This window comes from Triturus cristatus, chromosome 6 (genome assembly GCF_964204655.1).
Source record: "Triturus cristatus chromosome 6, aTriCri1.1, whole genome shotgun sequence".
Lineage (NCBI taxonomy): Eukaryota > Metazoa > Chordata > Amphibia > Caudata > Salamandridae > Triturus > Triturus cristatus.
Genome location: NC_140589.1, coordinates 636,393 through 780,571, shown reverse-complemented (window position 1 = coordinate 780,571; position 144,179 = coordinate 636,393). Strand labels below are relative to the sequence as shown.

The window sequence follows — 144,179 nt, the reverse complement described above, 5'->3', positions numbered from 1 at the left end:
GGCCCCTTGGTGTTTCACCAAGGTCCTCCGGCCGGTCATAGAACGCCTTCGAGTGTGAGGAATACTGCTCATTGTGTATCTCGACGACATTCTGCTGATGGCACAATGCCCCAGGACACTGGCTTCCCAGCTTCAGACGGCAGTCAACCTTCTTCAGAGCTTAGGGTTTGTGGTCAACGAGACCAAGTCCACCCTTATTCCGGCCCAGAAGGTCGTTTTTCTGGGTTTCTTTATCGACTCCATCGAGTCATCTCTCAGCCTCCTGTCCCGGAAGATGACGAAGACCCGTCACGAGATCCAGGGAGCCCTCACGCAATCGTGGATCTCCCTCAGACAACTAGCCCGTATAGTTGGTCTCCTCTCAGCCTCGATTCAAGCCATCTTTCCACTTGTACTACTGGGCCCTCCAACGCCTCAAGGCGATGCATCTTCGCCACGGTCTCTCCTATTCACAGAAGGTGTCACTGTCACTGTCAGCGGAGACCAGGGAGGAACTACAGTGGTGGCTCGCCAATATGAAGGCTTGGAACGGGGGAGGGGCAATCATCGGGTCCGCGCCAGATATCGTTATAGAATCCGACACCAGCAGGTCCGGCTGGGGCGCTCAATGTGGAGATTTCACCACAGGCGGTGTGTGGTCACCACAAGAACATCGATTACATATAAATTGTCTAGAGCTCTTGGGGGGCTCGTTTGCGATCCAGTATTGGACCAAGGACTCGATCCGGTCCTGCGTCCTCCTCAAAATAGACAATATTTCAGCCGTCCGATATGTCAATCACCTCGGTGGCACGAGGTTGAAGGCCCTCCCGGACCTGGCTGTGAACTTTTGGCAGTATTGCCTAGGCCACCAGATCTCTGTCACAGCGGAATACCTTCCCGGGCAGGACAATCAGGTGGGGGATTTCCACTCACGCCATTTCCACAATGTGAGTCTCTGGAAGCTGCACACGGGAGTGTTTGCGGATCTCCAGCGCATATGTGGTCCTTTTTTAGTGGACCTCTTCACTTCCCGGCTGGACCACCAGCTTCCCCGGTTCTTCAGCTGGAGACCGAACCCCCTAGCGGAGAAAACTGTCGCATTCCTAAAGGACTGGCGAGAGGAAGTGGGTTACGCTTTTCCCCCGTTCGCGATGATAACGAGGGTATCGGCCCAAGTTCGAGACCAGGGGGCGAACGTGGTGATAATAACTCCAATTTGGAGGTCGCAAGTTTGGTTCCCGGTTCTAGTGGAATTTTCTTGGGATTCTCCAATCCCTCTCCCTCGCCTTCCAGCCCTTCTACTCAACCCAGACAAGGATCCCCATCCGCAAGTCTCCCTAGCCCTGAAGGCGTGGCGGATTACCGGGGAAGATGGGTGGTCCCAGGCCTTTTGCGAGCAGCTGAGAGGTTCATGTCTAAGGTCTGGGCTGACAGTACCTTTAAACGTTACCGCTCCACCTGGAGAAGGAGGTGCCGTTGGTGTGTGCGACGAGGTGTCGATCCCGTGACAACGGATGTGACCTCTGTTCTGAATTTTTGGCTAGCCTGGCGGAGGAAGGCATGGCTTACAGAACTATTAATACCTTCCGCTCTGCTATTTCAGCAGGTCACACCATGGTGGATGGCTCCCCTGTGGGGGAACATCCTCTGGTCTGTCGCCTACTCCGAGGCATCCACCCATCCTTACCCCCGGAGCCCAGATATTAAGTCCTTTGGGACATTACTCAGGTCCTGAATCTGTTCCCGTCCTGACAACTGAATTGATTCCCCTCGCGGAAGGAGCTTTCCGCAAAGTTGGCCATGCTCCTTTGCCTGGTCTAGTGCAGATGGGTTTCGGACGTCGGGGCTCTGGACGTGTCAGGTAGAATTTTCTCCCCTACGGAGGTTACGTTTACAATCCGTAGACGGACGAAGATGGGAAGTAAGTCCATTTCCTATCCTGCCTTCCCGGATTCCCTGCAGCTGTACGTGATGTCCTGCCTCAAATCATATGAGGAGATGTCGGAGGACATTCATCCTCCCGGTGAGCGTCCACTGCTCATCGCCATCATAAAAACAGCAAAAAGCTGTCTCTTCCCCCTCTATAACTTTTTGGGTGCGTTGGGTGATGCAGGAAGCCAACATTGATCTCCGGGCCTCTGGTGCCTATTCCACCAGAGGGGGGATGGCCTCTAAAGCATTTACCCTGGGAGCTCGTCTAGAAGACATTCTGAATGCAGCAGACTGGTCTTCAGACTCTACCTTCAAGCAATTTTACTTGAAACCGGAGATTGATTTGGCTCACTTGGTGGTGAGTAAGCATTAAACAAGCATAATCCTCACCTCCGTTCCTGACATAGAATGAAAAATGTCCTAGCTATCGTATCGGAAAGTTTCAATTCTATTAAGGACTCGGCGGCGAGGATTATCCCATCCAGGGTACAACTTCTTGTAACTTTACACCTTCGTATTAGTAAATTATTTAGTCTACTCAGGTTTGCCTTGACCGTTTGTCATGATTGCAGAGAAAGCGGAGGGATTGCCGAGATCGGATCCAACATGGCGGCTCGCTATCGCGCATGCGCGACAGCGTCAGGCAAGTAGAAAAGCCTGCCTTTCGGTAGTCTCAAGGCTTCGCGTTCCAGTGTTGCCCCGCAGGCTGTTTCTTGCAACTTCCTGTTTTGTACTCGGATTTTGAACTCCCTACGCCTCTCGGCGTTTGCATCTCTGACCTCCGTTTTTTGTTCGGTGTTTGTTGTAACTTAGCTGTTTACCTTCCGTACAGCTATTTGTTCAGAGCTCTGTTTTTTCCCGAGACATCCTTTGTTTATTGTACGTGTAGTTTCCTACACGCTTGGTACTTTGTAGTACCTCCGGCTCCCTTCGGTTGGGGCTTTCGCGAGTTGTGGTGTGCTCCGCCCGCCTTGCCGGATTTTGTCCCGTGGGCCGGCCGGGCTTAACTACTCTCGCCTCCAGTCCTTGGACCTTTTGCAGACTGGCAAAATCCTTTGCTCCTATCAGTTTACTCCCTTGCCTCTTCCTACGCTGTCACCCCTGGAACAGGTCTTCATCACTGCTCCGTGTATTGAATGGGCTAGGTGAAGAACTCCACCTCCACCTCTGGACCTGATGTGACCCTGATTCGCCGATGGACTCCTCCAGTTTGAATGGACGGTAACATTGCACTGGGTATCAGGGGTATATAGTTGATCTCTTTCTCAGCACTATCTAATTTCTGCTCCTGTTTTTAGGAACCTTATTCTTAGTAGACGATGGGAGACTCCTCAAAGCCTCTACGCTTTCCTCAACCCTGTTAACCCTGTGCCTTTCCTGTCTACTTCTTCAGAAAACACTACAACAGTCGTCACTGTTCGGGAGCTAGATATCCACTACTAGTAGACATTCCATATTCTATTTAGGTGGGTTGGGGGGCTTAAGTAATCACCCTGTCTTTTGTACTCACTCTGTATTTGTACTCTCCTAGATACACGGTTCCACTGACACGCAGATGAGGTGAAGACAGCAGCTCCAGGGATTGTTAACCCTCTTTCCTTGTTTTGTTTCCCTTCTTTCCCCTATTACCTGTGTACTCTAGGGTTCGATAGAGGCACTAGGTGGTGGTGGAAGGTTGGGACCTTTGCGACAGCCTCTTGGAACTCTGTGGCGCTCCTGCAGAATCTTCTCCCGGTAAGATCTTTACACCGTTCATGCTCTGATTTGAAGTTTTCCGTGAATTTTCCCCTACAGGGCTAATCCTTAGCCAAGGCTGTCGCCTACTTGTGTTGTTTGCTTCCAGCAGGAGATTCCAACAAACAGGATTCGTGAGGCGTCAAGGCTGGCTGATCTCAAGCGATGAAAGAGGGGGAGTCGAGACTAACAGAGGACTATGAAGTGATGGGAGCCCTGTGATTGGTGGACTCACGTGGACACTCTGTACATGGACTCTCTATTGTTAAAACTTTGTGTTATTCCCTATGTTTCATGGGAATGGTAGTTTGTTGCTAATCGCTTTGAATGGCTGCTATTCAATAAAGTGGAGAAAGAATAGCACAATCCTCGCCTCCAAGTCCTTAATAGAATTGAAACTTTCCGTTACGATAGCTAGGATATTTTTCATTCTAGGGCTCTTTTTGATATTAAACATCCCACTTTCAAAAGTGATAAAAGTGATATTCCTACTGCAGCTATAACATTAGATGCTGAAAAACCTTATAAGGAAATTTATGATGCAAGCTTTAAAATTGCATGGCCTTGGTGCTGGGATTTTAAAATATATTGGGTTTTTCTATACTCTACCTAATACCTCTAGTTACATAAATAGTCTTAATCTTCGTATTTAATTTATGTAGGGACATGCAGGGTTGCCCTCTATCACAGTTATTGTTTATTTTATCTTTCAAACCAGTTTTTTAAATCCTTACTAGGTCTTCTTCCCTTCATGGTTTTAATCATAGGAATGCAGAAGTTAAATTTACAACATATGCAGACAACATTTTATTATATGTCTCTGAACCACTGCATCTATTCCTGACTTTATTATTTTCACTTATTAAATAACTACATTAATATATCTGGTTGCAAATTAAATATTGATAAGTCAGACGTCATGCCCTCAAATAACTATTGCTTAAAAGAAATGTTTAAAGAGTCTGCATTTACATGGTATTCAAAAAGTATTAAATGTTTGGCAATTCAAAGCTCCATTCTATAAAAGAGACAACCCGGCTCAACACGACTGGAATGGATCATAAAACACTGACCATGTCAGAGCTTTGGGCGCTTTTCTATTTGTCATAGTGGGGCAAATGAAATACCATCCAAACGAGGGGGGTAAAATGTGCTGACTTTCAAAGGTATCATTCCCCTTTTGTGGAGAAACACATTTGGCCTCAATCATGCAGAGGTTATAAAGCTGCTTTGGCTGGAAGACTCGGCTCGTTCCCCTTTCAGCTGTAGGGCCAGGGTCATATCTTACAGCCTCCCAGATCCCTCTCCTCTACTGCTATTAAAGTGTTGATTACCCTGGCACACTCCAGTCTCTCCAGGCAGTTCTCACCCATACTGATCTTTCTAGAATCTCTTATTTGGTACAACAATAAGCTGCAACTAAATATGAATAGATTTTTTGGAAGAGTTAGACGGTAAAGGGCATTTTCCAAGTCATACAGTTAGTCACGGACAATGTTTTTCTGCCCTTTCATGACCTTCCACACATATATAATATCCCCCCTTTTCTATTTTTTAAATATGAGTCGTTAAAAAGGCTACAGTGCAATACATCTCTGTTTTTACTACGGGTGATACCTCAACACGCAGCACACTGCCTGATACTTTCAGTTCTTCCATTGATGTGAAAGCCTCTTATATTTATAAATCTCTTGACTATCCTCCTATCAACCGATCTAAATTGAATGTGGAGTTATAGTGGAAACTAGATTTTAATTGTACTTTTCCAATTCATACCTGAAACACTATTTAGTTCTCTTCCTCAGCAGCAGAGCATGGAACAAGCGTGCACTGCCGTGCAGTGCTCGATGGGTGTGGCTTCAATTAGTACAGCAGCACGTAGTGACGCAGCGAGGCAGCGACGCAGCAAGAGCGTGAGAGAAAGTGGTGGTGCAGCGGAGCAGGAGAGCTGGAGAGCTGGAGAGCTGGGGCGAGCAGTGAGCCTAGAGCCGTGAACCTCTAGCGCACAGGTCTTCAAACTGAGGGGCGCGCCCCCCTGGGGGGGCGTGGTTGGGTTCCCAGGGGGCGCAAAGGCCTCTGCAAGCACATGTAAATGAAGACGCCTGGAAGTGCAGCGATGTTTATTTGCTGCATTTCCAGGCTGTCTTCATTTACTCCGAAGCCCTCAGAGTGCCGTGGGGCCAGAGGTCAGTGGGTGCGCTGCTGGGGGATCGCTGGCCAGTGTCTGGAGTCTTATTAAGACTCCAGCACGCCTGAGTTTTTCACAGGTATTTAAAGACCATTGGCACATTTAAATACCTGTGGAAACTGGTTACCGAGGCTTAGTTTTTTTTTCTGTTTCCTGTACTCCCTGGGGCCCCACTCTGCCTATTTTTACATTGTATTTTACATTTACTGCTGTAGTGTGAGAATGCATTTCATGAAAAGGAATATAAAGTAGGGTTGCCAATAGAAAACAAGCATTTGCAATGCAATAGGTCTCGCATTTATCCGATTTTGAGCCAATGCCATTGTAAATGACAATGCGTTTTATTTATGTTTTGGGTTTTAAAACATAATTCAAAGGCATTGTTATTTACAGTACTATTAGCTAATAGCTTAATATGATGTAATGAATAAATGTATGTATTGTGAAAAAAAAGGCCGCCTGAAAGTCTGCTAAAGTGTGACTTTCTCTGAGATGCCCGACACTTGAGAAAGGAAACCAGGCCGGGCTAATTAAGCGTAAACAAGCCAACTGAGAAAGACAGGACTCTATTCCTCTGCAGCATCTGTGGGATACAAATGCATGACAGCAGGATCCTAAAGTCGTTAAGGCAACAGAGGTCACCACTAAACAACACGTATCTGCAGCTGCATAGACCACGTGCATTTTGTGGGAAGTTCCCTTTAAAATTAATATACACGCAAATAGTAATTGTCTCAAGTTTTTATGTACTTTAACTGATAGACAACAAAGTAAAATAAACTTCAGCTAAGTGAACATATAAACATTATATGTGAAGTAAAATGCGCTCATGAACAATAGAATGTAAAGAATATACAAAGCACATATGGCCGTTTGGATTACATATAGGTGGGCGTAAAAGCTACGTTTGTAATAGGATACATGTGGAAGTTGTAAGACACACATTAGTGGTGATACACATATAAAGAACAATTTATACAAATGTGTTGTACAATGCATATAGATTGCTTGCACAGAAGAGAGATACGCGTACAGTGTGTAAAACACAGAAGTAAAAAAAAATGTTGAGGTGAGAAAAGTGAACGCGATGTAATCAAAAGTTTAGACACTGAAAAAAGCCACATATAAAGTTTAACGTGCACACCTAAAAACGTGAAAAGCAGCACCGTGCAAGCGGATGAAGCTAAGCCAGCAAAATCAAGGAACTGCAGCTGTCTAGGTACACTTGCATTGTGATGGAAGTTGCTTGTAAAAGTAAAAAAAACTTAAGTGCTGATTGGTGCTGCATTTTGCCTTTAAACAACATGTCCTCCTATAAAATACGGTTTCTGTTCTCTTTCTTAGGCGGACTAACACAAAAAACATTTTATCGAAAACTGCCACCTAAAACTAATGCCTAATAAAAGCCCCGGCACCTTTGTCATCTCAAATTAAACCGTTGGAAAGCGGATGTAACCAGCACCGTGAAAGCAGCTGAAGCTGCACAGATTACAAAGGCTGCACAAGAGCCGCTTTTAAGCCAGAAATGGTGATGAAAAGGCACAACTGGGGAAATAAAAGTTACATATTACGAAAAAAGTACATGTTTTGCCTCCTCACGTCCCCAAGCAACACCATTTTCTGGTGGAATAAGGTTGTGTAAAAAAAGGGACAGTTTGAATTTTATTGTAAGTTATACAACGAGCCAATAAGTCGAGGCCTGCTGCCTATGTAAAACACGGGCATTGTCGTTGTCATATGGAACAGCTAACTCCTATACCACAAAGTAAAAAACGCATACTGATTAAATTTTGAAAACACGTGTATTTTGTGATAAGTTGTCTTCAAAATTAATATAAAGGTAATGTCAGATGTTTTTATGCACATTCACTCACAGACAACAAACAACAAGGAACTGCAGCTGGCTGGGCACAGGTGCATTTTGTGTTAAGTCTCCTTTAAAATTAATATATATGCAACTGCTAAATTTCTCACTGTTTGCCTTCAAAGAACATGCACTCTCCAATTGCACGGTTTATGTGCTGTTTCTTAGGCAGGCTAGCACCAAAAACATTTTTTTAAAAGCTGCTGCCCAATAAGAGCCCCAGCACCTCTATTGTCACAAATTAAGCTCTAAGAAAGGGTCTGTAACCAGGACTGTGAAAGCGTGCATGTAGCTAAGCCACAATCAAGGAACTGCAGCTGGCTGGATTTGCCTTTTAAAGTAAAATAAAGACGAGTGCTAAACGTGTCAGCTTTTGGCCTGTAAACAATATGCCCTCCAAACTGTACGTTTTCTGTGCTGTTCCATAGGCAGGGTAACACAAAACAAATTATTAAAAAATGCTGCCTAATAACAGCTCCGGCACCTATCACCTTACAAATTAAGCTTATTGAAAGCAGCTGTAACCAGCATTGTTAACGAGGCTGTAGCTAAGCCAAAAACAACAAGGAAGCGCAGCTGGGTACACCACACCTACATTAAGAGAGAAATTAATTTAAAAATGTATTGAACAGAAAGTGCTGAATTTTACAATTTTCGCCTTTCAAGAACATGCCCTCCCCAATAATACAGGCTCAATTATGTTTCTTATGCATGGTAACACCTAAAAATTGTTATAGAAAGCAGCCGCCAAATAAGAGCAACGGCACAAAAATGTACAATAAGGGTACGTATAAAAAATAAGTAGCGTGCTCAACTGGACTGATTTTGTGCCAAATAATTCAGACGCAACAAACATAAGCCCCAAAATTAGCGTTAGTTACCAATTAACAATTATTGAGAGAATTAGACATTAAAGCCCGTCCCCAAAAATATCCGTTCCTACTTTTGGATTTATTAGCTGGATGTTAGTGAAACTTCTAAAATATGCACAATATAAAGCTGCTACCTGATTAGGAACACAGCATGTGTTACGTCACAAATTAAGCAGTTCGGAAACATCAGCAGGTAAAACACTAATTAAGGTTTAGTGCATATTTTCTTTGTTGCAAATTAAGAACTAGGAATGCGGCAGTAGATACGTGTCTAACAGAACATCTGTAGCCGCATGTTTGCAGCTACACACAACAAGAATTAGTAGCGTGAAATCAAATCAAAATCAATTTGTAAAAATAGGCTCCAATCTTTTTTTAAAATAACTTGCACATTGCTTTATTAACTGGGTTAACCTAATGTAATGAATAAACGTATGTATTGTGAAAAAAGGCCGCCTGAAAGTCTGCTAAAGTGTGACTTTCTGTGAGATGCCCGACACTTGAGAAAGGAAACCAGGCCGGGCTAATTAAGCGTAAACAAGCCAACTGAGAAAGATAGGAATCTATCCGTCTGCAGCATCTGTGGGATACAAATGCATGACAGCAGGATCCTAAAGTCCAGGGCCGGACTGGGAACCAAAACCGGCCCTGGCAAAGTGCTTGGCCCCCGGGGGCTGTTTGTTCCAGGTTAACTCTCTACACAACTAACACAATGGGCTAATGTCGCAACAGCAAAAGTTCCATGAAAATTTAAGAACCTACACACTTAAAATAAAACGCTGCGATACGAGCCAGTAAAAGCGCCAAGAAGATCCGAAAATGCACTTTAAAAAGTAAGAACCGCCATGATGTATTAAAAGAGGGCAAGATGAAGATGAAAGCAGGCAGATTGAAGCCAGTGAACTGAAAACAACTAAAAAATAACAGACAGATGCAGCTAAGGCTCCTTCCAGTCTGCTCTCTTCCTGTTCGCAATATAAATAAAGGTTTCACGGACATGAAAGTGGTGGCAGCATGCTTGTTACAATCCACAACACTTTGCTTTTAGAATAATTCACGACGAACAGTAGATGGTGTCATAGATAAGATTAAGAAACTAACCCCCGAAACAGTAAAAACAAGCGCGCACTGAAGCTGACGGAGTGGGAGGGGGAGTGGGGGCGGGCACGCAGGCTGCCAAATGGTGCGATGAATAGTGAAAGCGAAGCTGACGGAGTGGGAGGGGGAGTGGGGGCGGGCACGCAGGCTGCCAAATGGTGCGATGAATAGTGAAAGCAAACAAGTGGTTGCAGGACTCCAAATGGTGCGCGCGCCCGGACGGGTCACATGCACTGTAGTTGGAGGCCTGCAAAGCCACTGTTTGCACTTCCAAAACGCGCTTACTATAAGTCTCGCCAGAGCCAGCGCTAAAGCGCTGGTCAGGCGAGACCTAAAAATGCCAGCCATGTATGTTTAAAGAGTCTGCTAAGACCTTGCTTTGACACTAAATTTGGTCTTAAATAAAAGCGTATGTATTCATTTGTAATGTGACTTTCTGTCCCTTTTATGTTTCATGTCCCTTCCGCTCCCCCAATCCTTGCCATAAAGTTTTGGAGGGGGGCCCGACCTTGAAACATTTTGCTCTGGGGTGCTCAGAGTAAAAAAGTTTGAAGACCTCTGCTCTAGCGGGTGTGTGTGGACAACAGCTACTGCCCCCCCTCACCCCTGTGGAAGCGGCTCAGTGGTCTCTCGTTCCTCGAGTTTGAGACCGAGACCGGGTGCGGCTTAGGGTGTGGCTTGCGGGTCGGCAGAGTTGGAGCGGTCGACCACGGCTTAGCAGGCAGGGGCATTCTCAGGAATTTTCAAAGACATCAACAGGTACTGCAGCGATGCAGCCCAGCAGGAGCCACCGGTACACACTGCAGTCCTGAGCCCTGCGTTTGATCTGGAGCGTTTGATCTGCTCTGCCCCACGTCTGCCTCTGCTTTAAAAAACTTGAATGCTTGCTTGCTTGCAACCAGCAACCCTCGACTCGCTTCTGCCACTCACTATCCACCAGCAGCCGCCCGGCTAGCCGTCCCTTCTATCTCTCCCCTTCTGCCAACCTCATAGCTCCATAACCTCCACTGGGCTATTTATCAGGTGCACAAGGAGGACCTCAGGTAGAGATGGTTGTGTGGCGGGGATGGCCAAAGGCTCTTGGCTCTGGGCACTGGTTCTGGGAGGCGCTCACTACCAACCCCCCGTCTCCTTCACCATAGCACCGGAAAGCACTGCGCTAGCCTCGCTGACAGCAAACAAATAATAATAATAAGCAAACAAACAAACAGCAAACACCAGGCAACTGGGAACAGGCAACAGGGTATTGACCATAGGCCATCGAGGCTGCAGACGGGCAGGACACCCCTAAGGTGCCTAAAGGGGTCCAAAAGCTCAAAAGGGTCAAAAAGGCCAAAACGCATTAGGCAAAAGGAACAAGGGAACGAGAAGACAAAAAGATAAAATACAAACAGAGGCGTCAAGGCTACAAGGCTACAAAGACAAAAGGGTAAAAATATCCTCAGGTTGAGGGCAAGGAGACGAAGAGATAAGGAGCTTAGGACACCAGTTCCAGTGGAGGAAAGGCAGGGAAGGCGTTCCGCTAAGAGTCGCTACTAATCAGACAGAGACCATACATAGTAACGGCAACAATAATCGCCACAATGAGATTAGGGAAGTCAAGGCAGCCTCAGGCGCCAGCCAATCCCAACAAAAGAACGCAGTGGGCAACGAAAATGGCTATCACCAAGGGAAGTGTAGACGATCGAAGGAAGAAGGAGGAGACAGAGGAGGAGGAGGGCCCCTCCCTGATCTCACCACTGCATACCAGCCCGCTAGTCTAACCAAATGCCAGGTCCAAAGAAGTGACAAATGTGTCTACTCCGTGCAAAGCGAGCCACCAACCTAAAATATATACCAAGTTTTCATTCATAAAGGACGCCGGACCTGTCCTTTGACTGAACAGCAACATTGTGAATAACTTACCCTCTCCTCTCCAACCATGCAAGGTATATCAGACGGGTCAACTGCAGCTGTTGAAAACTGCCTCGGGAAAGTCAGCAGAAGCCGGAGAACATCTTGCAGCTAGAAAAGCACATATAAGTACATAAGAACCAACTAAGGCCAACAAAGAAAATGACTTATCAAACCAAGAGACAAGAGATCTGTCTGATCTTAAACCAAATGACACTTGGAACAGGAGCAAGAATGAGGGTCTAAGACAAGGCATGAGCCTTGTAGAGGCAGCAACAAAAGAAGGGAATGAATGCCTTAAAAATGTTAGTCCTCTCAGGCTCACAAAGGAAAAATCTTTGTATAAAGGGCTACTACATCGAAAGCATAAAGAGGGGCAGGAGCTAGAAGTTTCTATCCAGCACCTGAACAGTGATACCTCCCTAAGAGGAGATACAGCATCTCCAGATCTTATTAAACATGACAAGGCACAGCCCGAGAGGGAACCCGACCAAGAAAAGTAAATCATCCATACAGTCAAACCCATGCTCGAGCCACTAGAGATCTCCATGGGCAATAAAGACTTCGATAAAAAACTAAATAATACAACAGCTAGAAAAATACAAACTACACCTCAAACAATTACACAGGAACAGCTTGCCCATCAAACCTTCGAACCGTTGCACGGACAACTTGTACACAACACAACCCAAGCTCAACAAAATATGCAGAGGTTACCTATGTCAACATCCCAGGGCGCTGAATCGGAATCAATCTACCTCACACCCAAGGAAAGGGAAGAATTAGTAGCTTCTTACTCCATGGCCCCCCAAAACGATCTACCAGGAAAAAAACATTAGTTCCCCAAAATTCAACACTGATAAGGAAAAACTGCAGGGAAAAGAAGATATCTGGACCTCACTGCTGCATACAATGCAAATGTCCATAAATGCCATCCAATACCAATCGGACAAGATGAATCTTCAACTCTCAGTTCTCAACTCACTCTCTATTTTCGTATTCAATATTGACGATAAGTTGGCAGAACTCAACAACCTGGTCAGAAGGGCTCAAACGGGGAAACAATTCACACAAGCCAACTGCACTGTATAACAATTGTGGACAAGCTGGCAACATTACCGACAGCAATGGACAATCTTCTCCTCGATATAAGAGAGGCCGTAAAAAACAAATCAGTAATCGGACCCACTAAGATGAGAAATGAAGACCAGTCGACTAGGAAACCTGTAACTCAGGCGTCGGCTCAGGTAACATCAAAATTGACAAAAGAAGAAAGGCTGCATGGGTCACATTAAAATTAGGACAAAACAACAACATAATGAGCCTAGGAGCCCAATCACCACCGAAAAGTAACACAGTACCTTCTAGAAAATCCCCGTAAAAAATGGTTTGACAGAAAGCAACAGTCGCACCAAACAGAGGAGAAAGCAAAGTAGGAAGGGGCAAAATCAAAAGACAACACAGCCCGCGCCACTCATCAGGGGAATAACCAATAGCGCTGGCAATGAGTCAATGGAATCTCCATTAGATATGTCAGCCCAGATGAGTGAGGCGATTGATTCGGGGAACAACCTTTACAACGCAACTGTTACAACGCACTACACTTACAACGCATTTTTTACAACGCATAATCCATTACAACGCACTACACTTACAACGCATGACACTACAACGCATTTTTAAAAACTACCTTTACAACGCATTCCATTACAACGCCTACCATTACAACGCATAATATTACACTACACTTTCCAACACTTACCCTACTGTTGCACCCCCTGGAGTTAGAATAGTAATTTTTACCCCTATACTATCCAACACTTGCCCTACTGTTGCACCCCCTGGAGTTAGAATAGTAATTTTTACCCCTATACTATCCAACACTTGCCCTACTGTTGCACCCCCTGGAGTTAGAATAGTAATTTTTACCCCTATACTATCCAACACTTACCCTACTGTTGCACCCCCTGGAGTTAGAATAGTAATTTTTACCCCTATACTATCCAACACTTACCCTACTGTTGCACCCCCTGGAGTTAGAATAGTAATTTTTACCCCTATACTATCCAACACTTACCCTACTGTTGCACCCCCTGGAGTTAGAATAGTAATTTTTACCCCTATACTATCCAACACTTGCCCTACTGTTGCACCCCCTGGAGTTAGAATAGTAATTTTTACCCCTATACTATCCAACACTTGCCCTACTGTTGCACCCCCTGGAGTTAGAATAGTAATTTTTACCCCTATACTATCCAACACTTGCCCTACTGTTGCACCCCCTGGAGTTAGAATAGTAATTTTTACCCCTATACTATCCAACACTTAGTAACTTTTACCCCTATACTATCCAACATTTACCCTACTGTTGCACCCCCTGGAGTTAGAAAAGTAATTTTTACCCCTATACTATCTAATACTTACCTTAAATGCAATGTTATATTATGCGTTGTAATGGTATGCGTTGTAAAGGTATTTTTTTAAAATGCGTTGTAGTGTCATGCGTTGTAAGTGTAGTGCGTTGTAATGGATTATGCGTTGTAAAAAATGCGTTGTAAGTGCATGCGTTGTAAAAGTGTGCGTTGTAACGTCATACATCCGATTGATTCAGACGGCGACACAAAAGATAGGCCAATCCGGAAAGAGAGGGCAGAAATCGTGGGAAGTACCACACTCAACAAACCCTGCAACAACAGCACTGCTCTCAAAAACAAATCAAGAATATACAGGGATGACTCAAAAGGGGTAACAATAACAACACTTCATATTGGCGTAGAGACGGCCCGGGCAAAGGAAGCATTCACTCAGGGTCAGGCAACATCGACGGTAGAACCCACAGGGGTGGAACAAACCCCCAAACAGAGCACCCCAACAGAACAGAACAGGTCTATCGGCAGGGCCAGACTGGCCATAGCAGGCACCGGGCGTTTCCCCTGTAGGCCGCTAGGGTGGGGGGTGGTTTTGGGCCCCTGGGGGGCTGTTTTTGTTACCGGGGGTCAGCAATATCGGCCCCCTGTAACAAAATTGGCCAAAACCGGCCCTCGCAAACTGCTCAGCTGCACTCCCCCTCACCCTAGGGGGGTCGGCTGAGCAGTTCGCCTGGGCCGGTTTCTGTTCCCAGTCCAGCCCTGCCTATCGGCACTTCCACGATCGTGTTCCACCTGGAGTACAAATCAAAGGGATCAGTCAATATATTAAACAGGGGAAACATCTTACGTTTATTAAGTTCCATCAATAGCCTGAAGAACCTAAAAACCAACAACTTGGAGTCAGTCTAATTTGTTGAATCTACGGAGGAACCAGGAGTGGAAGCAACAAAACAGTCTGGGCTACGTCAGAACTAGCTGAGAAAGTGTTAAAAGAACAATCCTAATTCAACACCTGGGACATCAAGCTACGGCCTTTTACTAAACCGAGATACCCGGATCCCCTGATAATTGACAGAGAAAATCGAAAAGACCCTGGTAAGGTATGCTCGAGGACACGTTCATTATCTGTGCTGCGACGGTCTCGCAGCAAAACCCCAGAGAACATAGATCTCAGATCTCAGAGAACTGCAGAATCATAGATTTAATACAACTAAAAGTACAGCCCCCCAAGAGTGGAGTTGGCTTTCCAGGACTATCAACATCAAAAATAAAAACCTGTGACATATCTACCCAATTGCAAAGAAACTTAAAACTACTTTCAAACTCTGCTCTTGGATTATCACTGGGTTAGGAGGTAAGCTTATGGATCAGGAACTGCAAATCTACCTACAAAAATTCGACAACTTTACACTCCAAGAAACTTGGTCTGACTCAACGACAGCACTCAGGGGATATAACTTGCACTTCCTACCAACTACAAAGAGTGCACATTTTGGCCACAGCAAGGCCGGCCTTGTTACTTACAGCTCTATACGGACCATCTATGCAGTAGGGTCCTTGACATATAAGTTAGCTTCCCCAAATGCAATACAAGCTCTACGAATTACCACCCAGGAGTTGGGAAAAAATGAGCAAATAATCCTGATAAATCTCTATTTGCACCTGCGTGACAAAAGTTAGCAGCTGAAGGGTTGTTGTAAATTAAGGCAGAATGTGATTAAGCATTCACTGAAAACATTAGTGTTTCCCTTTTATCGTGTTTTCCTCATTATGTTGGCCGAAGTCCGGACTCCATTTTGTATTATCACGCTGCCACGTGTTTGCCACGAGGAGAGTCCGACCTCTATGTTAGTTGCTCTTGTAATCTGCCTAGCAACAGTTTATAAATAGCCCTCTTGTCCATCTGGCGCATGCCCAGACTTGACCACATCTGTTATAATTAGCTTTGCTTGACCATGTGTTTTCACGGGCCTAAGGAGTGTGTTAGCTCCGCCCATGTATTGATTCAGTATCGAGAATGACCCTAAATGGTAATGTTCTTCGACTTCATGTGGTATCCACCCACTCATGAGCCCCTCTGTTGTGTATAAAAGGGGACAATGTACGCAAGTTCTTTGTGCTACTCCTTGCAATACTGAAGAGTGTTGTGTGGATTGTAGGACCACCCTTAAGGGTTAATAAACGTTGTCTTTGTACTTTGCAGTTTCCGTGCCAACTTCCTTATAGATTTCGTTACAGAAGAGCGAACCCTTGTCTCTTGCGGGCCTAGCTGGGGCTTGTATTCATCAATTGGCGCCCAACGTGGGGCTCATCGGCGACTCGGATGCTCGAAGGACTGGTCGCGACGAAGGTGAGGAGTTTGGCCGGGGACGTGATCACTGCCAGCGGCGTCTTAGCCCTGGCATCCCGAGGTTTTTCTTCCTTCCCTTCCGAGCTGACCATCTGGGTGGCGCCGGTCATCGACTGAGACCTCTTCTGTCGGTCCTGCCGTGAGAGCCGTTTGGGCGATTGTGGAGCTTGGCAGTTGGAACCTGGACTCTTGATTGGTAAGAACCGTTGTACGGTACTTGCTCCGAGTTTTGAAGCCTGGTCTGGCTATTTGAGTTTGATTGATGGTGACTAGTCATATTTTGAATTTGTCTTTGTGAAAATATATGCGTTGCAACACATATAGGCAGGTAATGTGGAGAAATTTCTCCGGAGCTGTGTAAACTTGGAACGGCGCAACGATTAAGTGCCATTTTTCTTGATAATACTGCATATTTTGCATTATTCCTAGCATGCCTGCTTTTAGCGCACTCCGTAAGTGGTGCTGCTGTTTGGGTAACCGGTTGAACCTCGAGGAATCTGCTCCAGCTCCCCCAGAGGGGACTCCTAATAGGGATATGTACGTGAAGCATGGTCTTTCTTCCATAATGTACAGCACGTTATGGAGGAAATATACTAGGAAGGATCCTGAGTTGCGATGGCCTTTGTATGGATCGTTTGATATACGTAAGATTGAGTATGTGGAACAGTGTATGTGTAAGCGACGTGCTCGTCAGGATATGTTTGAGTGTGTGCGATTATGGGTGAAGGAAGTGCGTGAGCGAGAGAAACGTGAGAAAGCGCTGTTTGATAAGGAGCAACGAAAGAATGATCATATGCGAGCGCAGGAAGCGAAGCATCGGGAGGACAAAGAGCAAACGGACAGACAAGAGAAAGAGCGTAGGCTGCAAGTTTCGGGTCAATATGTTGTTCGCCAGCCGCTTTATCCTGTCCTTAATAATCCTGATAATGATTTTTATTTGCTAGATCGCTCTCCGCCCCCTTATGTTGGCGCATCCGCTCCGCGGCCGCAAGATTCTGACCCGGCTTTGGGTAAGGTAGACACACGGTCCATGCTGCCGGCCGAGCAAATGGCTGAGCTTCGGCAAATTTCCTTCCGTGCGCTTAAAGGCAAGGTATCCATGGAGGACTTATTTCAAATTTGGGGGCCATGGCAGGAGAGAGATAAAGTGTATTTTCTGGGTCATTTCGCGGATGAAGTGATTAATGCTTTCCGAAAATATTCTCATGTTTTTGAGCCTGACGAAGTGTCTTCGGATGCCAGAGCAATACGTAACGGTGCTTTTTCTCCCTCTAAGGCTCCTGAGGCGGCTCGGCGGCTGTTCGCCTTGCGGGACGAGGTGCTGGCCCTTCGAGAGAAAGCACGCCAACGAGCGGAGGAGGAGAAGCGGTCGGATTCAGTTGCGGCAGGGGGCCACCCATCCGCCTCCCAGTCAGATAAGGATAATGTAGTGCATGCTAAACCGATGCGAGAGGCGGCACCTTTGTATGTCCCTCCGAAAGGAGCAGGGACTAGCTCGGACATTAATTCTGTCGATGCTAGGGGATATTTTGTGTATAATTGGGTTTATACTCCATGGCATAGGGCCGATGTTATGGCATTAAAGAATGCGCTGCCTGACCCCCGCAAGAATCCAGCGGCCTTCTATGAAGAAGTCGAGGGGGCCTTGAATTCTTGCATTATGACCTTAGCGGATATAGACCTATTCTTCGGCCTTATCCTACCGCCGGATACGTGGCGCTCTGTTCGGAAGGTAGATGATGCGGTTGCCTTCAAGGCCCGGTGGTCTGACCTTGAGGACGAGGATAGGGAACGGAAGCCCGCACAGAAACCACCCCAGAATATTTTAGATCTCCCTGCGGCTATTGTGGCTAAGTTGAAGACGATTATCCCCCCTAAAAAGATTGACTGGAATATGTTAGCTGCATGTAAACAGAAAGTTGACGAGTCAGTCGCGGACTTCTTTACGCGCTTCGAAGAAACGTTCCATGACTTTAGTGGCCAGTCGCTTACCGACGACACAGGCCGCCACCTTTTCGCGGACAAATATGTGGCCAATCTGCTGCCGGCAGTTGCGGCCCGGTTAAAAGCGAGTGAGAGTTCTTGGTCCTCCGCGACACCGACGGCCCTTCTGACCATCGCTCAGTATTATGAGCGTCAAGAGCACGAGGCGAAGGGCCAGGAGGAGAAGAAATCGAAAGATCTCAAAACCAAAGTGATGTTAGCACAAGTATATGGCCCGCCCCGCCGGGGTAATAATAATAGGGGAAGGGGCGGATCTTATGGTCCCCCTTCGGGCCGATCTGATTTGAATAAGAACCAATGTGCGTACTGTAAGCAGTTGGGCCATTGGGCCAGGGAGTGCCCAGCATTGCGTGCTTCGCGGCAGGGGCACAATCCGGGTGGCCAGAGAGGTAGAGGGGGCTTCTCGAACTTTAGAGGAAATTCTAACGATGATGTCCGTTTCGGCACTGCTGGGCAGCACCGAGATAGCTCAAATGTTTTCGATCGCCAGCATCAGTATCATGTATCGGACATCGATCGCTCAGGATATCATGATTCTCAGCATGCATAGGAATGCGTAGGATGGGGGTCCGAATCAGTTGAGGTGCCGGTCGATCAGACGGGTCCTTATGTATCGGCTGAGGTTTTAGGTTCTACTGATCAGTTCCTAGTGGATACAGGAGCGACACGTAGTGCATTGTCTAGGTACTTGGTTCCGGGGGCTCCCCCATCCGGCTCAATAGTTACATCGGTAGGGTTTGACGGTACACTTTCCCGAAGCCCTCTTTCACAGCCCCTTGCATTTAAAGTTGATTGTTTTTCTGCGCCTTGTCCGTTTCTGCTTGCTCCGTACACACCGGATAACATTATGGGCCTTGATATGTTAAAGTACTTTAGGGCTACAATTCGTTGTTCCCCTGAGGGTGTGAGGGTGATTCTAAATGACAACTACCCCCGATCTGGGCGGATGTGTACGATCTCTGAGGATGCGTTGTTGGCTACCCTCCCCCAAGCTTTATGGGCGACTTCAGACACAGATGTCGGACAAATGGTGATTCCTCCGGTCCACATTAGTGTCCAGGAGGGGGCGGTGCTACCACGCCTCCCACAGTATCGTATTTCCCAGGAGGGCGAGGAAGCTCTCATACAGATTGTGCAGGATTTGATCGCAGTAGGAGTAGTGGAAGAAGTTCCCTATAATATCTGTAACAGTCCGATTCTCCCTATTCTGAAAAAGGACACGGATGCAAAGGTTTATCGGTTCATAATTGATTTGAGGGAGGTAAACAAGATCGTGATACCTCAGTACCCGGTGGTTTCCGATATCACGACGTTGCTTTCCTTGGTCCCGCCTACGGCGACCGTGTTCTCAGTGATTGATTTGAAAAATGCCTTCTTTTCTATTCCCATTCACCCTGATAGCCGATTTCTTTTTGGGTTTACATTAAACAATAGATCTTATCGTTTTTGTAGAATTCCCCAAGGCTATACAGAAAGCCCTAGTATTTATAGTCAGGCCTTGAAGCGACAGTTGGATTCCTTTGTTTTACTCGAGGGGGTCGCCCTCATTCAATATGTCGATGACATCCTGTTGGCGGCTGACACCCTGGAGTTGTGCGAGAAAAGCACGATAGCCTTACTTTCCTTTTTAGCATCCCACAACCACAAGGTCTCTAGGAAGAAATTGCAATTCTGTAGACCAAAGGTGACTTATTTGGGTCACCTTTTGTCTAAGGAGGGGCGTGCACTCACACCAGATCGTATCCAAGTCATTTTGGACACACCAAGGCCATCCACGCAGAAGGATGTGCGTGCATTTTTGGGTCTTGTTTCTTTTTGTAGGCAGTGGATATTGGGGTTTTCACACATAGCTAAGCCATTACTAGCTCTTTTGACAAAAGACACGCCTATCCCAATCCCTTGGTCAGATGAATGTGACGCTGCTTTTCAGCGATTGAGACAGGCCCTTTGTTCAGCACCAGTGTTAGGGACCCCTGATTATACAAAACCCTTTTCGTTGTATGTGCATGAGAAAGATGGATGTGCATTATCAGTCTTAGTGCAGATGCACGGCGATAAGCAGCGCCCTTGTGCATACTTTTCGGCTGTACTTGATCCTGTCGCCCGAGCATTGCCGGGGTGTTTTCGCTCGGTTGCGGCGACAGCTGTGTCAATACGGCAGAGTGAAGGAATTGTATTGTCCCATAAACTGTTGGTGTTAGTTCCCCACGCTGTTGATGCCCTGCTTAATCAAACAAAGACGCAGCATTTGACCAGTGCCCGTTTAACGGGATATGAGTTGACGCTTTTAGCTCCTCACATTACGTTAAAAAGGTGCGTGACATTAAACCCGGCCACATTGTTGCCATATCCCGAGACCCAGCCTGAGGCACAGAAAGCGCATGATTGTATTCTTGTGACTGAGGAACAAACAAAGGGTCGTATTGATCTCCAGGATACGCCCTTTTCAGAGGTAGATGGAGAGTTGTGGGTAGATGGATCATGCCTGAAGCTACCAGATGGTACGACTTCAGCAGCATATGCAATTACCACGTTACAGACGATAGTGGAGACAGCACGCATACCACAGAAATCAGCCCAAGCAGCGGAACTGATAGCGTTAACACGAGCGTGTGAGCTCAGCACAGGATTGTGTGTGAATGTTTACACAGATAGCCGCTATGCCTTCGGAGTAGCGCACGATTTCGGCCTACTCTGGAAGGAGAGAGGGTTTCTAACGTCACATGGGGTGCAGATAATGCATGGGGAGTTAGTCCACAATCTTTTAACTGCATTGACATACCCAAAGAAAATTGCCATTGTTAAGTGTAGCGCCCATAGGAAAGTGGTTGATAAGGTTGGAGAAGGGAATGCGTTAGCGGATCGAGTAGCACGGGAGACTGCGATGCAGCCCGGTACTACTGCCATGTATGTAGTGAAGTCACAGGTGGAGAGATGGCATGATGCGAAGGAGGAAGTGCGAGAAATACAAAAGACCGCTTCTGACAAAGAGCGGGAACAATGGGCTAGCGAAGGAGAACTGGATGACGAGGGTTGCTGGAGAAATAAGCAGATGGATAGATGGAAATTACCCACGGCTTTTGTACAACCTATGGTCCAGATGGCACATGGGCTAGCACATGTTGGAGCTTCCGCAATTGTGAAATTGCTTACCCAAGTCTGGGAGCATCCAGAGATTGCTAGCACGGCAAAGAGGGTGGTGCAGACCTGTATGATCTGTCTGAAGTATAACCCAGGGAAAGGCACGCGAACTCCAGCAGGAGGATTTGCGACGCCCACTGCACCCTTTGAGGTTCTGCAGATGGATTACATCCAGCTTGAGCGCTGTAACAATTTGAAATATGTTCTAGTAGTGGTTTGCGCCTTCAGTAAATGGGTCGAGGCGTACCCTGCGAAAGACAATACTGCAATGACTACAGCGAAGCTATTGCTGAAAGAGTTTTTCCCCCGATACGGCGTCTGTAGACTTCTGTGGAGTGATAATGGCCCTCACTTTGTAGCGGATGTTATAAAGTATGTCTTGAAGGGCCTAGGCATCACCCAGAAGTTCCACGCCGTGTTCCACCCTCAGTCTGCAGGACTAGTCGAGAAGTATAATGGTACACTGAAGCTTAAGATCGCCAAAATTCAAGCTTCAACGTCTTTGACTTGGCCAGACGCTTTGCCACTGGCGTTATTGTCAATTAGGTCAGTGCCACACTCTCGAACCGGCCTTACACCCTATGAGATTGTATTTGGACGCCCAATGAATATTTGGGGTCCACCAAGACCTAAGGCTGTGTATGATGTACCTTGTGTAATGATGAGTGATTATCTGGCACAGTTAACGGATAACTTGGTTTCTATTCATCAACAGGTCCGAGAGGCGCTCCCTGATCGGTCTACCGGTGAAGGACATGGTCTCCGGCCTGGGGATCATGTCATGCTGAAGGTTTTCGACAGAACGAACAGTTTGGAGCCGAGATGGGTCGGACCTGAGCAAGTTCTTCTTGCAACGAGGACGGCAGTGCGAGTCTCGAACAGGAAGAATTGGATCCATTCCTTGCACTGTCGAAAGGTACCGCCCGGATTGGTGGAATCTGCCGTGCTGACCGATCAACGAGACATCTTAGCAGCAGAGACAGGCCGTGCTGCAGAGCCAAACGACACTGAGGAGCTCTTTTCGGACCACACGACTTCTGGAGGAAGGCGATATCATCTGCGACCAAGGAAGTGAGGTTTCCAGTACCGGGACATACTGTCAGAACGGCCCTTGGGTTAGTGAAACGGAGAGCCGATGAGGCAAGGGGGGGGGATCAGCCCTGCATTAGTGTAGTGACACCCGTCTTGGCCCGCTGGTGAAGAAATCAACCGCTGCCCAAGGGGAAGAGTTCTGACAGACTTTTTTTTTTAGTTTCAGGAAGATACCAGGGTATTGTTTCCTTTGACATGGAGAAGAAGAAAATTCTTTGTGCACTGGGGTTCATGCTAACAGTAGCTATCATTGGTATAACCACATGGTTTGTGGAGGAGGCAACTCCTGCCCGAGAGACACTTGTGTTGACGACTCCAGTGCCTGCGGAGCACTACTTTTACACATTGCCATACCAAGAGTTGAAGCATCGACAATCCTATTTGAATAACACTTTCATTCAGATGCTGCATCACACCCACGTTGCTACGAACGCTACGAACTGTTGGATATGTGGGATGATGCCAGCCCATCAGAAGAAAGGAGGTACGCCATTCATACCCCTTCCTTTCTCTCACAATGGCTCTTGTAGAGCATGGTACACTCTGTTGTTTGCCACTCGAAAACCGACAGTGGGACGATTGCTTTTCAGACTTAATAAAGAATGCCATCAGGACAAGAATGGATATCCACAAGCGAATGGGACAATTTGGGAATGGGACGAGTACCGACCGGACAATGAATCCATTCCCTATATCTTCACGAATACCAGAGACACTGTGGGGAAGGAAAAATTTGTGATCCAAGTGGCCCAAGCCCAAGCGGACCTGTGTGTCCAGAGTGTGGGTTTTATCCCTGTTGGTGTCAGTGATTGTATAACTGTGTTAAACATTGATGGGTTAAATAATAGCACCTTCCTAGCATCCCATAATACCTATTTTGTATGTGGAAATAAAGGTTATTACCGTTTGCCGGCTGGGTGGTCTGGGGTATGCTATGTATCATTCCTATTACCTCCTGTATTTCTAGCACCCGCGTCATACCATAAGGATTTGAAATTGCTGAATAATGTGACTGTGAATAGATATAAACGTACTCTATCTATTAATGAGGTGGATCAAACCGATACTAGTTTGCAACAGTATATTGATTTCAACTTAGGACTGTTTTTCTTTGTTGGAGCTGCTTTGAATAGTAGGAAGATCCGGAGATTAACAAGAGTGGTAGAAGCTGTGACTAATCAGACTGCTGCTGCTCTTGGGAATCTTACGGAAGAATTACAAATAACCAGGATTGTTGCATTGCAGAATCGTATGGTATTGGATGTGATGCTAGCTGATCGAGGAGGAGCCTGTAAAATTATTGGAAGTAGCTGCTGTGTGTTCATCCCTGATCATACGCCATCCGTTTATAACGCCATTAATAAGCTACATAAAATAGCAGCTGAAATCCACACAGAAAACGGCACTTGGTCCTTTTCTGGATGGTTTTGGGCGTTGATTACTGCCTGGGGTTGGAAGGTTCTAACTGGTCTCTGTATTATTGTAGCAATTCTGTTCCTTTTTTGTATGTGTATTCAATGTGGACCATTGTGCTGTTCCGTATGCATTTCATTTTGCATTCCAGATAAGAAAGCTATTGCCGATGTTGCCCGCCAGAAGGGTCTAGCTAAAGAGGTTAAAGGAATGATGATAATTGACATATACGATGATTATTCTTGGAAACCGGATGTCTTCAGTAAATGCTGAAAGGGTCGTCTGTTGTAAATTAAGGCAGAATGTGATTAAGCATTCACTGAAAACATTAGTGTTTCCCTTTTATCGTGTTTTCCTCATTATGTTGGCCGAAGTCCGGACTCCATTTTGTATTATCACGCTGCCACGTGTTTGCCACGAGGAGAGTCCGACCTCTATGTTAGTTGCTCTTGTAATCTGCCTAGCAACAGTTTATAAATAGCCCTCTTGTCCATCTGGCGCATGCCCAGACTTGACCACATCTGTTATAATTAGCTTTGCTTGACCATGTGTTTTCACGGGCCTAAGGAGTGTGTTAGCTCCGCCCATGTATTGATTCAGTATCGAGAATGACCCTAAATGGTAATGTTCTTCGACTTCATGTGGTATCCACCCACTCATGAGCCCCTCTGTTGTGTATAAAAGGGGACAATGTACGCAAGTTCTTTGTGCTACTCCTTGCAATACTGAAGAGTGTTGTGTGGATTGTAGGACCACCCTTAAGGGTTAATAAACGTTGTCTTTGTACTTTGCAGTTTCCGTGCCAACTTCCTTATAGATTTCGTTACAGAAGAGCGAACCCTTGTCTCTTGCGGGCCTAGCTGGGGCTTGTATTCATCAGGGTGAGCTAATAAAAATACTAAGGGACGAGAAAACAAACGGCCTGATCATTAGTGGGGACTTCATTTAAACATGCTTGAAAACTCACTCGAATTTATCCATCATTACGATGACCCATTTGCATGGGGAAAAAACCACAAGGCAATAAATACCTCAGGTGAAAGACAAACAAAAACAGCGCAGAAGCTTTTAGCGACATTAGAACAACTGGGCTTTCATGCACTTAATGGAAGATTCCCAGGAGATAGCCCACAGGCAGCAAGATTCCACAATGCACTGGCAAGCACAACAATAGATTTTGCATTCTTCTCTCACTGCATGCTCCCAAAGGTAAGGGACTACAGTATTGGATCATCGGACTACAGCGACCATCTGCCCCAGGAAACCACGATAGAGATACCATTAATACCCGATCCATTGCCAGCAAACATACACTGCCTGGGATACACCTTCAATGATAACAGGGTAACAGGTAGGACAGACGACCCAAAAAACGTACTCTCTCTTGCAAAGCAGCTACTCGAAAAAGCACTAGCAGCAGAGCTAGGCTGAATTGAATGTTGGGAGGCATTCACAAGAACACTACTACACAGCTCTGGAATAACAAAGGGGAAGCCCCGAAACAAAGGGATGGTCCATCTGGCGAATCAATGCTTCCACTCGAACATCAGCAATAACGCTCAATTGAAAAAGGTAAAAGCCCCGATAAATCACGTGCTTCGGAGAGTGAAGGAAGATCCTGCGGCATTGACAGAACTGAGGCAGTTAAAAGCCACCCGTAAGAAATTAACCTGGCGCCCTAGAAAAGAAGCAGACGAGACACTTTGGGCTAAACTGCTTCATGATATTAAAGACAACAACAGTGCACAATTCTGGCAGAAGATCAACACTCTGACCAATCTGCAGTGCCAGGGCATAGAATCACATGAAATGGAGGAGGCCGGGATTACCTTCCTCGACTCACACTTGAACAAAGATCGAGCAAGCTGAACTTGTACAAACAACCTCTCGCTTGACTCAGAAGCTTGCCCAACTCAAACTGTCCCCAATGCAGTAACGGAACCAGACGTCTTAATCACGACTGCACAAATCTGCAAAAGAATCACTAAGGACAGACGCGAGGGCGCTCCGGGCCGAAACGGGATCCCCCCAATACTGTTTAAGCAAGAGCTGGAATTTTGGGCCTCGGTATTCAAGCCAATCTTTGGAAAAATCCTGAAAACCGCAACGATTCCATCATCTTGGAGGGGTGCGATTATTTCACCCATATACAAAAAAGGAAATAGGACCAACCCAAAAAGATACCACCTAGTAGCCTTATTGGACAACGAGGCCAAATATTATGCAGGTATATTACTTCAAGAATTATTGAGTGGGCCACAGAAATGACAACAATCCCACTTAACCAAACAGGCTTCTGTAGGAATATTGGGACCTCCACTAATACCATCGATCACCTATGGTAGCAAAGCCATGAGAGGATGGGACACTGAAATACTAGATGGCACGATAGTGAAAGCGCTGCAAATGATCTACGGCTTACCAGGATACACATCCCCGCACAAATGAGGCTTGAATTTGGGATACTAAAAGAAGAGCTGGCACGAAAAGGTGCTTTCATCAAAAGCTGACACAAAATCAGAAGAGGAGAACCTGAATCGCTAAACGCTTTTCTGTGGAAAGAGCTACAGGCCAAAGAGGCTTGTCCCGCCAGATGCTACCTGGATGCCGCGCTTGACCAACTGGGGTTACAGTACCTTTGGAAACAAAAAGTGACTCATGCAAGCTTAAAAAAAAACAGTGATTAACATAGTCAAGAAAGAATCCCTCACGCAACACAAAGCCTCCCTGACAGAGCGGGCCCATGGCTGGCTTACCTCACAGTCCTACACGAATGCTGCGCCTCAAGCATATCTCCACACAATCTTCACAAAAACTTCAAAGGAGAAATTCCTGAGATTTCGCCTAAGATTACTGCCCTCAGCTCATCATCTGCCACTGTGGCTACGTCCTCCCAGCCAGCAACTTGAGCAGGATATAGTGCACCTTATCACGATATGTCGGGAGGTAATATGGGAGCACCAGGCCCTTCTAAAACCACTTTTTAACAAGAAACATATACGATTCTGCAGGCAAGCAGTGCTGGCAAGCTTCTCCGGCGACGACGTTCAACTAAGCTGTCGCCTGGTAAAACTTCTAAATGCCACGGAAATCATCGTTAAAAACGATCTAATGGCCCAGTGGGGGACACGATTTCAGAAGCAGGGAGAATGCATTACCGCAACCGTCGTGATGGCCAACGATTGCATTGCTCACTCCACCCAGAACTCCAGCGTTGGCGTCAAAACACCAAAGAACTCGGAGCGGCCGTGGGGCTGCTGTTCTGTATCCCCCACCACAGCGATTGGCCATAGGACCCTATGCCATCGAACATCAGCAATGAACTTTCAAGCCAGTTACTTGTTGGGGGCATATTATCAAGAAACGGCGTTAAAATTATCGCCATTTTAGCAGCAGAAAACTGCTGCTAAAGCGGTGATAATGGGCTTGATAATATGCCCTTGAGAATTCCCATAGAAGCCCAGGTTCCGGTGTGAACATGGGCTTCTATTGGAATTCTCTGCGACATATTATCAAGCCCATAATCGCCGCTTTAGCGTTAATTTTAACGCCGTGCTTGATAATATGCCCCTCGGTCTTTACTGCTTTTCAGATATCACTGCCATTTTGCAAAACCAGTTTCATGTGTTCTCTTGAATGGTTTTATATGAATGCATTTGTTTTTGTATAACGCGGATCTTGTGTAACTTTGAATCGAACAAAGAATAAGAGAGTGTAAGGGCCCTTAGTAGGTCATCTTTGGTCGCGATGCACCCGGTTACCTCTGCGCCTTCGCGGTGCACACATTTGCGGCTTGCTGCTCCAGCCATATTTTTACTAAGCACTTGATCAAAGAGGGAAATCAGCCCGGCTAATTATACGCTTCCATCAGTTGCCATCCTCTAGGTTCATCAAGCGCGAACTCGAGCACTGGCAAAAGCTGCTAATTTTGCGCATCATGCATCTTAATGGAACGGTTAAGGGGCATATCAGCAAGCAGGCGATAAAAAAATTATCGCCGCTTTTGCGTCCGTTTTCGGACGAAAAGCAGCGATCATTTTATCGCCTGATCAGCAAGGTCACGTTATCGCGTGAAACCTTGCATTAGCGCCTAAATTCCTAACGCCCATCTTTGCATCTCTAATGAGATGCAAAGTGGGCGTTCTTCCCCAGGATAATGGGAGAAATGTCGTAACAACGCAGTAATCTCAGACCTCTCAGAGTGGGGTTTAATATGATTGAGATGGAGGATCCTGAAAGGCACTTGGTTCAATAGACTCCATCACCCACACCTTCTGGCCAGGCAGAAACTCTACTAGAGTGTCCTTCCGTCCATTCCATTGCTTCATTACCTCCTGGCTAATTTCTAAGTTCTCCAGAACTTCTGCATTTGGTTGAGTATGGCTAGCATATGGCTAACCACATCCTGAGAGGGCTTCTTTGTAGCTTGCTCTCACCCATCCTTCACCGCAATGAGACACAGGATGGCCATAGAGGAGTTCAAAGGGGCTGAAGCCAATTCCCTTTTGTGGTACCTCCCTATAGGCAAAGAGTGAAAAGATGTGAAAAGTAGGACATGTACTGAGGTGTGTACCATGTCCTGACAGTGAAATACGGCCAAATTCGTTTTTCACTGTTGCAAGGCCATGTATCCCTCCTTTCCCTGACTAGAAGCCAGGGTCCCTATGTGGACTGAGGTACCTACCTCAGCCAACTAGAGAACCCCAGTTCTAACATTGGTGGTGAGCAGTTGGGGATTTATACTTGTATTTGCAACTGACTCACAGTGATTGGTGTACATCACTAGTTTTAGTGCAGACCAGGACTTAGCCACATATTGTGTTTTTTAATTTTTGGTTCTATTTCAGAGCGACCTTTAAGCCGCACATCATGTCTCAAAGGAGTCAAGAAGCCAGTGAGTTTGCAGAATTGGAATTCGACCCTGAGGCATTGCTTACCTACAAAGTTGATCAATTGAGACAATTCTGCAGAGCTTTGGGATGTCCCATGAAAAGTAGCGCCAAGAAGGAGGAGCTGCAAACGGCCTTGAGGGCCTGGTGGGAAGCCAAAGAAGCTCAGGAGACGGGTGATGCTGAGGTGGATGAGGAGGACCCAGGGAATGGATTTGGTCCACAGGTGGGAGGACCAGCCTCAGGGGCTGGCAGTAACCATTCAGGGAGGAGCTTTTCCCCAGAGGAGCTGGAGAAAAACCAAAGGGTCAGAGAGCATGAGTTGGAGGTTTTAAAACTTAAAGCTCAAGCAGAGGAGAAAAAGCTGCTCATTCAAAGTGAGAAGCGAGCAGAGGAGAGCAAGAACGCTCTTGCCTTAGAAGAGAAGAAGATTCTCTTAGCTCATGAGTTAAGCATGAGAGAACTGGACATTAAGGCTTAACAGGTCCAGTTCAAATAGTGGCAGCGCACAGCCAGTGCCAGCAGGTAAGGTGTACATTCCCAAAGACTTAGTGCGAGATTACCAAAAGGGTGATGATATTTATGCATGGTTCACGGCATATGTGATCGCATTGAGGATGAATGAGGTGCCTGAGAAGCATTGGGGGCGGGCCTACGGAAACACTTTGAGGCTTCTGGGAGGGATGTTTTACCCCCTTTAGAGAGGGCAGGAACCCTGACCTACGCCAACATGAAGGAGGCTTTATGCCTCAGGTATGGGCTTACACCTGACCAGTACAGGCAGAAATTCAGGAACTTCAAGAAACTGAAATCCAGTCCTTTGGGTGGGGGTGTGAATGAATACACGCGTGCACTTGATGATTGGGTGGTGGTTAGCATGGCAAATGATTTCAAGGGATTGCTCAATTTGGGCCCCAGGGAGCCCTGGCCTGGTAATCAGTTTTCAGAGTTGCGCCAACACCTGTTAGAGTGCGAGCTCTTTGATTCCCAGGAGCTTGCACCAGAGACAGACCTCTGGTCAAGGGACAGAAGGTCTGAAGAGACACTAAGGGCTAAGCAGAGGGGGCTTTCGTTGTCCTCATTTCGTGGTTCTCTAAGCCTGTTCTCCCGCACTGCTCTAAAGCGCTGCTCGAATCCCGCACACTGCGTTATTTTGCACATGTCGAACTTGGAAAATTGAAACCTGCATCATTATTTTAAATATTTTAACTTGCTGCTCTTTATACCTTGTATTCCTGTCTATTGTTAAAATTGCTGCTCAAACGTTGCACATAGCGTCATTTGCACATATTAAAATCGAGGGCTAAAATACTGCCTTACTTTTTAATCGGTAGCTAGATTGGAGGAGACTGTTCACTCGTTGTCCTGTTTCTTTTCTGCTTGCTTTCTGACGCTCGACCCAAGCAGACCCGGTTGTAGGCGGGTCCGCATGGCACCTGGGTTGACGCGTCAGCTGGGGGGCGTTGCCCGATGCACACAAAAGGGGCGCTGGGACATCCGCACAGCGGGCACGCCGGTGGCGCGCCGAAGGCACGCAAAAGGCAAGCCCGTCTGCACCCGTCCGCGTCCGGAGCGCGCCCAGCGCCAGGACCCCTGCTTCTCCACAGACATATTGGATCAGTGACAATCACATCCGTGGAATGGGCATACATGAAGTATTAAAAATAAAACTGTCAATATAAACTGCTCCGATGACAAGGGATAAAACAGTGCCAAGTCACTCATGGGAAATGTTATCCCACTGCTCTTGTGTCATAGAGGTTCAATCTAGGATCTCCTCCAATTTCTTTTTGAACCCTTACATCTGGACCATAGATTTTAATTTGTTCTCAGTGATCTGGATCTTAATTGTGAAGCCAAATAGTCTTTTGGCTGTTTTAATAATCAGTGCCAGCCAGTCTTGTGTGCAGCACCAAGATATCACGGACCAGTCTCTCCTGCAAGCTTGACCTTCTAGAAAAATGTGTGGTGTGTTGCTTACGCATAATCCCCTAGGTGCGTCATTCAGTTATTCACTCGCAGATATTCAGTCATGCTCACCCCATGTGTCACTGTTCTAATCTATTTCCATTTTATGTCAATGGGTGAATCCCAGTCATCCACATATGCAACAGTCTAGGTAATGTTGATGTCGCTCAGAAGCGGGGGACCTGAGAGTATGGAGTCCATGTCTGCATTTGTAAAAGTCAATCTAAGACGTTCGGCCATGGTGTCCCAAGTATACAAATGTCATTGATCACTCTTTACAACAAAGATGATTCTTTGTCATCTTTTTAATAACCACATGTCCTTCCATTACAATTCTTATGTCTCCTACTTTGGTTTCCTCCAACCTTGAGACATTGTTTTACATCCTCCACACTAGACATGCTGAGGGTGGTCATATTCTTTTTCCTTTCCACGGCTAGAGCTAGAGCTGAGATTGAAGACTGCCGCCAGTTGCTTTAGTGCTTGTGCATTTCAAGGCTTGAAACCCTTGATTCAATACTCCTTCCAAAGGCATGTTCTTGTTTGGTTTTGGTGGTATCTAGCATGAGCTGGCATATGATACGGTAATGAAGTCTTACCACCTCCTTGGCCAGGGCATTCAGCTCAGGATCCATAAACTTGTACTTTCTTTTTCTGTTAAGCGCCATGATCCAAGATTTTGGCAGGTTTCTATTTGTGAGGACTGAGTGATATCAGAGGACGGCAGTGGATTTGGCTTGTCTTGTTTCAAGGTGCTTTGTCCACACAAAGTGCATGCCTGCTTACTTTCACACAGAAAGGAGTTGTTGGTGTGCTTTGGGATGCGCTGAGGTCTTTCTGTGAGATGCTCTGGATGTTTCTGCTCCCTAGGAACCTTGTTCTATTCCCTGGTTAGGCCCATGCAGCATAGCAGGTAATTTCTTACTTTGTCCTCACAATAACGTTACAGCTGTGAACATTTGCATATATTTGCATGAACGACAATGTTGGATTAGTTACACATCTATCTTCACACAACATTATCACAATGCCCTGAACATCATGTACAAGATATCTTTTCGCACTATATACAAATGTCATCTCTATCTTTATCCACGGGGTGACGGCTACTTACATATCCATAACATCACCAATCTATACGCACAACCCAAGGGTGCTTTCTATTATGAAAGATGAGCATCCCGATAGACTGGGAGAGGAGGCACTTCCGCTGACACCGAGGGTCCCTACATGCTGAGATTTCACCACCATGCGGTCTGGCATCTTGTGAGGGGTCTACAGTTTGTGAACAAAACGGGGTCCTTCAATCTATCCCATCAGGCAATGGGGTTGGATCGTCCCTTGGGGAGATTCTTGGCTTCACACCAACACACACTCTGGGTACTCTTAGAGCAGGGTTCACATTGTAAGACTATGCTCAATTACTTCCTTGTTTTATGTCCCTACATTTATAGACTGTTTTAGCACCATGGTAGAAATATATCTAATATTTATGATTGTGGTGCTTGTAATCATGTTTATCTGCTTCTGACTGTTAATCATTGCAGCACAAGTATTTTATACAAAGATAACGTTGGTTCAATAAACTTATTGAAAATGTCCCACTGTATATTCTCTGTATACTTCTCTGTGAATAAGTAACCACGAGTGACTGAGCGGAAAGGCTCTGAACTGTTTCCATGATCGCTGGAGGGTCAGGGTTGTCATTTCAGTGGTTCCTGGAGTATCCAACGTTGATTCATCCTTATGAAGCATCAATAGAGACGGACATGAACTGGCATAGGAGACTGGGAGCTAGGAGCCATTGATCGTCTGAGGGGACAGTTACAGCTTTCATAAGGTGGACTTTAAAAGACAGGCACGCTAAAACATGGGTGGCCAACGGACTAGCAGCACTGAATTTTTTAGCCAAAATCAGGCGTAATAATAAATTGCTGTAGATTTTCTAGTGAAGTGGATGATGGTGATCTGGGTAAGGTAATGGAAAGAAAAAGAAGAAGAAGAAGAAAAAGAAGAAGAAGAGGAAGAAGAAGAAGAAGAAGAAAAAGAAAAAGAAGAAGAAGAAGAAGAAAAAGAAGAAGAAGAAGAAGAAGAGGAAAAAGAAGAAGTAGAAGAAGAAGAAGAAGAAGAAGAAGAAAGAAGAAGAAGAAGAACAAAGAAGAAGACTAGTGACCATTTACCAGATAAGCAGCAGCATGAAGGCTATGATGGTCAGATGGCCGTCTTGACACAGGAGTGGGGCAGTGGGGCATTATGCTGAAGGGACACCATAAATCCGGTTACATCAGGCCTCTGAAGGCTGTAATTTAAAACTGAAATTATAAATAGAGCTGGAAACGTTACATGGCCAATTTGTTCCCGGTATTTGAGCCACATTGTAGGAATGTTGGGGTATTCTTTTGGGTCACTGGACATGATGTCAGAGCCTTCTTGGACAAGGATGGTTCCATTTGGGCTGATGGATATGGGCTGCTGTTTAACATTTCAGGCTTGGTGGAGCCGTTGTATTGAGTGCTGGGGCCTGCACCGGCATGCAGTGCGCGGGGGTCGACTGGCACACCTCAGATTGATACTCGTCAAGGTGAGAATCCGGGCCTTCCTGGATCACAGAACCACAGCTCGTACCCAGTCAAAGGGTGCATGTGGAAGACCGTCCATCTCTGAATGTTCAAAGGCCGGGCCAAGGGCGGGCCCGTCCGAGCCCGTCAGAGACTGGCAGAGGCTGGGCTGGTCCACATCTCTAAGAACTGGGACTTGAGCTATTTTAGATCCATTTTATGTTTTGTATCTTTATTTGTGCAGCTATTTGAAAATGAGTAAACGCAAATACATTGCAGGGCAGGGGGTGGAGGGGACTCTAGATGCATTCATACTGAAAGCCGAATCAGCATTGATACATGGGATTGAGTTAACGGAACGTAGGCTATCGTTAGAGCCACAGTCGTTCCAAATTCAGACAACTCGGGATGTCTCTGTTTCTCTTTTTCTGCAGTTTAACAATGAAATTCTCCCTCAGTTAAACCCTGTGCCGAATATTGAAATAGAACTCACTTCTTCCCCAGAATCATTAAGCATACGTAACAGCCCTCCTGTAACAGCTACAAGGGCAGAACGTTGCTATAAATCATAATACCACCCATGAGCCCCCCACAAAGAAGAAGAAGGGAAGGGGCCCACAGAGACTAAACTTTAAAGCAGATAGCCCAAGGATTACGAGACGGAAAACAAGAAATAGTGTTAGAGATATCAGTCAGGGACCTACTATCCCACTGCGATCAATGATAACAAACAGCTCTGAATCCCTGTCACAGGAGGATGATTCCTGGAAGAGGATGGAGATGACGATATCTGTTTTGCTGGACCCATTGGCCCAAAAACTGACCCTAATTGAAGATAGTCTTATGAAATTGGAGGGGCCCGTTATGAGTATCGTTGAAGATGTCCATAAGATAGTTGAAGGGGGGGGCGCTAGGACAACTAGGGGACATTCAGTAAATAGTTTAGTGGCAAATAATCACGCGGTGGGCCCGGCTAGTGACCAGCAGCTAACTCTAAGCCCCAATTTGAATATGGACATGAATAGAGATCAGCCCCAGAGTCAGCCCCTCATTCAAAGATCCTTGCATCCAGTACCCCCTTTACCTGATCAGCCGAGGTCACTGCCACAGTCTGGTGGACTTAATCCTGGAAGCATTTAGGGCCCTAAACCTGCCACTATGGTTCCTACAACTACAGGAGGAACTGCATTGACATATGAGGTGGGAGCATCTGCACCTAAGAATACTTCCGGCCATAACCAGGGTAACCAAATTAATATAAATTTGAATTTAGATCTCCCACCCGAAGCCACCCCATGTACGATAGTATTGGCTAATGTTCCGCCTCTTTCTTATAATGATGGCGAGCACTGGTCTACTCTAAGGAATAATTCATTGCATTTATTGTCAGCTAGAACAGGTTGACCAATGCTCTCTTTTCAGAATTCAAAATGGTTCGGCGAATACCTTGGGTTGGCAAATCAATTAAGTCCCTGGAAGGAGACTGTGTGGTCTTAACTTTCAGATCACCTAGATTAGTACAGTCTATTTGATGTAGCAGGGACTCAGTTTCTCTCCCCCATAACATAAGTATACTGCCTTTAGGGTATTTTTATCAACAGCGCGGATTTCCTCGTGGATTTCCGAGAAATAGCCCTGTGGGGGAACTACCCCTAAGGAACCATTGGCCTAGACATTCTATTCCAGTTAGTAATCGCTTTGGCATCTTTAGGATGTTAAACGAACACGAGTGACTTACTTCTCCTTTAAGTCTCTCCCTAGAAAATAATCGCTGTGGCGATAAGATTCATAGAGACAACAATTCTGCAGCCCAAGACCAAGAGACCCCTTATACTATGAAGGTTCAGGATACGGTCTCTATGAATTCAAGTATTAAGACTACTTATGAACCTAGAGGTATAGCCATGCCAGAACGGTTCCCAATCGGTAGTGATAGTGGATCAGTGCGCTTATTAGACACACCAGTCCAACACGCTATTGTAGAGAAGGTATGTTGCGAAATAGTATCTTAGAACGTTGCTGGCCTGCTGTCTAAACTCTCGAGTCCTCTTTTTGGGGAATTCATAATGACTTTTAATATCCTATGCTTACAAGAAACGGGGGCAAGGGACCCAGGCCATATTAATGGTTTTAAGACATTCCATACTCCATCCATAGAAGGGCTCAGCGGTGGAGCAAAAGGGGGACTTGGAACGTACATATCAAAGAGGCTGGAAACGAAAAAGATAGATACCAGCTAATATTAATCCACGTTGATGGTAATTATTGCATACTATTGATACATTTCTGTAACATACCTCTGGCCTTAGTGAGAGAGGTCTTACTGCAGCTATATAACACCCTGCCGTCCTTGCATAGGAGAGATTACAGAGGCAGGATGTTGGTCACGGGCGGTGCCTTTAATTGTGCACTTTGTCTGAGTGAAGGAGGTGAAACCTGTGGTGTTGTGTCAGAGGAAGGTATTAGCAACACCCATTCCCGTCATTCCCCACTGGGGGATTTGTATAATGACTTGATTTTTGGTAAGAATCTGGGTTTTGCAAATGAATTAACCAACAAACCCGCACCTATGCCCCATACTTTTAACGGTAGGGGTTGTCATACTACCATAGACTATATTCTTATATCAAATAGTTACGCTCATAGATTGAATTCATTTCATGTGGATGATAACTCTCTCAGTGACCATTTCCCGTTGTGTCTCTCAGTTTTAACACCACCTAACAAACTACACAGGCAAGATGTAACAGACCAAGTATTATCAGACATCTCTATTAATAAAACAAATGGCTATAACCTGCGATGGTCGAAAGTGGACCCCGTAGCCATGAATAGAAAAGTGATAGGCAAGTGTAGCTCAGCCATTGATGCATGTTTGGATGAGGCAGTTACCCCAGCTGGTAATCTCCCCTCCTTTGAGTTAATATCTGAGGACGTAAGAGAATCATTATTTGTCTCATTGAAAAACAAAAAAACCCTCGTGGTTGGTTTGATTCAAAGTGTTCTAGGGTTTATTCCAAACTAAAAAGGGAATTACACAAGGTTCCCAAAAATGCCGACAATATAAGGAGGGTAAGAGGGGAATATAGAATGGCCCTCAGGGAACGAAAAGCCACAGTGAGAAATGAGGCTTGGGAATCCCTTTATGAAGCATCTCTAAGGGGTGATATCTCGGGCTTTTGGAGGGTGGTAAAAACACCCTTTCTGAATTCTGGGGAGGGCCGTCAGTAGAGGTCGCTATAGCCGAAAATCAGTGGATTGACTACTTCTCGAGGGTGGACAATACTGATGGAAACTGTCACCAATGTTAAGAGTACTCATAGGGAAACTATTACCAATCCTGAGACCCTGTAGTCTGACCTTTGGCTTACTTTGGAGGAGGTGACTTGTGCGCTCTCTGCGAGGTCTAGGGGGGAAGGCCCCGGGCCCGCATGGGGACCCCATAGATCGCTTTAAATCCAACATGGAACTATGGGGACCAATTATTACCCAGGTTCTAACCGCTAGCTGCTTTGCCCCCTTTCCTACTACATGGGTGGAATCTACCATTGCTCCAATTTTTAAAAAGAGGGATTGTCAGGATCCGAAGTGTTATCGACCTATTTCTTTATTAGATGCTTTGACAAAAGTGGCTTGACGTATAATACTGGAATGTCTAAATGAAGGGGCTGAGGAAAACAATATTTTGTCCGATATACAATATGGTTTTCGTGCTGGACTGGGGACAGTGGAGCAGAGTTTATTTTATCTATTTTAGTGGGGAAGTACACGCGAGTGAAAAAAGGTAGACTGTTCTTAGCCTTTGTTGATCTCACCGCCGCTTTTGATTCTGTGAGACATGAGGAATTGTGGGCTATCCTACAAGAGCTAGGGGTAGATATACAAATTATCCACTTCCTCAGACGCATATACTGTGATGCCAAGGCGCGAGTACGTTTTGGCTTAGGTGGAGAGCGCACGGCCCCATTTCCCATGAGGAAGGGGGTCAGGCCAGGATGTGTCCTGGCCCCTTTCCCTTTTAATCTTTATATTAATGGTCTATGTGAGGAGCTGATTAAGGACAATCATGACTTCCCACAAATAGCCGCACGCCCCATTCCTGCACTCCTTTATGCAGACGTTGCAGCTTTAATGTCCCGCACTCAAGTAGGTCCACAACGGGTTTTTAAATAGTTTTACCAAGTTTATGGGCCATTTGGATCACAAGGTGAATATCTCTAAGACTTATATTTTGAGATGTGGGCCTGAGAGTCACATATGTAGGGATATGTTCCTGGAGGGCCAGATAATAGAGCACACTACTAGCTTTTCATACCTAGGAATATTGCTTGATCGTAGTGACTTTTGGACACGAGCCATCATGACAAAACAAGTTATAATGGCTAGATCAACAACGGCCCTCGCAAATTTTGAGAGGAAACTTGGGAGAAGCCCACCCCAAGAACAAATACAGATTTATAAAGCAAAATGTGTCTCTGCGGCCATGTATGGAGCGGCAGTTTGGGGTTTTGCGGTCCTTCAGTCGCTTCAGATGTTGGAGAACATCTTTCTGAGATACATTTTAGCTGTTCCTAGTAGTACGTCTGCGTATGTCTGTCACACGGAGTTGGGTCGGCCGTTTATCTCAGACCTGATAAAAATGGAGCCAGTTCCCCTATGGCACAGAGTACAGTCTAAATCCGAGACCAAGCTAAATCAGGACATCTTAGCAGACAGTTTAAAACTGGAAGGAGCGCTACTGACCCCGTGGCTGAGGTTTATTAGAAATGTCATGTCTGATCTCGGCCGCCTGGAGTATGCAATACCCCGAGCACTATGCAGTCGATCAGTAGAAAGGAATTAAAAAAAACAGGGACTCCTTCTTCTGGATTCTATAAGACTGGCAACGAGAGTTCAAAACCACCTGTCCAGTACAATCAATTGATTTTATCCTCTTTTTGTATTCAGTCTTATTTATTGTTTGTACCTGGTGGCTATGACAGGTTTTTACTAACCAGTTTCAGATGTAATATTTTCCACAGGCGAGTAAGCTTCCCAGGTATGACCGATTGGTCGTGAACATTAGGACTGTGTCCGTGTGACAATTGTTTGGAACAATCGACAATACATGTCTTTTTATTCTGTAGATTTGGCAGTAACCTGAGGAAAGTTTGGACTGTCCCGATTTTAAAGGAGCTGGGTCTGAGACAACGCTGCCCTGCATTGTTTGCGCTGCGGCTCCTGGACGATGTACAAAGAGCCTGGAGGATAGGCATGTTTTTGAAAAAAATACTTAACCACAGGAAAACTATTATTTTGTATTCATGGAGACTAATATGATTGTTTGTATGACACATTTTTAGCGTAATTATGTATTGTTTATATTATTTTATAGTTGTAATGATTGAATCTGTCTATATGTGCTTTTATGATTGTCTTAAAAAGCAATCAAATAAAGTCTCTTTGAATTGGAATTGAACTTACTTGCCCTTTTCCCCATTGCAGTGGTTCTGGAACTATGGGTGCGGGAGGTGCCACAGCGCCCATGAAATACCTGGAAGGGTTGTGAATGGAGAAGGAGCAATAGGGGGCCATTCTGATGAGTTTCGCCTACCAGCATTCGTTGTCCTTCCAAAGACAGACTGCCACATATTCCTTATGCCTTTAGGGATGTGACGTTACTGGCCAGCCCCCCCACTCTAAAACCTGTCCCAGCACCACTGACTGTTGGTTCTTGGGGCCGAGAGCCCTTCATAAATTGGTACAGTCACTGCTAACTTTTGGCGCTGTATGTATGAGGGATGTGTGGGTACAATGCGGCTTCATAGTATTACAACCGCTCTAAAACACTTCCACCCAAAAGGGGTCTTCTTTTCAGTGAAGTAGCTATAAATAGAGCCATGATACCAATTCAAAGAAGCCACAACACGTGTGTTTGCTGTGTCTACTTTAAAGGATCAGCCCTTTAAGGGGCAGTAAAGGTCAGCAAAGAGGTTAGTTGGCGGTGGCCATTGAGCTAGCCAGACATTTGCTGGTCGGCTGCTGCTGCAGACACAGCTTTCCCCCAGGGCCGGCGCTGTATACCGGAGGGTGGCAGTGCCAGCACTTCCCTTGTAGGGTTCTCCCAGTCAGGTCCTAGGGAGGAGTGGCAGCCGATCCCGCACTTGACCCATTGGTCTAAGTCCCATCAGAAGGCGAGGCATATGGTATTCTTGCTGGAATATGTGTCTCGGATGTTTGGACACTGGAATCCTCTTTGTTTGCATTTCAATATACAGGGCATGTGTTCGCTTCCTTGCTTAAGACCGCGTGCCACCATTGGTCTGGCGCTCTTCCGCGAGGGAGATGTTTCCGCAATGGTACTCACTTTGCCTGTGTCTTCCTGTTGCATAGGTCTTCATGGTAACACCACGGCCCATGTGATCACGGAGGGTGCCGTGGGGAGACTGATGTGGACATACATGCACACCAAGGTGCTGTGCCACTGGGCAAGCATGGGCGGCAACTGCCAACCTAAACACCCTTTGCTAAGAACAGAGAGGAGCATTGGTGGCAAGTCCGATGGAAGGAAGAGGTGGCGCAGTGAGCAGGGGACTGGCATAAGGCAGGCATCAGACTTTACGAAGAATGACATGTATGGAGGTAGAAGGTGGCAGAAGTGCTGGGAGATGAGCAGAACGTGGGCCAGTTGTACAAGATGCAGATGTGGAGGAGCAGCAGTCACATTCAGCAGGGTGGTCTGAGCTGGGCTGAGGCACACAGCGGGCGTTGAGCTCCGGTCACCGCGCCCTGGCCCAGCCTGTGGAGATGGGAGCCCGAAGGGACTGCGATGTTTGCTACATAATACAAACTATACATTATTGCAGGGGAGAAGCTGCTGCGAGTCCCATGCCGGACCATTCTTTCCATGAAATGAAATGTATAACTGCACATATGGAGAGACTGTGCTGAAGGTGAGACAGCGACAATACCCTGAGCTGGGCACTGTCATGATGTGGGGCTCTGGTGAGCCTCTATCAGGTCTCTAAGTTCAAGAGAGTGACCCCACTTCCACCACAACAAAGGGAATTCACATCAGGTTGCTTTACAAATTTCCAAATAACGCATTTTCTCACTTCCTAATCCACGCTGCTGTAAGCTCATTACAGGAAGTGATGTCAACTCTCATCACTTTTCCCTAAATTCTAAATAGGAGGTTCTGCCCAGTGTCAAGAGGCTCCTGGTGTAGCTGCTCAGTCATTCAATGTGAGGAGTGGAGGCTTGAAACTCTTCTTACTGACCTCACAGCAGCCGAGAGTAGAAGCTAAAAAGCCATGAGTAACAGTGAGGAAATATGAATTTTGTGATCAGTTATGTCCCCTATCTTAGACCCCAACGGCTCCATGTATATGCTATAAGTACATGTATGTTCCCTCCAGTTCCAGTTATGAAGACGCAAACACATGTGCGTCCACCGTCAACATGTCCTCTTTCAGATCCGCCATGAATGGGCCGGATATTCCATTCCTAAGTATGAAAGGCCACCGACTTTATATGGTTCATTTACTCCATTTTGCAGTTCAGGCGAGTAGGCCCTGAATTCTGCCATCAAGTCTTTTCCTGCTTTCTACCTCTGACAGCTTCAGTCTGAGCTCGCATCTGTGTCCATGAACTTTGTCCTACTCCCTGCGCGGCTAACGGTGCCTGACTCGGCCTGTCTGCCTGCCAAAAGACTGTATTTCACCTTCAAGATTATCTGTTCCGCTCCTCATCCAATGCATTCCTGTCTAGTAGTTTAGGTAAACATCCTTCCAGCTACCGAGCAAAGGGCTCGGCTTCTCTGTCCCCATGCGAGTAATTCATAGCCCCTGTTACCATGGAAGATTCCTGCCCCCCTCGCATCTCATGTAGACATTTAGACGCTTGTACACGCACTAACAGTCAGTATAGAATAGATCTCGTTCGAGAGACCTTTCCTTTTGGATAACACAGTTCTTTAAACATAGGATGTTAGATATGATTTGGGATTAGGTTGACTTGACCCCCCAGACTTCTGTCTCCATATGTAGAGCTAAATGTCAAGTCCCCTTCACCCTCTAGTTGCACGTCAATCACACGTCATGCGGCTGCGCGCGCATCTCTGCCAATTATTTCTGCTGACATTGCAGGATTCTCTTATGGATCCACCCATTTGTGACATCATGTATAATGACGTTTCTAGTTACGCCCAAATGTACGCCTCTTTTTATTACGTATGTATATTCTTATCTATTTTATCAACTGTTACGCCTCCTGCATCTGTCTTAATGTAATTCCTTTCCATATAAATATGATTACCTGTCAATAATGTATTGCCTTCCCTTCCTGAACCCCCGTGGTGATGGAATATGATGCCTGCAGTTCGAACTGTAAATTCCTTTGTAGAGGAATAAAGCCCTTTCAGAACCTCTAATACCACGGATTCGGCCTCTTATTTTACTGAGTTATTCTTACTAGATTTACCGCATCAAAAATAGTACAGGTAATTAAAATATTTACCACATTAATTGGCGCCCGAACAGGGACACTTTCTCATCTCACGCGCCGGAGGTGCGTTGCAGGCCTGGTCTCCTGCCACAGCTGGACGGACAACAACGCGTACCCGCAGGATTTCCTGTATCTCCCTCCTGCCAAGCGGGGGTGACTGAGGCTGCGATCAACACCCAGACGAGGCGGTGAGAAGTGCGAAGTATCCCGACCAGAGCCTAGCTGAGAGAGCAAGATCCGAGGTATACAGAGGCCCACCAGGTTCCGAAGTTCCGCGTCGAGTCGAGTCCAGTCCAGTCCAGTCCAGTTCAGTTCCGAGGCCTTCCGTTCCGAGCTACCCGGTGAGTACCATTGCCGGGGAGGCATTTACACGTGCACATAGTCTGTGCCGGTCAAGACGGGTTTGGGTACACAAATCCGGTCTGCACTGTTTCAGCAGTGTATCTGTACTGTTTAGCAGTATATCTAGTATGTCTTGTATATAATTCAGTATCATCTAGTGTTAGTATTATACCAGTAACTAGTTCCCTATAGTCATCATTGTTCGTTAAATGTTAAATGTTAAATGTTTTAATACGTTCTACATATTGTGGTGTGAATGACTGTTCATTATTGTGTTTACTGTATTAAGTGTGTTCAAGACTAAGTAACCAGATCTCAAAATGCCGCTCTTTTCGAAATTAAGACAGATCAAAACTAGAAAAGGGGTACTCGAAGAAGCTGTTCCCATTCCTCCTAGGGACACTCCAGGGTACTTCATGTATCATAAACATGGCCTAGACGCTGTATTATTTCTTGATTTATGGGTGGACTACACCAAGGATTTACCAGAAAGTCAGAGGTGGCCCGCAGCTGGGACCTGGGATGCAGATTGCATCATGAGAGTAGAAGAAGAATTATGGAAAAAGAAAGCCAGACAGTCACAGAAAGATGCCATCGAATTATGGCGTAAAGAATCATATAGACGTACAGAAAAAGCACTCAGACAGGAAGAGAAAAGTAAGGAGAATTCAAATAAAGCCCGAGAAAATATATTAATGGAGGAAGGTACCCGAGTAAAATCAGAACAAGTAGATAGACAAAGAAATACCCTTATGAACGGTATGTATCCTCTTTTGGCCGAAGGGTTACCTAAGGCTACCCCGGAAATACCTAAAGACTTGCCACCTCCATTGCTCCCGATAAAAGCACATCCCAAAGGGCATCCCAAAACCGCAAAAGATGTTTTCCTTTCCTCCTATTTAGATGACGTAGCTCCCGAGTATGTTAATACCGCACCACACAGACCGCTTGCCGATGATGTTCAACGCCAAGATCATCCAACTGTAGTCCCGCAACAACAAACTCCTACGCCCATTTCCGCCGGCCCGTCCGTTTCTACCGTTTTTCCCGCATCTACAATTTCTATTTTACATCCAACAAATCCTTTCCTGGCCAGCACCTCAGATGGTGCTACAGGAGGTACGACAGACATGTTTGCCACACCGCCACGAAATAAACAGACCCTTAGAGATTTAACACTCCAACGTACGCCCCAACTAGCAACACCCGACCTATTTAAAGAGCATCTTGTGGATTGTAGATATGATCCAGTGCCAGGTAAGCAGGATAGACTGCTACTGTCATCACTACGTATACGACGAGCTACATTGTATTTAATGACGATACCAGGAATGGTCGAACACCTAGACAATATATATCACTTTGTCCAAACAGGGCGAGGCCCTGAATGTATTAACGAAGCTATGGAATACCAGAAAGTGGATGTACAAAGACAACTACTACGGTTTTTTATAAACTGTGTGATCAGGAATCAAGACAGGCCCGGGGCAGATCACGATACCATGGAACAACTGGCCAAATGGGGTCAGAACATATCAGGAGAGAAACATGATAGACAGGCGTGTATAGTAGCTATGTGCCGAAAGATCCACAAGGAAGTAGAGCGAATACATAAAGAAAGACGAGAAGCAGTCAGAATTGAATCAGAGGGAGAGGAGGAGCAAGAATCAGAAATAGCCGCAGGACAATTAGAAACGATGGCTTATGTAGGTAGAGGAAGACCTCATAATAATAACAGATGCTTTAATGACCCAATACGTCCGACCCGCCCAGAATGTAATAGAAATTTCCAAACCCCTATAATAAATATAAGGTCTCCTGAACACCTATTTCAAGCTGCTGATAATTTACTCCGAGAACGAAGGGGGTATCATATGCTCGATTCTATGGACGAACAAGAATTAGCCAGGTCAGCAGTCCTATGGGCTGACAGTCCCGGAAAATACAGTGATGATGCACTAGCACACACGTTTTTGAACCTTACCCCAGACGAACAACGTTTAGCTGGTATATACATGATTCAACAACTCCTTATATTATATAAAAGCCAACACTCCGATCCTGGTCCCTTACCTGACATATTGACTGAATTACTCACGAATAGATGGAGAGGTTCAGGTACTGATTTAATTAAAGAAATTCTAGAATTCAGAAACCAGTACATTGTTTTCGTATGCCCAGAACATGTCTCACTTCCCATCAAGGAAAGAACGACGTATTACATGGACAGACAGAATCCCTTACGCGAAGTACATCCTATCAAACTTGACGATGACAATTTCAAACGCGTGTTTGTGTACACGCCTATATCTAAAATTGAATTATTAGAAATGAAGAAAGTAGTACCTAGCCATGACAAAGACCCAGCGGGTTTCCACCGTGAGATCAAAGACATGTTACTCATGGGAGAATATACCTACCCCGACATTATGAAAATATTGAAAGTATTAATGCCTGCTGGCATTTACGAAAAGCTCAAAGAAAAAGATTGGGAGGTGGGAGACCAAAAGATAGATTGGACAGCATTGGAAGCAGAAGAGAAGGCCCGAGCTCCAGGTTCAGGGCTTGGGGACAAGACTAAAGCACTACCAGGATTATTAGTGCAGGTACTGCCACGTTTATTAAGTACGAAAAAGGAAGACTGGGGTGCAATCTCAGCCTGTAAACAAAAGCAAGATGAAGACACTAGTGATTTCTATTCCCGATTTGAAAAATGTTTTGGTATAAATAGTGGCATAAAAGCAAGTAGCGAGTCATATCCACATCTGTTTGTGACAAAATTAGTTGAAAATTCCCTGCCCCAAGTTAAGAATAGAGTATTAAAATTCGAGAGTACCTGGCAAGGTAACACCCCGTCACAAATGTTACAAATGTTGCAATATCACCACAATAGAATTAGAGAGGAACAAGAACATGAACAAAGACGTATGAAAGACATGAAAATGCTTGTGGCACAGTCAGTTCCAGCTGACGGTCATAAAAAGGGTGATACCACAGGTCCTGCAAAAGGGACATGCAACTATTGTAAACAACCAGGTCATTATATACACGATTGTGCAGTCTTGAAACATAATATCGCTACAGGTAGAACCCAGGAAAGACCACGTCCACCTAGACAGGATCAGAACCAACAACAAATCCCTCAGCATGCACAGTCTATGCCAGCCCCACAATCTATGCCAGCTCCACCACAGATCGTAGTTACAACCCAGCAGCAGCCTATTGCTGCCACACAAGCAACAACGCAACAGATGTATCAGTATGCACAAACAGATTATCCCGATTATCAACGATACACATGAAACAGCCTAGAGAGGGAAGTTGGCTTACCCCTTATCGAGGTTCCTGTAGATCAAGAGGGACCTTATGTACATAGTGAACTATTAGGCCAAGACAGAAAGTTTTTACTTGATACAGGGGCAAGCAGAACAACAATACGACGCAGTGAAGTTCCAGGGGCACCCCTCTCAGGCTCACAGAATATTTCCCTTGGATTCTCAGGAAAGCCTATCGTTAATGAAGTATCACAACCCCTTCCACTCACGGTTGGTCCATTGACACGAACTACAGATCTATTGCTTACTAAATCATGTCCAGAAAACCTGTTAGGTATAAAAACTTTGAAGGCTTTAGGAGCTATAATATGTTGTTCTCCGGAAGGAGTAAGATTATTTTTACGTGACTTCAAAGGTCACTACGTGTCCAGAGACATGGATCACCGACTACAGAATTTACCTACACATTTATGGGCACAAGGCCCCACTGATGTTGGTTGCATGAACATTACACCATATCGAGTCACATTAAAGGCAGGAGTGGTACTACCACGAATGCGACAATACAAATTACCACCAGATGCTGTAGTGGCTTTACTGCAAATCATTGACGATCTCATTGCACAAGGAGTGGTTGTGGAAACCGACTCAAATGTATGTAATTCCCCGATAATTCCGATTCTCAAAAGAACGGACCCAAAAGCTCCGCCAGTATATCGATTAGTTATTGATCTGCGCGAATTAAATAAATGCATTGTACCGCAATACCCAGTGGTCCCAGATATCTCTTCATTACTAACAGCTATCGATTCAGGAGCAACGTTCTTTACTGTAATTGATCTCAAGAATGCTTTCTTTAGCGTCCCAATTGATCCGGAAAGCCAATATTTATTCGGATTCAGTTTAAATGGACGAAGCTTTAAATTCACCCGCGCACCTCAAGGATTCACAGAAAGCCCCAGCATCTATAGCCAAGCACTCAAACGAGAACTTGACAGTATCCACATGCCAGTCAACACTGCCCTGCTTCAATATGTCGATGATCTGCTGATCACCGCTCGAAGCGAGCCTGAATGTGAAAAAGCATCACTGACGGTTTTACAGTTTCTGGCCAAAAAGGGGCACAAGGTGTCCCCTTCTAAGCTGCAATTTTGTGTCCAGCAAGTTGTTTATCTTGGGCACTCACTGTCCAAGGAGGGAAGACAGCTTACACCCGATCGCATCCAGTTAATAGCTAACATGCCACCACCCAAGACACAAAAGGAGGTGCGGGCTTTTATAGGCCTCACTTCATACTGTAGGCAGTGGATCCCTCAATATGCATTCCTAGCAAAACCACTCATTCAGTTGACAACACAGGAGGCAGCCACACCGACTGTCCTCCCTTGGACTCAAGAACATACACAAGCCTTTGAAAGCTTAAAGAAAGCTTTATGTCAAGCACCTGTTTTAGCAACACCATGTTATAGCAAACGTTTTACACTTTTTGTTACAGAACGCGAAGGTACTGCTTTGTCAGTACTCACTCAGGAACAAGCAGGATCACACAAACCATGTGCTTATTTTTCCAGTACATTAGATCCCGTAGCTCAGGCTCTGCCTGCGTGCCTGAAATCAGTGGCAGCGACAGCTTTAGCAATCAGACAAAGCGATGCCATAGTGTTAGGACATCCATTGACAGTACAAGTACCACATGCAGTAGAGGTTCTCTTGAACCGAACGCAAACACAACACTTGACTATAGCAAGACTTACCGGTTATGAATTGACATTGTTCCAGCCACACATAGAAATCAGACGTTGTAATACATTGAATCCTGCCACACTTTTGCCAGTAAACGGAACAGACCCACTAGCACATGATTGTATTGAAGTCATTACTATAACGACGAAACCCAGACAAGACTTGACAGACGTCCCATTGTTAGAACCAGACCTGACGTTGTATGTAGACGGTTCATGCATGAGAACAAGTACAGGAGAGTTAGTGGCCGCGTATGCAGTCACAACAGACACTGAAGTTATTGAAACAAATTGTATTAACACTTTGTCAGCTCAAGCAGCAGAGCTCACCGCTCTGACACAAGCCTGTATTCAAGCCACAAATAAGAAAGTCAACATATACACAGATTCACGTTATGCATTCGGAGTTGTACATGACTTCGGAGTGCTGTGGCGAGAGAGAGGTTATTTAACTTCTCACGGTGCCCACATTCAACACGGACCCCTCATTCATGCTCTATTAGACGCAATTCATCTACCCACTGCAATATCGATTATGAAATGCAAAGCCCATACGAAAGTTACCGATATCATTTCTCAGGGTAATGACCTAGCTGACAGAACAGCTAAACAAACTGCTCAAACTCACACAGCTGACGCGACAAAGACAATAGCTCGGACACCAACACATTGCATGACAGTTAAAGATCCCGCTCTTGATGTAATTGACATACAGACACATGCTACACCAGATGAAATAAAGAAATGGACTGAATTAGGAGGGATCCAAACGGATCAAGGATGGATGACGAAGGAAAAAGCTATATGGTTTCTTCCTGACTCTATGGTTCAAGTCATCATTAACACAATACATAGTCCAGCGCACCTAGGAGAAAAAGCTATGCTAGACAGCATTCAACACATTTGGTTCAACAAACATTTGCGAGCAGCAGCTAAACAAAAAGTTCGTACCTGTATGATATGTTGTCAGTTTAACCCAGGTAAAAGCATCCCCGTAGAACAGGGTGGATTTCAGCCTCCTGATCACCCTTTTGAAGTCCTCCAGATGGATTATATCCAGATGGAACGATGTCGAGGATTCAAATATGTTCTCGTAGTTGTCTGTGCTCTTTCCCGTTGGACAGAAGCCTACCCGGTTTCAGATTACACTGCCCCTACTACTGCCAAACAGTTAGTTCGAGAATTCTTCCCACGGTATGGTTTACCACGTGTTGTCTACTCAGATAACGGCCAGCCGTTCTCATCCGAACTGATGAAACACGTTTCACTTTTGTTAGGTTACCAATGGAAATTCCACTGTGTCCGACACCCCGAGGCAGCAGGTCTCGTGGAACGCCATAATCAAACTTTGAAAATTAGATTGTCTAAAATATGTAGAGAGAAAGGTGTCGATTGGGTAGTAGCCTTACCAGTTGCACTCTTTTACATGAGAATGGTAGCACATTCTCGAACAGGGCTATCCCCGTACGAGGTGATCTTCGGTAGACCACCAAATATGTGGGGGACGCCTATACCCCGTAAAATAACCGATGTTGACTGTAATATGCTGACAGATTACCTGGCTTCCTTGATGTCTGCACTACAATCTTGTCGTTCACAGGTAGCTGCAGCTTTTCCCGATAACACTGAGGTGAAGCCCCATGACGTGGTTCCAGGGGATCTTGTGCTAGTGAGGAATTTCGACCGGAAGACCCAGCTGGAGCCTAGGTGGCAAGCACCTAAACTCGTTCTGCTAACAACAAGGACAGCCGTGAAGATCGAGGGACGTAAAGGGTGGTTACACTCGAGTCATATCAATAAATTTTATGGACTACCGCCCGATGTAAACATTCAGCCTTGCATTCCTTCACAGACTGATTCAAAGCTCCCCCTGGTTGAACCTACAGAACCTGAACTTTACAAACTGAAATTAAGGTCTAGCAAGTCAGACAATTTGATTGTTTAAGTCCTCTCCCAGGTGAATCGGTTGAATTTGTCTCTGACATGTATCCTCTAGACCTGAATAGAGAAAGAAATCGACAGATGCAGCTTAAAAAGCATGCGTATTGTAAATCACTGCGTAGTCATTGCACAGTAACATTATTAATTTTGTTTTTCTTAAGTCTTCTGATTATTGCTGCAAGTGTACTGTTGCACATATATTAGCCTATTTCTAAACGTGCTTACAATGTTACTGCTGAACATTCTTTTAGCGAATTACCCCCGCACGAGTTGTCCTATAGATTTGCGCTGCGCAATAACACTTTCATTAGTATGTTACATCATTCCCAGCAGACCAGCAATGCTACCAATTGTTGGATATGTGGCCGACTCCCTCCCTATCAGAACTATAAGGGAGTTCTGCCTCTCTTTCCGTATCCATTCACACACAATGGCTCCTGTGGAGCATGGTTTAGTTTGATTAATTCCTTAGATTCAAATTCAGTAATTTATCAAGACAATTGGGTATGGGGAAACCTGAACCTAGTTTTGCTTAAAGTCTGCTACCCTAACAAGGAGGGACTTCCCAAAAGAACAGGAACTGATCTAGAAAATGAAGTATATGGATTAGGCAATTTTACGCTTAACCTCATGATCCTGAATGTTGAATCCGAAGCTGCACCAGTTTTGCCCGCTATGTCAGTATTTCCAGTTAAAGGAGAATTATGTGTAAGAAAGAATGGTTCAATACATATGGGCCATAGTAAATGCACCACTGTAATAGAATTCAGTGATCAAGGCAAGTCTACATTTAGAGCTTCCCGTCATTCCTACTTCGTATGTGGTCAGACTGCATATATACGTTTGCCTCTAGATTGGGATGGTACCTGTTACATCGCATTCCTTTTGCCACCCGTTTTCTTAGCCCCTCCTGATTATCACAGAAATACCCATTTAGTACACAATAGAGAACGGAGAGATCTCCCAATTGTCGATTACACTGAAACAGCATGGGAAAAATATACAGATTTCAATAAAGGTTTCTTTCCCTATATAGGTACAGTCACTAATAGTAAGCTGATACGTAGATTAACTAGAACCCTTGAAGCAGTAGTAAATGAAACTACTTCCGCCTTAGGCAACTTAACAGAGGAGCAGTCTGCGATGCGGATTGTTGTTCTTCAAAATCGTCTTGTCCTTGACGTCATTCTGGCCGATAGGGGCGGAGCTTGTAGGGTCATCGGATCAAGTTGGTGCGTATTCATCTCAGAAAACTCGCCATCTGTATATAAGGCCATAACTCGTCTCCACAAGATTGTAAGCCAGATACACCAGAATCCAGGCACCTGGACCTGGTCCGGTTGGTTCTGGAGCGTGTTGTCAGCCTGGGGATGGAGGATCCTATCCTTCTTAGGTATTGGCTTTCTCATACTATTCAGTTGCTGCTTATGTTTACAATGTGGGCCAGCGATTTGTGGTCTGTGTGCCACATCGTGTATTCCACATCCAAGTTTTCGCTCAAGATCCCGGATGAAGAAAGAAGAACAAATGATGCTATATGAACAGATCGATGGATTGATGAAGATTGATGTTTCCTGAGGGTCAGTAGGGGACAAGGAGGGAATGAGGAAATATGAATTTTGTGATCAGTTATGTCCCCTATCTTAGACCCCAACGGCTCCATGTATATAGCTGAGGTCGGCGGACCTGGCTAAAACGGAGGTGCCTGTGGTCAAACGTGTCCGGATGGGAGGTCGCTCCTTCCAGTACGTGACAGCCTGCTTGTGGAACGAGCTCCCACTCTCCCTTCGGAAAGCGAATAATCTTCTGGCTTTCAGGAAGGAGTTGAAAACTCTGCTTTTTACTAAGTAAACTAGTGTGATGGTAGTAGGTCTTTCCCTTTGGTTTCGTGTTTCTTTGGGTCACTTTGTCAAAGCGCCGGGACACCCTTCTGGGGTAGCCGTGCGCTCAAAAAGTGCGGAGTAACATAACATAACATAACATATATGCTATAAGTACATGTATGTTCCCTCCAGTTCCAGTTATGAAGACGCAAACACATGTGCGTCCACCGTCAACATGTCCTCTTTCAGATCCGCCATGAATGGGCCGGATATTCCATTCCTAAGTATGAAAGGCCACCGACTTTATATGGTTCATTTACTCCATTTTGCAGTTCAGGCGAGTAGGCCCTGAATTCTGCCATCAAGTCTTTTCCTGCTTTCTACCTCTGACAGCTTCAGTCTGAGCTCGCATCTGTGTCCATGAACTTTGTCCTACTCCCTGCGCGGCTAACGGTGCCTGACTCGGCCTGTCTGCCTGCCAAAAGACTGTATTTCACCTTCAAGATTATCTGTTCCGCTCCTCATCCAATGCATTCCTGTCTAGTAGTTTAGGTAAACATCCTTCCAGCTACCGAGCAAAGGGCTCGGCTTCTCTGTCCCCATGCGAGTAATTCATAGCCCCTGTTACCATGGAAGATTCCTGCCCCCCTCGCATCTCATGTAGACATTTAGACGCTTGTACACGCACTAACAGTCAGTATAGAATAGATCTCGTTCGAGAGACCTTTCCTTTTGGATAACACAGTTCTTTAAACATAGGATGTTAGATATGATTTGGGATTAGGTTGACTTGACCTGTGGTAAATATTTAATTACCGATACTATTTTTGATGCGGAAAACTATTAAGAATAACTCAGTATAATGAGAGGCAGAATCCGTGGTTTTAGAGGTTCTGAAAGGGCTTTATTCCTTATACAATTCGAATTGCAGGCATCATATTCCATCACCACGGAGGTTCAGGAAGTGAAGGGCAATACATTATTGACAGGTAATCATTTTTATAGAAAAGGCATTACAGTGAAACAGATGCAGGAGGCGTAACAGCTGATAAAATAGATAAAGATATGCATACGTAACTAGAAATAGGCGTAACTAGGCGTAACTAGAAAACGTCATTATACATGATGTCACAAATAGGTGGATCCATGAAAGAATCCTGCAATGTCAGCAGAAATACTTGGCAGAGATGCGCGCGCAGCCGCATGACGTGTGATTGACGTGCAACTAGGGGGTGAAGGGGACTTGACATTTAGCTCTACATGTGGAGACAGAAGTCTGGGGGGTCAAGTCAACCTAATCCCAAATCATATCTAACATCCTATGTTTAAAGAACTATGTTATCCCAAGGGAAAGGTCTCTCGAACGAAAATCTATTCCTTACTGACTGTGAGTGCGTGTACAAGCGTCTAAGTGTCTACATGAGATGTGAGGGGCAGAAATCTTCCATAGTAACAGGGCCATGAATTACTTGCATGAAGACAGAGAAGCCGGGCCCTTTGCTCGGTAGCTGGAAGGATGTTTACTTAAACTACTAGACAGGAATGCATTGGATGAGGAGCGGAGCAGATAATCTTGAAGGTGAAATACAGTTTTTGGCAGGCAGACAGGCCGAGTCAGGCACCGTTAGCTGCGCAGGGAGTAGGACAAAGTTCATGGATACAGATGCGAGCTCAGACTGGAGCTGTCAGAGGTAGAAAGCAGGGAAAGGCTTGATGGCAGCATTCAGGGCCTACTCGCCTGAACTGCAAAATGGAGTAAATGAACCATATAAAGTCGGTGGCCTTTCATACTTAGGAATGGAATATCCGGCCCATTCATGGCGGATCTGAAAGAGGACATGTTGACGGTGGACGCACAGGTGTTTGCGTCTTCATAACTGGAACTGGAGGGAACATACATGTACTTGTAGCTTATACATGGAGCCGTTGGGGTCTAAGATAGGGGACATAACTGATCACAAAATTCATATTTCCTCATTCCCTCCTTGTCCCCTACGGACCCTCAGGAGATATCAATCTTCATTAATCCATCGATCTGTTCATATAGCATCATTTGTTCTTCTTTCTTCATCCGGGATCTTGAGCGAAAACTTTGATGTGGAATACACGATGTGGCACACAGACCACAAATCGCTGGCCCACATTGTAGACATAAGCAGCAACTGAATAGTATGAGGAAGCCAATACCTAGGAAGGATAAGATCCTCCATCCCCAGGCTGACAACACGCTCCAAAACCAACCGGACCAAGTCCAGGTGCCTGGATTCTGGTGTATCTGGCTTACAATCTTATGAAGGCGAGTTATAGCTTTATATACAGATGGCGAATTTTCTGGGATGAATACGCAGCAACTTGATCCGATGACCCTACAAGCTCCGCCCCTATCAGCCAGGATGACGTCAAGGACAAGACGATTTTGAAGAACAACAATCCGCATCGCAGACTGCTCCTCTGTTAAGTTGCCTAAGGAGGAAATAGTTTCATTTACTACGGCTTCAAGGGTCCTAGTTAATCTACGTATCAGCTTACTATTGGTGACTGTACCTATATAGGGAAAGAGACCTTTATTGAAATCTGTATATTTTTCCCATGCCGTCTCAGTGTAATCGACAATTGGGAGATCTCTCCGTTCTCTATTGTGTACTAAATGGGTATTTCTGTGATAATCAGGAGGGGCTAGGAAAACAGGTGGCAAGAGGAATGCGATGTAACAGGTACCACCCCAATCTAAAGGCAGACGTATATATGCAGTCTGACCACATACGAAGTAGGAATGGCGAGAAGCTCTAAAAGTAGACTTGCCTTGATCACTGAATTCTATTACAGTGGTGCATTTACTATGGCCCATATGTATTGAACCATTCTTTCTTACACACAATTCACCTTTAACTGGAAATACTGACATAGCAGGCAAAATTGGTGCAACTTCGGATTCAACATTCAGGATCATGAGGTTAAGCGTAAAATTACCTAATCCATATACTTCATTTTCTAAATCAGTTCCTGTTCTCTTGGGAAGTCCCTCCTTGTTAGGGTAGCAGACTTTGAGTAAAACTAGGTTCAGGTTTCCCCATACCCAATTATCTTGATAAACTACTGAATTTGAATCTAAGGAATTAATTAAACTAAACCATGCTCCACAGGAGCCATTGTGTGTGAACGGATACGGAAAGAGAGGCAGAATTCCCTTATAGTTCTGATAGGGAGGGAGTCGGCCACAAATCCAACAATTGGTAGCATTGCTGGTCTGATGGGAATGATGTAACATACTAATGAAAGTGTTATTGCGCAGCGCAAATCTATAGGACAATTCATGCGGGGGTAATTCACTAAAAGAATGTTCAGCAGTAACATTGTAAGCAGGTTTAGAAATAGGGTAATATATGTGCAACAGTATACTTGCAGCGATAATCAGAAGACTTAAGAAAAACAAAATTAATAATGTCACTGTGCAATGACTACGCAGTGATTTACAATACGCATGCTTTTTCAACTGCATCTTTCGATTTCTTTCTCTATTCAGGTCTAGGGGATACATGTCAGAGACAAATTCAACCGATTCACCTTGGAGAGGACTTAAACAATCAAATTGTCTGACTTGCTAGACCTTAATTTCAGTTTATAAAGTTCTTTATCCGACGGTTCAACCAAGGGGAGCTTTGAATCAATCGGTGAAGAAACGCAGGGTGTAATGTTCACATCAGATGGTAGTCCATGAAATTTCTTGATATGACTCGAATGTAACCACCCTTTTCGACCTTCGATCTTCACGGCTGTCCTTGTTGTGAGCAGCACGAGTTGAGGCGATTTCCACCTAGGATCCAGCTGAGTCTTCCGGTCAAAATTTCGTACCAGCACCAGGTCCCCGGGAACTACGTCATGGGGTTTTACCTCGGTGTTATCGGGAAAGGCTGCAGCTACCTGTGAACGACAAGATCGTAGTGCAGACATCAAGGAAGCCAGGTAATCTGTCAGCATATTACAGTCAACATCAGTTAATTTACGGGGTATAGGCGTCCCCCACATATTTGGTGGTCTACCAAAGATCACCTCATACGGGGATAGCCCTGTTCGAGAATGTGCTACCATTCTCATGTAAAAGAGTGCAACTGGTAAGGCTACTACCCAATCGACACCTTTCTCTCTACATATTTTTGACAATCTAATTTTCAGAGTTTGATTATGGCGTTCCACGAGACCTGCTGCCTCGGGGTGTTGGACACAGTGGAATTTCCATTGGTAACCTAACAGAAGTGAAACATGTTTCATCAGTTCGGATGAGAACGGCTGGCCGTTATCTGAGTAGACAACACGTGGTAAACCATACCGTGGGAAGAATTCTCGAACTAACTGTTTGGCAGTAGTCGGGGCAGTGTAATCTGAAACCGGGTAGGCTTCTGTCCAACGGGAAAGAGCACAGACAACTACGAGAACATATTTGAATCCTCAACATCGTTCCATCTGGATATAATCCATCTGGAGGACTTCAAAAGGGTGATCAGGAGGCTGAAATCCACCCTGTTCCACGGGAATGGTTTTACCTGGGTTAAACTGACAACAGATCATACAGGTACGGACTTTTTGTTTAGCTGCTGCTCGTAAATGTTTGTTAAACCAAATGTGTTGAATGCTGTCTAGCATAGCTTTCTCTCCTAGGTGCGCTGGACTATGTATTGTGTTAATGATAACTTGAACCATAGAGTCAGGAAGAAACCATACAGATTTTTCCTTCGTCATCCATCCTTGATCGGTTTGGATCCCTCCTAATTCAGTCCATTTCTTTATTTCATCTGGTGTAGCATGTGTCTGTATGTCAATTACGTCAAGAGCGGGATCCTTAACCGTCATGCAATGTGTTGGTGTCGGAACTATTGTCTTTGTCGTGTCAGTCGTGTGAGTTTGAGCAGTTTGTTTAGCTGTTCTGTCAGCTAGATCATTGCCTTGAGAAATGATATCGGTAACTTTCGTATGAGCTTTGCATTTCATAATCGATATTGCAGTGGGTAGATGTATTGCATCTAATAAGGCATGAATGAGTGGTCCGTGCTGGATGTGGTCACCGTGAGAAGTTAAATAACCTCTCTCTCGCCACAGCACGCCGAAGTCATGAACGACTCCGAATGCATAACGTGAATCAGTGTATATGTTGACTTTCTTATTGGTGGCTTGGATACAGGCTTGTGTCAGAGCGATGAGCTCTGCTGCTTGAGCTGACAAAGTATTTATGCAATTTGTTTCGATGACTTCAGTGTCTGTTGTGACTGCATACGCGGCCACTAACTCTCCTGTACTTGTTCTCATGCATGAACCGTCTACATACAACGTCAGGTCTGGATCTGACAATGGGACATCTGTCAAGTCTTGTCTGGGTTTCGTCGTGATAGTAATAACTTCACTACAATCATGTGCCAGTGGGTCTGTTCCGTTTACTGGCAAAAGTGTGGCAGGATTTAATGTATTACAACGTCTGATCTCTATATGTGGCTGAAACAATGTTAATTCATAAACGGTAAGTCTTGCTATAGTCAAGTGTTGTGTTTGCGTTCGATTCACAAGAACCTCAACTGCATGTGGTACCTGTACTGTCAATGGATGTCCTAACACTATAGCATCGCTTTGTCTGATTGCTAAAGCTGTCGCTGCCACTGATTTCAGGCACGCAGGCAAAGCCTGAGCTACGGGATCTAATGTACTAGAAAAATAGGCACATGGTTTGTGTGATCCTGCTTGTCCCTGAGTGAGTACTGACAAGGCAGTACCTTCGCGTTCTGTAACAAAGAGTGTAAAATGTTTATTGTAACATGGTGTTGCTAAAACTGGTGCTTGACATAAAGCTTTCTTTAAGCTTTCAAAGGCTTGTGTATGCTCCTGAGTCCAAGGAAGAACAGTCGATGTGGCTGCCTCCTGTGTTGTCAACTGAATGAGTGGTTTTGCTAGAAATGCATATTGAGGGATCCACTGCCTACAGTATGAAGTGAGGCCTATAAAAGCCCGCACCTCCTTTTGTGTCTTGGGTATTGGCATGTTAGCAATTAACTGGATGCGGTCAGGTGTAAGCTGTCTTCCCTCCTTGGACAGCGAGTGCCCAAGATAAACAACTTGCTGGACACAGAATTGCAGCTTAGAAGGGGACACCTTGTGCCCCTTTTCGGCCAGAAATTGTAAAACCGTCAGTGATGCTTTTTCACATTCAGGTTCGCTTCGAGCGGTGATCAGCAGATCATCGACATATTGAAGCAGTGCAGTGTTGACTGGCATGTGTATACTGTCAAGTTCTCGTTTCAGTGCTTGGCTATAGATGCTGGGGCTTTCTGTGAATCCTTGAGGTGCGCGTGTGAATTTAAAGCTTCGTCCATTTAAACTGAATCCGAACAAGTATTGGCTTTCCGGATCTATTGGGACGCTGAAAAAGGCATTCTTGAGATCAATTACAGTAAAGAATGTTGCTTCGGAGTCAATGGCTGTCAGTAATGAAGAGATGTCGGGGACCACGGGGTATTGTGGTACAATACATTTATTTAATTCGCGTAGATCAATAACCAATCGACATACTGGCGGGGCCTTTGGATCAGTTCGTTTAAGAATCGGAATTATCGGGGAATTACATACATTGGAGTCAGTTTCCACAACCACTCCTTGGGCAATAAGCTCGTCAATGATTCGTAGTAAAGCCACTACAGCATCTGGAGGTAACTTGTATTGTCGCATTCGTGGTAGTACCACTCCTGTCTTTAGTGTGACTCGATATGGTGTAATGTTCATGCAACCAACATCAGTGGGGCCTTGTGCCCATAAGTGTGTAGGTAAATTCTGCAGTCGGTGATCCATGTCTCGGGACACATAGTGCCCTTTGAAATCACGTAAAAACAATCTTACTCCTTCCGGAGAACAACATATTATAGCTCCTAGAGCTTTCAATGTTTTTATACCTAACAGGTTTTCTGGACATGATTTAGTAAGCAATAAATCTGTAGTTCGTGTCAAGGGACCAATCGTAAGTGGAAGGGGTTGTGATACTTCATTAATGATAGGTTTTCCTGAAAAGCCAAGGGAAATATTCTGTGAGCCTGAGAGGGGTGCCCCTGGAACTTCACTGCGTCGTATTGTTGTTCTGCTTGCCCCTGTATCAAGTAAAAATTTTCTATCTTGACCTAATAGTTCACTGTGTACATAAGGTCCCTCTTGATCTACAGGGACCTCGATAAGGGGTAAGCCAACTTCCCTCTCTAGGCTGTTTCATGCGTATCGTTGATAATCAGGATAGTCATATTGTGCATACTGGTACATCTGTTGTGTCGTTGTTTGTGTGGCAGCAATAGGCTGCGGTGGTGGAGCCGGCATGGACTGTTGTGGAGCTGGCATGGACTGTGCATGCTGAGGGACTCCTTGTTGGTTCTGATCCTGTCTAGGTGGCCGTGGTCTTTCCTTTGTTATACCTGGGGCGATATTATGTTTTAAGACTGGACAATCGTGTATATAATGACCTGGCTGTTTACAATAGTTGCATGTCCCTTTCACAGGACCTGCTGAATCACTGGACTGTGTCATACCCTTTTTATGACCGTCAGCTGGAACTGACTGGGCAACTAGCATTTTCATTTTCGTGTCTTCTTCTTCTACTCTCATGATGCAATCTGCATCCCAGGTCCCGGCTGCGGGCCACCTCTGACTTTCTGGTAAATCCGTGGTGTAGTCCACCCATAAATCAAGAAATAATACGGCATCTAGGCCATGCTTATGATACATGAAGTACCCTGGAGTGTCCCTAGGAGGAATGGGAACAGCTTCCTCGAGTACCCCTTTTCTGGTTTTGATCTGTCTTAATTTCGAAAAGAGCGGCATTTTGAGATCTGGTTCGATACTTAATCTTGAACACACTTGATACAATAAACACAATAAGGAACAGTCATTCACACCACAATAAGTAGAAAGTATTTAAAACATTTAACATTTAACATTTAACGAACAATAATGACTATAGGGAACTAGTTACTTAACATAATACTTGACACTAACTAGGTGATACTGAATTATATACTAGACATACTAGATATACTGCTAAACAGTACAGATACACTGCTGAAACAGTGCAGACCGGATTTGTGTACCCAAACCCGTCTTGACCGGCACAACCTATGTGCACGTCTAAATGCCTCCCCGGCAATGGTACTCACCGGGTAGCTCGGAACGGAAGGCCTCGGAACTGAACTGGACTGGAACTGGACTGGACCGGACTGGACTCGACTCGACGCGGAACTTCGGAACCTGGTGGGCCTCTGTATACCTCGGATCCTGCTCTCTCAGCTAGGCTCTGGTCGGGATACTTCGCACTTCTCACCGCCTCGTCTGGGTGTTGATCGCAGCCTCAGTCACCCCCGCTTGGCAGGAGGGAGATACAGGAAATCCTGCGGGTACGCGTTGTTGTCCGTCCGGCTGTGGCAGGAGACCGGGCCTGCAACGCACCTCCGGCGCGTGAGATGAGAAAGTGTCCCTGTTCGGGCGCCAATTTATGTGGTAAATATTTAATTACCGATACTATTTTTGATGCGGAAAACTATTAAGAATAACTCAGTATAATGAGAGGCAGAATCCGTGGTATTAGAGGTTCTGAAAGGGCTTTATTCCTTATACAATTCAAATTGCAGGCATCATATTCCATCACCACGGAGGTTCAGGAAGTGAAGGGCAATACATTATTGACAGGTAATCATTTTTATAGAAAAGGCATTACAGTGAAACAGATGCAGGAGGCGTAACAGCTGATAAAATAGATAAAGATATGCATACGTAACTAGAAATAGGCGTAACTAGGCGTAACTAGAAAACGTCATTATACATGATGTCACAAATAGGTGGATCCATGAAAGAATCCTGCAATGTCAGCAGAAATACTTGGCAGAGATGCGCGCGCAGCCGCATGACGTGTGATTGACGTGCAACTAGGGGGTGAAGGGGACTTGACATTTAGCTCTACATGTGGAGACAGAAGTCTGGGGGGTCAAGTCAACCTAATCCCAAATCATATCTAACATCCTATGTTTAAAGAACTATGTTATCCCAAGGGAAAGGTCTCTCGAACGAAAATCTATTCTATACTGACTGTGAGTGCGTGTACAAGCGTCTAAGTGTCTACATGAGATGCGAGGGGCAGAAATCTTCCATAGTAACAGGGCCATGAATTACTTGCATGAAGACAGAGAAGCCGGGCCCTTTGCTCGGTAGCTGGAAGGATGTTTACTTAAACTACTAGACAGGAATGCATTGGATGAGGAGCGGAGCAGATAATCTTGAAGGTGAAATACAGTTTTTGGCAGGCAGACAGGCCGAGTCAGGCACCGTTAGCCGCGCAGGGAGTAGGACAAAGTTCATGGATACAGATGCGAGCTCAGACTGGAGCTGTCAGAGGTAGAAAGCAGGGAAAGGCTTGATGGCAGCATTCAGGGCCTACTCGCCTGAACTGCAAAATGGAGTAAATGAACCATATAAAATCGGTGGCCTTTCATACTTAGGAATGGAATATCCGGCCCATTCATGGCGGATCTGAAAGAGGACATGTTGACGGTGGACGCACAGGTGTTTGCGTCTTCATAACTGGAACTAGAGGGAACATACATGTACTTGTAGCTTATACATGGAGCCGTTGGGGTCTAAGATAGGGGACATAACTGATCACAAAATTCAAATTTCCTCAGACCCCCCAGACTTCTGTCTCCATATGTAGAGCTAAATGTCAAGTCCCCTTCACCCTCTAGTTGCACGTCAATCACACGTCATGCGGCTGCGCGCGCATCTCTGCCAATTATTTCTGCTGACATTGCAGGATTCTCTTATGGATCCACCCATTTGTGACATCATGTATAATGACGTTTCTAGTTACGCCCAAATGTACGCCTCTTTTTATTACGTATGTATATTCTTATCTATTTTATCAACTGTTACGCCTCCTGCATCTGTCTTAATGTAATTCCTTTCCATATAAATATGATTACCTGTCAATAATGTATTGCCTTCCCTTCCTGAACCCCCGTGGTGATGGAATATGATGCCTGCAGTTCGAACTGTAAATTCCTTTGTAGCGGAATAAAGCCCTTTCAGAACCTCTAATACCACGGATTCTGCCTCTTATTTTACTGAGTTATTCTTACTAGATTTACCGCATCAAAAATAGTACAGGTAATTAAAATATTTACCACAACAGAACTAGGACACGCATGACTTAGAACAACCAGCAGTCAATGTGCCAGTCCTCAAATACTTCCTCCATCCTCTCTGTTTGCTGCCTACGGCAGCCAAGATAAGTTCTTTTATCCCGTTTTTGAGTTACACACACTTTACAATCCTGCACTATGTATGGTCAGATGATTGTGGGAGTACGAGAACGAGTCACAGATGGTGAGACCAAGAAGGGTGAATCAATTGTTTGTTTCCTTTAGGAAACCCTTTAATGTTCTTTCTGTCCCACTCTGGCTTGCGGGGCAGTAGCAGACTCGACTACGGAAACGCCCTCTATGCGGGAGTCCCGACCAAGCTCATCAAACGTCTACAACGCATCCAAAACGCCTCAGCACAACTGATCCTCGACGTACCACGCCACGGTCACATCACCCCCCACCTGAGAAACCTGCACTGGCTCCCCGTCAACAAGAGGGTATCCTTCAAGCTCCTCATCCACGCACACAAAGCACTCCACAAGACCGGCCCTGCCTACCTCAACAGTCGTCTCTCCTTCTACATGCCCAACTGCCAGCTATGCTCCGACGACCTCTCACTAGCCACCGTCCCGTGCATCCGAAGAACTATTACCGGAGGAAGATCCTTTTCCCACCTCGCCGCCAAGACATGGAACACCCTCCCACTGAGCATACGACAGACCCAAGACCTGCTGACCTTTAGGAGGCTACTCAAGACCTGGCTGTTCGATCAGTAGCACCCCCCCTCCCAGCGCCTTGAGACCCTCGCGGGTATGTAGTGCGCTTTACAGATGACTGGTTGATTGATTGATTGATTGATTGATTAATTGATTGATTGATTGATTGGGCAGATGGTGATGTGCGAGGTGTATGTTGATCTGTCTGGAGAAGGAGTCTCTTTACTGTCTCGCGTTCCTCTGGATGTTTTTCTCTTTTATTGTCTCTCGTGATACCCGTGACTGGCCAAGTCTTGAAGCTCCTGCCACTCCATCTCGCTTTTCTGGCTCGATGTCCCCCCCCCCTCTGTAGCCATTCTATAGCCCCACCTGCTCTGCGTTTAACGCAGGGTGGGGGGGGGCATTAGTGCCCAGGGAAGCCTTTGTGCTGAAGCGTTACCTGAATGCTGAATGCATAATACACTTTCCAGACACTAATTCTCAAACTGGAAAAGCTGGAAATATAAGAAATGGAGAAAAAAAGCGCAAACTCAAAATTGAGATCTTGCAGGTTTGTATATTTAAGTCGAATAGCTGTACAAAGACAGATCACACAACATGCCCAGCATCGAGTACTTCTGAATTAAGAAACAGTAAACAGTTGAGTGTCGGGGTCCACTTAGTGGCCAATCACGATCTCGTCAATCCACTGTCGAAAGGCTGTCACTGCAGAGTAGACAGCTGGCACAGAGGACGAGCAGGCGGGACTGGTGAAGGAAGACACACCAATCAGGTACCAGGCGCCGTATCTTTCACAGACCAGAGGGCCACCAATGTCACCCTGCAAGCAAGAGAACAGGAGAAAGGTCACAAGCGAGCTCCTTGAATCCTGGAGACCAGGCGTTCTCTGGAGGTTTCTTTTACAGATACATTCATACAAAATTCATGACATCACGCTTGCTGGAGGGAATGACTTTTATATATTTTTATAGATTTTTCACATGAAAGAAAAAACAATGCTTTAGCATGGACATAGCAATATGGTCGTTCGAGGTTGCCCAGAACAGAGAGCATATCACGATGATTCAACAATACAAAGGAAACTTGACCGTAACCCTTGCAACCATGAAGTGTGTTCATGAAGTGGGTGGTGCACATAATGTGTAATTACTGAGGCCCCCTGGTAACCTTCTCTTCTTCAGGATTTGTATCCAATGGAATATTATGGGCGCCGCCTCGAGTGGTGGGGCGCCTCCACTTGTGGGCTGATTCGGGGAGTCGGCATGGGGGGCCTCCTTGTGTGTCGGTGACCAGGTTGGTGCTTGCTTCCATTATGTTTGCTGTGCTCTGCCCCTTGGGCCTCTCATGTTCGCTGTGATTGGGGCGCCCCAGGAGCAGAAGTGGATGGGCTGGCATCCATCAGCGAGTGGATCCTCGCCCGCTGGTATTCCCAGGGCTAGAAAGCCCACATCCTGGTTTAGAAAGGTTCCCTGGCTACGTAAAGTAGAATGTGCTTCAGGATGGGCGCGTGCAGTTTTTCACCTCAATGTTAGTGAGAGGTTTCCCAGCATTCACTGCCTGTTCTAGTGTTTCCCCCATCCGGAGAAGCTTAAGGGTACTTGCTTGTGCGCATGCCCATGTAAGTAATGTGGTTGACCAGCATTGGGGGTCTGGGGCCGTGAGTGCCTTCCATGACATTGCTATTTGTCGTTAAAGCAGGACGAATGCAAGGTCATTGAACCTGTGAAGATGTTTGTCTCTCTTGGCTTTGGGGCAAAGACCCAATAGGCAGGGGCGAGGGGGCAGTCTGCAAGTTTGGCAACGATAGTGGTGATCTCATGCCAGACCACTTGCATCATACTGCACTCCCATACCAAGTGGTAGAATCCAGCGTTCCAGGGTTGAAAACAAACGCCTAATACGTTGCGGAGAGAGAAGGCATGATGTGCATAGTTAAATTGCATGAAGCGAAATCTAGGGTTGCGACTTGCGAGATCCCTCTTCCACCTGCTGAAGTGCCTTGGACCAGGCCTTGTCCGAGAGTGGCACAGAGAACACTGCTTGTGAGATCCCTCTTCCACTTGCTGAAGTGCCTTGGACCAGGCCTTGTCCGAGAGTGGCACAGGGGACACTGGTTGCGAGATCCCTCTTCCACCTGCTGAAGTGCCTTGGACCAGGTCTTGTCCAAGAGTGGCACAGGGAACACTGGTTGCGAGATCCCTCTTCCACCTGCTGAAGTGCCTTGGACCAGGCCTTGTCCGAGAGTGGCACAGGGAACACTGGTTGTGAGATCCCTCTTCCACGTGCTGAAGTGCCTTGGACCAGGCCTTGTCCGAGAGTGGCGCAGGGAACACTGGTTGCGAGATCCCTCTTCCACCTGCTGAAGTGCCTTGGACCAGGCCTTGTCCGAGAGTGGCACAGAGAACACTGCTTGTGAGATCCCTCTTCCACCTGCTGAAGTGCCTTGGACCAGGCCTTGTCCGAGAGTGGCACAGGGAACACTGGTTGCGAGATCCCTCTTCCACCTGCTGAAGTGCCTTGGACCAGGTCTTGCCGAGAGTGGCACAGGGAACACTGGTTGGGAGATCCCTCTTCCACCTGCTGAAGTGCCTTGGACCAGGCCTTGTCCGAGAGTGGCACAGGGAACACTGGTTGGGCGATCCCTCTTCCACCTGCTGAAGTGCCTTGGACCAGGCCTTGTCCGAGAGTGGCACAGGGAACACTGGTTGCGAGATCGCTCTTCCACCTGCTGAAGTGCCTTGGACCAGGCCTTGTCCGAGAGTGGCACAGGGAACACTGGTTGGGCGATCCCTCTTTCACCTGCTGAAGTGCCTTGGACCAGGCCATGTCCGAGAGTGGCACAGAGAACACTGCTTGTGAGATCCCTCTTCCACCTGCTGAAGTGCCTTGGAGCAGGCCTTGTCCGAGAGTGGCACATGGAACACTGGTTGCAAGATCCCTCTTCCACCTGCTGAAGTGCCTTGGACCAGGCCTTGTCCGAGAGTGGCACATGGAACACTGGTTGCGAGATCCCTCTTCCACCTGCTGAAGTGCCTTGGAGCAGGCCTTGTCCGAGAGTGGCACAGGGAACACTGGTTGGGCGATCCCTCTTTCACCTGCTGAAGTGCCTTGGACCAGGTCTTGTCCGAGAGTGGCACAGGGAACACTGGTTGGGAGATCCCTCTTCCACCTGCTGAAGTGCCTTGGACCAGGCCTTGTCCGAGAGTGGCACAGGGGACACTGGTTGCGAGATCCCTCTTCCACCTGCTGAAGTGCCTTGGACCAGGCCTTGTCCGAGAGTGGCACAGGGAACACTGGTTGCGAGATCCCTCTTCCACCTGCTGAAGTGTCTTGGACCAGGCCTTGTCCGAGAGTGGTTGCGGCAGACACCGTTCCACTTGGTCCGCACCCCATCCGCATATGGGGCTGGATTTGAGGGATGTGTAGAGTGTAGTAATGGCATGTTGTGTGGAACCATATGTTAATAGTGCATGTAACGTTTGGGGATGGAGGTGGTTCTTCGTCTCCCTTATTCCATGTGACATGTAACACGCGCTGTATAACATGGAATGTCAGAAAGTGACTGGTACCTCTTATATAAATTTCCATGATGTCATAAAGTGACATAAGGGTGCCACCTTGGTAGTGGGCTCCTAGTTGGGTGATCCCCGTCCCCCTCCATGGGTCACTTTCCAATATCTGCACCTCCCTGTGATGTCTCGGCAGGCGCCTTACCTCTATTTGAAGGGAGTATGGAAATTGGGGTTTCTTGCCATGCACAAATCTGCGCCAGCATAGTTGTGCCACTGTCAGCTGGCGCGTTTCCTACTGTGGGCACTTGTCTGGGTCTGAAACCATGTGCAAATACTCCTCCTCCCTAGTATGCCACAAATAACTGCTTTTCAGGGCCCATAGATGCCTGAAGCCAGCACATCGGCCACTGCAGCTGCGCCGCTGCATAGTACAACTCAAAGCTGGATGCACCTAGGCTGCCCTCGAGTAGGGGGCATTGTAGGGTTGTGAGAGCCACCAGCCAGCGGCATTCACCCAACATCAGTTCCAGTAGGAGGTTGTGAAGTTCATGGAAGAAGCACCAGGGAAGTACGATCGGGAGTGCTGCGAAGAAGTAAAGCGGCTGGGCTAGCATCGCCATCTTTGAGATCGCCACCCAGCCCAGTAGAGAGAGTGGCAGCGATTACCAAAAGGGTAGCAACTGGCGAAGAGATCTTGCACCATATCCACATTAACCTTTTTTATGTCTTTCTCTGAATGGTATGTCTGGATGCCTAGGTTTTTAAATGAGTCGTAGTGCCACTGAAGATGGAATTCCGTTGGGGCAAACCTGATCCGTTTAGGGGTCCGCAGCAGAGGGAACAGGCATAACGTGCTTCACACCCTGGACATTGGACAGCCTCAAAGGATATAGAGATGCCAGGGGTAAGTCCCTTTTCTTAAATAAAGATAAATGGGGAGAATTCTCTTCCCCAAAGATACCGATACACGGAACGCCTTAAGGAAGGAAGGGAAGCGGTGAGAGTCAGACGACACTTACGATCTGGAGAAACCGGTTACAGAAACCTTTGACACAGAAACATGACATTTGAAATTATGCCTTTTTTTCCCACATACGCGGGCCTGTCTCTACTGAAAAAGTGCTGATAACTGATTGAATAGGAATTCTACAATCTAAGGACAAAAAAGAATAGGAATACTGAGAGGAATCAAAGAATTGCGGCAGTGATCTGGCATTTCCTATTGAGATCCACAAAAAGTGTCAGCACACTACAGTGACCTGAAGAAGCCCTTTTAGGGTGAAACGCGTTGGCTGTGCCCACTTGATGGTGAAGAAAATAAAATAAAGAACTTTCTGCTCACACTTAAAACAGTGGATTGAATATCATTGCAATTTGGACGTCTCTTAAGACTATATTGCCGCTCATCTTTCTGTTAAACCGATACATGTGATGAGAAGGTTATAGCGTGCCAGAATGAAGATTCCAAAACGAGAATAGAAATAAAGGAGTACGTCAAGGAAACATAGACTTCGTTAACCGTCACTAAGGCATCAAAGGAAGTAACAAATTAGAATCTCTCAATCAAGATATGTGCAGTATTTTCTGAGGTTGCGTTTGACACAACCTCGCGGGTGTTCTCTAGAGAAGAGGAAAATTATCCTTCCCTCCCGGATGCCCCAGATCCGGCCCTGTACCTGTACCATGGGTTCTGCCAGGAGCTTTCTCTTCCATCTAGCCGCAACGACGGTGATCCGTAGAGGGTGTCGGCCTTTTCTTCTCCTCTTTTAGTGAGGTACAGAGTGTCCTTTCGGCTGGGGTTCGAAGTGGGGAACCCTTGTGTACCTCCTCTTCTCCACTCCCAAGAAACGAACCAGGTGGGTCTTGGTTTCTGGTCCTTCTCCGCTTCCGGGTTGTGGGTTGTTGGGATCTTTCTTCCTGCTTCTGTGTTCCACCTTTTAAGGAGGTCGTCTGTATTGCTATTGGCTTTGGAGTTACCGTGTGATCGAGGTCATCAGGTTCGCTTCCTGTTAGATTCTGTATGACAGTTTCCTGTGAAACCAAGCTGGGGTAGGGTTGTGGCTTGGGGAGATAGCACTTTGTTCAGGTGAGGGAGACAAGGGTGTATGGATGACATGCCACGGTATATTTTTCTTTTCCTCTATATCCTGTATCAGTTCACAGTCCTCAAATGCCCCTAAACTCATCACACAGGAGCATCAGCCCCAGCAAGGAAGGTTCCACCACCCGTAGAAAAACCAGAGCGCCATCCGCATATATCAAGATGATGTGTTGTGTGTCCAATTCCTCTGTCCCCCATTGGTGGGCGTGTTGTCTCAAGTCGCAAGTCAGCCAGGGCAAAGATCAACGGTGATAGAGGACACCCTTGCCTAGTGCCCCTCTGAATTGTGAAACTGCCCGATATTTCCTGTCCTGTCCAAACTTGCGCTGTCGGGCTCTTGTACAGTATGCGTTTTCACCCTAGATATCCAGGTCCGAATCTCATGTATTCAAGGGTCAGCAATAGAAAATCCCATTGCAGGTGTTGAATGCTTTTTTAATGTTCAGGGACACTGCCACCCGGCTGTGGTCCTTGGAGGGTGTCCTGGATTAGACGTATCAACCGTCTGATGAGGAAGGTCCTGCTGCCAGGTATGAACCCGACTGATCCTCGTGTGCAAGTGTACCAAGTAGAGAGAGCAATCTGGTCGTTCATACCCTGCCTAAAATTTTATAATCCAAATTCAGCAGCGATAATGGCCCGAAGGAGTGGACGTATGATGGGTCCCGGCCTGGTTCGGGCAGGACCATGATCAAGGCTTCCCTCAATGAGTCCAGGAGGTGTCCTGTCATTCTAGCCTCGTTGAACTTCTCCCATAAATGTTAAGTAATGAGGCCGGAAAAGGTGGCATAATACTTGACTGGCAGCCCATCTGCGTCTAGCAGCCCATATTTCCCACGATTGAAGAGGTTCATCTAGGTCGGTTATTTGCAGAGGGGGACAATTTGGACAGTGGAAAGTTTCAGAAAAACCCAGAGAAGGAGTGTCCACCGTCCTGGATAGCGATTGATGCTAATCACGAAACGCAACACTGGTGGCCAATGCATTGTGATCAGAGATCCCTCGTATGTCCTAGTCGTACCAACCGGGTACCTCTGTTGGTCCTCCATTTCCAGCCAAACTAGTAGACTCCCCAAGAGGTCTCCCTCAGCATGTTACGTGGATATGCGGTGCTAGTAATCGACTTTTCCCAGTCAAGCCTCCACTTTGTTGCGTTTTTTACACATCTGTTGAAGCCCTATCGGCTGTCATGAGCCGGTTTGCCACCCGTTTCCAGAGGCCACAATTCCATATCTAGAGTCAACAATTTCCCTTGTAGGATACAGAATATCCCCCATGCAGCTGCCTCGCATTGGCCCCACATGAACACTTTATGTGCGTCCCACTCTAGTGGTCAGAAGTGGGTAGAACCTTTGTTCAAGTTAAAATATTGGGCAACGTATTTCACCAGGTCGCCCCTAAATAGTGGGCTGTTAATGCTTCTGTCGGCATCCTCCAGGGCGGTACCCTAGTATACGGTCACCTGTAGCGTGCAGTGATCCGAGAGGGTGCGTGCCAAGTACTCCGATCGCAGCATTAGTGCGCCCAATTGTTCAGTGCACAGAAAGAGGTCTGGGCGAGTGTGAATATCATGGACCGGGGAGAAAAATGAGAATTGAGTATCTAGCAGGTGCCAAAGCCTCCACCATCATATATGCCTCACTGTGTGAGCCGATTGTTGAAGTGTTGGGTTGTGCTTCCGCATGCAGCATTATGAGGGGGGACAGAGCATTTGCGGGCTATATCCGGCACTCAGTTGAAGTCCCCCCTCCATAGCACTGGGGAGTAAGGATCTCAAAAGCGTGCCCAGCAGGCACGATTGGTTAATGTTGGTGGCACACACCACCGCCAGTGTGTGGGGAGCACTTTTAAGGTTACATTCTGTTATAACAGAATACCCCCGATGTCCTCCCTTTGGTGATCCACTACATACGGGACCCCCAGGCAATCCGAATGAGTATTCCACAGGTATTAGCTGGTGCAGATGCGCCGTACACTTGCCTCCTCCATTTTGTGCAGAGCCTTTGCAGTTATGCTAGTGTAAGGTGTGTTTCTTGCTGCTTGGCATGTGACAGTTTTTGAGATAGGCATGAAAGCAGTAGCCCTTGGCAGGGATGGCCATTCCCCGCACATTCCACGTTAGTACATTCTATTGTGGGGTGTGACTGTGTGTTTGTCCCCATGTTACAAGGTAGTCGTGTGTCTCGTGTGTCGTGCCCACATGTGTTGGTGTTCCATGCATACATTCCCCTGCGCCAGGTGACCCTGACCTTACGGCCATCCACTCCAGTGATGACGTAACGGCATCTAGCGGCTCCAGAAAGTGACTCCATGTAAAGCAAGAACAACTGTAGCGTCAAAACGTCTAATCCAGAGTGTAACTCCTTGAGAGCAGTGACAAGAACAAGTATGTCAACAAGTCTGGACGGAAGCTCCCCCAAGGTCAGGGGACTCCTGCGTCCCCAACCATAAGTCCCCAACTCATAAATGATAAATAAAAACATTGCAATGAGTCCTCCTTGGAGTCTGTATGGGGTGTGGGCGTCTGCTGCACATGTCATCTGCTGCAGCGTACACATTCATCTGCACAGAGGCAGGCCTGGCCACTTCCCCTCCACTCGTTAAGGTGCAGTTCTCAGCAGTAGGGGGACTTTCACAGTAAGTCATCAGCGAACCATAGTGTACATGTACTGCTCGATTTTCCCGGCCTTCCGGTGTTATAGAGCGATCCATATGACTTCAGTCTCTTTCCATCCAAGTCTAAGGACTGGAGTAGTGAATAGGGCCTGTCTATTAGACACTTTTGACACAATCCCGTGCTCCTACCCATAGCTCAGGGCCTACACACATAGCCTAGGGGATAGATTCGGTAGCCTTGAGGATAACTTGCCCTATAGTGAGGGTATTTCATAGAGCTGTGTTGAATTCAGGCCTGGTAGGCCTTAAACGGGAGAGACTCCATCTTTCCTCCTGCTCTGGCAGCTTGGGAAGTTTCTAGGTCATAGGCAGTGTTTTAGTTATGAGGTGTTATTCGCTCGGAGAGAACCGGTTCAGGCCGGCCCTTATCGAAGGATTGTATTTTTCTTCATGCCGAAGACACTACATCAGGCCGGCCGGCTGGGAAAGTGTCCTTGGTGCGGGGAGGTACAGGAATTTGGTGGGCGGCAGGTTTCGAGCTGGAAATTTCCATGAGAGAATGCACATCTATATTAGTGAAAGTCTGAGGCAGACACTTGCACTTGCTTCTAGACCATAGGCGGCATCTGGCCGTTAGCAGAAAAGCTATTACTTATTCCAGGGAAGACGGATGACGAACTCGAATCTAAAGAGGACAGAGTAGCCGACAGGGAAGAGGTTCCAGTGACTCGGAGAGGGAGAAGGGAGCAGACCCACAACTGTAGAGGGGTGACTTCCAGGCGAAGCCGAGGCATAGACGAGAAGGGAACCTAGATGACCATTGAGCACGGGCTACGTACCATAAAGGTGAAGTCGACCCCTTTTTCTTTAGAGTATACAACTTAACCTTTCACTTTCCTTGCAGGTTGTCTATATATATAATGTATTCTGCGAATGTGCATGTGGCATTTAAATAAAGTATTTAGCTTGTTGTACGTTAGCATGTGTTGTGTACTTTTGTATAGGAGGATAGCCTATTCTTTAGTCAGAGTTGCCTTAAAATGAACAGAGGTTAATCCTGGTCAGGTAAGTGGTAACTGGATGAGGGGGAAAACAAGCCCCTCGAACTAGAGAACAGGTTGTGCTCAACTAATAGTCTTTGTGTGATCTGATATATGGTAATCCCGATTCCCCTGTTGTGTACCACAGTAATAATAGGATGAGCTCGTGCTAAGGCTGCCGTGTAGGTAGGTGATTCTGGACCTGACTGAGGTCGCGAGACTGTGTGTGTTGCTGCCGAATGGGTAGGAGATTCTGGACCTGACTGAGGTCGCGAGACTGTGTGTGTTGCTGCCGAATGGGTAGGAGATTCTGGACCTGACTGAGGTCGCGAGACTGTGTGTGTTGCTGCCGAATAGGTAGGAGATTCTGGACCTGACTGAGGTCGCGAGACTGTGTGTGTTGCTACCGAATGGGTAGGAGATTCTGGACCTGACTGAGGTCGCGAGACTGTGTGTGTTGCTGCCGAATGGGTAGGAGATTCTGGACCTGACTGAGGTCACGAGACTGTGTGTGTTGCTGCCGAATAGGTAGGAGATTCTGGACCTGACTGAGGTCGCGAGACTGTGTGTGTTGCTACCGGATGGGTAGGAGATTCTGGGCCTGACTGAGGCCGCGAGATCGTGTGTGTCGCTACCGGATGGGTAGGAGATTCTGGACCTGACTGAGGTCGCGAGACTGTGGGTGCTGAGATTGCGAGGCTGTGAGGTCTTGATATATATATATAATAGGAATTCTCTGTCCTTAGGTGGTACATATATATATGCTTATTTAGGTGTAAAAAGGCCCTAGGGAGGGGGTAACGTTCTGTTTTGGGTCAGAAGGGCTCTGTAGAGCAGGTTCTACCCAATCCAAAAACCAAAGCAGAACATTTGGCGTCACGAACTGTTTACGTAACCTGTGTGCGTTGTGGTTGTCTTGTGTTTGCTTTCGGCGTGTGCGTGATTTTCTTTTTTGTATATTTGCGTGTATACTTTTTCTTTCTCTTTCTTTCTCTCTTCCTTTCTTTTCTCTGCGTTTCTTTTTCTTTCTTTTTCGCGATGTTTTCTAGGAAATCGAAATCTACTCTTAAATTGTCCGTTGATATTCCCGGATGGGATTCAACGCCTTATGGTGCCTTGGCCCGAGAGTGGGCTGATTCTACTGGTCTGAGTGAAAATTGGAATTCTTCTTTGGAGTCGGCGGAACCGGCTGACGTGATTGCTTGTTTGCAGACGGCACCTGTCTTGAAGGGTGAGGAGGTTCCCGCTTTGGGGCGCAGAGGTTGGGTTATTCTGTCTGCGTATCGGATTCTGCATGAGAGGTTGCTGAAATTGCAGGTCTCTTTTAAGGATGCGGAATCACACCTTGTTGAGATTCAGAATTCTAACACTTTATTGCGGTGTCAAAATAAGTTGCTTTCCGACAAACTTGACACTTACCAAACGGTTGCCGAAAGGGCGGCTGTGCGGATTGCTCGTTATAAGTACAAGAACAGGCGTGGTCGTGTTTCGTCGCGTAAAGTGCGTCTGGTCGTGGCGAAAGCTGGACTGGATTGGAATCCTGATGAATGGGATGGTAATATCTGGGACTCGACTACGTCTTGTTCCTCGGGTGAGGAATGTGCTATGCATGAGCTTTCTCGTTCCCGTCCTGACAGTAAGTCTACTTCTCGCACCTCTGATGGTGCACCCCGTGATTGCGCTCGTTCTTCGGGCGGGATTGATACTTTTCACACTGACTGTCCCTCTACTCGTACTGCTCGGGCTCCTTGTGATGCTCGTCCCGTTGTTTCTGCGCACCCGGTTTTTCGTCGGAAGTTGCAGCAGTCTCCCAATGCTCCGCAGGGTGTTTCTTTGGACTGTTTGGAAGATTTTACCCAGCAAGAAATTAGTGATATTTTGCAACGCTTTCGGCAGCGGACTGGTGAGGCTTTGCTCACGTGGATGGTGCGCCTTTATGAACTAGGCGCTGCTGGTATTATGTTGGATACTGGCGATTGTTTGAAGTTTTGTTCTTTGAGTTTGGATTCTACTGTGCAAGATCATTTTCGTAACTATAATGGTGGTGGTCAAATTTCTTTGCTCCAATTGGCGACTGAAGGTTGCAATTTGAAGTATCCTACTGAATCTGACTGGCCTGTCAATGACAAGCCGTGGTATACCTTGCGTGATGCTGCGCAACGTCTTAAGGAGGAAGTGATGAAAACGGCTATTTTTCTGGGCACTGCTGACAGGTTGCTTGATGGGTTGTTGACTTCTTCGGTGCGGAATCGTATCATTCGCTCTTCTCCTGTTGCCTACAAGCAGGTCATGATGACTTTGTTGATTAACCAGACTGGTAATGTACTATCTACGGTGTTGGAGTCGGTACGCCAACTCGGTGAGTTGGGTGAGTGGTTTAAACCTGAACGTCAGTCCCGGTCTGACACTCGTACTCCTGGTGAATATAAATTTACTAGACGTGATATCTTTACTGGTCTTTTGGCTGATGGTGTGCGTCGGGAGGATATTGATGGTGAGACTACTGCTCGTTTGTGGGAAATGTTTCGCAAACGGGGCTTGGACCGGAAGGAGGGTGCCCGGCGTGTTCGGACGACTGAGTGTGATCGTGGTTGTTCTGATGGTAGCGGTGATGATGATCGCCGTGGGCGCTTTGATCGTCGTGATGATCGGCGTCCTGTACGTGATCTGTCCCCTCGTCGAGAGCGGGACAGGGAGAGAGAGGGGGAAAAGGAAAGGGGGAGAAATGATCATGCTTACAGCAGACGTAGAGATGATAGGGATCAATCCCCTGAATTGAGAAGGAGGGAGGATCGATACAGTTTGGCCGATCGAAACTCGCAGTGCAATGTAGAGGACAGGAATCCATTTCGTAATAGAGATGGATATGAACAGGAGGTACCGATACCTAAGAAACGTGAGAGTCTTTATCCTGATTTGTCCTGGTACACAGAATGCAGTAAGAATGACTAGGAAATAGGTCAAGCTCCGGTACACAGATGGGCTCACAGAGATAATAGACCCTATGTAGATATTGATATTTTTTGGAGACATCGTAATATCCAAAGGGCCCGAGCATTAGTTGATACAGGAGCGGAGGCCACTCTTATTCATGGAAAATCAAAGAAATTTACAGGGCAGCCTTTCACTATTACCGGATTAGGAGGAAAGGAAACCCCTGCAGTTCAAACTTTGCTTGAAATGAGAATAGGTAGAATCCCTAGAAAGGAATATTCTGTATTAGTGGTGCCACTTCTAGAATTCATAATTGGAATTGATATTTTGAAGGGAATGACATTGCATCTTGATGATGGGTGTTACCAATTTGGAACGACGCATTATATCTCGTCCAGACCTATACGGGTTGGTCGTTTAAGGATGCCCCCCATACAAGTTCCCCAGGCGACCAAAGTGGTTTGTCAGAAGCAGTATCGTATTCCGGGTGGTCATGAAGAGATTAGTACCACCATTCAGGAGTTGGTTGATGTAGGCGTTATAACTCCAGTTACTTCTGCTTGGAATAATCCTGTTTGGCCGGTGCGTAAAAGTGATAATTCTTGGCGCATGACTGTTGATTATCGAGAATTGAACAAACACACGCCCTCTTTGACTGCTGCAGTACCGGATGTTATCACCCTGATTGAAAGAATCCAAACACATCCAGGTACATGGTATGCGTCCATCGATATTGCTAATGCTTTCTTTTCTATTCCAATTGCCCCTGAGTGTCAGGAACAGTTCAGTTTTACGTGGAATGGGCGTCAGATGACGTTCAGAAGTCTTCCTCAGGGCTATGTGCATAGTCCTACGATTTGTCACCGGCTGGTGGCAGAACACTTGATTGAGGTACCAGTTCATCCCAAAATCCAGATATGTCATTATATTGATGATGTTTTGATCCAAGGCGAAACACAAGAGGATGTTCAGACACAATTAGATAGAGTCATTGAGTGTCTGCGTGGGAAAGGTTGGGAGATCAACCCGGACAAATTACAAGGTCCGTCTCAAGCTGTAAAATTTTTAGGTATTAATTGGCATGAGGGACACCGCGAGGTGATCCCTCAAGTTAAACAGAAAATTCTTGATTTTTCGGTTCCGAGGAATAGGAAGGAAGCCCAAAGATTCATTGGTTTATTCGGTTTTTGGCGCCAGCATATTCCTCATTTGAGTCAAATATTGGCCCCTTTGTACCGAGTTACACGTAAAAAGAATGCATTTGAATGGGGTAAGCAACAGCAAGATGCATTTAGTCTGGCGAAAGAGGCAATTCAACATGCTATGGATCTCTGGCCTGTACGTGATGGTGATGTGGATTTGAATGTGTCTGTGCAAGGCCCTTATGCAAACTGGAGTCTGTGGCAGAAACAAGGCAGGTGTAAAGTACCATTAGGGTTTTGGACCAAAAAGCTACCTGATGCTGGTGAGCATTATACACCCTTTGAGAAGCAGCTACTTGCTTGTTATTGGGCTTTAGTGGATACCGAGCAATTGACTTTGGGACATGACATATTCTTGCGTCCTGAAATTCCTATTATGCAGTGGGTTTTGAGTTCACCAAAAACTCATCGAATTGGGCATGCTCAGGAGGCGAGTGTGATTAAATGGAAATGGTACATACAAGACAGGGCACGTGTGGGTCCGAAAGGAGTTGCGTCTTTACATGAGCAAGTGGCACAAGCACCATCGACTGAGACTGAGAGTGAGTGTTCCGTACCTTTAGAACAGGAGTCTCCTGTCAAGTGGGGTAGACCTTTTGATGATTTATCCGTCGAGGACAGGAACCATGTGTGGTTCACAGATGGGTCAGCAAAGTTTATTGGAACGACACGGCACTGGAAGGCGGTGTCTTATAATCCGATCACACAAAAACTGTTGAGCACAACTGGTGAAGGGAAGAGTAGTCAGTTTGCCGAGCTCTATGCCGTTTACCAAGTTTTGAAACAGGAGTTACCTGGCGTATGCCACATTTTCACCGATTCCTGGTCCACTGCCAATAGACTGGCTGTTTGGCTGCCGACCTGGCATTCCCATAATTGGAGGTTACACTCCAAAGAGTTATGGGGAAAAGAGTTATGGCAAGAGATTTGGGAAATGCTCCCACAGAGTACTGTTACCATCTTCCATGTGGATGCTCACACCCCAATAGACTCTCTTGACAAATTTTTTCATAATATTGCAGATGAGAAATCTAAAATTGCTGAGGCAGTGGTGGACAGACAAGATCCTGATATTGCGGGATTGGCGAAATGGGCACACCAGAAGGCAGGACACTTTGGAGAGAAGGCCACTAGCAGGTGGGCTGCTGATAGAGGAATTTATATTCCCCTGGATCTAATCAAAAATGTTATTCTACATTGTCCCGTCTGTCAGCATATCAGACAGCGTAAAGTACCTCAAATTGTTAGAGGTCATTTACATCGTGGGAAACTGCCCGCTCAAATTTGGCAGATTGATTACATTGGACCCCTTCCCATGAGTAGAAATTGTCAATATGTTTGTACAATTGTCGATACATATAGTGGTTTGCTGGTAGCTTTTCCATGTAAGCAAGCCACCCAGTTGAATACCATAAAGACATTAGAATTGATTATGATGTATTATGGTGTGCCATTCCAAATTCAATCTGATAACGCATCCCATTTCCGTGGAAGATTGGTACAGGAATTCTGTGTGGAAAATAATATTGAATGGATATTTCATATACCTTACTACCCGCAGGCCTCAGGCCTGGTGGAGAGATTGAATGGCCTGCGAAAGGATCAACTGCGTAAATTAACAGATGACAAGTATAAAAATTGGCGAGACTTTTTACCCCAAGCACTATTGATTCTGAATAATCATCCTTTTTTAAATGCTGAATCTCCACTTATGCGTTTGTTTCCCCCAAAGGTTGAGACTATGCCTAATGTAATCAATGAAACTGTGATGTATTGGGAGATTACTTCCGGAGCTCTGGCTCCATGCAGAGCGACCCCAGGGTCGGCAGGCTTAGATTTGCATGCTATGGATGACACCGTTCTGGAAAGTAAAAATCGGGTCATCATTGCTACCGGTGTTGGTATTCATATACCACCGGGGAATTTTGGATTGATCGCCCCTAGATCGGGGCTGGCTGTAAAAGGCATCCAGGTACTTGGAGCGGTCATTGACAGCGACTATCAGGGAGAGATTAAGGTACTTCTGCTAAATAGCAGTGAGAATGACTTGCTGATACACCGCACCGACCGGGTGGCTCAATTACTCATTATGCCTGTTTTCAGTGGTGAAATAATGAAAGGCACTGCCCCAATTTTGCTAACTGTACGAGGCCAGAAAGGCTTTGGCTCTACGGATAACCCTGGGGCCAAGGTTTGGGTGCAATCGCCTAAGAATCCCCCTGAACAAGCAGAGGTTATTGCCACCGGTCAGGATAATACCATTTTGGTTATGAGGCCAGGGAAAGATAGCTGGGAAGCTGTCCCAGCTGATAAATGTTATTTACGAGAATGATTAATGCCTGTATTTGGTTCTTTTTCAGATCATTCTTTGGATTGTTGCTGCAGGATGTGTCGGTACTGGACACCGTTCGGACTACTTCGGAGAGAGAGAAGGGATCCCATCAACCCGGGATGAATTGGGAACTAGAGTGTTGCATTCCTTCAATGCGTGGGATTCGTCATCGAACTTTTGGACGCTCCTGGCGAAAAGAGTGACTGATGCCCCTCACTTCTGTTTGACACCGATGAGATCTGTGCACGATATCCTGGCGACCTGCCTAGTTGCTGTCCCCGCCTCGCTGGATACTTTAATAAGCATCTTCAACATTTCAAAGGCTCGTCCGAATATTATTCTGGGTGATTTTGCTACCCATGCATATTGTCCTTTGTGTACTGAACTGCCGAATGAGCAACTTCCCATCCAATCCCAAATAACTACGTATAATATTACACAAGGCGACCTATGTTTTTTCCTCACATGTAATCCTAATGCAATTTCTGAATGTCTACGTCTCAAGTTAAGAGGCGCCACCTCTCTCACATCTCATGAACGAACTTTGTGTTTCCAGAGGACACCGACGAAATGTATCTCCGTCCGGAACAATATGACTTGCAATAGTTTAGTAGTTACCCCCAGTCACTATCGTGCGATGTTGCTACCTGCCGGATGGCTTTTCTCATGTGGTAATACTTCCTGGCCCTATGTCCCCGCAAACATTTCCGGCGGCCCGTGTGCCATTACTAGGTTAAGTTTGTTGATGTTTTCTTCACATCCAAATGCCAACTCTCGTGTGCTTCGAGATACAGTACTGTTACAGGAGGATTGTGACTCATCTTTGCATTTATATTCCAAGTCTGAATATCTTAGTCTAGCTGTTTCAATTATTGGTGTCCCTGCCTTGGCGGTTTACAATGCCAAATCCATTGGGAAAATGGCTTGCTGGATGGTCAAATCTATTAATCATACTTCTACAGTCTTATCTGACTTGCTATTAGACGCCCAGGGTGAACGTAGAGCCATCTTGCAAAATAGAGCAGCCATTGATTATCTTCTGCTTAAACATGGACATGGCTGCTCTGACTTTGAAGGTCTCTGTTGTTTTAACTTATCTGATCATACACAATCCATTCGTGCACATATAGATAAATTGCATGATTTAACTAATGAAGTTAGGAAACACATTGATCAGGGCTGGTTTGACTGGCTCTTTAATTGGTTGCCGGACATGCATATGCTACGCCACACATTAGGTGGCATTTTGATTGCTCTTGCTGTTTTAATTTCTATCTGTTGTTTTATTCAGTGTATCCCTTCACTGCTTCAATTCTGCACATCTGGTACTAGACATAGATCGGTTAGTTTTGTTTCATATTATTCTTCCACAGATGTTAATTCCATTTAGTATGTATAATAGACTGAAGTCAAGGGTGGAATGTACTGCTCGATTTTCCCGGCCTTCCGGTGTTATAGAGCGATCCATATGACTTCAGTCTCTTTCCATCCAAGTCTAAGGACTGGAGTAGTGAATAGGGCCTGTCTATTAGACACTTTTGACACAATCCCGTGCTCCTACCCATAGCTCAGGGCCTACACACATAGCCTAGGGGATAGATTCGGTAGCCTTGAGGATAACTTGCCCTATAGTGAGGGTATTTCATAGAGCTGTGTTGAATTCAGGCCTGGTAGGCCTTAAACGGGAGAGACTCCATCTTTCCTCCTGCTCTGGCAGCTTGGGAAGTTTCTAGGTCATAGGCAGTGTTTTAGTTATGAGGTGTTATTCGCTCGGAGAGAACCGGTTCAGGCCGGCCCTTATCGAAGGATTGTATTTTTCTTCATGCCGAAGACACTACATCAGGCCGGCCGGCTGGGAAAGTGTCCTTGGTGCGGGGAGGTACAGGAATTTGGTGGGCGGCAGGTTTCGAGCTGGAAATTTCCATGAGAGAATGCACATCTATATTAGTGAAAGTCTGAGGCAGACACTTGCACTTGCTTCTAGACCATAGGCGGCATCTGGCCGTTAGCAGAAAAGCTATTACTTATTCCAGGGAAGACGGATGACGAACTCGAATCTAAAGAGGACAGAGTAGCCGACAGGGAAGAGGTTCCAGTGACTCGGAGAGGGAGAAGGGAGCAGACCCACAACTGTAGAGGGGTGACTTCCAGGCGAAGCCGAGGCATAGACGAGAAGGGAACCTAGATGACCATTGAGCACAGGCTACGTACCATAAAGGTGAAGTCGACCCCTTTTTCTTTAGAGTATACAACTTAACCTTTCACTTTCCTTGCAGGTTGTCTATATATATAATGTATTCTGCGAATGTGCATGTGGCATTTAAATAAAGTATTTAGCTTGTTGTACGTTAGCATGTGTTGTGTACTTTTGTATAGGAGGATAGCCTATTCTTTAGTCAGAGTTGCCTTAAAATGAACAGAGGTTAATCCTGGTCAGGTAAGTGGTAACTGGATGAGGGGGAAAACAAGCCCCTCGAACTAGAGAACAGGTTGTGCTCAACTAATAGTCTTTGTGTGATCTGATATATGGTAATCCCGATTCCCCTGTTGTGTACCACAGTAATAATAGGATGAGCTTGTGCTAAGGCTGCCGTGTAGGTAGGAGATTCTGGACCTGACTGAGGTCGCGAGACTGTGTGTGTTGCTGCCGAATGGGTAGGAGATTCTGGACCTGACTGAGGTCGCGAGACTGTGTGTGTTGCTGCCGAATGGGTAGGAGATTCTGGACCTGACTGAGGTCGCGAGACTGTGTGTGTTGCTGCCGAATAGGTAGGAGATTCTGGACCTGACTGAGGTCGCGAGACTGTGTGTGTTGCTACCGAATGGGTAGGAGATTCTGGACCTGACTGAGGTCGCGAGACTGTGTGTGTTGCTGCCGAATGGGTAGGAGATTCTGGACCTGACTGAGGTCGCGAGACTGTGTGTGTTGCTGCCGAATAGGTAGGAGATTCTGGACCTGACTGAGGTCGCGAGACTGTGTGTGTTGCTACCGGATGGGTAGGAGATTCTGGGCCTGACTGAGGCCGCGAGATCGTGTGTGTCGCTACCGGATGGGTAGGAGATTCTGGACCTGACTGAGGTCGCGAGACTGTGGGTGCTGAGATTGCGAGGCTGTGAGGTCTTGATATATATATATAATAGGAATTCTCTGTCCTTAGGTGGTACATATATATATGCTTATTTAGGTGTAAAAAGGCCCTAGGGAGGGGGTAACGTTCTGTTTTGGGTCAGAAGGGCTCTGTAGAGCAGGTTCTACCCAATCCAAAAACCAAAGCAGAACAGTACATTTCAGACAATGAGTGGTGCTTGTATTGGAAGCTTCTGAATCTCCTATTTCCAAACTGGAGCCCAGCATGTGGTTGGTCCTTAGAAGGTTGAAAGGATTCGTGCTATGTTGTGAAGCCATCGCCACTGCTCGTGCTTTATTCCGCAGCAGCCTGGTCTCGGGTAGGTCTTGCTCAAGCGTTCCTGCATTTCTTGCAGTTAGGGTGGGGGGCCACCCACTTGCTCTCTGTTAGATTTTCCGCAGCGGCATGAGCCATGATGCAAGTCCATCTTCGGGCACTGAGAAGATGTGGGAGGCCTTGCCATCCATGACCTTCAACGTCACAGGGAAGAATAGTGCGTACCACAGCGGCAACTCCCGGAGACGCTGTTTAGCTTTCGTGTAGGAAGTTCTGAGTCGCTTACCTTGGCGGTGAAGTCAGGATATGGTGCTATGTCTGTGTCCTCGTACCATCAGGGGGACTTTGTGCTGAAACGCTGCAGAACATGAATCCAGTAATTGAGGAACCAGGCAATAAGTGGTTTTGGTGGCGCCCCAGGTGGTGGTGGCCTGCCAGGGTAATGGTGTGCCTGCTCCAGGGAGAACAGCTGCGGGACCTTGATTTCCAGCATGGTGTTCATCAGACAGATCTTAATAAAGAGTTCAGTGCTTAGGCCTTTCGATAGTTCCTGGAATCCCTGGAAGTGGATGTTGTTGTGTCATGATCGTCCCTCAGCGTTGTCTGCTCTCCGGTGCAGTAAAGCCAACTCGTCTTTCATGGCACTCAGTTGTGACTGTAGCTCCGGCACTGTGTCTGAGGGCGGCTTATGTCCGAGGCTTTGCCTCACTGTATGAATGCGCAATACACTTGCTGTCAGAGCTACCCCTACGCTCACATCCTGGGTGCTGGTGTCCGCTCAGTAATATGGTGCTCACCGGCCTGGTTTGGCTGTCACAGGGCAGGCCCAAGTAGTCACTGGCTGGATGGCTTCACATGTGTTACGCTGATGTGGGCCCCCGTCTTCGAGGCTCTTGAGCAGACCAATCCACATAGGGTCACAGTTGGGGTCCCACCTTTTGCTGAGAAGTCTCGGACAACCAGGGCCTCATGTGTGCCTCATGGTATTTAGGTGGTTAGGCCCCCGACGATCATGCATGGCCTACTCTCAATCCCCATACGTGGCGTGTCACAATAAGCGCTTCAGGGCAATGTGCGCTGGCTCTGATGTGTGTGGCATGTCCAGGCCTTAGGGGAGCATGGACACTGGCAGGCAGGGCAACTGGTTTCCAGAGCACATCTGGCCCTATCACAGAAGCAGCATGCTCCAGGGCCCCCTATATTCTACAATCACTTGCGCATGCTTGGGGGAGGGGTCCCAGTTGCTCTCCCCCTGCAGGTAACTCTAGACCATTTAGTAGCTGCCGTTCGTGGTGTCCAGAGCCACTGTGGCCCCAAGCTCTGCAGCGGGTGCCACGGGCTTCCCCTGGTGGGCTGGACTAGTCTTCCAGCACGAACCCACCCACGATTCTGGTGCTGTCTTCACATTGCATCTGCTGTGCGGTCCTACGGCCTCCTCGTGGATGGGCTCGCCACAGTACTCTTGTAATCACGGTGTGGGGATCTCACCGTCGCCGTGGCTCACCTTGGTTGGGCCCGCCCTCTGGGAGGTCAGCCGGGGCGGATTACGGCTGCAGCAGGTCGGTTCACATGGGTTCGACAGGATGTTGTTCGTCCCGAGCACGGACCTCAATTAAAGGCCATTCAATATGGCTGCCATCTTTGCCACGTCCCCCTGCTGAAGGTAATGCCCTTAAAGTGAAGAGCTCCAAGATTCAGGACCAAAGCAGGAACATATGCTCGCTCCCAGTTTGTCCTCTCCATTATGTTACACCTGAGACTCTCCACCGATCTTAAACCACAACATCAGAAGGACTGTTGGTGACGTCACAGTTTCCCTCGCGTCAGGTTGTCCATACTATGTTTAATGAGAGAGAGAACTTTGATGGGACTGCTCACCACCACCAGCAGTCAGAAAGAGACTGTGAACCGCAGGATGGATGGATGCATGTCTATCTGTTTATAAATGGATGCATGAGTAGAGATACGCACCATGCAGGCAGAAGAGCCGGCACCTCCAGCACAAACCATGGTGTCAGTGAGGGCACTGCCATAGTGCATCTCACAGTCCAGATGCAGCACCAGGGGCACAACTGCCTGCTGAAGTTTGTTGGGTGAGGACAATGCTGTGGAAGAGAAACAGAAAAGAACAAAAGACGTTAAAGAGACAGAGGCTCCTCCAGAAACACAGAATTACTAAAACAAACTTCAGGCGTCTCTTTACTTTATTGCAGGTCATTTCTGACAACTAGGGTTGGCATGCGTAACTATGGAAACATTCATCTGGATGCATAAATCCATTCAACAGTTAAACAAATGACGAGCCAATGTTGCTAATCCGCAGGCTCGTGGGATTTATTGCACTTATCTTTTAAACCTTTAGAGAAAATGTTTTGGATGCATTTAAGTCCTGTCATCAAAAAGAACAAAGCACAATTCCAACACATTTTTAACGGTTTGTCACATGAATACACACATTAAACATCCATGAGTGATACAGAAAATAATGAGTACACATTGATAAACAAAGCGTAAGACACCAACCCTACACTAAACGCTAAACAATGCCACTGGGGTGAGAATGTCTGAAGTGTGCAGACCTTGGATGTGGGATGCCTCCTGCCTGTGTGCAGCTCTGGGACCCCTCATTTCAAGTGTTAGGAACAGCAGAACAGTTATTTATAAGCTTTCTCCCTGGGCTCCTAAGAGGGTCTTCAACTCATTGTTGTCAGGATTCCTAACGCCCAGCTTTGCATCTCTAATGAGATGCAAAGTGGGCTTTCCTGACCTGGCATGACAGGAGAAATGTCGCTAAGCGACATTTCTCCTATCAGCAAGCCTAACGCTATGAAGCATAGCATCAGGAAAAGTAATAACCCCTGTTATCGCTACTTTCCGTACGCCTGCTTCAGGACTGACTTAGCCATGATATCCTATGGAAGGTGGATATCATGGTTACGTTTGCGAGTCCCTATCAACAAGGTAATGTGAGATTATCGCTGGGTTTCGTTAGGCAGTTAGCGCTAGGATTTTTATGGCTGATGAGATAAGCGTTGCTAATAGCACGCTATCTTAGCGATAAAAATCGGCTCAGCGATAATTATCGCTGGTTGTTGTTGATATGCCCCTTAGAGTCCATGGGGCTATGTTTGGGGTCTGTGGTGAATCTGGGTCAAAAGATACACTGTGGGATTTGTTCCTGTCACACATCCTAGCAGGGCTCCCTATTTTGTGTTCAAAATCATTAACACACCAACAACTTAGAGGTAAAACAATAAATTCACAGGAATCCAATATTACAACAAGACGTATTTTTCGCATGTCTCATGCTTTTATACCAGCTCCATCGGAGGAGACTGCCCTGTATTTGAGAGGGACATGGCATCTTTATATTAAACCTTACTCTACACACATAGTCCTACCGGGCCTAAGTTGAATGGAGAGAGCCGAGCTGAGCCTTTGCAGGCGCCCTCTGGAAGACCTTAGAAGGCTCATAACCCATCTGACACTCTCGCCCTTACTCCACATCACACTTATCTCCCCCCGTTTACCACCGCGGGCCGGTCATGTACTTCTTCGCCTTTGGACTCAAGCACGACTTCTGTTCTCTTCCCACTCACATCTCTCTCTTCTGCCCCTCTACTGCTCTCAGTCTCCTTCACAATCTCACTTGTGTGTTCATTCTCTCTCCCCCTCTTCTACGCCAAGTCTCCTGTTTGTTCATGACCTCCTCTCTGTCCCTTCTTTCTGTGCTATCCTACAACTGGACAACACGGATTGCGCCATCGACTGCTGGTGTCATTGTTCATTGTCATTTACAGATGACGGATCCTGCGCTTGCGCCTCTCTAAGGGGCATATCAGCAACAGCCGGCGATAGTTATCGCTAAGCATGCATAGCGTGAGGATTATTGTTGCCGGCTATCACTGAATTTTATCGCAGAGATAGCGTGCTATCAGCAACGCTTATCTCCAATGTGATAAAATCCAGCGATAGCTGCTAAATCCAGCGATAATCGCACAGCGATAGGCGATACGTTGATGATAGGACAGGGTGGTCTCATCCTCAGAATCCACCACCCATAGGCTATAATGGCTTGGTCAGTTTAAAAGCAGGCGCAATGAAACCTGCAATAAGCGCGGTTAGCGCTACTTTTCTCGTCGCTACACAGGTTAGCGATTTGCTTGATAATTGGAGAAATGTCTGTTAGCGACATTTTCCACGTTATTTTAGTAGGGTACGCTCACTTTGCATATCATTGGCATTGCAAAGATGGGCGTTAGGGAAACTGGCGCTGAGGCATAGGAACACGCGTTAGCGTGCGCTTGCTGATAGTGCGATAGAATTATCGCCGCTTTTTGCCTGAAAACGGACGCTAAAGCAGCGATAATTATATCGCTTCCTCTTGATGATATGCCCCTAACTTTGCATTGTATAGAACAGTATAGAACATGGTGACCAGTGTGCTGGCCCACCAGGGCAGTGGAGAGATGTACTTCACTGTCCTTGCAGAAGGCCAACTACTCTGCTTAGAGATCTCAAGGTAGGCGTCTCTCTCTCTGATTCCAGCTCAGCTTCTATTGCAAAAGGCACTGAGACTTTGCTGAGTAAGAGCTACGTCTAACACCCGCTCAGCAAAGTTTTTTGTTCTTCAGATTTTGTTTGCCCTGGCATTCCATTTGCTCCCAGTGTGTGGAGGCCATAACTTTGGTTTCTGCTCGTGACCACCAAACTTTCCCTGGTGGTATGGAACAAAAAAAAGTATGACAGAACACCCACCTTAAATAGGACGGGCGGCGTGAGGGGACTCGAATGATGTCGCATTACCAGGGGGGTATTTGGTCCAAGTTTTCCACTGACAGAGCCGGAGTAGCTTCCACCCTCGATGACTTTGCTCTCCCCCAGTCTTTAAATGGAGTAGGGAATCCTCCACATTTGTGATGGAGATCCCTGGCCACTAATCTCTTAATGAGGCCCATAGACTTTGTGCAGCTGCCAACAAGCCCTGAAGCAGGATCTGCTCTGATGGACAAATGCGAGATGTTAATCTGCAACAACTGAAAGGCAACATTGTGTTAAAAAGGTCACAGTTCCTAAAAGGGGAAGGATAAGTGCTCAACAATCTAATTATGATTGTGAGGCATAAGGGATTGTTTCCAAAAGGTAACTGGGGTGTGCTCAAGGTGGAAGTATGCCTCCTTGTTGTTATGTGCCCTCACACACTCATACAAGTGTAAGCATCATCATAGGGCGGTGCTCCTCGTAGGGGTGGCACTGCAGTCCCTCACGGACCCTTCAAGAGGGCTCTCTGTCGGAGATCTTTTCAAGGAGGTGCTGTATTTGTGCATGTGGATTGGTGGCCCAAAGTGGTGTCAGTGAGTGAAAATAAAATTACCTCTTGGTACCTAATATTTTTTTTTAATGAAAGGTCCTTGAGGTAAATTAAAAATAATGAACTGGTTTGGAGACTCTTCTTTGAACTAAAAATGGAGGGGAGGGATAGGTGTTGTCCTGCCAGCTCTCAAACCGTGGGTGTGTGGTGTGTTAAGGGTCTATACTGGTCGACATGTTTCACGCAGCCTTGTGGTCCCTAATGGATCCTAGTGCGCTTCTTCAGGACCGTGTGTGAAGGGGAATATATGAGATAAAAAGACTGGGAGTTAGGGAAAGCCCTATACTACCACGTCAGCTAAGGTCAAAATGAAGGGGACGTCACTGCGTCTGAGAACCGTATTGTCCGAGTTCACAGTGTGGGTGGACCCTCTCCTAATAATATGGCGGCCGCAACAGCATTAAAGTCTGGCAGCCGGGGGTAGCAAAACTCCCTTGTTGAGGTGTCCGAGAAACTAGCGCTCGGTCAGGTAACGCTGGCAGCCTCTAGGCATACTCCCACCTTGAGCACACCCCAGCTACCTTTTGGAAACAATCTCTTATGCCTCACAATCATAATTAGATTGTTGAGCACTTATCCTTCCCCTTTTAGGAACTGTGACCTTTTTGTGTTGATACTGACTTTCTTAGGAGCACTGGCACATGACCTTTTTTCATTCCCTCAAACTAGCTCCTTGCCCCTCCTCTTATGTTAGTGTAAAAACATTGGGGCAGATTTATGTTGCACTTGCGCCACTTTTGCACCGCCGTTGCGTCACTTTTGTGACGCAGCAGCGGCGCAAATCCTGCGCCATGGTGCGGGGTATTTACAACGTGACGCATCTGGGAGATGCGTCACGTTGTAAAGCCCTGCGCCACATGTAGGCGTTCCAGGGCAGGTGGGGGCGTTCCGGCGCAGGGACGCCTCCTAAAAGTGGCTGAGTGAAATCTACAAGATTTCACTCAGTCACTTTTAGGCCCATGCTGCGTCAAAACCCTGCGCCTGCTTGAAGCAGGCGTAAGGATTGACGCAGCATTGTACAGATAGGGCCCCCCAGAACATTGCTGGAGCTGCGTCGCGCTTGCGACGCAACTCCAGCAATGCGCCACTTTTACGGCACAGTTGCGTGACGTATCTGTGCCGTTTTTGCCCCATGGTGCGCCGCATTATAAATGCGGCGCATCCATGGTGGCGCAGCTGTGGCGCATTATAACTGGCGCATCCCTGCTGATATGCAGGGATGCGCCAGTTATCATAAATCTGCCCCATTGTGTTAAAGGCAAGACTGTATGAGTCATGTCAATGATCCCGAGCTAAACAAGGCCACAAAATGTGCTTTCTTCCAGTGATGCCTTCTTCAATCTATCGTGGCCTTCTTGATTCTCTGCCTCAATCTATGCCCTGGTGCTGCCAGACAGGATTTGCAGAATTGACTCCTGAAGTGGAATATAAATTGGCTTCTAAGCCAAGAAGACGGCCAATCTCCCAAAAGTCACATTTACACTGCTCGCCTCATTGCTGGACTGAGGATCACCACCCACAATACTTCTGCACCGAAGACGCATCACTGTTTATCGACCAGTGCTGAAGGTGATGACCCTCTGCCTTGTGCCCGGGCTCCTTCATGGTCAAAGACCTTTCCTGATTCATCAGACGGCTGATGACCAAATGAACCAGCAGATCCCAAGATTCAGCCCCTAAACCTGTCTCTACAGAGCAGACACGATAGTGGTGCTTCCAGGCGGCGGATCATTCCACACTCGAGACTCCATCCTCTAGTTTGGAAGAAATAAAGATATAGCCCTAAAACTTTGCAATCTGCAGATTCTGGGGCAAACTTCAAGGGCCACCAGTGCAATCTCTGTAGTACAGGGACCGATCTCCTCCAGCCGCGCTCCTACGCTCTTCTAAACCCCTCCAATGTCTGACGTCTCTCACCACCTCAACCCGTGCTCTCAGCGCCCTCTGCTCACTGGTGCACCAGGATCGCCACTCTCACCTTTATCCCAACTTCATTTCTTACATTTCGTGAACCTCAGCGACACAAGCTCCTGAACTATCAACCGTGGCATTGATGCATCTAATGGGAGCGATGGGGCTTTTATGAGGAGAGAATGGGGTAAACATGATGAGATAAAGCACCCCATGCCGCACATTATAAGGATGTCGCAAGTCACTGAGGAGTTCCGTAATCACACAGAAGAACGAGACCGAAGCTCTTTTATAAGGTGATGGAACACCAAAGTGAGGTGCTCTGTGCCATATAATACATGCCACACCATCACCTGTCCCACAAAACACTTCAAACCTTGGTGCGTGGCTCTTGCGTATGAATGAGCAATCATGTGTGAAGACATGAAGAACAAATTTGGGGGCATATCAGCAACAACCGGCGATAATTATCGCTAATCGCACTTAGCGCTAGGACAATTATCGCCGGCTTCTCAAAAGCGATAAAAATCCTCACGCTAACTGCCTAACGTGAGATTATCGCTGGAAACCCAGCGATAATCTCACGAAGTTTGGCGTTAGCTTGCTGATAGGGACTCACAAACTTAGCCATGATATCCACCTTCCATAGGATATCATGGCTAAGTCAGTCCTGAAGCAGGCGTAAGGAAAGTAGCGATAACAGGGGTTATCGCTACCTTTCCTTCCGCTATGCTTCATGGCGTGGGGTTGATGATAGGAGAAATGTCGCTTAGCGACATTTCTCCTGTCATGTCAGGAACGCCCACTTTGCATCTCATTAGAGATGCAAAGCTGGGCGTTAGGAATCCCGACGCTAAAGCAAGTTTTCACGCATTAGCGTGGCCTTGCTAATTAGGCGATAAAATTATCGCCGCTTTTTGGCCAAAAACGGCAGCAAAAGCGGCGATAATTCTATCGCCTCGCCTTGCTGATATGCCCCATAAAACCTCTCGTGCATGAGTAAGTAGATCAAAACCTGTCGGATACTTGTTGCTAACAGATATCAGAAACAGTTCAATACAAGTCAGGTATTTGTAAAAAGCTGCAGTGGCTCAGAGTGTGTGAAACACGCAGAGAGTGTAGGAAGGTGGATATCTGACTATGGTTACCCCCAACTTTTTGCCTAGTGTCTAGCTGGTTTTTTGACTTAGTTGGCCTGAGATCCTGCCATTCAGGGTCTCAGGCTGTCTGCTCTCTCCTTAAAATGGACTCCATGTACCCTAGGTACATACACAATTGGTAAGGATCACCTTATTGGACCCTGTACAGTGTACCCTAGGTACCCAGGGCATAGGTGTACCCTAGGCCTCCCAGGGGCTGCAGCATGTATTATGCCACCCCTGGTCTGGCCTTCCAATCAGACACAACTGGCTGATCACTCAGCTGGGGCAAGGTCGTGTAAACACCCCTTGCTTAGGTGTAGTATTCCTATACCTACCTTATATATAGACACATGTGTACCTATCAGCCACTCCTATGGCAGGCCTTAACAATCCTGGAGGCAGAGTGCTTGGTAACATGTGAGATGGTGCTCTAGCATGAGCTGAGCCTGTCTGCAGCTTTCGGAACCATGTCCTTATAGCTGTTCTATGATATAGCCTACCATATACTCTTAAAGTGCCTTATAATCTTAAACGGTTATGGTAACTATGGTTTGGCTTTATCAAAACATGTCGTGTAAGGTGTCTAACACTTTGGAATAATACCCCCATACCATTTCTGGTGATGAGGATATTATTCCTCCCTTCTAGAGGGAGAGACATGTTAAAATCCTACTTTGCTGTTTAACTCTAACCAAAGCCTCAGCATCACAAAATGGATGCTGCTGCCACAGACACAAATCTGACCTCCTGCTGCTGGGAGTGATCCCGGCAAGGGAGGCTTGGACAATAGGTTTCCTGCTTGGGGAGGTGCTAGCACCTCCCCAGACAGACTTTAGTGGATTGGGGCAGGGAGGGCTGAAAGGAATGAGACATGCCTGGGGCACACAAGGTGTCACATGCATAGTCCAGTTCAAACCGGTGTTGGGGCACTCCAGCCCCAGTCCTGGCGCGAAACTGGACAAAGGGAAGGGGGTGTAACCACCCCCCTCCCAGGTCCCACCCATAAGGCGTGACCTAGCAGGTATCCCAGCCCCCCAGATTAGTATAAGAGTGGGAGTTGGGCCTCAAGACTTTAGATTACCCTGAACCTGCAACTTGAACAGAAACTCTAGACCTTCGACATTCAATGAAAGAAGAAGACTGAAGAATCTCCCTTGTGGCCAAGGAGTGGCTACCCTGTGCAAACAGGCACCATCAAGAGACTACCCTTTGCTTTGCTCCAGTTCTACGAGGGACCGACTGCAGAGCCCGACCAGAGCCTTGACTTCCAGACTTCTCCGACCCTGATCCACATCCACAGCCGTGCTGAGATCCGTGGAGGCGACGAGAGACGTGGGACCGGCTACCTGGGAAAAGTGGCTAGTATCTTCAAGCGCAGCTTCTGAGGCACCCTCGAAGTTGTGCACCGGGGATTGAGAAGCCCCAACCCCAAGCACCATCTGCACCGAAGATCAGCCCCCCACACTCCACGAGTCCTGCGTGGGGCCCTTCTGCATTTTCCTGCTTGCCGCGTCTGTCCGGTTGCTTGCCCGCTGGCTAGTGGCCTTTGTGACGACGCACCCTGAAATCTTCAGCACTGGTTTGGCTCCTCCAGACTGGCTCCCGCTTCTCTGCAAAGAAGAAGCACCCCAGACCTTCCTGGTCTGCACCAGAAGCAAGTCCTCCGTTCTTCGTGGGTTCCGCTTGCCAAGGCTTGGTGAGTCCTAGTCCAACTTCGACGCCGCCGACAGCAAGAGCCTTCGTGGGACAGCTCGCCTCTTGGTCCTGGTCGTCCTCGACGTCCCCTGGTCCTCGTGGCTGCAGCGACAAGCTTCACCTTCACCTGCAATCTTCACGACATCGCCTGGTTCCTTCCTGGTTCCACGTGGTCACTGGCTAGTGACCTTGACTCTGTCCCCTCTGCTTGCAGGTATCCTTTCTTCCTGATCCCAGCCTCGGGATCCACCGGACACTCTTCACTGACTGCCTGTCAGCATCTTTCTTCAGGCATCCATAGGAGTCGACGACGAAACCCGACGAAACTTCACCCCTATGCACCCGCAGCCTGTGGGCTAGGTAACTTGGGTACTCCGGTGCTCATCAGGATAGTGACTATCCTAGTGTCTAGTTTTCCAGTCTCGACTTCCTAGCTACTCCGGAAGTGTCCTAAATCTATCTAATTCAAAACTGTACTATTTCTATCGATTATACGCATTACGCGTGAGTGTTTCCACTCTGCACCTGAATCCCGTGGGCCTCCCACTTCCTAACCTTTGGTAGTATAGTGTAGCCCCAGCGATTCCCTAGGCCTAGGCCTATCCTATTTCCGTGATAGTGGTCCTTATACCACTTACTTAGTATATGGTTTGCGTGGCCCCTAGGGCCTAACTGTATTACTTACCTGTGTGACTTAATGTATGCATAAATAAGACTGTGTTGTACTTACCTCTAATCTCATAAAGAGTGCTGAGGGTTTGTCTAGAATAAATACACTTTATTTTATATATATATCTGTTTCATTTGGTATTCAAGGGATTATATATGGTATCACAGCTGGCTTCACATGCCATTCAGAGTTTAGCCTAAGACTTCTCTTGTCCATGCTACCACTAGGATAGCTGGTCTATAAGGTTGACTTTACAACCAATCACCATAAGGGTATTTGGACTGATATAAGGTGTATACTAGAACTAGTGACATCATACATCAGGCCAACTTCTCACAGAGAGGTTCTAGCTTTTGAGGAGTGCAAACACATAGGCCTGCTCTGTCTGCTTGTCATTGTGAGCTAAAAAATAGAGCAGAAGAAAGAAGCGGCGCAGCTGCTGCACCGATGCCCCACGGCCCGACCTCCAAGTTTGTCTCAAGATGTTGACATCCTGTGGTGGGAAATAGGTTAAAATGATGTCATTTTATGTAAGGCCTGGGTAGACCAACTGCTCTTATAATATGACTCAATTTAACGTCTTCATTCAACAATCTTTGTTCCAACGACTCAAACTGATGAAAGCAACAAACGTTTCCTTGTAATGTCACTAAACTATGGGGCATATTATCAAGGGCCGTTTCGCCGCTTTTTTAGCTTTAAAAGCCAAAAAAGCGGCGAAAATTACATCGCCCTAATAACTAGCTGGCACTAACATGCATTAGCGCATGTTAGCAGCCGTTTTGGTATCGCCCTGCTTTGCATCGCTAATGAGATGCAAAGTAGGCGTACCTTCAGGAAACAACATGAAAATGCTCGATAACCGCACATCGCGGTATTAACAAGCCGGCCAAGATAACGCGTAGCGATGGAAAAAGCCGCGCTAACCGCGGGCATCGCAGGAAACTAACGTCTGCAAAATTGTCAACTATGCTATGTGCATAATGGGAGGTGGATTGTAAGGTTACCTCCACTTCTCCCTATCATCAACATTTTAAACAGCGCTGTCCAGATATCGCTGGTTTTAAGGCGATGTTGATTGAAATCGCCATATATCGCCGGATTCACATTCGCCTGTTGGCAAATCGTTGCAAATACGCCGCTAAACAGGCGATGTGATCCTGCGATATACGGCGATATTGAGAAACGCGCTATACGCGTTTGGCGATATTTATCGGCCATTGTTGATGATATGCCCCTAAATCTTCATAAGAGCAGCTGTGGCCTCTGAAATCTCCAGAGACTGGAGACAGTTATCGATACAATCAGCGTCGATGGCAACACTAGAACCACTGGGGGCCTCATTCCAAAGCCGCCTGGCACTGCCCACATGGACTAGAAACGGAGCATCGCCTCTCTGAGTGACATGGAGGCCGTGGCGGTGGTGTGTGTGCACGCCTTACACTTGTATCCTACGTCATTTGCCCCCAATCAAAGAAACATCTCACAGTTGGCTCTCGTCATTCCCCATCCGGTGGTGACGCACAGCTCCTGGCCTGTGTACACTTCGCCATCAGCGGGCAGGCAGGCAGGCTTGACAGTCTGAGAGAAGCCAGCAGGCCTGGCGAGCTTCACGAGAGCCATGTCAAACTCTTTGGTCTCTGGATCCCAGTCGGGATGTGTGAACACCTGCAGAAGGCCAAACAAAAACATTTTCAAGACAAAATAGTGCAATACTGCAAAATTCCACATTTCATTTCACCTCCTTCAATGCATTCTGGCCAACTGAAGACAGGGCCGACTGGGAACCAAAACCGGCCCCCAATTGTGCGGCGTACCGGGGGATTGCCCGGTGCCCGCTACGGCCAGTCCGGCCCTGACTGAAGACATGCAGCCAGTCGGCCTCCCACACATCTCACTGACTGCCTTCTGAATCTGAGGGAACAGTGGCTGGAGCCAGTCATCAGGTGAATGTCCACTCCTCTGCGGAGGCTGGGCAGAGTTTGGAAAGGATCGCCTCGTAGCCACTGCCGGAGATACCTGCACAGTGTGCGTGGACCTACAGTCATCAAGGCATACTTATACAGGGCACGGGGTGGATATTTCTTTATGGCCTCTGGGTCGAAAGCCATAAAGTCATTCCCTCTGACCGAGATCCCAGTTCAAATTATAGGGTTTCCTGCAGTGCTGATGTCCCGTCAAGGGACACACATTGTCATTTCCGGTGACGTCATACGTTTGGTAAATAGTGCTTTTAAATCCTCAAACATCCTACCTATTTTGGTTGGAAAATGTTGGCAACTAAGTGAATGTGACATTTATTGCGCTTAAAAGCATTTTTTTTATTGGTGCACAGAGCAGCTGCTTGCCATCGCGGCTTACAGAGGCAAGCTCGAAGGGGGGAACCAATGGACTGAAGCACTCATGCATTTTATCTCTGTGATGGTTCGGTTTTTATCAGAGAACTGACACTGTCCTGTGCACACACAAACGCACAGTTGGACCCGCCTAAACCAACACATTCTAAGGGGCATGCTATCAAGCACAGCGAAACATTCTTTAGCACCGTACTTGAAATGTCCTTAACTCACCTTTTAAACCACTTACAGTTTGCTCAAATGACTACCTCCGAGTATCAGTGGCACACAGCATACCCGAGGTTCAAGCATCTCTACAGAGATGTTCAACCTCCAGAGCAACCACTCAGAATATCCTGGCAAACGAAGCTGAAAATACTCCGCTTTACTTCAAAATATCATATATTGGTTGTTAGAAATTGGGTTTCTGGTTGGCCGAGGTATGCTCCCCGTCGAAACCAAAACCACCATCCTAGTGTAAGTCATAAACACACCCTAAAATTAACCTGTGCTCACTCCCTGGTAGGTTGGCAAGATCAATCAGGCTTAACTTGAGCGGCACTGTTTAAAGTATTTGTGTAACACTTCAAATTATAACACATGAAAACATCACACAAAAATATTACACGGCAGGTTAAAAAAATAGAGCTTTGTTTAATAAATAAAACAAGACCAAATCGACAAAAATCCAATAAGTTGATCTTGATGCATACATTTTTTTAAAGAATAAACAGTGAAATAGGACTTAGAAGCAATATGCATGTATGTGGGTTACCTGGTAGTGCCGGACCGTTACAAAGTAAAGAGTACAGGCCGAATACAGGGACCCAGTGAAAACTGCTGAATAGAAGTAATTTAATCCTGGTTTCGTCAACTAAGATGCCGGGTGCAACCACGTGATCGTCGGTGTTCCCCACAAAGTTGGGGTGATGTGGCGATTTTCTCCTCAATACGGCAATGATGTGTCGGTTCCAGGGGCAATGCACCGCTTCTGAGATGCGGCACCTTCGAAGGTGATGCAACAGGTTTTCCACGTAGTAGAAGCGATGCGTCGATCTTGGCCACACAGTGGCAGCGATGCGTTGGTTCTGAAGTGGCGCTCTGGAATTGATGTGCTAGTTCTGAGGGCAGTGCACCAATCTTCTTCTTTCCACAACAGAGGCGATGAGTCAATTCTGCTCTTGCAGCAGGGGATGCATTAGTTCCACTGGAGCAAAATATCTTAGGCCAACTTCCTGGGGTCCAGGAATTTAGCAGCCCCATTTTGAAGGGCAGACTCACAAATGGAAGAGTCCAGGTGCAGGATGATTGGAAGTATTTTATGTCCCTGAGACTTTAATCAGGAGGCAAGACAGCAAGCCCTTGGAGTCACTCTGGTTCTGCTTTGCAGAGATGCATGTCCAGTCCTTCTCACTCCCAGGCAAGAGGGCAGCAGGTCAGTACAGCAAAGGAGGAGTCCAGCAGAGCAGCAGTCCAGCAAACTGGCAGTCCTTGTAGCAGCACAGAAGCCCTTCTTCTTTGCAAAGTATCCAGAGGTCCAGAAGGGTACTGAAGTGGTGGTGTCTGAGGTCCAGTACGTATCCCTAGTTGTGCCTTTGAAGTGGGGGAGGGATTCCAATGATATGCCTTACAAGTGCACAGAGTCCCAGCCCTTCCTGCCCTGGCTCCAGTCTCACTACAGGGGGGCATGCAGCCCTTTGTGTGGGGACAGGACCCCGTCTATTCATGTGTAAGTGTGAGGCTGTGTCCAACTTCTCCCTCCCATCCTGCCCAGGATTGCATATCAGGATCGCACATCCACTCTCTCTCAGTGCTGAACCATCGGAGACTAACTTCAGAAAAAAAATGAAAACTTGGCTTTTCCAACTATAGGCTCTTTTTTTCTCCTCTTCTGAAAAGTTAGTCTCAGCATGGGGACACACCAGCTGGTATAACCAGGTGCTTTATAAGTGATATTATTATTATTATTATAGGTCACACCTAAGCTCCCTTTTTGTGTGGCTGTCTCGAGGAGATGCACAAAACCCGCTGTCACACACCCCTGACGTGTATTCAGAGACAGGTAGCAGGCACCAAATAGCTAAAGTAAGAAAATGACAACTTTCTAAAATTGCCATTTTCAGAATTGCAATTTAAAATCAGACTTCACCATAAGTTGTCTTTTTAAATTCTGATTCTAGAAAAACCAAACATGGGTGTCCAATCTCTTGCCAATTGAAATTGCACTTATACAATGTAATAAGGTAACCCCAATATTAGCCAACTGGAGAGATAGGCCTTGCAGTAGATAAAAAGTAATTTAACAGCCTTTCACTACTAGGACATGTGAAACTTAAAAAAGTACATGTCTTACTTCTTAAATACAATGCACCCTGAACTTGGGCTGTCCAGGGCCTACCTTAGGGGTGACTTAATGCATTAAAAAGCAAGGTTTGGGCCTGGCAAGAGGGTTAACTTTGCCAGGTCAACATGGAAGTTTAAACTACACACATAGGCGGCTCTGGTGTGGCAGGCTTGAGACATGTTTTAGGGACTAATTAAGTAGGTGGCACAATCAGTGCTGCAGGCCCACTATTAGCATTTACTTTACAGGCCCTGGGCACATGTAGTGGACGTTAACGCAGACTTATAAGTAAATGAAATTTGCAAATTGTGGATAAGCCAGTGTTTCCATGTTTTAAGCAGAGAGCACGTGTACTTTAGCACTGGTTAGTAGTGGTAAACTGCCCAGAGTTGTAGAGCCAGCAAAAACAAAGTCAGCAAAAACAGGAGGTCTGTAGGTGAAAAGTCAGAGGAAACTCCATCAAGGATGCCAGGTCTACCATCAGTGATACTGCCTAAAAGAATGCATCAGCTGCTTACCTCAAGCTCAGCATTGAGAAAAACAGAATTTATATGCATTGACAACAGCAAAAGGCACATCAAAATCCAGGATTGACTCACATACATAATCCTAGTTAACAAGTCTCCCCTACTGTTTGATATTGCCAAATCACTCAACTCCATCATTACCAACTTCTTCATTACAGAAGACATAAGCAGTTTGGCATCAGCTACATCTCTTCTGGAAAATAAAGCACCGCCTACATGCAAAGAGACTTGAGCCATTCTTTAAGACCTGTTCCGACACGTAGGACTCTAATACCAGCATGACAGCATTGCCTTATGAATACCAGGTCTGCTCACCAGTATCATGCATTCTGATGCATGATACATCAAAGGAAATTTGACCAGATTACACACACCCTAAAGGATCCACACGTGGTACCCTTGCCAGTCTTATTAAATTAAACCTCGGCGCCTTCATGTGTTAGATATTAGATATCTTTATAATAAAAGAGGTCAAGGCCAGGCTCATAGACTGCCGTAACAAAAAATAAAAGCGGTCTTTCCTGCTAGTCGTGATCAATCACACCGTACACTATTTGTTGTCCTTTGTTCTGCAAATCAGAAAATAAGTGGCATCTTAGCTATACAAGGTGCACTTCTATAGACTCGCTTCTGATCATCCTTAATCATCCATTATTCCCTCTAATCATCTAAGTGATCTATTCCTACACAGCGAGAGATAGATAGATAGATAGATAGATAGATAGATAGATAGATAGATAGATAGATAGATAGATAGATAGATAGATAGATAGATAGATAGATAGATAGATAGATAGATAGATAGATAGATAGATAGATAGATAGACAGACAGACAGACAGACAGACAGACAGAGAGACAGACAGACAGACGGACGGACAGACAGACAGACAGACAGACAGACAGACAGACAGACAGACAGACAGACAGACAGACAGACAGACAGACAGACAGATAGATAGATAGATAGATAGATAGATAGATAGATAGATAGATAGATAGATAGATAGATAGATAGATAGATAGATAGATAGATAGATAGATAGATAGATAGATAGATAGATAGATAGATAGATAGATAGATAGATAGATAGAAGTGATGCTATAGTTAGGGGAAAATGTCAGTTTAAAAAACACTTTAAACAAAAATAACTGAAATGCACCAGGAGTGATGTAATACGTGAGTTCACAAACAGTGGATGGTGGGGGCAAAAGTTATAGTTAGCTCAGTAAACTATAACTACTGACTTTCAGGGTTTTTTGAGTTTAAAATTGTATTTTTTAACCTAAAGTTTCACCGAACTATAATGTCAGTTCAACCCTTTTTCAGTGATTTTGTAACTGTTTTCAATTTAGATTAAGATATCATTGTCAGTCCTCACTATAACATCCATTTAACTATTGTTTTTGTGTGAGATTCTGAGGCTTTTTTACCGTATCACCCTACTTAACAATAGTGTCATTTTGACCTTTGGTTTTTTCAATGAATTTCTAATGTATTACTTACTAATATACCTAATAATAAGGTCACTGGCCTGTAGCAGACAAGCCCAGCACCCAACACCAATGGGGGCCGCCAATCCTCAGTGCACGGCCAGCCAATAAGAGCGGCATCCCAATAAGAGGTGCCATTTTAAATGATGCAGGTCTACTGGCATTCTCAAGGGGTCCCCACATCACTATACTAAAAGACAAGCCTATTGGCTTTGTCAAGGAGTCACTCAATTCCGATCTGGTGCAGTCTCTTGATGATTGTGTGGTGGGAAATGGTGTCAAAGGCTGCAGAGAGGTCCAGAAGGATCAGGGCGGCAAATTCTCCTCTGTCAAGTATGGTGCGGATGTCGTCCGTGGCGGTGATCAGAGCGGTGTCGGTGCTGTGGTTGGCTCACAAACCTGATTGGGATGGGTCTAGTAGGTGGTTTCCACGTATTCCGTGAGCTGACAGTTGATGGCCCTCTCTAGGACCTTAACGGGAAACGAGAGAAGCAAGATGGGGTGGTGGTTCTGGAGATTGCTGGGTTCTGCAGAGGGTTTCTTGAGGAGAGGTCTGACCTCAGAGTGTTCCATGCGTCGGGAAAGGTGGCTGTGGTGATGGATGCATTGAGGATGATGGTGAGTTGGTGGCTGATCTCGTCGCTTCCTAGGTTGAAGAGGATGTGGGGGCATGGATCGGTGGGTGCTCATGAGTGGATGGAGTTTATTACGGTTACGGTGTCCTGTGTTATTAGCTGTTCCAATGCGGTTAGTCGGGGAGCCTGAAGAGCTCAGAGGTTTGTCAAGGTGTCACTCAATCAACCAATAAATCAATACTTGTAGAGCGTGGCTTATTAACCCTGAGGGTACCCAGGTGCTGGGTTGCTGGGCTTAGTCAACGAGCCAGGTCTTGAGTTTCTTCTTAAAGTCGGTCAGCAAGGGTGTTGTTCAGCGTAGAGGGGGAGGGCCTTCCAGGACTTGGCAAGAGGTGGGAGAAGGAGTGACCCCCGCTATGGCTACCGTGGATGCGTGGTGTTGGAGCCAGGGAGAGGGAGGCAGAGTGAAGGTTCCTGGCTGGTTGGTGGAAGTTCAGGAGGTAGTTTATGTATGTTAATCCTTGGTTGTAGAGGGCTCTCTAAGCGTGTGACAGTAGTTTGAACTGGCATCTTTTCTGAACAGGGAGCCAGTGGAGGTTTCTCAGGTGCTGGGTGATGTGGGTCAGTTTGGGCAGGTTAAGGATCAGTCTTGCCATCGAGTTCTGTATCATCGAGAGCCTGCTCATGATTTCGATGATGGTATCTGCATAAAGGGCGTTGCCGTAGTCAAGATGACTGGTGATTAGGACTTGCATGACTATTTTCCTGGTGCTTGTGGGGAGCCATTTCAGTGCATGCAGAGAGTGTGGAAGCAGGCTGCAGAGACTGTGTTGATCTGTCATTTCATGGTGAGTTTGCTGTCTAGTATGATGCTGAGGTTGCGAGCATGGTCTTTTGGTGTCAGTATGTGGTCCACAGGCCACGAGGTGTTGTTCCAGAGGGAGGTCTGGTTGCCAAAGATCAGCACTTTGGTCTTGTCCGTGTTGAGCTTCAGACAGTTGTCCTTCATCCAGGCTGGAACGTTCTTTATGAAGTTGTGGAAGTTGGTCTTCATAGTAGTGGGGTCTTCTGAGAGCGAAAGGATGAGCTGGGTTTCGTCAGAGAAGGATATGATGCTGATGTTAGGTGTTCTTAGAATGTTGGCCAGCAGTGTCATGTAGATGTTGAAGAGGATGGGGCTAAGGGATGACCGTTGGTGGATGCCACAGATAGTGCTGTTGGGTTCGAGGTGAAGGGGGAATACAGATTCTCTTTGTGTGTCTCATGAGGAATGATGCAATCCGTCTGAGTCAGTCTTTCCAATCAGGTGCAGTCTCTTGATGAGTTTGTGATGGGAAACTGTGTCAAAGGCTCATAGAGGTCAAGAAAGATCAGGGCGGCCAATTCTCTGCTGTCAAGTAGGGTGCAGATGTCATCTGTGGCGGCATTCAGGGTGGTCTCAATACTGTAGTTGGCTCACAAACCTGAGTGGGAGGGGTCTAGCAGGTTGTTTCTCGCCAGGTTTTCTGTGAGCTGACTGTTAATGGCCTTCTCCTGGACCTTGGCGAGAAACAAGAGCAACAAGATGGAGTGCTAGTCATGAATATTGCTGGGCTCTGCGGAGGGTTCCTTGAGGACAGGTCTGACTTCAGTGTGTTGCCATGCATTAGGAAAGTTGGCTGTGGTGATGGATGAGTTGAGGATGGTGGTGAGTTGGTGGCTGATCTCGTCACTTCCTAGGTTGAAGAGGAGGTGGGGGCATGGGTCAATGGGTGCTTCAGAGTGGAGTGAGTTCATTATGGCTATGGCGTCCGGTGTTATGAGCTGTTCCAATGTGGTTGGTCAGGGGAGGCTGAAGAGCTCCGTGATTGTCAAGGGGTCACTCAATCAATCAATCAATCAATCAATACTTGTAGAGTGCAGCTTATCACCCGTGACAGTATCAAGGTGCTGGGTTAATGGGCTTAGTCAAAGAACCTAGTCTTGAGTTTCTTCCTCAAGTCCATCAGCAAGGATGATGTTCGGAGGTAGAGGGGAAGGTCATTCCAGGACATGGCAAGAGGTGGGAGAAGGAGCAGCCTCCACTGTGGCTACTGCGGATGCACGACGTAGCTGCCAGGGCGAGAGGGGCAGAGCAAAGGGTCCTGGATGGTTGGTGCAAGTTCAGACGGTGGTTCATGTTTTCTGATCCTTGGTTGTAGAGGACTCTGTAGGCATGTGTCAGTAGTTCAAACTGGTATCTTTTTTGGATGGGGAGCCAGTGGAGGTTTCTCAGGTGCTGGGTGATGTGGGTCTGTTTGGGCAGGTTGAAGATTAGTCTGGATGCTGAGTTCTGTATCGTCTGGAGCCTGCTCAAGATTTCGATGGTAGTACCTATACAGTGTGTAGCTGTAGTTAAGACGGCAGGTGAGTAGGGCTTGCATGACTGTTTTCCTGGTGCTTGTGGGGAGCCATTTGAAGATTCTTCAGACCATGCAGAGTGTGGAAGTAGGCCACAGAGACAGTGTTGATCTGTCGTTTCATTGTGAGTTGACTGTCTAGTATGGTGCCGAGGTTGCGGGCATGGTCTTTTGGTGTCGGTACGATGTCCGCGGGCCACCAGGTGTTTTTCCAGAGGGAGGTCTGGTTGCCAAAGATCAGCACTTTGTTCTTGTCCGTGTTGAGCTTCAAATAGTTGTCCTTCATCGATGTTCTTCTTGCAGTCGTGGAAGTTGTTCTTCGTAGCAGTGGGGTCTTCTGAGAGCGAAAGGATGAGCTGGGTGTTGTCACCGTAGGATATGATGTTGATGTTGTGTGTTATGATGTCGGCCAGCAATGTCATGTGCATGTTGAAGAGGGTGGGGCTGAGGAATTGTTGAAAACTAAAACAGCGATGTGATTAAGCATTCACTGAAGACATGAATTCTCTACAGTCAAAACGTGTTTCTTGTCTTATATTGACTAATGTCCGGACTCCATTTTGTATTGCCATGTCTCCACGTGCTTTGCACGAGAAGAGTCCTACCTCTTCGCTAGTTGCTCTTGTAAACTGCCTAGTAACAGTCTATAAATAGCTCCTTTGTCCGTCTGGCGCATGCCCAGACTTGACCACATCTGTTATCAGTCAGTCCTTGTTTGACCATGTTTTCGCGGGCTCAGGAAATTGTTAACTCCGCCCATATATTGATCCTGTATCGAAAATGTCCATAAATGGTAATGAATTTTGCTCTATGTTGTATCCACCCACTTATGAGCCCCTCTGTTGTGTATAAAAGGGGACCGTGTACGCAAGTTCTGTGTGCTACTCCATGCAATACTGAAGAGTGTTGTGTAGGTTGTAGGACCACCCTTAAGGGTTAATAAACTCTGTCTTTGTATTTGCAGTTTCCGTGCCAACTTCCTTCTAGTTTTCGTACATAGGAGGGCGAACCCTTGTATTTGCGGGCCTAGCTGGGGCCTGTATTCATCAGAATGACCGTTGGTGGCCACAGATAGTGATTTTGGGTTGCAAGGTGAAGGGGGATTTCCTTTGTGCATCCTGTGAGGAATGATACAATCCATCTAAATCTGTCTCCTTTGATTCCGAACTGGTGCAGTCTCTTGATGAGTGTGTGGTGGGAAATGGTGTCAAAGGCTGCAGAGAGGTTGAGAAGGATCAGGGCTGCCAATTCTTCTCTGTCAAGTAGGGTGCAGATGTCGTCTGTGGCAGCAATCAGAGCGGTCTCGGTGCTGTGGTTGACTCACAAGCCTGATTGGGAGGGGTCTAGCAGGTCGTCTCTCCAGGTATTCGGTGAGCTGACAGTTGATGGCCTTTTCCAGGACCTTGGCGGGAAACAACAGCAACAAGATGGGGTGGTAGTTCTGGAGATTGCTGGGGTCTGTAGAGGTTTTCTTGAGGACAGTTCAGACCTCAGCATGTTCCCATGTGTTGGGAAAGGTGGCTGTGGGATGAATGCATTGAGGATGGTGGTGAGTTGGTGGCTGATCTCGTCCCTTTCTAGGTTGAAGAGGAGGTGGCGGCATGGGTCGGTGGGTGCTCCAGAGTGGATGGAGTTTATTATGGCTGTGGTGTCCGGTGTGTTGAGCTGTTCCAGTGTGGTGAGATGTTGGTTGGGGGAAGCTGAAGAGCTTAGTGGGTTTGGGGTTGAAGTTCCTGTAAATGGTGGATATCTTGTTGTGGAAGTGTTTGGCTAGAACATCACGGGGCTGATGTGAGGGAGGGATTGAGTTCTCTTGGCTGCTAGGCAGGAGAACTCCAACGATGGTGAAGACTTCCTTTGTTTGGTTGGCTCTTGCCTCGATGCAATCGGTTAGGGCACCTTTTTCACGTCTTTGAGTTGCTTGTGGTATTTGTTGAGGGCTGACTTGAAGGTGGCTTGGTCTGCATCGTCTCTGCTGGTGTGCAATCTTCTTTCTAGTGGTTTACAGCTGTGTTTCAATGTGCTGAGTTCCAGCTGGCTTGTTTTGTGGATTTGAGTTTTGGCTGGTTTGATGGTGGCCACTTGGTTTGCAGCGTTGGTGATCCAGGTGTTGAAGTTCTCGACTGCCTGTTTCAGGTTGGTTGCAGTGTGGGGCTGAGTGGTGTTGAGGGCGTCACGTCTTGTTACTTTGCTCAAGCTGCGGAAGGAGGTGCTAGGATTGTTGAGGGTGGTGCAAATGGTCCTTCAATGGTGAAGTGAACGATGGAGTGATCAGTCCAGGTGAGTTCTGTGGTATGGCTATATTGACTCTGTTACTGGACGTGAACATAGGGTCTAGTGTGTGTCCTGCTGTGTGTGTGGGATCTGTGACCAACTGGGTGAGGAAAATGTTGTCCAATCCTTCCAGGAGGTTGGCAGAGTCTGTGTCTGTGGGATCAATCAGATGGAAGTTGAGGTTTTAGAGGAAGACTGTGATAATGTCGCAGAGGCCGGTTTGTGGTCTGTAGGCAAAGGTGACCTTGATGGTTGTTTTGTCGTAGTTGTAGAGTTGGAAATTCAGGTGTTCATGAGTGGTGTGGTTTTGTCTTCGATGGTGGTGCAGTGGATTGATTCTATGTGGAGGAGGGCGATACTACAGTTTGAGGGTGCGGTTCCAGTGTTTTATCTTGTAGTCGTTGGGTGTTGTGGTGACAATGTCGGGCTGAAATGGGGTTGAGCCATGTCTCTGTGATAAAGGTCACATTGGGGTCGAGGGTGGAGATGGTTTTCCAAACTTCAGTGGTGTGTTTGTAGAGTGATTTGGCATTGATCAGGAGGCATCGGAGTGGTTCCAGAGTGGAGTCAGTTGACGGGGTGGTGGTGGCGCGGGTTTCTGTGAGGACGAGCAGTACTAGTTTGCAGGTGAACTGACATCGGTGGCAGGTGAACGATCCTGCAGAGAAGCGAGGAGATGCGAGGCAGCAGTTGATGCGGTGCCCGGGGTTCAAGGCTCAGAGATCTCCGGTGGAGTATCTGCAGGTGTCCGGAGGGCCAGGGTTCCTGGGGCTGGGCGCAGTCCAAGCACAGACAAGCGAACCCGTGCACATGGCATTTCATCCTGCATTGAGTCGGTCCCGGTAGGGGCACTAGGGAGGCAGGCAGCGGGAAGCAGGTGGCGGGAAGGGGGAATCAGCACCAGAGGGGGAAAAGGGGATTGTGGCAAGAGCCCAAGGAGGGATTACATCAACTGTCTGGAAGAAATATAAACAGAACTAAGCTGGCTGACAGAAGTCAGCTGGCTGAGGGGAGCACAGCAATGACCTGCACATGGCAGGAGCAGGCCTAGCAGCAGTGCAGGGAAGGGGCACTGACTAGAGCGAGGTAGAGCTGGTAAGGACCAGCTCAATGGGGCCGTGTTGAGGCTTCCGTTAAGTAGGTCCTGGGAGGGGTGCTGGGGAGGCAGGCGGTGGGAAGTGGGTGGCAGGAAGCAGGAATCAATGCCTGAGCGGTAAAAAAGGGCTGGTGGCAAGAGCCCAAGGGGGAATTAAATCAACGATATGGCAGAAAAATAGACAGAACTAAGCTGGCTGACAGATTAGCCTTCTGATGGGGCAATCACAGGACTGGCCTGCACAGGGTAGGGGCAGACCTAGCAGCCATGCAGAGAAGGATCACGCTCTAGAGCAGAGGTCTTCAAACTGAGGGGCGGGTCCTCCTATGTGGGCTTCTGGTGATTTTAGGGGGGGCTCCAGGCTCTGACCAAAAGACGCTTTATGGGCCATCACTAACATCTTTTGTCATTTGTATCCTAGCTGCGGGGAGGTGTCAAACGGGAAGGAACTCCAAACAATCTTCAGAACCCCCAGCCACACACTGCGGATACTTTTAATCGCTACAATTTAAGAGAATAATTGTGCCATTTTTGAGAGGGGCCCAATGATTTTTATTTTTTCATTGGGGGGGGGGAGGGGTCGCAGCTTTACAAAACTTTGAAGATCACTGGTCTAGAGTGAGGGAGAGCTGGTACAGACCTGCTCAATGGGGCCATGCTGCAGCCTCCATTAAGGAGGTCCTGGGAGAGGCGCTGGGGAGGTGGGTGTTGGAAGTGGGTGGTGGGAATAGGTGCCTGAGCAGGAGAAGCATTTGCAATGCAATAGGTCTCGCATTAATGAGAGTTTAAGCTATTGCCAATGGAATAGCTTAAACTCTTGCAAATGCGAGACCTAATGCATTGCAAATATTTGCTTTTTTACTAGCGCCCATTCAGCGCTTTCACATTTATGAAGGGCGTGTCCTACATTAAAGTGAAACCGTGGCATGAGGGCATTCACAAAAAAAAAGCATCCATTTGTCAAGTTGACAAACAGATGTTTTTTTTGGGTAAAAGCGCCCATGCTGCACTTTAACTTTAATGTCGGCCGCGTACCTTTCTTTAGACGCGGTTTGTGTAAAGAAAGGGGCACAGACTCCATGAATGTGAAAGCACCACATGGGCGTTAGTAAACAAAATAAATAAGTGCGGCCGCTATAGTTAAAGTGGACTGCCATTAGTAAACATTAAAATAAAAGCAGGCGACGTGCTGCAAGGTAGTGAGTGAACTTATAAAGAAGACCATGTAACAACACCAGTAAAAGGTCCAGTCGCTTTGAGAGGTAACAAATGCAGACAAGGCGGTACAAGGAGGGACTAAAAAGCCTACTGAAGACTTGGAAGCCAGCATTTATGAAGGACAATGACACAAGCCAATTATAAATATGGGCGGAGAGTGGGCGGGGCTTCTATTCCAAACTCCACTACTGCATGCCTCGCAGCAGCGCATGCGCCGCCCATGCTCGACCTCAAAAGATGGCTGGCGACAAGAGCCCATGGAGGATTTAAATCAAGTGTCTGGAAAAAAATTCAATAAAACTAAGCTGGCTGACGGGGCAAGCACAGGACTGACCTTCAGAGGGCAGGAGCAGCCCTAGCAGCAGTGCAGGGAAGGAGCACTGACCTGAGTGAGGGAGACCTGGTAAGGGTCTGCCCAATGATGCCGTGTTACGGCCTCCATTAGGTAGGTCCTGGGAGGGGCACTGGGGAGGCATGCGGTGGGAAGTGGGTGGCGGTAAGCGGGAATCTGACCTGAACGGGAAAAAAGGGTGGCAAGAGCCCAAGGAGGAACTAAATCAAATGTCTGGCAGAAATAATCTAATGTGCTCCACGGAAACACAAACATAAAGTAATGAAAAAACAATAAATTTATCATATTTCTGCATGATGTGGTTTGCATGATTTACATGTCTGGTGGCTCGGCTCGTACTTCGAACCTTAGGGTCAAGTCGGGGCGCTGCGCTGGCTCAGCTGTCCCAGTGGTCCCTGTGAATTTGTTTTTTGACCACTGACTACCTTCTGCTGCTGCCTCTGGCCTGCCTCTGCAGCTGTCTGGTCTCGACGCGGTCATGGACATGAGCAGGGGGTGCGGTGCACAATGCCGTCAAACAATGTCCAGTGATAGTTCCGCTGCTGTAGTCTATCTACATTGTCTTTACCTTTTCCCCACAACCCGACTAATGCCGAAAACACTGATGACAACCACAGTCTGGAGTAAATCTTACAAGCAATCACAGCCATCACAAACAAGCATTGGCATAGCCAATAGGTCTCGCCTTTGGTACGTTATAAGTGTTTAGTTATCCAGCACAATATTCTTGGTGCAACAACATCAACTGTTGCATGGCTAAACACTTATAAGATCCAAAAGGCGAGACCTATTGGCTATGCCAATGCTTGTTTTTTCTTCCTATAGATTGCAGGGTGCGGTTTAAGAAGTCCATGTCTGCAGCAAGGAAGGTTGGAGGTCAGCTGTGCCGCTCCTGTGTTCACTGGCGGGATCAGCAGAAGCGGCTCCAGGGCAGGGGTTCAGTCTAAAGGCACTCTGGGTCACTTTATCCGCTGGAACTTTACCAGCAGACAACCTCACCTCCACGTTAGACCACTGCACATTTCTAATGCATTTCTTACTCACTTCTTTCTCTCTTGTGTAATAATTGGCCAACAAAGCCCAACAATATACGTAATTCGAGCCATCCTCAACACACTGTTATCTACAACTCACCCCCCCCCTTTTTTTCCCGATTCTATCAATGAACATAGGGGCAGATCTACAAGCCCCATGCGCCACATTTACGCCACCGTTGCGTCACTTCTGTGACGCAGCGGTGGTGTAAACCATGCGCCATGTTGCGCATTATTTACAACGTGACGCATCTAGGGAGATGCGTCACATTGTAAAGTCATGCGCCACATGAAACTTGCGTTAGGTTTCATATGGGCGTTCCGGCGCAGGGTGGTCGTTCCGTCGCAGGAACGCCTCGTAAAAGTGACACAGTGATATCTACAAGATTTCGCAGAGTCACTTTTACGTCCCTGCTGTGTCAAAACCCTGTGCCTGCTTGAAGCAGGCGTAAGGAGTGACGCTGCATGTTAGGCATAGGGCGTCCCTGAGCATTGCTGGAGCCATTTCGTGCTTGCGACACGACTCCAGCAATGCGCCGCCCTTACGCCACAGGATGCTACACGCATCGCCCTATCCCTGCGCCACAGACACATTTGTGGTGACGCATGTAGGGAATTGCGTGTCGCATCTTTTCTGACTCATCCCTGCTGATTTGCAGAGATGCGCCAGAACTCGTAAATCTGCCCCAATAAGTTTACCAGACTGATGACGTGTCACACACACTCACAATCTTACTCATTCTTAAGGAAACCTGACATATTGAGGTCTGAATGAATGCCGCTTTAAAGGGGCCAAAGAAGCAACAGACTGCGACGTAAGTGAAATCAAATACAACGATCTTTCCTAAGCCGAACACGGTCCTAAATCCAATAATATACAACACGTTTATAGTTTTTTCATAGCCAGTGTGCGGAGATTTTTCTTTTGAACGGCTGAGTGCTTTGTGTTTGAGGCTGTGTTTTTTATTTGACAGCTTCCAATAGTAATAATTTCTGTGACTATTACAACATGCACCTCCCCTCCGGCTTCCACGGCAATGAGCAGAACATGCAGGAAAAGGTTTGCAGTGAGTCAGGGCACATACTCGCCCGGAAAGAAACAAGAGCCAACTCTCTGGCAGAACAAGGAACTAGGACTAAAAGGCGCCTTTGGCGCAAAATCAGACGCGCCAACAGAACAATAGCGGGTGCGTTTTTGACAGTCCGTATGTAAGTAAAAATTTTGAAACCAACAGATTGAAAATCAAAGCCTAAATTACGTTAGGCACACGTATGGATTTTCAGAAATAGGTTAAGAGTTATAAAATTATATTTGTAGTTTTTTTTGTTGCAGATTTATATACGTTACACAAGGACACATTCTTTATTTGGTAGGCGCAGGGATATTAAGAGGCATATCAACAACAACCGGCGATAATTATCGCTAAGCGCACTTAGCGCTAGGATAATTATCGCCGGCTAGCGTGGATTTTTATCGCTGAGATAGCGTGCTATTAGCAACGCTTATCTCAATAGCGATAAAAATCCTCACGCTAAGTGGCTAATGTGAGATTATCGCTGGAAACCCAGCGATAATCTCACGTTAGCTTGTTGATAGGGACAGACAAATTTAGCCATGATATCCTCCTTCCATAGGATATCATGGCTAAGTCAGAAAAATACCAGACGTAAAAAAGCAGCGTTAACCGCGGTTAGCGCTGCTTTTTTTGTCTCTAACAGGGTTAGCGATATTCTTGATAATAGGAGAAATGTCACTTAGCGACATTTCTCCTATTATTTTACTCTGGAACGCCCCCTTTGCATCTCATTAGAGATGCAAGGGGAAGCGTAGAGTAAAAAGGTGCTAACATGCGAATTTGCTTGTTAGCACCCTGTTGTTGATAGGGTGCTAGTTTTATCTCTGCTTTTTTGGCTTTTAAAGCCAAAAAAGCAGAGATAAAGCCCTTGTTGATATGCCCCTAAGTGATTTGCCCAGAATCGCAGGATGTTAAGCGGACGCCGAGGCTCGAAACCGGTTCCCCAGCTCCAGCCGTAAGGCTACATCCTAGGATATTGCATGGTATCCCATACAACCACATAAATCGTTCACAAGGCATGTCTTGAAGAGATCAACTTGTTCCAGTTAACAGAAGAAAGGCAGTATGATGACCTATATGAAAAATACATCATTAACTCTCCTTCCCCGTTCAGTTTTACGCTGCCATTCCGCCCTTTTTCTCAAAAAGGCCAAATATTTAAAAGATACTGTGATCGAAAGAAGAGCAGCGTCTGTGTGAGAGCACCGCGTGCCTGTGTGTGAACACCGCGTGCATCTGATAGGCTCTGTCAGTGCGCGCGCCTGTTTGTGAACACCGCGTGCCTCTGATAGGCTTTGTCAGTGCGCGCGCCGGTGTGTGAACACCGCATGCTTGTGAAAGGCTCTGTCAGTGCGCGCGCCTGTTTGTGAACACCGCATGCTTGTGAAAGGCTCTGTCAGAGCGCGCGCCGGTGTGTGAACACCGCATGCTTGTGAAAGGCTCTGTCAGTGCGCGCGCCTGTTTGTGAACACCGTATGCTTGTGAAAGGCTCTGTCAGTGCGCGCGCCTGTTTGTGAACACCGTATGCTTGTGAAAGGCTCTGTCAGAGCGCGCGCCGGTGTGTGAACACCGCATGCTTGTGAAAGGCTCTGCCAGTGTGCGCGCCTGTTTGTGAACACCGCGTGCGTGTGAAAGGCTCTGTCAGAGCGCGAGCCGGTGTGTGAACACCGCATGCTTGTGAAAGGCTCTGTCAGAGCGCGCGCCAAGGTACACCCCCCCCTCCGTCCGCCTTAATGTGGAAAACAGACCTGCAGTGCTCTGCATGTGAGGAAGCAACTCTCACTGTGGCTTATCAGAGAGAGCTCATTAAAACTAAATTAAGCTATAATAAAACACATTCTTCCTTTTCCAATGTCAACAAAGGAGAGAGTTTGCCGGCTGGAGTGAAAGGCTGACATCGCGGAATAATCACATCTAGTCATCCATGATAAATGCACAGGTTAGCAGGTGTCTTTTCAAACAACATTGGGACAACGCCAGCAGGTTCCTAGAAGCCTTTTCCTGTACACAACCGAATAGGAGCTGAGCCCTCGTTACGTGAGGTGCAATTTCGTGGGGGCAGCCCCACTGTTAGATTGTTTCTTTTGATCAAAATGAAAAAAAGAATTCGATTTTCTTTAAAAAAAATCTTCAGGAATTAAAAGGGTACAGACGAACGTGAAAATATATGCACGATCTGCTTTTATATACTTAGGCCCTAACAGCATTTCAACCTCAGTAATACTTCTGGGTAGAATACTGCCCAGAATTACCAGGTCTGTAAACTCCAATGTGGTAGTAAAAAGGCTACGTTGTGCAGGATAAGAGTGGGGCTCGACTCTGTCATGTGCGAGGTTAAAGATTGGATGCGAGAGGCTCAAAGGGGTTTCATTGGCACGTTTCCCTTGCAGGAGTGAGCTATGAAACCATCTGTTTGCATGTTAATTACAAACAAATGGTTTCGCCACGTGCACGTGTTGCCATTCAAAGCAATGCAATGCGCGCACGCTTTTGCCTGAAAAACTGAATCGATTTCTAAAGGTCTCCTCCTATGCAACGCATGCGCGCTGCGTAGGCGAGACCTAAAAACAACAGTAGGACAGCAAATGTTAAGAAAGAATAGTAATTGCTCTTACCTCAGCGATAGATACAGCTTTAGTGAGTTCTTTGCTATTTTCCAGGTCATGTTCTCCAAGAACCACAACATGGGATGTTCTGAGAGAGGAGAAAAAGTATTTTGGGGAATATTATTACAGAGCTCTTGGCAGGTTACGTGTTCCCCGCGTGAGAGGACATTTCACCGAGTGAGCACCCATTGTGTAGACACAAAGCTTGGACGATGATGTGACCTGGTCACAAGCAATTTAGGCAAAGCCGCTCCAATATGAAAAATATATTTACATTGCCAGCCTTACAAATGGGTGAACCTAGTTTAAAAATGTATTAAAAACACTTCAATAATGCACTACAAAAAAATAAAACGTAATTTTCAGAAATGATATTAATTAGGCATAGATTTATTTCACTGCACTGAAGAGACACATCTTTTTGCTCCTGTAGAATAGGGGAAGATGGCAGATAAAAAATGCCCTGAAAGCACTCCATTGGCTCCCAGTGGACAAAAGCACCACATTCAAGGCTGGTTTCACCACCCCAAGGCCCTTTGGAGGAAATGACCGGGTCATCTGCAGAGACTAGCCCCTCGCTGTGGCCCGACCCGGCCTGCACGGCTCTACAACGGCACATTTGGCTATTGCAGCGTTTCGGACGGATAAACCATGGAACCCTTAAACCAATCTCTTGGGAAGGCACAAACTCGTTTCATAAATGAACTGGCTCGAAATGAGCAGAACGGATCTCATACCATGTAGGGTTGTGACTGAGAATATTGGGCTGGGGCCCGCATTTACCAACTGGAATTTAACTTACCCTTTCTCTTTATTGTTATCTTTTTCTAATCGTTGTGCTCTGAAATCGACGTGCAGTGCTGGATAAAATGAAGCAATAAAGACATGGCTACCAAGTTCACGCTCGCCAGTCTCACTGGGTTTGGACAGGCAGAATATAGTGTCAGCAACCTGACCTACAGAAACGACAGCCAATAACTAAAGACCAACATGACCCACCAATGACTCAATGTGTCCAGGTGGTTGAGGGTTCCAGTATTATCTACTTCAGACATCGTTGAATTCCACCTAACACCGTGGTACTCATAGTACGGCCCGCGGGCCGCCAGCGGCCCGGCAGGCCTTTCATGGCAGCCGGCGGACCTTGCAGGTTATGTAACCATGGCCCCCCAGAAAGACAGAGGGAGGGAGAGTAAGAGAGTGGAGAGAGAGAGACAGTGGAAAGAGAGAGTGGAGAGGGAGAGAGTGGAGAGAGAGAGAGACAGTGTAGAGAGAGAGTGGAGAGGGAGGGTGGAAAGAGAGAAAGTGGAGAGAGAGACAGTGGAGTGAGAGAGACAGTGGAGAGAGACAGTGAGAGAGAGACAGTGGAGAGAGAGTGGAGAGAGAGACTGACTAAGAGACTGCGATAAATACTGACAGAGAGAGTCTGAGAGAGAGACTGACAGACAGAGAGAGACTGACAGAGAGAGAGACTGACAGAGAGATAGAGACTGACTGACAGAGAGGGAGAGAGAGAGAGAGACTGACTGACAGAGAGACTGATAGAGAGAGAGAAAGAGACTGAGAGAGAGAGAGAGAGAGAGGGAGAGAGAGACAGACTGACTGAGGGAGAGAGAGACTGACTGACTGAGGGAGAGAGAGAGACTGACCAAGAGAGAGAGACTGAGAGAGAGAGAGAGAGAGAGAGAGAGAGACTGGCTGACTAAGGGAGAGAGAGACTGACTGACTAAGGAAGAGAGAGACTGACTGACTAAGGGAGAGAGCCTGAGAGAGAGAGACAGAGAGAGAGAGACTGACAGAGAGAGAGACTAACTGACAGAGAGACTGACTGACACACAGAGACTGACTGACAGAGAGAGAGTGACTAACTGACAGAGAGAGAGAGACTGACAGAGAGAGAGACTGACTGACAGACAGAGAGAGACTGACAGAGAGAGAGTGACTGACTGACAAAGAGAGAGAGAGACTGATTAAGAGAGAAAGACTGTCTGACCAAGAGAGACAGAGTGTTTTACTAAGAGAGAGAGACAGACTGACTAAGAGAGAGACTGAGAGAGAGAGAGACTGACTGACTGACAGAGAGAGAGAGACTGACTGACAGACAGAGACTAACTAAGAGAGAGAGTGACTGACTGGCAGAGAGAGAGAGACAGAGAGAGAGAGACAGAGAGAGAGAGACTGACAGAGGGAGAGACTGACTGACAGTGAGAGACTGACTCACAGAGAGAGACTGACAGAGAGAGAGAGATACTGACTGACAAAGAGAGAGAGACTGTCTGACTAAGAGAGAGACTGACTGACTAAGAGAGAGATTGAAAGAGAGAGGGTCTGACTGACTGACAGAGAGAAAGATTGCCAGAGAGAGAGAGACTGAGTGACCGACTGACTGACAGAGACTGACTGACTGACAGAGAGAGAGAGTTCTGACTGACTAAGAGAGAGAGACTGTCTGACTAAGAGAGAGAGCCCGACTGACTAAGAGAGAGACTGACTGACTAACAGAGAGACTGAAAGAGAGAGGGTCTGACTGACTGACAGAGAGAGAGATTGCCAGAGAGAGAGAGACTGAGTGACCGACTGACTGACAGAGAGAGAGAGACTGACTGACAGAGAGAGACTGACTGACAGAGAGAGACTGACTGACAGAGAGAGACTGTGGCAGCGGATTCACTCCCGGAACCTAGCACTGATGAGGGGTGAAGACACTACTACTAGCCATGTAAGGGAGCTTGGTGACGATTGACGGGAGTATCGATGAGCTTATGCTGTGCTTAGACTCCATGAAGGAAAAGCTGGAGGGAGCCAATCCACGGCTGGCAGCGGCTAAGTGCCGGATATACGACACTGAAGACACCCTTCACACAGTAACAGAGGATTGTATGCACATGGCACTTGAACTCAAAGGAAAAACGAGGACCTGGAGGCGAGGTCTCGGAGGTGTAACATCCGCAATCTGTGTCTCCTGGAGACAACGGCCACGAGGAAACTGGAAGAGTATATAGAACATTTACTTGTGAATGTTTTTGGCCGAGATAAATTACCATCCCAATTTGTGGTGGAAAGAGCCCACGCAACCTGGGTCCACAACCAGTCCCAGAACCGCCATCACGCCCGGTCCTGGTGAGCTTAATTGCAGAGACCGAGATACCATACATGCTTTAGCCAGGGATCAAACTGAAATCACACGTGAACTTAACAAACTACCCTTATACCCAGATCGCTCCCAGGCGATGCAAGATGCTCATCGGAAATTTGGGCCTGTGAAGAAGAAACTGCAGGGACTGAATATTCAATACGCACTGTTGTGCCCCACTCGTCTTTGGTCCTACTATAATGGCAAACCTCATGTCTTTAGAGATCACCAAGCTGCGACTCAACTCTTACAAACGCAGGAGAAACAGATATACAAGAATCAACACTAGTGGACCTGCCTAAAGTCAAGGCCTCAGTGAGTAGCACTTCAGGGCCTGGTAATGTGCATATCACAGTGTCGAGTCCCCAGGTGGATGGTGCGTGGCCTGCGGGAAAGTCTACGCCATGCCGGACTCAGTGGGCCTCATTTATGAAAAGTGACGCATCACTGCGTGAAAACAGGGATGCGTCACTTTTCACTGCGCCCTCCCTGCGACTCCAATGGTGCGTCATATTTACAGTACGACGCATCATGTCGCAAGGAGTCACAGATACGTCAGTATTTCTGACGTATCTGTAGGCGCAAAAGTGACGCATTGCTGGAGTGTGTCACGAAAGTGACGCAACTCCAGCAATGTGTCCTTTCACATGGGGCAAGCCCCATGTGAAAGGGCCTGCGTCAGTCTTACGCCTGCTGTGAGGCAGGCGCAAGATATTGACGCATTTGCACCCTAGAAGTGGCGCAGTGAAATCTCATAGATTTTACTGCGTTACTTCTAGGATGCTTGCTTACGTGGGAACGCCCACCCTGCATACATTGTACCTGACGCAGGTATAATGTAGCGCAGGGGTTTACAAAGTGACGCATCTACCTAGATGCGTCACTTTGTAAATATGGTGCAACAAGGTCCAGTTTTTACATGCTGATGCGTCACAAAAAGTGACGCACCGGCGGCGCAACAGTGGCGCAAGGACTCATAAATGAGCCCCAGTGTTTTTTCTTATGGCTACATACAAACACACAAAAGGGCAGTCTAAAATTAGCTTTTTGCTTTTTCCATATAATGCTTGTTATAGTTCATTCTGTTTTCTACTAGCCACCCACAGGCACAAGCCGCCTGAACTATGGGGATATTTCTGAGAGAAATGGGGATGGTTGCATTAGAGGGGGAGGGTGGGGGTTGGAATGTAACTGACCAGATACGATTCGGCGTCGGAGGGCAGGTGGGCTGGGGAAATAATGGGGTAAAGCCACTATGCATTTCTGTATGTGACCGCTTTGTGTACGATAAGCCCTACATAGAACTTAGCCTAGTGCATACAACTACCACCATAGAGTCTGACTCTAAGCCACCTCTGGTGAAATTCATGATGTGGAATGTACAAGGCCTAAACAATCCTAAAAAAATACACCAGGTATTAGCTTATGCCCCGCAACATTGAATTGATGTTCTCCTATCGAAGGTAAACCATCTCTTGCCCAACAGAAGCCAGCATGTGGCTAAACAATGGAGCTCACATACAATGTTTGTTACATACTCAAACTACTCCAGGGAGCTTGCCATACTTATAAGACCTAATCACCGATTCCAACACCAGGTGTTCGGGTTTGGACCACATGGTGAAAAATGTCACTAGAGCACATCAGTGGTGAAGAAATATGCCACCGGAATACACTAGTGGGCGAGGGACTCCGAGATCCCTGTGTGAGACGTCAAATTCCATCTGGTTCATTCAAGTCCCACTCTCTTGGCTCTTCTAGCTCGAATATTAGACTACAACAACATGGTGCTGCTTGAACTGTGCTACTAGATATAATGCAGACTAACAACTTAGATTAACATCCGGACAACACGCTCTGGTACCAAGTGGGAATACATGTGTTGCTCTGTGGTCCACAGATCAGCCTCTGGGCTGGATTTTTGACTAGGGGCCAGGGATGTTCAGGAGCAGACAAATGACATCACACATATGCCCCACATAGTGTTGGACCAATCCCTGGTAACCATTACACTACACCTGCTGGAGGCGGACGAGATGCATCGAATGTGGCACCTGCAGCCGACCATGCAACGTCACTTCTTTTTTAGGGAAGAAATTAGACAGGCCGTAGTGACATATTTTGTTATGAATAAGGACTCAGCGCAGGGACATGGAAAAGTGAGGGAGACCTTTAAAGCTGTAATACAAGGAGAATGCATATTGTGGAGGAACAACCTTCTCAAACCGATTAGAGGCACTCTTACTCAACTGGAAGACAAATTAAAATTACTTGATACTTGATACAGCTCAGATCATGATCCTGTGGTGTACAGACCGATCCAGCTGACAATACGCAAGTTCCATGGCGAGGAGGATTCAAATACTTAGGGAAATGCGTGGAACGAGAGTGACCGGGCGCACATTAGCCAGACTACTGAAACCCAAATGGGCTTCAAATCATATTGCCCTAATAATGACAAACAGGGCTAGAAGAAAGCCTATTTGGTATATATTCTTGCCGAATGTATGTCGTACTACCATACTTTATAAACCACTACACACTGAGCCGATGATGAGGGGCTCACAGAACATTCAGAGCAGGTCACACTGACATGGGTGGAGGTGGCAGAGTGGGAATTGTTATGCTCCCCAATTGCCACAGAGGATGTTTTCTATGCTGTTAAGGACCTCACATAAGGCAAGGTGCAGGTTAGCAGTGGCCGGGTAAGTTCTATAAAGAGTAGGGCGAGCTCCTGGCCGCATACCTCCTCTACACATATGATGAAGCCCTTCAGAAGGGCAATGTCCCGCCACAGTGCAGATGGTGGTGGTGGTTATCACGCTCCTTAAGTCTGGAAAGTCTTTTAAGGAATGTGCTTCCTATAGACTGCTATCCTCCATAAACAGGGATAATAAAATCTTGGCAAAAATCTTAGTACCACTATTACAAGGCCTAAACTTCCAGGAAAAACCGGGGTTCATACCACTGCGCTCCACTGCTGACAATCTTTGCTCTCCATCAAATTGTTCCTGATTGAAGGCAGCAGTGGTGTTTCTTTACACCACCAAGGTGTCTGATTCCATAGAATGGCCATACTTATGAGCAGTGTTGGGAAGAATGGGGTTGGGCGCCCCAGTGACCAAATGGACCAACCTGCTCTATACTAACCTGATGGCATCATCCGATTGAATGGCTAACTCTCTAACCCTCCCTCTATGCAACGCAGGACGAGGCAGGGTTGCCCATCGTCTCCTATAATTTTTGCCTTAACATTGGAACCTTTAGTTAGCAAGCTCCACAAATACACGACAACAAAGGCTTCCAGTCTGGGCCGCACAGGATGCTGGCATTGCCATATGCGAATGGCATTCTGCTGTTGGTGAGGAACCACCACTAACTTGGACCCTATCCTTTACGAGATCACCAAATTGGGATGCTGGTCAGGTCTTGCCATGCACTGGTCCAAGCCCCTTATGATGCAGCTCACAGACATCTGAGGTGTCCATGGCAATGGCAGGAGGACCACAGCTGGTACCCTGGGATCCTGATCCATAAAGCTCTAAGAGTGACCCGGAGGGAGAACGATGGTACTTTACAGACTAAAATGGAGTCCAATGGATTGAACTGCCCATAACAGCGACAGGCAACATTGCGATGATCAAAGGGTGATACTACCCCAGCTCTAAACCTTTTCCAAGATATCCTGATACTGCTGAACCAGAGTGTTTTTAACCATTTACAATCCTCACTAAATAAACTCTCGTGGGCGAGTAAGAAGCCGCGAGTCAAGTGGTAACTGCTAGGACCATATGATCAAGGGAGGTTTGCCGTACCACATTTACAGATATACTACTACATAGATCAAACGTGGTTTGCCGCACACTGGTTTCGTAATGTCCGACAAGTACCACAACTAAACTTAGAAATGGGCTTGGCAAATCCCTACAAGCTTCATAGTGCTGTCATGCAACCTCTAATGAGACCAGGGCCTGAAATTCAGGTAGTGCAATGCACAACATGGAAACGACGAGCTAGATTCACTGCCATAGAAATTGTATACTCCCCGCACATTACACTGTCCCACAACCCTAAACTGACAATTACTGGTGAACCATTGAGGGTACAGCACCTACAGGACAGCCAAATCTGGACACTGGGAGATTTGTATGTGGGAGGAGACTCCTGACCCTGGAGGGATATCTATCAAAAGGCCGCTCCACACCACTAGTGATGTAACTCTATGCCAGGCTCTGTGTGGCGGTAAGAAAGGCATTTCCTACTCATCCTCAGGAGCCAGTGGATCGGAGGGTGTTGGGCCTTGGTGCAACTGGTGCATTAAGTACAAAAAGAATCACCACAAAGTACACTACAACCCTAGGAGACATGCCCAAGGGGGGGCATCATTACAGAGCTAGATGGATTATGTTGCTGGGGAGACACCTTACAGACACGCAACGGGAATGCTGTTGTCGGTATACAAAAGAAGTTTCCATGAACTGAAGACATAGACTGATGCATTAAAAGTTTCTCCACCAGGTCTACTAAACTCCATCCAGACTGTATAGATACGAAGGGAGGGACAGCAGTACATGTGAAAGATGCACCTCTTGAGGATGGTTTTTTACATCGGTCATGGGAATGGAAGGCGATTGCTGAATACTTGAGTGGGCTGTGCCACCCCATAACCAACATTGTGGGCCTGAGACTGCAGCCTGATGCCCTGAGGGCATTACTGGGTTATTTCAAACTGGTACTCAAATGCAGTAGGAAATTTGTTGGACTCGCCCAGATCTTGGGTAAGCATTGCGTGGCTGTCATGTGGGGAAGGGGTGCACGAGCCACATTAGACAATTGGCTACGGACCTAGTGACTTGAGTGCAAACTCAGAAATATACAAACAGCTGTGGGGGTTCTGCCCTAAAAACATTTGGGACCAGCTGCAAACCTATCTCGCTGGAAGGGTGAGAAATGGCAATGATGATGACAGGAGGGACCTAGGAGGCCACAGGAGAGCTGGGGTCAGTTCACAAGAGGGGTAAACTTAGGGGCAGATCTATATTGGAGATGCGCACCTTTTACGCCGCCGTTGCGTCACTTTTGTGACGCAGCAGCGGTGTAAACCCTGCGCCATATTTACATCGTGACGCATCTATGGAGATGCGTCACGATGTAAAGCCCTGCGCCACGTAAAACCTGCGTCAGGTTTCACGTGGGCGTGTCGACAGAGGGGGGGGCGTTCCGTCGCAGGAACGCCCCTGAAAAGTGACTCAGTCAAATTTATAGGATTTGACTGAGTCACTTTCCCAACGCTGATGCGCCAAAACCCTGCGCCTGCTTGAAGCAGGCGTAAGGCTTGACGCACCATGTTAGGGATAGGGTAGGTTGGAACATTGCTGGAGTTGCGTCGCGCTTGCGACGCAACTTCAGCACTGCGCCAACCTTACGCCATCGGATGCGTCACGCATCTGTTTATTCCTCCGCCATGATTGTAAATGCGACGCATCATGTGTGGCGCAAGGGTAAACTTGCGTGACGCATCATTCCTGGCCCATCCTTGCTGATTTGCAGGGATGCGCCAGGAAACATAAATCTGCCCCTTAGAATCTAGGTGGCTAGTCGGTGATGGAGGGTGAAACCAATGATGTACATACAGATAACTGTGGCTATTTCCTTGCATCCTGTGATTGTTACAGCAAACAACAGATGGACGGAATGCAGGGTCAAGACTGACTTGCATATGGCTGGGTCCAAACTTGAACGGCATGGTAAGCAAAAAAACGATGGATTTAGGCCCAGATCGCTGTACTGGGGTGAACGTATGACATTTTTCTGCATTCTGTCCATCAACTGTTGTGTTTGCATTTGTCACCCCGAGTGGGACGGGTATGCCCATAAGTGGGTCCTGTGCTTTTAATGCCACTGGAGTCAAGCTATCCTGGCTGATGAGGGGTGTAACCCCAAACCGGTCCAAGGATGCTTGTTTCCAGTCCAGGGAGGACCTGGCCTGGCAGTTCGGGCTGGACTGTTCCAATGAGGCACAGGGTCAAGACTGATTTGCATATGGCTGGGTTCAAACCGGAGCGGCATGGTGAACAAAAAAACGATGGATTTAGGCCCAGATCTCTGTACTGGGGTGAATGTATGACATTGTTCTGCATTCTGTCCATCAACTGTTGTTTTTGTGATTGTTACAGCCGTTGATATTTGGTATTGTATTAATGTGTCAATAAATAAAGCTATAAAAAAAATCTCAAAGCGGGATTTGAGTATTGAAATAAAAATAATCAATGCCCTCCTTGACCATGGGAAGTTTCCTTTCATGGTGAGGGCGGCATTGAGAACTTTTCAATACCCCTCACTGCCAGGTTTCTCCTGTTAGTGACACTCAATGAAAATTGACTGTATGTCTGTTCATCAAAACCAAGTGGTCTGACATATAGCCAAACCACTGATGGCCCTTACTCTGTCGGGCCGTCAGAGGGGTTTGACCAAGACAACCCTTACTCTGCCAGGCCCTTAATGGAGTTTGACCGTTGTCAAATGATGTCCACCCAACCCTAAACCTGGAGGGCGAATCATTATATGGGTGCGAGGGAATGTTTATTATGGAGTTTCCTCTCCGCCAACATATAAATTAGGTAGTAGTGACTCAGTCGCGTGTATGTCACTGTACAGGATATTTAAGCAAACTCGCGGTCCTCTGCAATGTCTCCGAGGAATTGTGTGAGAGATTTTTCTGTTCGAATTTTGAAAAAAATCACTAAAATGCTCTTATATTCGCCAATTCTATATGTTTCTTTATTTATGGTGATCTATTCCCGTCAAGCTTTGTCAAAGGTGGACACGCCCAATGTAGTGTGGTACGGTCAAATGAAGCAATGTTTGGGAACCCACCAAGTGGGTTAAAAGACCCCTCACACACCAACCTGGTTGGTGTCATGCTTCATCATTGGGGCCCCAACCGGGTGGCCGAATGCCTCCCGGTTGTGCTGCGACGCCTGACTACAGCGGAGCTGGTGTAGTGCAAAAATGTGATGTGGTGATAATTTAAAAAATACCGCTGAGAATCCTTGCCATTGGAAGATTTATTATTGGCGGCTCAGGGTATTGGTTAAAAAGATATGTGATGCAACTAAATGGAGAAATAATTATCTGGTAGTTGGCTATGTGGTGGGTCTACATGTTTCAGCTCACGAATAAAAGTAATGAGGAGCTTTCATCAGGACCAGTGTGAAGTGAGTGGCAAAAGGTGAAGTGCCACGTGGTGAAAAAAATTAATTAAAAATATGAGTTACCTACACACTCGCTAAGGTGTGTGGAACGCGGTGTCAACACATTAGCGGACACTGTGGCGCAAACCTGTGGAAGAAAAACAAGACAGCACACAATACACATGAGAAATCAACATTGGTGCACTGGATGGCAGGCAACATACAAATAGGTTTAATGTGCTGTGAATAATCAAACCTGTCTTCAATGAGCGTACCGTGGGTGACACACATACATATGAAGTGTATCATGCTGCTATGCAAAAGAGCGGAGGCAAGACCATTAGGAATGCTAGGTAATACGTAAAACGTTCTGTGGACTAGGGGTGCCAAGTGGTAGATACCGCGGCACTACATAGGACTACAAGTGAAAGTCACACGAACAGCGCCAAGTGATTCTGCTGGCAATGGTTGCGGAACCTCTGAATGAGGTATGTATACAGTGAGAGGCCCAGAATGCGCTAAAAGTGAGGGGCTGAATGTAGCCTCCAAGCGCTAAAGAAGAGTGATGGGCACAGGCTCGATAAAACAATGCGCAAAATAGCAGGGGGAAAGGATAATTACACTATGGCTGAGTGAAGGCGCTGTGCAGGAAGCGGGAGGGGGGCGCTTCTTACAACAGAACTGTTGGTAAAAGAAACAACAAGATTAGAGAGCGAGGCTGGCAGGAAGGAGACGGTATCCTGCTAGAGCGAATACGAGACACCTTACTTGGTTGTGAAGCTACCATCGCCTTGCACCTACTGTGGCCTCCCGAAGTCCCGGATGCTGACGGACCCCGGGGGGAGAGGAGATTAAATAGGGAGGAGCGCCATTGTATACGTGCGTTCGTGCTGGCAAGCTAGGGCGTTACTGTCTAAAACGCGCATGCGTGTAGGAGTAGCGTGATGATGGCGCGCATGCGCGAAAGGGCTGGCAAGCTAGTTCGTTACTGCGTGAAGCGCGCATGCGTGTGGAAGTAGCGTGATGATAGCGCGCATGCGCGAAAGGGCGCCAGAGGTTAGGGAGAATAGCCAGCGTCTAGCGAGCATGTTTGAAGGAATCAAACGCGGGTGTTGTAAGAGGAACCCAGGGTTACTGGGAGAGCCCACACAGGGTGCGAGCCTGGTTGGCAATAGAAAAGGCAATACTATTCAGTGCCCGGGATGGGGCGCGGGAGGTGGCAAATGCATCCCTGGACAGCCGTGGAGTGGGAGCCAGGGCCTAGGCGAAAATAGGGGGTCTAAGATGGCCAGATGAGCCAGAATGGGAACAAAACGTGGCGAAGCCTATGGATAAAGGCTTAGTGGAGAGGTCCCAGGTTGTCAGGACTTTCTTAGGCAGTTCCAAGGGATATTATCGTTCAAGCCAGTGATGTGGCTCGAAAGACGATATATCCATCTTTGTTCCTGTTCTAGGAGGCGAGTCTGAATGTTGGGAATGTTGTTGTCCAAGGCTTCAAGTATCACCCATCTCATGTCGTTAGTCGTGTGGCCTTTTTCCAGGAAGTGGTTTGTCATTTTAGTGGTGTTTTTCTTGCAGCGTATGGTGCTGCGGTGCTCACAGATACGGGTTTTAACTTTGCGAGTGGTCATCCCAATGTAGGTCAGATTACACGGACATGTGATGCGGTATACAACATTCTCTGTGTTGCAGTTGGTGTGTTTTCGTAACTCCCATGTCTTCCACGAAAACACACCAACTGCAACACAGAGAATGTTGTATACCGCATCACATGTCCGTGTAATCTGACCTACATTGGGATGACCACTCGCAAAGTTAAAACCCGTATCTGTGAGCACCGCAGCACCATACGCTGCAAGAAAAACACCACTAAAATGACAAACCACTTCCTGGAAAAAGGCCACACGACTAACGACATGAGATGGGTGATACTTGAAGCCTTGGACAACAACATTCCCAACATTCAGACTCGCCTCCTAGAACAGGAACAAAGATGGATATATCGTCTTTCGAGCCACATCACTGGCTTGAACGATAATATCCCTTGGAACTGCCTAAGAAAGTCCTGACAACCTGGGACCTCTCCACTAAGCCTTTATCCATAGGCTTCGCCACGTTTTGTTCCCATTCTGGCTCATCTGGCCATCTTAGACCCTCTATTTTCGCCTAGGCCCTGGCTCCCACTCCACGGCTGTCCAGGGATGCATTTGCCACCTCCCGCGCCCCATCCCGGGCACTGAATAGTATTGCCTTTTCTATTGCCAACCAGGCTCGCACCCTGTGTGGGCTCTCCCAGTAACCCTGGGTTCCTCTTACAACACCCGCGTTTGATTCCTTCAAACATGCTCGCTAGACGCTGGCTATTCTCCCTAACCTCTGGCGCCCTTTCGCGCATGCGCGCTATCATCACGCTACTTCCACACGCATGCGCGCTTCACGCAGTAACGAACTAGCTTGCCAGCCCTTTCGCGCATGCGCGCCATCATCACGCTACTCCTACACGCATGCGCGTTTTAGACAGTAACGCCCTAGCTTGCCAGCACGAACGCACGTATACAATGGCGCTCCTCCCTATTTAATCTCCTCTCCCCCCGGGGTCCGTCAGCATCCGGGACTTCGGGAGGCCACAGTAGGTGCAAGGCGATGGTAGCTTCACAACCAAGTAAGGTGTCTCGTATTCGCTCTAGCAGGATACCGTCTCCTTCCTGCCAGCCTCGCTCTCTAATCTTGTTGTTTCTTTTACCAACAGTTCTGTTGTAAGAAGCGCCCCCCTCCCGCTTCCTGCACAGCGCCTTCACTCAGCCATAGTGTAATTATCCTTTCCCCCTGCTATTTTGCGCATTGTTTTATCGAGCCTGTGCCCATCACTCTTCTTTAGCGCTTGGAGGCTACATTCAGCCCCTCACTTTTAGCGCATTCTGGGCCTCTCACTGTATACATACCTCATTCAGAGGTTCCGCAACCATTGCCAGCAGAATCACTTGGCGCTGTTCGTGTGACTTTCACTTGTAGTCCTATGTAGTGCCGCGGTATCTACCACTTGGCACCCCTAGTCCACAGAACGTTTTACGTATTACCTAGCATTCCTAATGGTCTTGCCTCCGCTCTTTTGCATAGCAGCATGATACACTTCATATGTATGTGTGTCACCCACGGTACGCTCATTGAAGACAGGTTTGATTATTCACAGCACATTAAACCTATTTGTATGTTGCCTGCCATCCAGTGCACCAATGTTGATTTCTCATGTGTATTGTGTGCTGTCTTGTTTTTCTTCCACAGGTTTGCGCCACAGTGTCCGCTAATGTGTTGACACCGCGTTCCACACACCTTAGCGAGTGTGTAGGTAACTCATATTTTTAATTAATTTTTTTCACCACGTGGCACTTCACCTTTTGCCACTCACTTCACACTGGTCCTGATGAAAGCTCCTCATTACTTTTATTCGTGAGCTGAAACATGTAGACCCACCACATAGCCAACTACCAGATAATTATTTCTCCATTTAGTTGCATCACATATCTTTTTAACCAATACCCTGAGCCGCCAATAATAAATCTTCCAATGGCAAGGATTCTCAGCGGTATTTTTTAAATTATCACCACATCACATTTTTGCACTACACCAGCTCCGCTGTAGTCAGGCGTCGCAGCACAACCGGGAGGCATTCGGCCACCCGGTTGGGGCCCCAATGATGAAGCATGACACCAACCAGGTTGGTGTGTGAGGGGTCTTTTAACCCACTTGGTGGGTTCCCAAACATTGCTTCATTTGACCGTACCACACTACATTGGGCGTGTCCACCTTTGACAAAGCTTATCTAAATCCAGGGGATACGGACACAACCCCCCCTAGTTGTCCCTAGCTCTCCCTTTTGTTCTTGATAGATCTATTCCCGTCCCCATTTCTTCTCCTTTCCTCCTTTTCTTTTGTTCTGTCTTATATTCTATACATGTCTTAAGGTCTATCAATTTTGTGAGTATGGTTTCTTATATCTGCTTCCTTACCTCGGAAATTGATCTAGAATTACATTCAGCTTTGGACATTGCTGACAGTCTGAAGCCGTACTGTTGAAATATGTGTTCTGTCTCTTTCCATATAGAATCTATGTTTGTTCTGCAGTTTACGCATTTTGCTTGGATTTTGAGAGAAAGGACCTCCTACGAGAAATGTAGCGGCGTATTATCAAGCGGCAGCGATATTTATCACTGGCCGCGCTTAGTGTGAGATTTGTTATCGCCGGAAATTATCGCCATGCTAGCGCTGTATTAACAATGCATAGCGCAATGGCGATAATTATTCCAGCGACAGCTGTGTTTTCCATGGAACATTGTTGGTTTTCCAGCGATGTTCCATGGAAAATGGCGATAACCTTGCTGATACGACCCTGTGGTCGTATCAGCAGAATCCACGCCAATGCAAAGTATAGGCAAGTCAGCATTTTGGCAGACGTTAGTTTTTGGTGAAAACCGTGGTTTTCGCCCAACACTAACGTCTGCTACAATGCGTGGGCCTCCTTGAAAATATCGCGATGTGCATATCAGCGATAATTTAAAAGCAGTACTGCCCAGTGACGCCCACTTTGCATCTCATTAGAGATGCAAATCGAGGCGTCGGGAACACGGGTGCTAACAGGCGCTAATGCATCTTAGCACCCGCTTGTAAATAGGGGGATAGTTTTATCTCCGCTTTTAAGCCAAAAAAGATAAGCCCCTTGATGATATGCCCCCGAATATCTGAATATCAGTACTAGAGGTGCTGTACTCGGAATGCTTCAAAAACTCTGTGCATGTTTGTCAATTTCAAATGCAATCATCTTTGAAAATTATTTTCTGAATTTGTAATTAAAAAAGGCAGCTGGGCTGGACCCCAAGCAGCTGAATCACAGCTGAATCTACCCCTCGCCCTTCAGGGCTGACCATAATGTACCACTATCTGCAAAAGTAAAGGAGGCTATCTTCTCACAAATACCATAGCAGGCAAAATCTGTCTGTGCTGGGCAAGGTTTGTTTCTTCAACAGACCGTTGCATACACTGCTGCAGGACTCCTAGTCCTACTCGCCGCCGCCTCTTCGACTCCTCCGTTTGATGTAGTAATGCTCCCGCTAATAATAATAATGCAGACGAATATACCAAGCACGTTGGTCTATAGTTACAGGCTCACCTGGCCCCTGTTATTGCGACAAAGCTGATTACTTTTAGCAGCATTCGTCTACATATTACAGGTGCAAGTCTTATCAAGTAAAAATCGTTCCAATATATTTCTGCAGGTTATGGTTCAAAAGTCCATGGGGCATATTATCAGGACACATATCACCGCTTTTCCAGCACATAGCGCCGAAAAAGCGGCGATGTTAATATCGCATAATCATCAAGGCGGCGCTAACATGCATTAGCGCATGTTAGCTGCCGTTTTCCGAACGCCTCGCCTTGCATCGCTAATGAGATGCAAAGTAGGCGTTCCTCACATAATATCCTTGTAAAACATCGCTAACACAGCATCGATGGATGCCCCAGATCTGCGAAGCGACGATAAAAGTTGCGAAAATGCCCCTTAACGCTGGATTTTTACTCCTGCTACATTTTCTACTTAGCTATCTGTGAGATGGGAGGTGGATTGCAAAGCTAGGTCCACACCTGCCTATCATCAAGGATTTTGTGATCGCAGGATAATTATCGCTGCTTTTCACACGTTAATGCAGGTTCACACCCTCTGTCGCTGGATTTCACATCGCCTCGGTGAAAGGCGTTGATAATACGCCGCTAACCTGGCGCAGGAATCCAGCAATAGACGGTGACTAATGTAAAACGCGCTAAGCGCCATTTGCGATAATCATCGTATGTCCTTGCTAATATGCCCCCATGTTCTAGAAAATGTTCAGTACCCCTTTGTTAGATATGGCGTTGCAGGGGTAGTTCTACTACTCCCACACGCTGAGAATTCAATCTTGACGAACTCCTGGTCCGGTGAATTACATCCCAGGCTCTAGAAAGAGAGGCCTTTCGAAGTGGGACGTCCTGCACTCTCTGATTGGACTGAAGAAATAGCGACAACACAAAGAATGGAGGGGCATATCAGCAAGGGCCTGCGATAATTATCGCTAAGCGTGCTTAGCGCGAGGATAATTATCGCCGGCTACCACTGGATTTTATCGCAGAGATAGCATGCTATCAGCAACGCTTATCTCCAATGCGATAAAAATCCAAGCGCTAGCTCCAAAATATGCGATTATCGCTGGAAATCCAGCGATTATCGCACAAACATAGGCGATAGCTTGTTGATAGGGCAGGGCAGACTCAGCCATAATAATCCCCTTCCATTGGATATCATGGCTAACTCAGATGGAAAGCAGGAGTAAGAAAAGTAGCGATAAGCACGGTTAGTGCTACTTTTCTCATCGCTATGCAGGTTAGCGTGCAGCTTGATAAATGGAGAAATGTCTGTCAGCGACATTTCTCACGTTATCTTAGTCAGGAACGCCCACTTTGCATCTCATTAGAGATGCAAAGCTGGGCGTTAAGGGAAAGGGCGCTAAGGCATGGGAACACGTGTTAGTGTATCCTTGCTGATAGTGCAATAAAATTATCTCCGCTTTTCATCCGAAAACGGACGCTAAAGGGGCGAATATTTTATTTCGGGACCTTGATGATATGCCCCGGAGAAGTCATTTCTCACAGGACACGATGTTCCATGTGAGGAGAAGTGGTTCTCGTGGAAGAATTGTTTTTCACTGAAATCTATTGGAGAATGTTGATCTTCTCCTCAGCCCTGTTGGTTTAGGTGGTATTGAGGACTGTGGGTTGCGCAAAGAAAACCCCCACACAGCGCCGCGGAATAAATCAAGGGATCGGTCCATTTGAGATGGGCTGCTCTGCAGGACAGTCCTACACAGAGAACTCTACGCAGGAAGCTCGACTGCCAAAAGTGTGGACAGGCAGGAACCTGCTACTTGAATCTATTCATTCATCTAGTCTAGTTAGGGTCATTAGATAGCATTGCGTCACCAAGAGGCGTCAAGGTGCGTTAGAGGAAGGGGTGCGCCTAAACATAGCAGACGTGAAATAGCAAAGCTCCGGCCTCCAATGCCCGGTGATCCTGACCACATCCATGAGCCAGGGGTTGGAGATTGTGCCGGTGATCTGTGGCACTGACCGCCCCATCTTTAGAGTCACTGCCAGCGATCAGCGTATTCATTGGGTGAGGCTTGCCCTATAGGACTGGACAGAGTGGGTGACGCACCAGAGATGCTGAGATCGAGTGGCCCTGAGCTTGGGTGAGCCTTGAACCCAGAGAGGACCCTGAACAGGACTTCCCAGGGTTGAGAGAAAGGCGTGGTGGTCCTGCAGAGACTGATGCGGCTTGGGGGCGAATGGCTGCCTCCGAGCGAGCCTCGGGACGGGATTGTGCCTGACCCGTCACCTGCTTACTGGGAACTTGAACCGAGGGGAGGCTCTCCTGTGGCTCAGCTGATTAGATTGCGGCACACCTAGAAACGGAAGATCCTTGCGGCAGTGCGGGTCTCACTGCGGGACCTTCTCCTCACCCTGAAATGATGACCATCTGTAACCACTCAACTGCACCCCACTGGGAACCACCATCTTGGAGGTGTGTCCCCTCTCAAGCTCTTGTGTCGTCCATTCTGGTTCACCGGGGATACCCCACTTGTCTGCAGGTGTAAGCCTGACTTTTATTTGACTGCTCAGCCCGATCAACGGGTACATTGGGAGCCTGGGGGGCAGCCGAGCACCGCGAGGTCTGCCGCCCGGGCAGGTTGGGAGGGGGGAGAGGGGGGCGTGGCCGAACGGCCATTTTGTAGTAAATTGGGCTACATTTGAGGGATAGCCCAAATGTAGCCCAAATCCAGGGACAGTAGCCCAAGGGGTATATAAGTAAAACGCGCGATATCCCAGCCACCATTTTAGACTTGGTGACCTGGTGGCTGGGTGCGCTAGTTTAAAAGTTTTTCCCACCCTCCCTCCACATGGTTTGTGGGGTTTAGGGGTCCTGGTACTGGGGGTGTTGGGGTTGCATTTTTGCGGGTTTGGGGCAGCATTTGTTGGAACAGGTACATAGGGGCGTTTGGATGTATTGTCGCTTGGAGCAGGTGCAAGCGGGGTGGTTGACAGTTGGCCGGGATTGGCTAGAGTTTGTTGTTAGAGTTTTGGTAATGTGGGTCCAGGGACAGGTAAAGGGTAGACAGGTTGGATAAGTTTAGATTAGAGGTTTGATAGTTACAGTTGCATTAAAGGCAGGTAGGGGTTACGGTCAGGGGAGTTCGGGAGTTGGGAAAGGCTACATGGTGTAGGATTGGGTTATATGTTGGTTAGGAATGTTATGTTGTATTTTTGGGGGATGGGGGAAATGATGGGGGGATCGTAGGGGTGGGGGGAAAACACAAGGGGTCAGGAGGTTATTAGAGGCGTTAGTTTTGTAAGGCAGTGGCCAAGGAGTTAAAATTGTGATATGCACCTGTTTCAATAAAGCGGCCTTTTTCACACACAATAAAGTGTTTGGTGTCGGATTGCCCCCCTCTCCCCCCTTAATCTCCCAAGCCACACTGTTACTGTAGCCGTGAATGAATGTCCCTGGCTGCTTCAACACAGACCCTCACTGACAGCTAGCGATTCGGACCTAGGACGGCTTGTGCGGCCATGCGCTGCCCGCGGCCGGGGAGTCCCAGTGCAGGCCAGGCACCACCAGTACAGGGGCGGGAACTGCTCCGCCTCATCTCCTCAGAGATATTTGGCCTATCATGTCATCATTACACAAGGGCACTGTGACCAAGAGGACCGTCACACACTTTACTGAACTTGAAGCCGTGTCGAGCATCTCAGATCCCTTCTAATTCATCATAGGCGCATGCACCTGATGGAAAACAGCACCAATGGGAGAACAAGACAGGTACAACTGGAGGACTCCGCGGCACTCCGGAGAAGTCAGACACCAGACCCATGGCCCTACAATGGCGGCTCCACGTGACTCAGGAGAAGTCAGACACCAGACCCAAGGGCCCTACAATGGCAGACCCGACCCATTAGATCACGTTCTTGAAGCCTTTGAGAATGCAGAGCATCCCTGGAGTCCAGAAGGGACAGCTATAGCGACTGATCTCAATCTGATAAGAAAGGACCTCAAAGCTGGCGGATAGCATATGTATGGTCTACAAAGATAGGGCAGACACAAAATATGTGCAACTTCAAGAACATATTTGTATTGGTATAATGTTTATTACTGCGGTTGGTGGCCACTTACGTCACTGAACACGTAATAGAGGTGATGACCCACTTGGCGCTGATGAGAGTCCCACCACAGATATGCCATCCATCCATCTCCTGCAAATACAAACAGAATACAGGGAGCTTCAACACCACATCTAAAGGCAATCCTAGTGTAGTAGATAATACCTGCTCATCACCCCCTCCATGATCTGTTGGTCACAAGACAGGTTTGGTGGGACAACATTCCTTCATCGAGGCAGCTATATATAAGATGGTTTCTTCAAGGCGCAGCTATCAATGCGCACTGACTGAAAGGATAAGCTTAAGGTTTGGCTTATGTTTCATAAATGAATTATTAATAAAACAACGCACAATGGTGAGAGCTGGTGTATTTATGTAGGTCTATGACTGCAGCATTTACAGCATAATTATGGATTTCCCACATTTGCCACATAATTTGTCAAGTAATTCTCAGAATTTGTAGATTTCACTGAAAGTGTTGTTCCCCTCACATATCGATGAAAAGAATAGTGCCACACAATATGCCATATAATTTGCATTTCTTGCCACAAATTCTAAATGAACCTGCTGTACAATGTGGTCCTGTTTTGTTGCACTGTAGCCCTGACTACGAAGATATCGAAGCTATTTCACTGGTGCTTGTGACATGTAGGTGTTATCATAATAATGACAGACCCAAAACCGTCAGCGCTGTCCATTGATTAATCAACCTTTCCTTAATAATAGGTAATTAAAACCTGAACCTTAGCATTCTAATCAGGGTGATTGTTAGCTGTATCTTTCAACAACCTCCCCTCCTATAAACACAAAGGTATTTTTAGAGATATTATATTTATATCATTTTTTCTGTTCTTTTTTCCAAAGACAAGTTAACAGTGTAGTCTAATATTTCTCGTACTGTTTGGAAAAAAACACATTCAACACGCTAAATGTCCTTCGACACATATGCAGTATTTAAAAATCCATGAAGGGTAATATTTAATGTGGCTCTACATTGGTAGCCCCTGGTTCTGGTGACACTGGCGCGCCCCTGAGCCGATTCTGGAATGTATCTGTGAGGCACCCAGCAGAGTTTCCACGAGTCATATACCTACTGTGGTGACGTAGCCTTACTGCTGCACGCAGCAGAGTTTCCACGAGTCATGTACCTACTGTGGTGACGTAGCCTTACTGCTGCACGCAGCAGAGTTTCACAAGTCATGTACCTACTGTGGTGACGTAGCCTTACTGCTGCATGCAGCAGAGTTTCACAAGTCATGTACCTACTGTGGTGACGTAGCCTTACTGCTGCACCCAGCAGAGTTTCCACGAGTCATGTACCTACTGTGGTGACGTAGCCTCACTGCTGCACCCAGCAGAGTTTCCACGAGTCATGTACCCACTGTGGTGACGTAGCCTTACTGCTGCACCCAGCAGAGTTTCCACGAGTCATACACCTACTGTGGTGATGTAGCCTTACTGCTGCATGCAGCAGAGTTTCACACGTCATGTACCTACTGTGGTGATGTAGCCTTACTGCTGCATGCAGCAGAGTTTCACATGTCATGTACCTACTGTGGTGACGTAGCCTTACTGCTGCATGCAGCAGAGTTTCACATGTCATGTACCTACTGTGGTGATGTAGCCTTACTGTTGCATGCAGCAGAGTTTCACATGTCATGTACCTACTGTGGTGACGTAGCCTTACTGCTGCACCCAGCAGTGTTTCTACGAGTCATGAACCTACTGTGGTGACGTAGCCTTACTGCTGCATGCAGCAGAGTTTCACAAGTCATGTACCTACTGTGGTGACGTAGTCTTACTGCTGCACCCAGCAGTGTTTCCACGAGTCATGAACCTACTGTGGTGACGTAGACTTACTGCTGCATTCAGCAGAGTTTCCACGAGTCATGTACCTACTGTGGTGACGTAGCCTTACTGCTGCACGCAGCAGAGTTTCCACGAGTCATGTACCTACTGTGGTGACGTAGCCTTACTGCTGCACCCAGCAGTGTTTCCACGAGTCATGAACCTACTGTGGTGACGTAGACTTACTGCTGCATGCAGCAGAGTTTCCACGAGTCATGTACCTACTGTGGTGACTTAGCCTTACTGCTGCACGCAGCAGAGTTTCCACGAGTCATGTACCTACTGTGGTGACGTAGCCTTACTGCTGCACCCAGCAGTGTTTCCACAAGTCATGTACCTACTGTGGTGACGTAGCCTTACTGCTGCACGCAGCAGAGTTTCCACGAGTCATGTACCTACTGTGGTGACGTAGCCTTACTGCTGCACCCAGCAGTGTTTCCACGAGTCATGAACCTACTGTGGTGACGTAGACTTACTGCTGCATGCAGCAGAGTTTCCACGAGTCATGTACCTACTGTGGTGACGTAGCCTTACTGCTGCACGCAGCAGAGTTTCCACGAGCCATGTACCTACTGTGGTGACGTAGCCTTACTGCTGCACCCACCAGTGTTTCCACAAGTCATGTACCTACTGTGGTGATGTAGCCTTACTGCTGCACCCAGCAGTGTTTCCACAAGTCATGTACCTACTGTGGTGACGTAGCCTTACTGCTGCACGCAGCAGAGTTTCCACGAGTCATGTACCTACTGTGGTGACGTAGCCTTACTGCTGCACCCAGCAGTGTTTCCACGAGTCATGAACCTACTGTGGTGACGTAGACTTACTGCTGCATGCAGCAGAGTTTCCACGAGTCATGTACCTACTGTGGTGACGTAGCCTTACTGCTGCACGCAGCAGAGTTTCCACGAGTCATGTACCTACTGTGGTGACGTAGCCTTACTGCTGCACCCAGCAGTGTTTCCACAAGTCATGTACCTACTGTGGTGACGTAGCCTTACTGCTGCACGCAGCAGAGTTTCCACGAGTCATGTACCTACTGTGGTGACGTAGCCTTACTGCTGCACCCAGCAGTGTTTCCACGAGTCATGAACCTACTGTGGTGACGTAGACTTACTGCTGCATGCAGCAGAGTTTCCACGAGTCATGTACCTACTGTGGTGACGTAGCCTTACTGCTGCACGCAGCAGAGTTTCCACGAGCCATGTACCTACTGTGGTGACGTAGCCTTACTGCTGCACCCACCAGTGTTTCCACAAGTCATGTACCTACTGTGGTGATGTAGCCTTACTGCTGCATGCAGCAGAGTTTCCATAAGTCATGTACCTACTGTGGTGACGTAGCCTTACTGCTGCACCCAGCAGTGTTTCCACAAGTCATGTACCTACTGTGGTGACGTAGGCTTACTGCTGCATGCAGCAGAGTTTCACAAGTTATGTACCTACTGTGGTGACGTAGCCTTACTGCTGCATGCAGCAGTGTTTCCACGAGTCATGTACCTACTGTGGTGACGTAGCCTTACTGCTGCATGCAGCAGTGTTTCCACGAGTCATGTACCTACTGTGGTGATGTAGCCTTACTGCTGCATGCAGCAGAGTTTCCACGAGTCATGTACCTACTGTGGTGACGTAGCCTTACTGCTGCACCCAGCAGAGTTTCCACAAGTCATGTACCTACTGTGGTGACGTAGCCTTACTGCTGCACCCAGCAGAGTTTCCACAAGTCATGTACCTACTGTGGTGACGTAGCCTTACTGCTGCACGCAGCAGAGTTTCCACAAGTCATGTACCTACTGTGGTGACGTAGCCTTACTGCTGCATGCAGCAGAGTTTCCACGAGTCATGTACCTACTGTGGTGACGCAGCCTTAAAGCTGCTTGCAGCAGAGTTTCCACGAGTCATGTACCTACTGTGGTGACATAGCCTTACTGCTGCATGCAGCAGAGTTTCCACGAGTCATGTACCTACTGTGGTGACGTAGCCTTACTGCTGCACGCAGCAGAGTTTCCACAAGTCATGTACCTACTGTGGTGACGTAGCCTTACTGCTGCATGCAGCAGAGTTTCCACGAGTCATGTACCTACAGTGGTGACGTAGCCTTACTGCTGCATGCAGCAGAGTTTCCACGAGTCATGTACCTACTGTGGTGACGTAGCCTTACTGCTGCATGCAGCAGTGTTTCCACGAGTCATGTACCTACTGTGGTGATGCAGCCTTACTGCTGCTAGAGGGAGAGAGCAAGAGGAGATCTCTCTGCAGCCGGAACATTTCAAACATTTTAAAAACCACATATGTGACCCCAAGGATGGGGAAAGTGCCTGGAACCTGCCCAGATCCTCATGGGTACAAGACCAGAGGCTGCAGTGCCTGTAAACCCACCAGAGGAGGTCATCCCAGTCTGGTGCCTGCATTGGCACAACCTGACCAAAGCCAGACCCACCTAATCGGGGCTAGGTGTGTGCCTGCCAAGAAGTCTGCAATGTCAGTGGGACAGCCGGGGAGGCAGGTGAGGCTGCACAGTCAATGTGTCAGGAAGAGGCCCGTGTATGCAGCAGCCATGCCGGACCCAGCTAGTTGGACTGGAGCCTGTGGGCCACAAATAGGGCTACTGCGGCCAGGGCCATGGCTGGGGCCTGGAGGGCATGAACAAAGGGGCCACCCTTTAAGACTAGAGGAACAGTGGACTCAATACCACAGCAATGCTGACGGGAAGCAGTGTCGGCACTTAGGGCAAGAGACTGTGGCGTGAATGACCAGTAAAGGCCCGCTGGTGCTTCCAGGGAGACAAAGTGCGATAAACAGAGCACAGTGGGAGCCTCCCCTGAGGCCAGCCATTGCTGCTTTCAGCAGGAAATGTTAGGGACGCCAATAGACATTCACTAAGTTCCATAACTCCCCACTACAAGCGTTGCAAAGGTTGCCTGCGAGTGAGTTTGCATGGTGTTACCACCATGGGAAAATCTGGTGTGAGGCAAGCGAAACCGCAGTTTAACACGAGGAACTACGGGGCATATCAGCAACACTTTGAGATAACTATCGCAAAGCGTGCTTAGCGCTCATTTTTTTAACGCCGGCTATCGCAGGTTTTTATCGCGGCGATATCACGTTATTAGCAACGCGTATCTCCAAGGCGAGTAAAAATTCCTGCGATAGCGGGGAAATCACTGTTTTGCAGGGAACATTGCTGGTTTTCCAGAAATGTTCCTTGCAAAATGGCGATAACCTTGCTGATACGACCCTGTGGTCGTATCAGCATAATCCACCCCCTATGTTAGGGATGGCTAAGTCAGGATTTTAGCAGACGTTAAATTTTGGCGAAAACCGCAGCAAAAAGAACTGCAGCCTTCACATTTAATCAAATCTTTTACCAGTGGTTGATTGGTTCTACACTGCAGCCTTCACATTTAATCAAATCTTTAACCAGTGGTTGATTGGTTCTACACTGCAGCCTTCACATTTAATCAAATCTTTAACCAGTGGTTGATTGGTTCTACACTGCAGCCTTCACATTTAATCAAATCTTTAACCAGTGGTTGATTGGTTCTACACTGCAGCCTTCACATTTAATCAAATCTTTAACCAGTGGTTGATTGGTTCTACACTGCAGCCTTCACATTTAATCAAATCTTTTACCAGTGGTTGATTGGTTCTACACTGCAGCCTTCACATTTAATCAAATCTTTTACCAGTGGTTAATTGGTTCTACACTGCAGCCTTCACATTTAATCAAATCTTTTACCAGTGGTTGATTGGTTCGACACTGCAGCCTTCAAATTTAATCAAATCTTTTACCAGTGGTTGATTGGTTCTACACTGCAGCCTTCACATTTAATCAAATCTTTTACCAGTGGTTGATTGGTTCTACACTGCAGCCTTCACATTTAATCAAATCTTTAACCAGTGGTTGATTGGTTCTACACTGCAGCCTTCACATTTAATCAAATCTTTTACCAGTGGTTAATTGGTTCTACACTGCAGCCTTCACATTTAATCAAATCTTTTACCAGTGGTTGATTGGTTCGACACTGCAGCCTTCAAATTTAATCAAATCTTTTACCAGTGGTTGATTGGTTCTACACTGCAGCCTTCACATTTAATCAAATCTTTTACCAGTGGTTGATTGGTTCTACACTGCAGCCTTCACATTTAATCAAATCTTTAACCAGTGGTTGATTGGTTCTACACTGCAGCCTTCACATTTAATCAAATCTTTAACCAGTGGTTGATTGGTTCTACACTGCAGCCTTCACATTTAATCAAATCTTTAACCAGTGGTTGATTGGTTCTACACTGCAGCCTTCACATTTAATCAAATCTTTAACCAGTGGTTGATTGGTTCTACACTGCAGCCTTCACATTTAATCAAATCTTTTACCAGTGGTTGATTGGTTCTACACTGCAGCCTTCACATTTAATCAAATCTTTTACCAGTGGTTAATTGGTTCTACACTGCAGCCTTCACATTTAATCAAATCTTTTACCAGTGGTTGATTGGTTCTACACTGCAGCCTTCAAATTTAATCAAATCTTTAACCAGTGGTTGATTGGTTCTACACTGCAGCCTTCACATTTAATCAAATCTTTTACCAGTGGTTGATTGGTTCGACACTGCAGCCTTCAAATTTAATCAAATCTTTAACCAGTGGTTGATTGATTCTACGCTGCAGCCTTCACATTTAATCAAATCTTTTACCAGTGGTTGATTGGTTCTACACTGCAGCCTTCACATTTAATCAAATCTTTAACCAGTGGTTGATTGATTCTACGCTGCAGCCTTCACGTTCATTCAACTCACCGCCGCATTAATGCGGACCGCCACCTGAGGGTCTGTATTCCTGACTTCACCCAAACTTAGGTTGTCTCCCACCCCTTACCTCACCCCGTCCTGAGGAAGACCCGCCTCCAGTGGATACAAACTACCCTCCAAGTTTGAATGGGGATCTTGGAGGGGGGGGGGGGGGTTAGGGTGAAAAATATCATCTTTTTCAGTTGAGCTATCTTCTAGCTGTGGGAGGAGATGAGGTCATCGGTGCTCTTTATTGTGACAGAGAAAGACGTCTGTTGTTCTTTAGATACAAAACGACAAGTAAAAGAGACAATGTCCAGGGCTGGTAGACGGAGAGGAGCGGTTTAAAGCTTTTAAAGCTGGATTAAGAGTAATGTATTGATAAGGAATAAATATCAAAAGAGAGACTGCACTAGTAAACAGAAAGACAAACTAATCAAGCAGACAAACGCCCCTCTCCTGAGTATCATAAGTAAGCAATGGGAGGGTAATCCAGACTGCTGAACCCCTGGGGTGCAAGTGGGATCCCACACCTTCAGGGGGACCCCATTCCACCCAGGGTCAGTAAATATCTGAGATATGGGCGAGTTAGGAGCCCCTCATCACATTCTGCAAGGGAGGGAGATATCATTTTGTGTTCTGCCACCAGTTCCCCCCTATGCCCCCAGAGAGTCTTGAATTACTTTCCTGCTTCAGTCTTCACAGATGTGTCCGGCGGAAGCTCTTCTGGATATTCACTGTCCTATAGGTCGCTCGTGGTCTTCTGCTATCACACGGGGTCCTCCTCGCAGTCTGTGAATGTTCATCGGCTCTACTGAGGAATGCTTTGTATGTGCAAGGTGTGTTTAGGGTGTGAATGCCATCAATGTGGAACATGGGTGCTTCTCAAGGGTTTTGCTAAAAGGAACACACAAATCCTATTCCCTTCGCCTCGCTTCCATGTCCACGTCCTCTCAGTGTGCGCATTTAGTATCTTTTTAAACTGAGACAGAATGAAACGCCTTCCTTGGGGTGCTCTCTGGCTGCCAAGTGGATGGCAGATGTTGTACATTTTAATCGAAATTTGCCTAAGACAACACTCTACATACTTCAAGTTGGGATCATGGATGGGAATTCCCTGAAGGGCCAGGGGTGGAGGTGGCAGCGTTCATGCCTTGTCTCCTGATCAGAGAGAAAGATGATCGAGTTTGTCATCATCGAAAGGCGCGGGGACCCTTCGCCCTGGACTTTGAATGAAGGGCCTCCCATCTCGCCACAAAGGATCCCATCATTGTGTCTGATCTCAGGCAGTTGGGAAAGCTCGCCACAGTCATGCAGTGTTGAAGTGTTGTCCTCACTTACCGAGGGCAGCGCTGACCAGGGCCAGGGAGCAGAGCAGAGTGAGGGCAGCCATGGCTCTGGGAGCTTCACTCAGAAGCTGAGCTGCGCCTATATAAGGCCGGGAGGCCCGATGCAAATGAAGTGATCGAAAGATCTGCTCTGCTGTGACCATGACTGTGCGCGAGGTTTATGCCAATGGAAAGTTAAACAAACCCTATGAGAAACGAAGATGGCATTTGGCATTTAGAATCATGTATAGGAGCAGGTGCATTTCTATGAACAGATGCCAAGAATGTTATCAGAGTGTTGGTTTGCATTGGCACCGCACCAGCGTTTTATACAGCCTCACGGGGAATTCATGATGTTTGATGTGTATGAAGGAGGCGCGTCAAGGCTGTGCATTCAGAGACTGCTGTGAAGCATCACACCTGTGTAGGCGCCCCCTGCATACATTCAAGCCCCTCACAGGTGCTGTGCAAGGGTTCAATGACGTCAAGGCGTCCTCAAGCAACAACAGATCCCTCAGCTCCTTTCAGGCTGGACAGAAGTCCAGACAAAGAAAGAGCCGTCCGTGGAAGGCTGGTGTCTCAGTCGCCAGAGGATGTACAGATATCAGCTGACATGTGACTCATATCTAAGCACAAAGGGCACCCAGCATAGACACTGTGTCACCATTACTGTCCTCTAGGGACCGGTTTAAGAGTGTTCATTTCGCATTTAGCCCTCTGATAATAAAGCTTATCTCCAGAAATACCATGCAGTGGTCTTGGTTCCCAGGTCCGGCTTGTATGGCATGGCGGTGACATCATTACCGCAGAAAGGGACTCTGTTAGACCACGGTCCCCAGCCCAGTAGGAAAGACCAAGCCCCACACTTCCATCATGAGTGCCAAGGCGGTGGCACACGGTGACTCCCCACTAAAGGCTGCCAGTACTTCCAGTGGGGCACAGGGCACCAGGAGAGCTTCTACTGCTAAGGGTGTGTACTCCTGCAGATGCGTGTGAATGCCATTGTCACGCATCTCGCGTTCCCAAACCAAAGCCAGGCATCTCAGGCTCTGCTCCATAGCTAGGCTGACTCCATAGGGACGTATGGGTGACCGCCCCAGCCTTCTCGCCAGAGTAGGTAGCGCCTCACGCTACTGTCGACAATAGGTGTAGGAGCTATATCGATCTCAGGGATCGCCGTCCTGGATAGAATGCGTAAAAGAGATGCTGCTTGCATAGAAAGTAGATCTTTTCCGGATTTCTGAAGAGACAAGCTTATTCCTCGTATTCTTTGCCCTGATGCACCAGGAGCGGGGTGAACAACTTGTAGGGTTTGGCATCCAGTCAGGATATCAGAGTGACTCCTTTCGGGAGGGCAGCATGCTGAAGGGGTGTCTGGAATTACTAGCCAGGATGGAGGCATTAGCAAGTGTGCCCACTCCTGACTCCCACAGAGGAGTGCCACCCGGGCAGAGCTATAGCACGCCAGTGTAGGGAGCCATGGCTGAATCCAAGGTAACATGATCGGGGTGGCAGCAGCTGTCACGATCCCTAGTGTCTAAAGATAAACTCAAACATTTAGGGGCATATATCCAAGCCTCTAACACCACCAGAACGTCCCTTTTTTGACATTGTGGAGGTGATACGGGCTTCGGCTCATTTACAAGGCAGCATGAGGCCACTTAATGTGGCTTAACGCTGCATTGTAAATCCGGTGCAGGACGGTGCCCCTTCCTGCACAGAAACAATCATTCTAAAAATGACGAGTTGCATCTTCTATGTCTGCTGCACAAAGCAGCACAGCAAGAAGTTACCAATCACCATTTGACAATGGCAAGGATGTATCATGGCCAGGGACATTTGGGAAGGGATGCGATGATCAGGTCTTTTTAACAGACTTGGTATAATGCAAAGTTCAGGATGATTGCAGAGAGCATCTGTCAAAGATGTTTGATTTGCCAGCAATTTAACACTGGGAAAAAGACAGTGGTGAGTCTGGGAACGATAGGCAGAGAAGGTGAAATTGCTGCAGATCAGGGCATACAAATTCTCCCTACTTCCACGGATAGAGTAATTTCACAGATACACGCACATACACTCATCACACGCTTGGGCCCATTTCACTAACATACGCTCGATTACTCCATCAGCACTAAACATGGAGAGAGGAAACTCCTAAAACACCCTGTATCTACAGTAAGGTCAATGCGATCAAATTGATACTATCCTGAGTCATGATTTAAACAGCAATAATCACAATAGAGTATTCAATAAACGACAAGAAATAACCACCAACACTGTGATTCATAAATGATTCTTAAACTAAAATTAGTTCAAATGAAAATCAATCAAAAGCAAAATCATTATTCTCATAGTTACCTATTCTAGCTAAATGTCATAAATGGGTCAGGACAGGTCTCTCAGTAGAAATCTCCCGAGTCGCCGTCCTCACAGCATCGATCCTCACCAACGCAGGTTTGGGAAGAAGTGGCCTTAGACCCTCTCTAGTCTAACAATATTTATAATAAAACTTTCAAAATGATAGCAACAAAATAAGTTCTGAATGTCCGTTGAGCCGCTGAGCAGAGCGAACAGGAAAGGAAGTCCTTTAGCAACAATTTGAAAACCTCCGCTCAGAAAAATCACAAAAATAAAAAGACGGAAGAAGGAAACTCGAGTTTGCAAAAGTTACTTTTGTGAATACATTTCCTCGGAACCATAGCGAAGCCACCGCTGTAATCACAAAGTTCATTGCGGCTTTACTCTCTTCCAAGGTTATTTGGACGCACGCCTGGAGTTGCTGTCATCACGGAAATTTTCAGACTCCAGCAGAAACCATGGTCAGGTGACTTTCAACCATATTCAGCCAGGCCTCTCATCACATTTTCACTCGAGTGCAGGCTGTAGACGGCAGCCATTTTAAAATAGGCCAAAACGAACCATCTTAATTGAAAGAAACACAAACAACGTTACTACATCATTGAAATGATTAAACAGTGTTAATTCCCACTAATACCCTTATGTGTATGTAATTAACTAGCCATCTGCGACATATTTAAGCATTAGTACACGTTATTTTAAAAGCATCAACACAAAACAAGCAGCACACATATATTAAATAACGGCACATATTATTAAGCAACATATATGCATTCCCACGTGTAATTTCTCTCATTAGTATGTTGATTAATCAAAGTCTCTCACAAAACAAATAATTATCGATTATAGATTAGTAATTTAAGTGTCGACTTATAGACAAAACTGGAGCTTAAAACCCAATACATTTTCAACAGAAAACCCTGCTCCAGCAATCCCCCCTTTGGTGATATCATCACCAAATAAAACAACCCAAAAAAAAAAAAATTTAGTCCCATTTTAGGAGAAATTGAAAATGTCTTTTTTCCTCTTTTCACAACACTACACACCAGACTCCCTCTCATCATCCCTCTTTGTTTCTAAGTAAACACTCTCCCTCAATTCTTCTAATTCTATTTCTTGTGGATCTCTTTTTGACCTTTTATTTTTCTTTTCAATATTTCTTTTGATTAATTTCTTTTTCCCTCCCCTGTTTTTATAACACAAACACACCAATCTTAGTATTAATAAAGCAACAATCACACATGTCAAAGGAAACAATATCTTACCTATAATAGTACTACCTATTTTAGCAATTAAACTCTTAACAGCAACTATCTTATTAGCTATTTTGGTCCAGATACTTTCAGCTTCCAGTGGTACTAATTCTTCATGCAAATCAGTAATATTTTTGATATAGACCTTCAGGTCTTTGCTTTCATCAGGAATGTAAGTGCAACAATGTTGAACTTTCAGCATTCCGCAGACCCCACCCTCCTTGGCCAATAGAATATCAAGGGCAAGTCGATTTTGCATAGACATGGCACGTACGGCAATCATCTCTGTATTCACCAAAAGAAACCCTCCAGCGGTATTTGTCGATAAGCGATCCACCACTGTTGACAGCTTACGAATCCCATATGCATTCAAAGAAATTCCCACTGCTGGAATTAAAGCTCCAAAGATATCACCAACTATTTCTGACCAAGTTTCTCTCTTAAAACGTGTTAATAAATTAATATGTTCTACATCTTCTATTCTATCTATATGAAAAATCTTTGGAAAGCCCAGGCCCACATAACATGTGCCATACCAATGGTCAGGTAACCTGTAATAAGCCTTGTTCCCACAAACATAATACACTCCTGGGAAAACTGGATCTTCTCCTCCCTTGAAATCCCATCCTGTTGCAATGAAGTATGTATCATGACACTCACTAGTCCCAACAAAATATGTATCATATTGGGATTTCTTTCTTGTAATGCATAGCTTACCCTTCTGTGGTGCATCTAAAGCCAAAGTTGGACTAGCCCCATTCCTCAATTCTTTCCCCATCTCAATGTCCCAAATTGTCTCACTCACTTTATATTTCCCTGCCTTTTCATGCATGCTCATTCTCCTTTCCTCCACCATATTTAGGAAAGCTTTCTCCTCTTCTTTCAAACTACAAGTTAAATTGTTTCTAAAAATGTAATCTAATGTTAATTCTTCTTTCTCAATAAAAATCTCACCAAAAATGTTAGCCTCTTTAGCTGGATTCAGCCTTTTGTTCATAGGCAATTGCCCAAAAATGTTATCTTTGTTAGACATGACATAATCTATTTTCCCCAACAAATAAAAAACACTACTCAACACACTACATGAAATTCCATACGTGGCTGGTAAATGGTGATAAGTAACACCCTCTGAAACGGATGCAGGTAACTGCATACATACATAGCAATCCCTTACTTCCATTGTCTTCACGTATTCATACAACAATTTTGAAAAAACATTACTAGAAAAATCATTAATTGACCTATCTTTATGTATGTAAGTATTACTAATTCTAGTTGGAACCACTTTCTGTGAATTCTTCTCTACATTAGTCACATTCTCAGTGTGTATCTCAAATGTACCTATTGTAACTCTAAAACTAACTAGTAAAGCTAGTACACCCCATAATAGCATTAATAATCCAGTACAGCAGCAGCACATCCTACACCATCTTTTTAAGAAGGCACATCTACTTTGATTATTTTCTATGTTAGCCATTTTACTACTTTGACCGTGTCTTTTGACTCAGCCTCTACTACTCCACTACTGGAATTTCTAAAATTCTGGATTACTTCAGACAGTAAAATTTCAGACTTTCTTCTTTTCACTTTTCTCCAAATGATTTCTTCAGTTCACTCAATTTGGATACTCATCACTCTTTACTTCATCTTCTTCAACATCAAATTGTATTAGATCTCCAACAATATCCTCAGTATCCGACTTTTCTCCAATGTCAGTCAAGATTACTTTCAGGATTTCACCTGTATCTTCTTCAACCACTTCACGTATGGCCTCCTCTGGATTTCCCTGACTTTCTGCCTCTTCACCTTCAGACAGTGCCACGTACGTCCATTCCGGCGACCTATACTTCTGGTTAGGTTTTCTTATCCTTTTGATCTCCTCTGGTTCTTTTGACTCTTTTCACTTTTCACCTTTTGCTGGATTCTGACTCGACACCTCATTCACTTGTTCAGCTTTCGATGTATTTGCTCGTGTCAGTCTGTA

General features: G+C 46.7%; 1 protein-coding gene across 1 annotated transcript; it reads right to left on the bottom strand.

Annotated features, from left to right (window-relative positions):
• Window positions 1–62,357: 62,357 nt before the first annotated feature.
• On the bottom strand, window positions 62,358–139,597 carry LOC146813608 (chymotrypsinogen B-like). The gene is made up of 7 exons (XM_085609096.1): window positions 139,511–139,597; window positions 138,598–138,660; window positions 130,640–130,719; window positions 111,070–111,148; window positions 93,239–93,419; window positions 82,934–83,067; window positions 62,358–62,641 (listed from the first exon to the last, which is right to left on the bottom strand). Exons 1-7 carry the CDS (start codon window positions 139,595–139,597, stop codon window positions 62,480–62,482), a joined length of 786 nt encoding a protein of 261 aa, XP_085465222.1. The 3' UTR covers window positions 62,358–62,479.
• Between the last annotated feature and the right edge of the window lie 4,582 nt (window positions 139,598–144,179).

What these genes read in the sequence shown, in the direction of transcription:
- LOC146813608 (XM_085609096.1), bottom strand. Translation starts at nt 139,597, where the DNA reads ATGCGTGACAATGGCATTCACACGCATCTGCAGGAGTACACACCCTTA. An exon ending in TGCCCTGTGCCCCACTGGAA is followed by an intron (nt 138,661 to 139,510) that starts GTACTGGCAGCC and finishes TTCTGAGTGAAG; the next exon opens with CTCCCAGAGCCATGGCTGCC. An exon ending in CCGGCTCTTCTGCCTGCATG is followed by an intron (nt 62,642 to 82,933) that starts GTGCGTATCTCT and finishes TCTTGCTTGCAG; the next exon opens with GGTGACATTGGTGGCCCTCT.